The sequence below is a fragment of the Thamnophis sirtalis genome, unplaced genomic scaffold (assembly GCF_051295495.1).
Source record: "Thamnophis sirtalis isolate CommonGarterSnake01/CBP01778 unplaced genomic scaffold, rThaSir2_p1.2 scaffold_9, whole genome shotgun sequence".
In the NCBI taxonomy this organism is placed as follows: Eukaryota; Metazoa; Chordata; class Lepidosauria; order Squamata; family Natricidae; genus Thamnophis; species Thamnophis sirtalis.
Window position 1 is genome coordinate 16,855,726 of NW_028261389.1, and position 104,883 is coordinate 16,960,608.

General features: G+C 43.0%; 1 protein-coding gene and 1 non-coding gene across 3 annotated transcripts; both read left to right on the plus strand.

Moving 5' to 3' along the window:
- Positions 1-8,475: 8,475 nt before the first annotated feature.
- On the plus strand, positions 8,476-90,562 carry LOC106550469 (sodium- and chloride-dependent GABA transporter 2). 2 transcript variants are annotated; one of them, XM_087722937.1, is made up of 15 exons: positions 8,476-8,517; positions 13,574-13,850; positions 28,094-28,228; positions 31,595-31,735; positions 33,598-33,679; positions 34,850-34,982; positions 58,730-58,864; positions 66,726-66,829; positions 71,024-71,148; positions 71,667-71,779; positions 73,443-73,580; positions 85,546-85,648; positions 86,762-86,862; positions 88,229-88,399; positions 90,125-90,562. In XM_087722937.1, exons 2-15 carry the CDS (start codon positions 13,643-13,645, stop codon positions 90,221-90,223), a joined length of 1,788 nt encoding a protein of 595 aa, XP_087579063.1. In that variant the 5' UTR covers positions 8,476-8,517; positions 13,574-13,642; the 3' UTR covers positions 90,224-90,562. The 2 variants fall into 2 exon arrangements, with proteins under 2 accessions (XP_087579063.1, XP_087579064.1); XM_087722938.1 differs by lacking the exon at positions 73,443-73,580.
- Positions 84,523-84,671, plus strand: LOC148044053 (small nucleolar RNA U3). Its single transcript, XR_015697787.1, has one exon. It is a non-coding gene; the product is annotated as a small nucleolar RNA U3 (small nucleolar RNA).
- Positions 90,563-104,883: the final 14,321 nt, after the last annotated feature.

Consider the following 104,883-nt stretch of genomic DNA (forward strand, 5'->3'; position numbering starts at 1 on the left):
GCTAAGGAGGCAAATTACTTGTGCTTCTGTTTTAAAATTCAATTGAAAAATAGCTTACCTGTTCAGCAGCTCAGTGGTTACAGCTGACAGTTTGAAAAAAGAAAAGAGATTTGCAAGGTTCCTCATTCTACTGCATTAATGCTGGTAGTCTTTTTTTTTTTAATGCAAATTGAGTTTTAAGGTAACAAAACACAATGGTTTACAAGGAACAAAGAAAAAATACTAATATTCAATACCACAACAGCATTCAGAAGATTTGAGTGAAGGAGGTTGAGTATTTACTTGTTCAATCTTTGTTAACTAGTCTTCATTTGCCAATAGAAATTAAGGCGAATCAATATTTTATTATCTTTTTCTCTCACCAAAAAGCAAATACGAATATAGATTTACAATTTTCCTTTTCTTTTCAAGTCCAACTGCCTTTTGACATTGAAAATCTTTCTCAATCTGTTTCAGAGCTGGATTCTTACCATTTTTACATTGTTTGATTTATACTACCCATCCTCATCTTTGTGGTTTGTTTTTTAAAGTTTCTGTTAAAAATAGGACTCTTAACTGTATCAAACCTCCTTTCAATGACTGAGGTAGGGCAAGAAATCAGTAACTAGCACTGTTCTCCAACAATGCTTAATAATGGCCATCGGTTGGGTTTCTTATTAGCTAATTTGGTTAGCCTGGATGTATTAGCATGGCTTATTCAGGTACTAATCTTCTTTAAGTTCTCATTTGATTTGTAAAATCTAATGTATTTATGCACATAATACCTAAGAAGAGTACTGATACATCCATACCGGAAGCACCAAAGTGCTTCCATGGTGAAAGGATTTGCCATTGCCTGGTGAACACCCAGTTGGGGGCTCTTTTGTGAAGTTGCCCACCAAAGTGGTACCCATTAATCTACTGGTCATCTGCTTTTGAACTGCTAGGTCTGCAGGAGCATGTGATAGGAACTCACCTCGTCCTGCAGCAGCAACGGGTCCCGAATTCCGGCCTGCCAATTGTCAGCCGAGAGTTCCAATCTCATGAGCCACCACGCTCCTACCAAAGAAGAAGAAAAAGTGTCTTGCTGAATTTGAGTGGAGGGGTTTTCTATTCACAAGGTCCTGTGGCATGCAGTGGCCATTCGGATGCTCCAGGAAGCTCATGAGTGATGTTCCTTTTCCACTGTTGGCCCCAGCAATCATTGATGACTTTCATCCACCCAAGAAATCCTGTCTCTTAATCAGTCCTGGAGTTCCCCGCATTTAAACGAATACATACTGCTTCTACTACTGTGAGAACTGGAGAAATGTACTGTATTCACATTTTGCAGACCACTTATGGTGCCTTATGAGGCAGAAAGGTAAAAAAAACAAAAAACACTGCAAAATCCGAACACAGAATCTTAAGTTCTAGTCCATCTGCTAGTCCCTCCCCCACCCCAACTATCCTTTCTGCACCACCTGTCCCTTTTTCGAAATCAGCACAAGGGAATTGCTCTCCAGCCGTGTGATTCCCATGGTTTACCTGGCTGTGTTGCATTCGCTCCTTTCTCTATAGCAGTCTGCTATAGAATTTGTTGTAAAGCTGTACAAGAAACCCTCTGAGTGTATATCACACATCAATACTTTTAAGATTGTTGCATAATCTATACGTCCCGTTAAAATTGATTCTGGTGTGAGAGATGATAATTCTTTTCTATGGCTACATCAACAGAGTGGGAAAAATAATCATTTGGAAGGGATTCAAGAAAGCAATGAGAATAACAAATTGACTAGATAGATAGAATAGATAGAATTCTTTATTGGCCAAGTGTGATTGGACACACAAGAAATCTGTCTTTGGTGCATGTGCTCTCAGTGTACATAAAAAGACAAGATACATTTGTCAAAAATCATAAGGTACAACACTTAATGATAGTCATAGGGTACACGTGAGCAATCAGGAAACCGTGACCTGTCAAAACCGCGTTCCACAAAACCGCGGTCGACGAAATCGCGTATGTGACGTCATCACAACGCGACGAAAAAGATCGAAAAATTGAAATAAAAATTAAATTACAGCAAGCTGATTCACATAAAGGTAAGGGTTAGGTTAAGGGTTAGGGTTAGGTTAAGGGTTAGGGTTAGAGCGTTAGCGTTACGTTTAGCGTTAGGTTAAGGGTTAGGGTTAGGTTTTTCGTTACGTTTAGGGTTAGGGTTAGGTTTAGGGTTAGGTTTGGGGGGGTTAGGGTAAGGTTTTCGCTTTATTTTTACATTTTTCTATCTTTTCCGTCGCGCTCTGATGACGTCACATACGCGCTTTCGTCGACCGCAATTTTGTCGTCTGCGGTTTTGTGGTAGAACCTCAGGAAACAATATCAATATAAATTGTAAGGATACAAGCAACAAAGTTACAGTCCTGCAGTCATAAGTGGGAGAAGATGGGTGATAGGAAGGATGAGAAGATTAATAGTAATAGTAATGCAGCCTTAGTGAATGGTTTGACAGTGGTGAGTCCTCCAAAGGCGGATGTTATAAACTTGTTCTATTAGTCTTGATAAACGGATACGATATTACCACTGAACTTTATGCATTGATATGCAGGGGGGGAAAAAACCTTGTAATCTATTTGCTCTCATTCCAAAGTGTAGGACATGAAACTAAACGATAAAAAGACAGTCTCTGTTTCAGTATTGGAAAAGGCCTTCCAGCAGAATAGATCACCCATGGGGCCAGATCCTGCGGGCTCCCTTTGAGTGGATATATTTAAGAAGATGTTGCTTTTAAAAGGATTTGGAAAAGGTAATTTAGCTAAGCTAGATGGAGGCATACATTGACAGTAGCAATGGAGTTTAACTGCTGCCGCCTTGCTTTGAAACCTGGCGGTTCCTGTTTGCTGTTGAATAAAGAACACCATAAAATATGTAAGTTGTAATGACAAAAACTAGTCATTTTATATGGTAAAATGACAGATGGACCCAGGAAGGTAAAGGGGGGAGGGAGGGTGGTTAGATGATATTCTATAATGACCAAGCATACATTGATAGTCATTTCACAAAGCTTACGTTTAAAAATTGTAAATAGAATGGGATAGTTTGCATCTGACATTTTTGGTCTTAGTGCTCATGCGTGGAAGAGGAAGCAATGGTTGTGCAACTTTAAGGGGCTGGTGCAGTAAAGAAATGGCAAGTTGTGCACAACGCACCATTTACTTCCAAAGGTGTCTACAGGAGCATTATAGTGATTAAGGAATAGGTGAAAGGTGATGGGGAAGAAAGGCAAGACAGCAAATTCCAGTGCTGTTGCTTACTAGGCTTCGTGTGCCAAGAGTGTTATAATGGTCTCTAACCAGGTCAGTAGAAATGGATGTAAGAATCAGTTACTATCTTTTTCTCTCTCATTGATAAACTAATCCAGGGATCGGCAACCTTAAACACTATAAAGAGCCACAAAAGTCCTAACTCGAAGCCCACCATTCAATTCTGGAGCCAACCAGAAGTCCCATTTCCCCATCATAGAGTCTCCTCTTGGCTTGGTGTCTTTTTCCTCTACCCGTCCTAACCAAAAGCCTTATCAATTGTGGAGCTGACCGGAAAACCCACCCCTTGCCATAGAGTCTCCTCCTGACATGTCCTGCTTCCCCCCCCTCCCCAAACCGGAAGCTACTCTCAAAATTGTGGTGCTGACTGGCGACGGAGCTGCATCAGAGGAATGAAAAAGCCACATGCGGCTCCAAAGCTGCAGGTTGCTGACCCCTGGACTAACCTATGCAGCAAGGTTTCGTAACTATTTTTATATTTGATTTTTGTATTGCTAGCTATTGGAAACACTGGATGAGAAACACTGAGATAGGTAAGAATTTAAAATGCAGTTAATTTGCATATTTTGCACATCTCTTAAGTACAATAATACATCTTATTTTGTTTTTAATTTAACCAACACATAGGAAACCTCTATATCACATAAACAATACTTATTTTTCTTTTTGCATTTGTTCGGTGTTTAAAGGTATACATTTCTAGTTTATCAACAACCAAGAGATCATTCTCATTGCAGTTTTACATCCATAATTACACCTACGCACAAATAATCCTTACAATTCTTACAATAGGAAGGTAATGAATTCTCTATAGCCTTCATCAGGAAAAAAAGTTACAGAGATAGAATTTGGAAAATAGAAATTCAAATTCAAATGTTTCAGTTTCTATGTAGAGCTGAAGTCAGAAGGTGGAGATGATAGACCGGTGTATTAGCTAGTTGTGCTAGGAGGTAATTACACTCAACATGCAGGCAGAATAAACGTCCACTATAAAAGTCTGAAAAAAACAAATATTACTCCCCATCTCTTGCCTTCTTTGGGCAAAGCATGCTATGATTTTTTAAAGTTGTATAGAATCCATATTGGAAAGAAAATAATTCATGTTTTTGAAATATGAGAGATGGTTTAGAGAAATGCTTGAGGCATTGGGCTAGAAACAGGGAGACCATGAGATCTCGTAAGCACAAAACCAGCTGGGTAACCCTTGGGCCAGTCAGCTTCTCTCAGCCCTTGGAAGGAAGCAATGGCAACCACTTCTGGAAAAACTTTGCCAAGAAAACTGCAGGACTTGTTTAGGCAGACTCCCAAGAACTGAACATTGCTGAACAGAAGAGGAAAAAATTGAAATATTTAGCAGCATAGCTGATGCGCAAAATATACATTGCAACGCTTATTGCAAAGCCTCTCAGCTATCAAACGACAACCCGGCCTTCACGTGGTGCCCCCCGTTCCCACCAATCGGGCTCTGTCGACCCTTGGGACTGGCGCCCCCTTGGGTATATCCAGCCGAAACAGCTTCCATGGATCGCCGTATCCATTCCAATCAGCCCTTTTTAGGGCTAAACAATATCGGTTGCCTCAATGTGCAAACATTGCTACAAACAGGGAAGCAGGCCCTTCTCGCTAAAAGTATTTAAAATCATATAATAGCGACTGGCTGCACCACCTGACAACCCTAGCACAGGACCGAAAACAGTGGCGTCAAATTTCCATGGAAGCCGCCTATACCCACGATGGGTGAAGAGGCGTCAAGTACAAGTACATCCTTGCCTACTGAAATATAATGGGTTATTGCCAATAATTCTCTGACTCCTGTAGTTGAATTTAGGGAGTGAAATCGTAATCTTATGGTTTATGGTACACTACCTGACATCCACCCAAGTGAAACAGCATTTATTCAACATTTTATTAATTAGTTCAGAATTTGGAATCTCTGAGATGTGGAAGGTAAACTATACAGATCATAGATTAATTATTGTATTGTGCCTAACAGAGTAATTGCTTGACTGTCTTAAGCAATAGGCATAAGAAACATCTAGAAGAGCATAACAATGTAATGTAGAGTTGGTCTCTCTAGTAGGTTCCTGACATCTTTGTAACAATAATACAGCATGCAATGTTTTCATACAGCTCAGGAATTTTAGCTCTGGATCTTTTAATTCCAATGGATTAGTTGGCAATAACACTTCTTAATTTTGCAAAATTAGAAGGGCTAGTTTAATAACTTATGTTGAAACACACTAGTTTCTTGTCGAATCTCATTGATGAAATGGGCTGGATATCAGCCTGGCTGACTTCGTTTTCTTTTTAGAAAAATTGGACCAATTCATGGAGATCAAGGACGATTAGATTAGACTGGCTCTGAAGACCATGAAAATACTGGTGGGCTTCCTTGTGCAGTTAGTTAATCATTGAGAACAGACTGGTAGACAAGATTTCACCAGAGCTTCAAACTGGTGGGCACTGCTTAAATTCTTAACATACTTTAATTTCACATCTCACTTTCTGGCAGAAAGTTGCTAGCTGCAATTTTTCAACAACCCAGATCCACCTTGAACCAGAGGGCAGTGCAGATGAAATAATTTACAAAACGCTTCTAAAAATGTTTCCGCACTTTCTGAATTCCATCCAACTTTCATTGATTTCACTTAAACAACTTTAAGAATGCTTTCTTAAATTGTTAAACTGATTTTCCTCTAGTTTTTCTTGCGAAAGTCAATATTACTTCAAGAAAATGAAATAAGTTGAAAACAAAGATCAAAGTCTTCAATGTATAACACTTTCATTAAGCAAGCGTTCAGTTTCCTCCAAAATAAGACCCAACTGGAAAATAAGTCCTAGTGTGATTTTTTTCAGGATGCTTGTAATATAAGCCCTATCCCCAAAATAAGCCCTTGGTTAAGATTATCAGCCAAACAGACAAATTTAGTACTGTATTTCCCCCAAAATAAGACCTAACTGGAAAATAAATAACAATGAATATAAAACCTGGCCTTATTTTTGGGGGGAAAACAGATAGTTCCGTAACATTTGCTAAAACAGATTTTCTGAAGGTTCTGGATATCACTAAGTATTTTTTTAAGAGATGAAAATATATGCAACCAATTCTCAGCCATTTAGACTAATCAAAAAACCCCAACTAAAATATTCATTCTATAAAACATCTAGGTTTTACAGAAAATCTTCAAACACACGATCTATTTCCAGTTACATGCATCTTACATTCATTTCTCAAACAGTAGGATATTCTGGAAACTTATGGCTAAGGTGATGCCATTTTAATTTGCGATGAAGGAAGAAGATTTAACATAAAATATAATCATGAAATTCTTTTTTTTTTAATTTATAGTTTTTTATTTAACATCCATAGGTGCTTGGTGGACAAAATATAATCATGAAATTCTAAGGGCCCAACCCTTATGCCTGACAGCACTGATTGAAAATAAAACAACTATGTAAATTTTGGCAACTTTTGGTTTATTTTAAGACCACCGTCATGTGGCTCCATATTCCAAAGGATAATCATAAATACAATAAAAGGAAGATATTTAAATACAAATATTAGTCAATTTATACACCCTCTTCCCATATGTAAATACTAAAGACTGCTTAAAGATCAAGCTACAGGTAGTCCTTGATTTACAACAGTCATTTCAAAGTTGCAAGGGTACTGAAAAAAATGACTCCTGGCCATTTTTCACAATTACGACCTTTGTCAAAAGGATCAAAATTCAGGCTCTTGGCAACTGATTCATTTAATGACAGTTGCAAGGTTCCAGGGACATATGATCACCTTTTGTGACCTGACAAGCAAAGTCAATGGGCAAGCCAGATTTACTTAACAATCATGTTCGTAACTTAACAACTGCAGTGATTCGCTTAACAATTGTGGAAAGAAAGGTCATAAAATGGGGCAAAACTCACTTAAGACATGTTTCCCTTATAACAGAAATGTTGGGCTCAATTGTCATAAATTGAGGACTACCTGTACATGTCAACCTTGAGAATGAAGGCTAAAACTATTATAGAAATCCTTAAAATACCAGGAACAAATGGCTCGTCTCCTCTTGAATCTTCTTTGATTTCTCTTAGATGACCCTGAGCTTTCTACATTTGCTTTCTCAATATGATCCCCCATTAAATATTTTATAAGGTAAAAGTAAAGGTTCCCCTTACACATAGAGTATGTGCTAGTCGTTCCCAAATCTAGGGTGTGTGTGTGCTCATCTCCATTTCAAAACCCAAGAAATGTCAGTGGTCATGTGGCCGGCATGACAAACTCCAAAGGTGCAAAGAGCACTGTTACCTTCACACCAAAGGTGGTTCCTATTTTTCTACTTGCATTTTTACATGCTTTCGAACTGCTAGGTTGGCAGAAGCTAGGTCCAGAAATGGGGGCTCACTCCATTATACGGCACTAGGGATTCGAACTGCCCTTTCTGATTGACAAGCTCAGCATTTTAGCCACTGAGCCACCATGTCCCTCTAAAATATGTTATGATCGATGCTAGTCATTCCGACTCTAGGGGGCGGTGCTCATCTCTGTTTCAAAGCCAAAGAGCAAATGCTGTCCGAAGATGTCTCCATGGTCATGTGGCCGTTATGATGAAACACTAAAGACGCCCATAACGCTGTCACCTTCCCACCAAAGACGGTTCCTATTTTTCTACTTGCATTTCTACAAGCTTTCGAACTGCTAGGTTGGCAGAAACTGGGACAAGTAACGGGAGCTCATTCCTTTTCATGGCGCTCGGGATTCGAACTGCCGAACTGCTGACCTTTCTGATGGACAAGCTCAGCGTCTTAGCCACTGAGCCACCAAAATGTTTTGTCCCTCCAAAATATGTTATGATCGATGCTTAATACAGAATTGGGTGATTAGAAATCAGGGACATAAGAACGTTACTTCCAGGGCTGAAGAGCTGTAGAGAAATTAGGATGGACATTCCTGCATTCCTGCATAGGGGTTTAAAAAAAAAACACGTTGCAGCCACAAGATGGGAGCGACTTTTCTATTAAGGAGCATCCAAAGTCCTGTGTAGTTTAGTGAACAGCCCTTTTGTGGGGGGTGGGGTGGGGGTGTTTGGAGGAAGGAATGTGGGTTGGTCAGAGTCTAGAATTACACCATTGCAGAATTGATCCCCCCCCCTTCAATGCTTTAAATAGCCAGCACCTTTTTTTTTTATGATTGCTTTCACATTTCCCCAGTCAGCCAGATTCCTGAAGCTCATTTTTAAGGTAACAAAAGAATTCCATACTTTTTCCTTTTGTGGCATACATGTATGTAATCATGAAGTGACAGGTGTGTTTGTGCATGTTGCTGAACTTTGTTCACTTGGTAAAGTAAGTGTATTTCTATATGCCTCCTTCAGCTAAGCATTTCTCAACTTTTGCAGCTGTTTGAACTGTGGTATCTGTTTAAGAAGTAGGCATATTTTCTTCACAAAGAACACAAAGATTGTTGGTCTAGCAGAATAAATTAATTGAAAGGGTTTTGGTCCTGATGGAGTTTGGGGGGTGGGGGCTCAGCCAATGGCATGCTTTTTAATTTCTTTTTTAGATGGATATCTTTATTCTTAACCAGATTTCCAGAAGGGATAGATTAATGGATCTCCTTACCCACGATTTATTGCTTGGCATCTGATGAATCTGTCAAGGCATGGATGCAAACCAGACTTTGATGTACTTCTAAAGTTACCTGCCTATATAGAAAGACAGACAATCTGATGTAGGAAGATTTAAGACTTTGGGGAGAACTTAATTAACATTCTCAAAATATTTATATTTAAGCCTTGGAATATGGTTCCAAAGTAGAGGTCATCCTCTACAAATTTCTGAGGAGATTACAAGTAATGTTTAAATGATGTTCCCCTAATCTGATACTACTGCCAAGGTGTATTGGGCTAAAACAGTCCTGTTGCTGAAACACAATTTCCAATATCCCTATGGAGCCTTATAAATCAGCAGTGCCAGATGGGAAGATAGAAATTGTGGTCTACTGTAGAAAGTCAGTGGCTCAGTAGCTAACACGCTGAAGGGTGGCAGTTTGACGGTTCGAATCCTTACCGCTGTGTAACAGAGTGAGCTCCTGTTATTTGTCCCAGCTTCTGCCAACCTAGCAGTTTGAAAGCATGTAAGAATGCAAGTAGAAAAATAGGAACCATCTTTGGTGGGAAGGTAATAGTGTTCCATGTGCCTTCAGTGTTTAGTCATGCCAGCAGTTTGAAAGCATGTAAGAATGCAAGTAGAAAAATAGGAACCATCTTTGGTAGGAAGGTAATAGCGTTCCGTGTGCCTTCGGTGTTTAGTCATGCCAGCCACATGACCACAGAGATGTCTTCGGACAGCTCCGGCTCTTTGGCTTTGAAACGGAGATGAGCACCGCCCCCTAGAGTCGGGAATGACCTGCATATGTGTGTGAGGGGAACTTTTATCTTATAGAAGGTCACCAAGTTGGGGGCATTGTAGAAGAGATTCCCGCCGCTTTTACCTTCCTTTCTCTTGGTGAGTTTATAAGATGCTGCTTTTCAAAAAAGAACAATGCATCTGTCAGCCAAAACAGGTTCTGAGAACCTCAGAACTATATTTTTTTTTGGTAGATTGATGAAAAAAATTCAAAAGAGATGAAAAAAAATAAGTACATTGGTGTTACCTTACATTTCAGAAATAGCAGAATGGAAGCTTGACACCGAGGTTTCTAGTGAACTTGAGTTTCTAGGTCCATGCACCATGCTGTATCAAAATCAAGAAATCACATTGTCTTAGTAAAAAAGGCAAATCGACCATTTGTCAACTTGCTGATTTTTACTTTTACCTTCTTCCTCCAAACGGGGCACATAATCATCTTGGAAGCTTCTACTTAGCCTTAATGAACCACACAAAACCTTCTGAAACCACCACTGGAAAGGCAGCAAATAGGCATGTATATTCTGCTCAATTCTGGCATGCACGTGAAGGTTAGATATGGGAAAAGTAGGTATATGCAGCTCAATCCTGTTTGACAGTAAATAATCCAATCTTCACAGGATGCGGTAGCTCAGTGGCTAAGAAGGTGAACTTGTCGATCAGAAAGGTTGTCAGTTCGGTGGTTTGAATCCCTAGCATCGCGTAATGAAGTGAGCTCCCGTTACTTGTCCCAGCTTCTGCCAACCTAGCAGTTCAAAAAGCATGTAAAAATGCAAGTAGAAAAATAGGGACCATTTTGGTGGGAAAGTAACAGCATTCCGTGTGCCTTCGGCATTTAGTCATGCCAGCCACATGACCACGGAGACGTCTTTGTACAGCGCTGGCTCTTTGTCTGAAATGGAGATGAGCACCGCCCCCTAGAGTCAGGAACAACTAGCACATATGTGCGAGGGGAACCTTTACCTATACCTTTATCCAATCCTATCCTTTCTGGGTCTTCAGCCTTTGACAGCACAAGAATGTCATGCAAAATGAATATAATCTGTATTTGTGTACATCAGTTTGAGTAGCTGAGTAGCACCTACAATGGACTTCTGCCTGATTTGTATAGTTTATAAAACCAGGTACACAGTCCCAGTACTTTAGACTAATTTGCAGCTCCCATCACTTATTAGTTATATTGATTAAAACCAATCAGTCTGAACTCCCCCCCCCCCTCACTCAGATCTTATCAGGTACTTGGTGGTTTTCACATGGCTTCTTCAAAAATGCACAATTTCTTTCACTGTCTGCAAGAAGAGACAATATCAGTGCATCAATATATGTAAAACAAGCCTATTCGCTAGAATTTACTATATAGACGCTAACTGATCCGACATATTGAAGCAATATGATTTCAAAAACCTCCTTTGAGGGTTTTGAACAATCCCTGCTTCTTTCCTCTTTGGGCTCCAAAACAAACACAAATCCCCAACATAAATCTGTAGCAAAGATTTCTAAAAAACTAATTCTTTGGTGCCATGCAGTGGTTATCCAGAGTTTTTCAACTAACGTATGACTGCTTTTAATGTATGTGCCAGTTGAATATTCAACCAGAAATAATATTACTGTGAAATAAAAATCTTGACCATGGTTTAGGGCAATCTCAAGGCCCGGGAGCCAGATCTGGTCCACGAGCCGCCCTGGAAACAGCTAAGGACTGGCCCACAATGCCTCTGCCAGTGAAAACTGAGCTCATGGGGGCTGCGTGCGATTTGCCCAAGCTCTGCTTTCACTGGCAGAGGGTTGCAGGAGGCTGTTGCAGGAGGCTGTTGCAGCTGAAAATGGAGCTCCTGAGGGCCACAGGCTGCCCTCCCGAGCTCTGTTTTCACTGGTAGAGGGTTGCAGAACAATGTCACAGCCAAAAATGGAGCTCGCAAGGGCCGCAGGCAGCCCTCCCAAGCTCCATTTATACTGGCAGAGAGCTGCAGAAGGCTATCATAGCTAAAAATGGAGCTCAGGAGTCCATTTTCACTGGCAGAGCGCTCGGGCCACCACAGGCACCCCCAACACAAGGGATGTTAAGCTGGCCATGCCCCTGGCCACGCCCCCTTCCCCCCAAGGTCATACACAACCCTGATGACACCGGCCCTTAATGAAATCGAGTTTGACACCCCTAGTTTAGGACTATTATAAATGGCCTTTTAAAAATAAGGTGATAGTGCAAAATACTATGTAAACAATGGGATGTCCCCCAAATCTTTTTGATAAACTGATTCTAATCAAGCTGTACCTAATCTCTAAAAAATTAAAATTAACAAAATTAATTTAAAATTTTAATTTTTTTAAAAAAAATATTTAAAGTGCAATTGGAAGATACAGCATCCTGGTCATAAAATCCATTTGCTGAATGCGCATATCTGAGTCAAAGAAACTTCATGCATCTTTATTGGTCTGGGACCATAAATGAAATGAAAATGATGCACTCTTCTGTAATCAGGGATTCAGCTTTCCAGGAAAATTAGGTACATATATTCATCCTCCTTAGTTATCTATACTCAAAAGAAAGCAAACTTGGCATGTGTATCATTTTCATTGGATGGAGGATTGGGATGGCATATTGCCTATAGATGGAATCATTTTAATTTTAAAATAAAACATCTTAAACAGGGTCAAAATGGACTTTGCCTTGTAAATGAACACATAAGAACTCCTAGGTTGGAGATGGCGAACTTATGGCATGTGTGTTGCATGGAGGTGGCATGCAGAGCCCTCTCTGTGGGCACACACACGGTCGCCAGCTGCTCTTCCGAGTTGTAGGTACGCATGCGCGACAGACTAGCTGTCTGGCATGCGTAATACGTATGATGAAACCAAGAAGAGCAGCTGGCACCATGCACATATGCACTGGCCAGCTGTTCTCTTCCAGGTTCCGGCGCTCCGGTGCATGTGTGTGCACAAGTGCTCCAGTTTTGGACTCAGTGCCAAAAAGGTTAACCATCACTGTCCTAGGTAGTTCTCGTGATGGTCAGTTCCTTTCATAGGCTCATACATGTTGAAACAGCAATGTTAACTTTCATTCATGTTAAGTCTTTTCCCCAGGATACTTTCCAACATACTGAAACAAAAAATATATATACTATTGGTATACAGAAAGCAAAAAGTATCAAAAATACTATTAAAACATTATTGAAAAGCTTTTGAAAACTAAAACTGGAAGGGTTTCCACCAAGATCAGGAAATGTAGGAATTTCCTGGGGGGAAAAAACAAAAATGAGTGCACAGAAACCACTGAAGAAGGCATTTGACTCATGGCTAGGGTGCCACCACTGAAAATACCTCTCCTTATTTAACTCCTTTTAAAGCAGCTGGGCTTTAATAAAAACACAGGTGAATAAGGGTTAATCGGGTGAAAAGGTTTAACCTTGAATCATATAACAAACATTAGGGTAACGCCAATTGAGGGCATTTGAGGACGACAAAATGGATCTGAGAAAGTAAGGTTGGTCCAACACTTAATGTCACATTATGATCCAAAAATGCATTTGAACTTATCAATTTTGGGATGGCTGACCTAAAGTAAACAGTGTTTGCAGTCTTTTCACTGGATTGTTGGTTCACGTGAAATAAATTAAGAGGGTAAATAAAACACCAGTGGTGGACAAAATATCAGGACACGTCGGATGAAAAGATGCGCTGTGAGGAACCAGAACATTTTGAAAGAAGTCTCTTAAAAATGAAGCTGTCCGTGTTCTCTGAGTCCAAAGTAAACACCTCCTACCTCGGTGAAGTCTGTGGGTACATCTTGTGCACAAGGAACATCAACATTTCCAGCTGTTGTCAGCAAGTCAGCTGGGCTGTGAACTCTTGAACAAATCCCTGAGTTTGTTTCTCACTTTTTTTTTTCCAGCTTGAATTTGATTGTTGTAAGCATAAACAGTGGGAGGGCGAAAAACAGCACTGGTCTTTTGAAGGTGGAATGGATTACAGAGTCCCTGGGGCAGTGATCAATGGAGAAATACATGCACAACTCACTAAAGAAACAAAGAAAAAAGAAGCAGGGAATCAGACACTAGATCGAGACCACTGGAACAACAAACTGGAATACGTGCTGTCTGTGGCAGGAGAAATCATTGGTTTGGGGAATGTTTGGCGGTTCCCTTATCTGTGTTACAAAAATGGTGGTGGTAAGTTCAACTTTTGTTCTATTCACATTGGCGTGTGATAAATTTCTTGACTGTATGCCTCTTAGTGATTCAAACATAGAAGACGCAGTTCAGCAAAACTTTTATTAGGACCAGTTTTGGGATCCTACCAGTTTAACAACCGGTTCGGTGATTGCGCGCTTCACTGCTGGGGAGGAAAACAGCTGAGGTGCGGCAATCCCCTCTGCCGCGTGACTCAGCTGAGAAGATATAGGTAAGTAAAGGGCAGGGGGCAGGGGTGGGTTCCTGCCAGTTCTAACCTCTTCTATAGAAGAGGTTCCACAAATCTACAGTGCCGTTTAGATCCGGTTCCAGCTCCCTCCCTCCGCCCGTCTGCACATCATCAAGATGAAGAATGAGAGGAGGAATTCTGAGAGTTGAAGTCCACAAGTCTTAAAACTGTCAAGTTTGAACACCCCTGGGGTTTTTTTCTAAAGAGTTAGGGGTGCAAGGGTCTTGTAAGTTGACAGCTTTAAGACTTGCGTGCTTCAAATGCCAGAGTTTCTGAGCTAACATTTTGCTTGCTAAGCAAGAGCATTGTTAAGTGAGTTTCACCACATTTTACAAGTTGGCCATGCCCACCCAATCACATGGCTGACAAGCCACTCCCACCTGGTCACATGGCTAGCAAGCCACTCCCAGAAAGCAGGCCACACCTACAGAAGAGGTTCTAAAAAAATTTGAAACCCACCACTGGCAGGGGCAGGCCGGTGGGCCCACTTCATCATCGGAGCGAACCGGTTCACTCCCAGCTGATCGTCGGAGCTACAGGTTCACCCGAACCAGTCTGAAGTGGTAGAATCCCACCCCTGATTAGGACCAATCAGAATGATGCATAACTGTATGAAGGATTTTGAATTCTCTTGAACACTTCACTGAGCAAATACTTACAAAAAGCAAGGAAGGGGTGAGATGGAAGCAAATCCTAACATTAGGTAAGATGTTATAGCCATGATGTCTGCTTGAAACTGAAGTCGTCAGCTCTTAAATTTGGATTTATGCTCTACAGTCCCATCTAAATGCAGAGAAATGATTTAATGCTAGCAATATCAAACACACCAACAATTAATGTTAAAACCATTCCTGCTCATAAGGTACGTTGGGGTGAAAAAGAGGGACTTATATAAGCCTACTCATCGTTTCCTATCCAAATCCACTGCCCTATTTATTATTCATTTTTCTGTTGGACATAAGATTCCTTTCTTTAATTCCTGGAACAATAACTGAACTACATTCTAACTAGTCAACATTTACCCTGGGAGCATCTGTGGAGTAAAACCTGATCTCTGGTACCACTTGGTGTCTTAACCACCGCAATCTACTATTCCTTTCCAAATCTAGGGCCGCTCTATCTGTGCAGTTCTATGGCAAAGCTTGCTGAAAATTTAGGGAGTTAAAACCCACCTGTTTGAAGATATCAATGTGGGGAAAGACTCTCTGTTCCTTTAAAATTAAACCCCAAATATAATTTGCTAACGAAAAATATGACTTGATTGTACCACGTGGATTGATTGCAATTCTATTGAGAATCCCAAAACGATCGGTAGTTTATAGTAATAAAAGACATAGGAAAATATCATATTCATAGTAAGCAATACTATAAAAACAATTATATAGTCATAAAGCCATAATTGCAATCATCCCATCTAAGCATCATCCATCAGCATAAATATAACCCACCATCTTTCTTTTCAGAGTATACCTGTGGACTTCTTTCATGTATCCTCATAACATAATCTCTATAAAGTAGGTTTGATTAAGTAACAGTAACTGAGACAATGTGGACTAGTGAATTGAATCAGAATTTTCCCATTGTCAACACTTACACCACAGGGCTCTATCTAAGAATTGATGCACACAAAACTTGGGAAGTGTTCCAATTTTGTATACATAAACAAAAAACCTTAACACAACTGTCCCAAAGCAGTGGATTCAAATTTTTTTTACTACTGGTTCTGTGGGTGTTTCTTTGTGGGTGTTTATGGGCATGGCAAGGGAAGGATACTGCAAAATCCCCATTCCCTCCCCACCCCACTAATCTGCTTTCCAGCTCCGTTCTCCTGTTCAAGGCTACGAAGAAGATGAGCTGGGAGGCAGGGAGGCAGCCTGTTTGCCGGTTCTCCAAACTACTCAAAATTTCCGCTACTGGTTCTCCAGAACCTGTCAGAACTGGCTGAATCCCACCTCCGTCCCAAAGGTGCTTTTCTAAAAGGCAACTGGACTTACTTGTTTTTTTTTTCCTTTGAAAATGTTTCACTTCTCATGCAGGAAGCTTCATCAGAACTGAAGAACTAAAGGAGCTTCTTAGGTGAGAAGTGGAACATTTTGAAAGGAAAAAAAAAAGACAAGAAAATCCAATTGCCTTTTGGAAAAACCACCATTGGGATAGCCATGACCTGGATAATTGAGAACCTCCACAGACACTTAATACAACTATAAAGACCTCTGCACAGGAAGAAAACATTTTCTTTCAGATTAAGAAAATTACATTGCGGTAAAAAAATTAACTTCCTCCATGGGTACTATAACGAACTATCTTTGAGCCACTCCTGTACATTTGTTTCATTTTTATTTCTTGATTTAGTTACCACAAATTAGAGTTATATAGTTATAGAGCTCCCAACAACCCCAATGGAATAGAGATCCATCACAGAGGATGGACAGCACTCAGATACCATTCAAATTTCCCATAATGCCCACAGAGATGTTGTGTTGGGCATCTCAGGAAATCTAACAATGTAGCTTAAATGCAGATAAATGAGAATATTTGTAGCTCAGGATTGAATTGCAGGATGGGTCCTTGATGCTATCAGAGCTTGGTGGTTTTCTATTTTGTAAGGCCTTTCAGGTAAACCCCAAGGAGAAGCTCTTCAATTTAGGAAGGCATTTCTTTAGATCAGTGGTGGGTTTCCAAATTTTTTACTACTGGTTCGCTCTTGTGCTCTTGTGTGTGTGACGCTTTTGTGCATGCACAGAAGCATCCAGGAGGGTGAGCAGAGCCTCCCACTGCCCGGCTACTACGGGTTCACCTGATCCAGGCCGAACCTGGAGCAACCCATCTCTGCTTTAGATCCTGTCTTAAATTGGTCAGGTATTTGTGCACATATCTTGTTCTTGCTGTTTATATAAAGCACCACACAGCAAACAAAGAATACAGTCACCATGTGCTTTACTGCTCAACTATATAACTGAAATAGGAAATTCTCAGAACAAACAGAACCATAGATTAAAATCATAGATGCAACCTGAACACTGCCATCTACTTGCTGAATAATTCTGTAGTTACTGCAATACAAAATACATTCTAACATGTATTCCAACACTTGTTTTTCCTTCAAGTCTCCTTCTGAATACAAGCATGTTTTTACACCTATTCTAAAACTGTCTGCAGACTATTATTTCAAAAGCAGCCATTCTATCCAATCTCACATACACAACCTGAAAATGGTTCACAGGCAGCTTAATACATTTTTTTTTGTTCTGCTGGAAATTCATGCCTGCTGCTCCCCCCTCCCCACTTCTTAAGTATTAGCAGCTTTGGAGCAAAACACAGATTTGGAGGGGGTTTTCAATGAAAAACGAGTAAGATCCCCTCCCTTCCCATCATAGTTGATGCAGATTAGGCTGGCTGCCATTTTGTTTCAAAGGAATAGTTTCTTAATTAGGATCAAGGGATAGTGTTCATTTTTTAAAAAAAAGTTAATAAAGAATGCGGTGGTTCTTTTGACAGAAATGCACTCCAAATACAAAGAAACTTGCATTTGAGCTTTTAGAATTGTTAGATAATTTATCACTATCCAGCTTTACTGTTTTTTTTTCCTAATCAAGGGTATTTATTTATTTATTTATTTTAATCCGGGAAGGGGCTGCAGAGTGTGATCAAAATGGGAGCCTCAACAGTGTGATTGAAGCTTGCCACAATATACATAAAAACTAGTGGGCCTTTGATTGTTTGCTTGTGACGATCGTCTGGATGTTTCGACCACATTTATGGACATCCCTGGTTTTAATGTTGTACTTCAATATTATTATGTTATAGAATCATTCAAGTTAAGTGACTCATAAGTAGTACAATTAGAATCAGTGATGGCTAACTTAAAACCTATTAAATTTAATGACATCAATTCCAAATACTATCTGTTAATTCTAGAAATCTGATGTTAGTAAATTAGCATAGTATACTAGATTTTTTTTTTAGCAAGAGCACTTAGACTTATATACTGCTACGCAGTGCTTTACAGCAGGGGCATCAAACTCAAGGCCTGGAGCCCCAGGATACTTAGATATGGCCCGGGAGGGCACCCTGTAAACAGCAAAGAACTGGCCTGCGGTGCTGCTGCCAGCAAAAATGGGCTCCCAAGCTCTGTTTTTGGCTGCTATGGTCTCCTGCAATCCTCTGCCAATGAAAATGGAGCTCAGGAGGCCTCCAAAACTCAGGGGGGTGCAGGAGGCTGTGGCAGCTGAGAACAGATCTCAGGAGTCCGTTTTTGCTGGCAGAACACTTGGGCCACCACAGGAACCTCCAACAGGAGTGAAGTTGAACTGGCCATGGTCACTCTGACTCCTCCATCCTGCCCCCACCTCCCAGAGGTCAAACACAACCCTGATGCGGCTCTCAATGAAATCAAGTTTGACACCCCTGCTTTACAGCATTCTTTAAGCCAGTGTTTCTCAACCTTGGCAACTTGAAGATGTCTGGACTTCAACTCCCAGAATTCCCCAGCCAGCGAATGCTGGCTGGGGAATTCTGGGAGTTGAAGTCCAGACATCTTCAAGTTGCCAAGGTTGAGAAACACTGCTCTAAGCGGTTTACAGAGTCAGTCTATTGTCCCCCAACAATCTGGGTCCTCATTTTACCGATCTCAGAAGAATGGGAGGCTGAGTCAACCTTGAGCTAGTCAGGATCAAGCTCCTTGTAGCAAGCAGAGTCAGCCTTCAATACTGCATTCTAACCATTGTTCCAGCATGGCTCATTTAAAATAAAATGCTAGTATATTTCAGTAAAATATTGACACAAATAATACATTATATAACTTGCCTTGTTCCGAAGCTCCTTTGGTTGTGCAAAATTAATCCAGATCGGCCTCCCACCCCCTTAATGATGCTGTCAAAGAAAGTGTTTGCAAACATATTTTCTTACAAACGGATTTGACTGGAGTTTTCTTATCTACATTACATATAGCTTCCTTTCCTATTTCTAACCATGAACTAAACATTTTAAATATCTGATTATCTGTCTGTCCTTTAAATTCTGGACATTAAGCAGATATCTTCAATGTATGGTTATGGGGAGCTGGCATGGAAAAAATGATTGCCTATGGGAAACTTTAGCCAATGGACAACCTTAACAATCAAATCAATCAAGCCATAGAAAAATATTTCTGCCTTCTTATATAAATAACATGCTTTTATAGATCATTTATATCTAACATCCAAGTTGAAGAGGTTGTCAAAAAGGGGGTATACAATCCCTAGAGCTAGGCTTACTGTATTTATTTACAAGATCAAATAATAAGCTTAAAAATAAAGTATTTGTTATTTAATCTTAACAGCCAAGTTAAAAATTATGCAACCTTGGAAAATTCTAGAATACATAAGAACTGAGTTGAAAATTAATAAGGCCTTTACATCTGCTAGTTTAGAAAAGAAATACAAATTAATGAAAAATAAAAAACAGGCACTACAATCAATCCTTGATGAATGTTATGGTTTATATCAATATCAATAAGTTATAATAGAGCAAATTGGGTCTTGTGGTTAAGACACCAGGATAGAAACTGGGAGACTATGATTTCTAGTTGTGCCTTAGCCATGAAAGCCAGCTGGGTGACTTTGGGCCAGTGACTCTCACCCCAATCCATTTCAAAGGTCGGTTGTTGTGGGGCAAATAGGAGAAGGAAGGTGTGAATATCTGCCTTCGCTGCCTTGAATTGTTTGTAAAAAATAAGGGCAGGATACAAATAAATAAAATATAAAAAATAAATAATGGGAAGAGAAGGAAACATCTGTTGATTGGCTGCATTCACACATACTTCAGCCTACCTACTATTTGAATAAGTTTCAAGTTTCGAGTTTAATAAAATTTGCATGCTGCCCACTCCCATTGGGACTCTGGGTGGCTCACAGCAAGACAAAGAACATTTAAAATTTAAGAATAGAAAATACAATTAAAATTCCACATCATCCATACCATCTAAGCGGGGCTGGATATCAATCAACAGCCCCAGGCCTGCCGGAACAGCCAGGTCTTGACGGCTTTATGGAAGGCCGGGAGAGTGGTGAGGGTCCGGATCTCTATGGGATAAGTGGTGGGATTCAAATAATTTGTCAAATAGCATCCAATAGTAAATCAGAGTCCAAGGCAAAGTATTGCTCAAAGTTCCAATTTATTAAGAGAGCCATGTTGGCACATCTGTGAAAACCCAAATCTGAAACCTTCCTGGTTTTCCCCACCCAATTGAAAGTTCATGATCTTGCCCCCACACCCACAATTCCATCACATGGTCCAATCTTCCACTGCCATGCTGGCAGTTCCACCCATCCAGTTCCGGTCAGGTGCAGAGGTGCAGAGACAAAGGATGACCTTGGCTTTCTAGAAAGGAATTTTGTTATGGCTACAATGCATCTCACTCCTACAATCCCCCTCCCATTTTCCCACAATAGAAAATGCATAGTAGAATAATAGAAAGTGAGGCAGACCAAAGATGCAAAAGAAAAGATGGCTGCAGGCCTGACATAATTTAGCAACCAGTTCGCCCAGGGTCAGGTTGGCTGTCATGGGACGCATGGCCCATCCCCATTCTCCAGCTCCACTGCACATGCAGGATGAGCCTTCCGCGATGGCCAACTTGGGGTGAACCAGTTGTTAAATTACTTCCATCGCGCCCACAACAGCGCACTGACAAAAGCGCGCCATCAGCAAACAACGCGAAAACAATGTAATAACCTAACCCTAACCCTAACCCTAACCCTAACCCTAACCCTAACCCTAACCCTAACCCTGAATCTAACCCTAACCTTAACCCTTACCTTAACCCTAATCGCACTTTTGTCGGCGCGCTGTTGTGGGTGCGCTGTTGTGGGCGCGATTTTGATGTCGCGGTTTTCTCGCCGCGGTTTTGTTGGCACGCATTTGTCATGCGCGCATTTGTCGGGTCACGGTGCTGCGCTGCAATGAAGAAATGGGCAACAGACCAGCTGGCACAAGGGAAGTGGAAGGGAAAGTGGCCTTCTCTTTCACTCGAACTGGCCACTCCTTTGCCCATTTTTCCATTGCAGTGCAGTGCAGTGCAGTGCAGCACCCAGGATCTACTTTGATAGCGGAGGGTGGGTAATTGAACAACAGGTTCGCCTGAACTGGTGCAAACCAGCTGAATCCCACCACTGATTTGAATGGAATGAGGCCTATAACAAATTGCAATTGGCTCAATATTGTTTACCCATTCAATTGTCCTTTCTTATCTTCTGACTTCTAGATGTGTTGGGACTTCTAGATGCAGGGGTGGGTTTCAACCTGTTCGCACCGGTCCCTGCGATCCGGTTGGTCGCCGAACCCGGAAGTAAGTAACTTCCGGGAACGGCGAAGCCCGCCCCCCCCCCACGTGCCCGTGCGCGCCCGCACACCCGCGCCCGCTCCTTACCCGATTTTTACGAATTCTGCGCTTCCACACATGCGCAGAACGCATACAGCGCCTGCGCGATCCTCCAGGAGCAGCTGGAGCATCGCGCAGATGCTAGTACGCATGTGCGCCCCGCGTGCCTGCACACACGCACCGCGTGCATGCGCGAGGACGCCGCACCGCGTGCATGCGCGAGGACGCCGCACGCGTGCGCGAGGACGCCGCCGGCCTTGTTCCAACCGAACCGGTTGGAACGGGGCGAGAAACCCACCCCTGTCTAGATGTGTCAACTTTCACAGTGCATACATCTAAAAGGTACCAGATTTGGAAAGGAGAGTTCCAATGGTGTCCATTGGCACCAAAAGGACAACACCGATCCCAGCTAACCAGTGCAGATGGTAGTTCATCCACCTGTCTAGCAAAAGATGCTGGAAGAATACTATTAATTTTTGAACAACTATGTATTTTGGGAGTTTGCAACTTGGGAAACAGCATTTTCTCTCCTAATAAAGTGCTTTTTCTGGGGACATCTGACATGAGCGTGTCTTCTTTTTCCCAACACCCTGGGATCAATAATCAACACTTTTCTTTTTTAAAGAAAGGGCCTGTCTTTGGTTCTATTTGTGGCATAAAAGAATGAAGCCAAGGAAATGTTTTCAGTCCTGAAAGGTGAAATTATTTGCAGCTGAAAAGCAGAGATGTTCATCTCCACCAGTTCTGATGATGTAATTGCTGCAGCAGCTGTTTTGAGTGGGATTTTCAGTAAGAAGAATAATGAACTATTTTCTTTTCTACTGTTAAGAAATCTGTTACAGTTTTGAAACAAATGCATGTTTAAACTCCTTCTTGGATGGATGGATATGTGTGTGTGTGTGTGTGATGTGTGTGTATCAGTGGGGGATTGCAGGCAGTAAGCCCCAGTACGGGCACACTGGTGGCTGCTAGGCGCACCAGGTACTGTTCCGGTACAATTCTCCGGAGGGCCTGCCCGCCCTCCTTGTATTTATAGCAATAGCAGTAGACTTATATACCGCTTCATAGAGCTTTCAGCCCTCTCTAAGCGGTTTACAGAGAGTCAGCCTATTGCCCCCAACAATCTGGGTCCTCATTTTACCCACCTCGGAAGGATGGAAGGCTGAGTCAACCCTGAGCCGGTGAGATTTGAACCGCTGAACTGCTGATCTAGCAGTAGCCTGCAGTGCTGCATTTAACCACTGCGCCACCTTGGCTCTTGAGCTCTTCGGCGCTTCCGCACACGTGCATGGAGTGTACAGTGCCTACATGATGCTCCGCCAAGCAGCTGGAGCATCATGGAGGCATTGAGGAGTGTCGCAGGAGGTAAGGATGCATGCACGGTTGTAGGAACTGGGTATGTCTAGTTTGATGAAAAGAAGGACTAGGGGAGACAGGATAGCAGTGTTCCAATATCTCAGGGGCTGCCACAAAGAAGAGGGAGTCAAACTACTCTCCAAAGCAACTGAGGGTGGAACAAGAAGCAATGGGTGGAAACTAATGAAGGAGAGAAGCAACTTAGAACGGAGGAGAAATTTCCTGACAGTTAGAACAATTAATCAGTGGAACAACTTGCCTCCAGAAGTTGTGAAAGCCCCAAGACTGGAAGTCTTTAAGAAGAGGTTGGATAGCCATTTGTCTGAAACGGTATAGGGTTTCCTGCCTAGGCAGGGGGTTGGACTAGAAGACCTCCAAGGTCCCTTCCAACTCTGCTATTGTATTTGTATTGTATCGTATTGCGCGCACGTTCATGTGGTGGACGCCAGGCCTCGTTGCACCTACCGGTTGCACCGGGATCCGGAAGCCACCACTGGTGTGTATAGTGTTAGTAAGGGTAGCAATCTGCTGCAGTACATATCATGAGAGAGACAGAGACAGAGACAGAGAGAGAGAGACAGAGAGAGGGAAGGAGAAACAGAGAGAGCGAGAGAGAGACAGAGAGAGAGAGACAGAGACAGAGACAGAGAAAGAGAGGCAGAGACAGAGAGAGACAGAGAGATGGTGGTTTAGAATTCCGGGAATGACTAGGGAATTATTTTCCCTTTTTTTTTTTTTTACAAAACTGCCTTTAATCTGACTTTCTGGAAGCTTGGAGGGAACAAGAGGACTGTACAGATGGAGTTTTCACAGAGGAGATTTTGATCTCTGGCCCGAATTTGCTTGGATTTGCTTCACAGACCTACCTAAACCGCTTTCCCATCCTAACAGCATGAAGAGGATTAGCTAGTTTCACACGGCCCCCTGTTTTTGTTTTTTTTGTTTGCTCTTTCTCTCATGCTTTCAGGTGGAATTTAAAAAGTGGGCTCTTTTTTTAGTTTTGTTTTTATAAACTTGGAATGTTCCTAGCTTTGGGTTTGCTTTCCTCACAGCTTCCATAAATGAAGTCTCTCTCTCTCTCTCTCCCTCCCTCCCCCCCCTCTCTCTCCCTCCCTCCCTGCCCCCTCTGTCTTAGGTTAAAGTCTACTCAGGGGTGGGTATCAGGCGGTTCGCGGCGGTCCCCGCGAACCGGTTGGTCGGCGAACCCGGAAGTAAGTAACTTCCGGGAACGCCGAAGGATCCACCCGCCCGCCCACGTTTCTTACCCGGTTTTGATGAGTTCTGTGCTTCCACGCATGCGCAGAACGCATACAGCGCCTGCGCAATCCTCCAGGAGCAGCTGGAGCATCGCACAGTCGCTAGTACGCATGCGTGCACTGCGCACGTGCACGAGGACGCCGCCGGCCCCGTTCCAACCGAACCGGTTGGAACGGGGCGAGAAACCCACCCCTGAGTCTACTGAACAGTTTTTCTTACTAATAAGTGTGCACCAATCTCCTAACAATTTCTCACAGACTTCATGCCCAGATTCAGAATCAGAAAATCCAGTTGCACCATCTGCAGTGGAAGAAAGGGAGAGAAATATAGCTTTCTTTTTTTATTACAGCAGATTACTGAACGCAAAAGGGTATAAACAGAGGTGGTATTCAGCAGGTTCTAACCAGTTCTGGAAAACAGGTAGCAGAGATTTTGAGTAGTTCGGAGAACCGGTAAATACCACCTCTGACTGCCTCCATCCTCATCTATTCTCTGCCTTCCGAGTCCCAGCTCATCGGGAGGGAATGGAGATTTTGCAGTAACCTTCCCCACTCCAGTATCCTTGCCCTGCCACACCCACTAAGTCATGCTCATCAAGCCATGCCACAGCCACCTAGCCAAGCCCACAGAACCAGTAGTAAAAAAAAATTTGAATCCCACCACTGGTACACACTGTATTAGAGGTGAGTGAATCAAGTCCAATTTGAAGTTCAAATAGCATTTTGATGCAGATAAGGATGTGGGGGTAAGCCTTGAGCTTCTCAAAGAAAAGCAGGCTAAATCTTTAATAAGTAAATAAGTAAGAGCCGTGGTGGCGCAGAGGTTAGGATCCGGTACTGCAGGCTACTTCTGCTGCCTGCCAGCTGCCTGCAATTTGGCAGTTCAAATCTCACTAGGCTCAAGACTGACTCAGCCTTTCATCCTTCCGAGGTGGGTAAAATGAGAACCCAGATTGTTGGGGGCAATAGGCGGACTCTGTAAAACCGCTTGGAGAGGGCTGTAAAAGCACTGTGAAGCGGTATATGTCTAAGTTCTATTGCTATTACTAAAGGTAAAGGTTTCCCTGTCAGCCTTGTCTGACACTAGGACAAAGTGCTCATCTCAGTTTCTTGCCAAAGGGACTAGCATTGTCAGAAGACAATTTCTGCGGTCATGTGGCCAGCATGGTTATATGCCAAAAGTGCACAGAGAGCTATTAACTTCCCACCAAAGTAGTACCTATTAATCTACTTGCATTTGCATGCTTTTGAAGTGCTAGATGGGCAGGAGCTGTGGCAAGTAATAGCTCACCCAGCTATGAAGAGCTTGGGTTTCAAACCCGGGATGTCAGCTCTCCAGCTGACAAGCTCAAAGTCTTTAACCACTGAGCCATCGTGCACCAAGGCTTTAATAAGCATAAGCAAATAGCAGTAGACTTATATACCGCTTCATAGGGCTTTCAGCCCTCTCTAAGCGGTTTACAGAGAGTCAGCATATTGCCCCCAACAATCTGGGTCCTCATTTTACCCACCTTGGAAGGATGGAAGGCTGAGTCAACCCTGAGCCGGTGAGATTTGAACCGCTGAACTGCTGATTTAGCAGTAGCCTGCAGTGCTGCATTTAACCACTGCGCCACCTCGGCTCCTATAAATAAACAATATAAAACCAAATTATACCAGATTACCAAACCCAAACAATTCAGTTGGATTTGATTCATGCTCACATAATGTCTGTGTACAGAAAATATCTGCATGGGTCTGATTTGGACCAAATTCACTCGAGCACATTTGATTCAATAAGTGGGTCCCCTTTTGCTGATTAGATTTATCAAACTGAATTCATTTGAGCACATTTGATTCAATAATGGGTGCATTTTCATGATTTGATTTATCCAGTTGATCCAAGTAATCAGTGATTTGAGCTAACCAAATCTTCATTGAGTCAGATTCAAATATTTTAGTATCGGCACAAACTGAATTCATGTTAGCATAACCCAGAGGACAAACAATGCCACAACCCAATCAAATTCAGGCTTGACAACTTGCTTGAAGAAAGATATCCGATATTTGGAGACTGAGGGAGATCAGCACATATTCCCCTCCCATCCCCACCATCATTCACGCCAAGTTGTATAATACACAAAAATCTGGGGTTCTGACATGTGATGCAGAAAACCTTTCAAAGACAAATTTGAAATGTACAAGAGCTCATTAGATAAGTATAATTTTATTTTATTTTCCTATTTATTGTTTATTAATATTATACTTGTCATTGGTACATTATTAACTACTGCCACAAATCTTTATCCTGACACCTAGAAACCAAGTTTTAGGCCCTGTGAAAGGCTGACAGGGTGAGTGACAATCCAATGGCATGAAGTTCCATGATTTTATGATCATGTTATTTTTAGTTTCATTTACCGTATTTTTCGGAGTGTAAGATGCACCGAAGTATAAGACGCACCAAGATTTTGAAGAGGCAATTTTTTTTAAAAAAAGTTTTTGCACTCTGTAGACCCTGAAAAAGGCCCGTTTTTTGTGAAAACTGGCCCTTTTTTTGTTAAAAAAAAAAAAAAAAAGCATGCATAGCCTTTAGGAGGCTTGTAGAGTGCTCCTGGGGACTGGGAAGGGAAAAATGAGCCCAAAACCAGCCTGTTTTTTGCAAAAACGGCATGCATAGCCTTTAGGGGGCTTATAGAGTGCCCCTAGAGGGGCACAAATGAGTACAAAAACAGCTATGCATGGCCATTTTTGTAAAGGGGGCGGGGTTTCTGAAGGCACTCAGATTTTACCTTCTTTTTTATGGGAAAAAGGTGCGTCTTATACTCTGAAAAATACCATATTTCACTTCCAGAGTGATTTTACACAAAAGTTGTGAAGCAAGAGCAGGGCGGGGGGCACAATTGCCTAGCGGTTGATATGCTAGGCTTCTTGACTGGAAGGCTGGCTGTTTGAGACCCAAGTACTTGGGCGTGACTGGATGAGCTCCTGTTCTTGCCCCAGCTCCTGCCCACCTAGCAGTTTGAAAGCATGCAAATGCGAGTAGATAAATAGGTACCATTTCGATGGGAAGGTAACATCATTCTTTGTGCCTCAGCATATAGTCATGTCAGCTATTGAAGTATTTTCACTGGCTCTTGCCCCAGCTTTGGCCAACCTAGCAGTTTGAAAGCACGTAAAAATGCAAGTAGAAAAGATAGGAAGCACCTTTGGTGGGAAGGTAACAGCGTTCCGTGCGCCTTCGACATTTATTCATGCCAGCCACATGACCACAGAGACTTGTCTTTGGACAGCGCTGGCTCTTTGAAATGCAGATGAGCACCGCCCCCTAGCGTTGGGAATTTCTAGCACATAGGTGCTAGCCAAGATATAAAATGCTGCATTAAGCTTTCATATTGTTCGTAAAGAGGTGTTCTATTTTTGCTTATGGATTAGTCATCTTTTTGTGAAATGGAGGTATGCTGCAGTCAGTGCTTTGGAGATTGATTCACGAGAGTTTCAAATAGAGTTTCCCTTTGTAGCAGGAATAAAATAGAGTCAAATATTTCAAACTCTACCTTAGCGTTAGCCTCTGGGGGCTGCTCTAAGCATGACTATATTTGCAAACCATTTTGAACACACCAGAGGGCTCTCAAGGTGTCAGGTATTACTATTAGCAGAAGCAAGCAGTGTAATTCAGCACAATTGCTTTGTATTGCTGCACAAGTCATCATCTCTCATGAAACTTCTCCCACTATTATGTAGAACCTATTGCTATCATAACACTTCTCCTCCGCAAAGGTTACTATCCAATATTTAATTAGATGGAAGGAAGCCATACTCAGTGGGATTTCAGGAAGGCTTATTAAATTGCGGCAGCATTGCAACTTACAGAAAAGTGTGCCTCAGCCTTAGCAACTTTAAGATGTTTTAAGAAGCCATGCTGGTTGAGGAATTCTGGGAGTTGAAGTCCACACATCTTAAAGTTGTTAAAGGTTGAGAAACATTGTTGTGGAACACCTCTTTAATGTCTGGCCATGTATTTCTTTTTCTGAATCTGTAGGTGCCTTCTTCATTCCCTACCTCATCTTCCTTTTCACCTGTGGAATTCCAGTGTTTTTCCTGGAGACAGCCCTGGGACAATATACCAGTCAGGGAGGGGTCACTTCCTGGCGGAGGCTATGCCCTCTTTTTGAAGGTATGTCAAATCTTATTGTCAAGTGCCAGAAGAATCAGAAGATCCAGGAAGTTCAAAAGATCTATTGCAAGCTTAAGTTTTCTACAAGAATCTGAACTACTAATGGCCAAAGCAAATTGGCGGTAGATAACAGTCAAAGGAATTCAAGGTGGGCTGGACTACTATCTCTTGTGGGTGCAAAGGGACTCGTGCAGAGGTGGGTTGCTCCCAGATTGGCCCGGTAGTGGCGGTGGCGGTGATAGCAAGTGGGTCCGTCCACCTGCCCAGACGCTTCTGTGCATTCTTGCACGCACTAGCCAACCGGTAGTAAAAAAAAAGGGAACCCACCACTGGACTCATGACACATTTGACCCCTCCCTCAGGCTCACCCTATTAAATGCATCAGCACCTGTTACTTGGTACCTTGGCCCAAAGTGGTAAGGGGGACAAGTGATTGGCCATGTTGTAGTGTAAAATTCAACCCTTTTGTATGCCTTGGGAAAGTCTGCATTATGACACCTTCTTGTCATAATGTTGAATGTTTGTTTGTCTAAGCTGTGTTGCAAACCCATTATAGTTTATAATTCACTATATAATAGACCTGTAATTCAGGTCTATCATATAGTGTGATCTTAGATAAACTTATTTTAAGTAAATCAGGGTTAAGTACAATATGTGAACTCTGTGAGCATATTCTGAGAGGTTTCTATGTGTGTCTAATATTAGAACAGTATATTGGCTTGATTGGATAGGGGTTTGTTTTTCTATCCACTCTTCCGCAGGACATTGATAACAGGGTGTATCAGGCACAAACAACCAGACCCATATGTGTAGAGTTCAAACTAACTACTTCATTGCTTTATGACTATTTCACAGGAATCTTCCCAGACTGACTTACTTGGGAAAGACTAAATAAGGCTCAAAAACATTTTGGGATGGGAGGGGTCAGAATTTGCCCTGGTGGTTAACTAGCAAGGTCAGACTAATTCCTTGATTGAGCCCTCCTCATGAGTTAGATGGTTGCTCTCCAATAAAGTGGTATAAAGCAGTGACCCTTAATCTTTTGGGCACCAGAGACCGATTCTGTGGAGAAAAGTTTCTCCGTGGACCAGAGGGGATGTGGTTTTTCATGTTGCCTGTATACTGTGGATGGGCCCGATTACTGGCATACCACAGACTGGTGCCAGTCCACGGAGCCAGTCCACGGACTGAGGATTGGGGAACCCTCGCATAAAGCAAATTAGAACTTTTGAGAGTGTTTTAAAAATAATAATTGAGATAGACTCTGTGGGAATATCCCATATGTTCTCAGGAGAAAAATCCACCTGTGGGATAAAGTAAACAAATCAACAGGCTCTTACGAACAAATACTCTTTTTTTTTTTGTAACTTCAAAATATGTAACTTCAGTAGGGGGGGGGGGAAGGATTACTACCCTCCCCCAAATTCCAGAATGTCATTTGTATCCCAAAGGTGTAGTAGCATTGTTGCAAACTCTGCTTCTAATTGGAACGCAAAGATTACTAATTGGATGCTGTTTATTATCCCAGGAATTGCTACTCTTGCTGTTTGATTAAAATAACCCAAACGCCTTAATCTGGTGGGGAAAAAAAGCTGAATATACAGAATGGAGTGAAATCTGGTAGAGATAATTTAAAATGCTTACACGAAAAGCTCTAGCAATTTTAGTTCAAATTGCTGGGTCTTGTTTTTGTCACCTACTGCAAACAAAGAAAGGGAAATGACTGCAGTTACTTCTGAAACACGACAAGAATTGTCTGTAAAAACCAATATACAGCTAATTTTCGTTTTATGACCACAATTGAGAGCAGGATTTCTGTTACTAAATAAGGCGGTTGTTAAATGAGTCATACCCAATTTCCCCAGATTTTTTGCCACGGTTCTTAAGCGAATCACTGCAGTTGTTAAGTGAATCTTACGATTGTTAAGTGAATCAGGCTTCCCCCCATTGACTCTGCTTGTCCAAAGCCAATTGAGAAGGTCACAAATAGACATCACATGACTCCAGGATGCCACAAATGTCATGTTGGTTGCCAACTGCCTGAAATTTGATTGATTGATTGATTGAAGTTTATTTGTATGCCGCCCTTTTCCCTGGGGGGACTCAGGCCGGCTCACAACCCAAAGGGGAGGGGGGAGACAAACTTTTAACATATAAGACAATACATAATTAAAAACACAACATTCATACCATTTGGGCGGGTTACAATCTTAGCCCCAGGCCTGACGGGATAGCCAGATTCTGAAGGCTGTGCGGAAGGTCTGGAGGGTGGTGAGGGTACGAATCTCCATGGGGAGATCGTTCCATAGGGTCAGAGCTACCACCGAGAAGGCTCTCCTCTGCGTAGTTGCCAGTCGGCATTGACCGGCAGATGGAACTCGGAGGAGGCCTAATCGATGAGATCTAATAGGTCGCGTGGAGGTAATTGGCAGTAGGCCAATTGATATGTGACCATGGAGATGCTGTGATGGTCATAAGTGTGAGGACCGATAAGTTACCATATTTTTCAGAGTATAAAATGCATCTTTTTCCCTCAAAAAAAGGGGCTGAAAATCTGGGTGCGTCTTATACACCAAATACAGGATTTTTTGCCTCCCGAAACCCTGCCCTCTTCACCAAAATGGCCGTGCATTGCCTTTAGGAGACTTTCAGAGAGCTCCTGGGGGCTGGGGAGGGCAGAAATGAGCAAAAAAAGGGCTCTGCTCCCCCAGGAGCACTCTATAAGCCTCCATAAGGCTATCCATGCCCTTTTTTTTGACAAAAGTGGGTCCGTTTTTATGAAAAACAGGCCATTTGTTTGCTGATTTTTGCTCCCCCACCCCCCAGGAACACTTTACAAGCTTCCTAAAGACTATTCATACTCTTTTTAAAAAAATGGGCCTGTTTTTGTGAAAAATGGGTCCGTTTTCGTGAAAAACGGGCTGGTTTTGGGAGGTTTGCAGAGTGCAAAAACCTTTTTTTTTTTTTAAATTTGCCTCTTCAAAACCTTGGTGCTTTTTATACTCCGGAAAATAGGGTCCTTTTTTCAGTATCATTGTACCTTCGAACAGTCACTAAATAAATAAATGTTGGCCTGGTCTAGCAATACACAAGATGGAACAGCTGACCTTTCCTAAACCCATTAAATGAATATTGCCTCCAAATTTGTTCCTCTCTGAACTTTGTTTACATGTGAAAGCATCGGATAATCAAAGGTTATCTTGGTATCTTCATTTTGACCATTCTTTCCTTCCAACTGTTAAGCCCGCTGGAGGTTAGGATGGGATCTTGCTATATGCTTTGTAGATCTTCATTCAAGAAGGTCTTGTTAATTTGTTTTTAACATGTCATTTTGGTTCCTGGTTTATTTTTTCTTTCTTTCTGTAGGGATCGGGTATGCTTCTCAAGTGATTGTGGTACTCCTTAATTTCTATTATATTATTGTCCTGGCTTGGGCCTTGTTTTACCTCTTCAGTTCATTCACCATAGACCTTCCATGGGGCAGCTGTGATCATGAATGGAATACAGGTAAGGTTAATGTCAGGCATGAAATCCTCTTACCTTCGCTGCTGGTTTGGAACTGGGAGTGCGCATGCACAGAGCTTCCATGATGATGTCTGGGCGGGTGGGCGGAGCCTCCCACCGCTGCCATTACCAGTTCGCCCGAACTGGGGCAAACTGGCATAATACCACCTCTGGTTTATGTCCTTCTACAGGGCATTAGCTATTCTTTCTCTGAACAGAATATTTTTTTCTCCTTAAATTAATGGCCATTGACATTATTTCATGTTCTGTTGCATTTGCCTTTCATGCTTCCAGACTCACTCATTATTGATTTCCTTAATCTCGCACCTCACCTCTTTGTATAATCCCCGTTATAAAAAAAAAATCAATGTTTATGAGAAACGTGAAAGAAATCTGTTTATAAAATACGCCTTTGTATTGTTGCTACTCAGAAAGTTGCACAGAATAGCTATCATCTGTCCATAGAACAGAGTTTGAAGGGGCTGAAATCACATCTCCCTGTTTGCTCCATGCAAGAATCCAAATTAAAACAGTCACAGGATCGGTTTCTCTGGCAACTTTCTGTGGTAAATAAAATAAAATAAAATAAAATGCACCTCTTTCTGAAAGATGTGAAAGAAATAGGACATATGTTTCTGAAACCCAAGGACAAAAATAATCCAGGTGCTGGTTTTAAAAAGTTTTTTTTTTTTTTGTAAATGTGTTTTTATTTTTCCATTTTCATTTTCGTACAGTCACATATATACTGTGCATAACTGGGGCCATATAACATTAAACAATAAACACAGCCATTCCTCTTATCAGCAGTACCCCCCAAAATAGAAACCCAATGTACCTCTTCGACCCTCCATACACCCTTTCTTTCGCCCCCCTCCAACTTTCCATCTTCCCTCCATCATTCCCCTCTACCCTACTTCCCCTCCCCCTCTACCACTCCTCTCTCCCGATACACTCCCTACCTTCCTTCCCCCCTCCCTCCAGTCCTCTCTCCCACCCTCTCTACCCCTCTTTCTTCTATCCCTCTACTCCTCCCTTCAGTGTATTTCTACAATCTATTAATATATTCAGCTTGTCCTATTTTTACAGTGGAATTAAAGAGCAACAGTATACAAGTGCAGTCACGTTACTTTAAAATCTAACACATACTATGTATCCCCCCTCCCCCCTCCCCCCTAACACCCCACCTCCCTTCCCCCCATCCTTTCCATAGATGAAGAGAACTGTATTCTTAGATAGGAATATAGCTCTGACTGAAATTGCCATAGCCTATTGTCACCTCCATGACCTCATTTTCTGCCCATTCTGATGCCCACTGCCTGGGGGTGGAAAACGGGGAACAGAGAGTCCAAAAATGGGATGATGAGGCCAAAAATGGGGCGCGCGGAGGTGGCAATAGGCTATGGCAATCCCTGCAGCCTGAAACAGCTGATGGTCGGGAGGCCGATCCAACCAACAATCAGCTGCTTGTTCTAATCAGGCTGTGCTGAAGCTGAAACAGGCTGTTTTCTGTTTGCTGTAAGGAGGCAAATTGTTGGGAGGCAGAAGCCAAAGGGTGAGATCTGGTGTGTGGGCGGGGCTATATTTGGTGTATAAGACACACCCAAAAAGTGCATCTTATACTCTGAAAAATACGGTAACTGTTTTAAACAATGTTCTTTTCCTCACTTGGGAAAAGGAAGTGTGAGAGGAACAACTCCCCCCTTCTTTTGGTTCTGGTCCTACCTTCCATTGGCCTAAGGCCCTTCACATAAAAAGTGTTCCTACCCCAACTTAAATTCTATTGCTTCCTTTTCCTAAAGATGATGATTGTACCCCATAGCATATTTTATTGGATGCATTAAAAGTGTGTGTGGCTGACTTTACAGAGAACTGTGTGGAATTCCAGAAGAATGCTTCTCTAAATGTGACAGTGGAAAATGGCACCTCTCCTGTCATTGAATTTTGGGAGTAAGTAAAAATCTTAGCCTTCCTTACAAGGAGCGTCTCGTTCTCCAATAGTGGCCATCAGCAATTCATGTGCTTTTTCCATTGAGTGCACTAGTATTGATACGATAATCATTTATAATGTTCAACTAGCATAAATATTACCAAATGTCCCTTCACTATTTTCTTACCAAAATCAAACAAAGGTGCTTTATTGGAACATCTTCTACCAAGAACCCTATACAATAATGTAATAAAGACTATAAATCCTTCAGAACATCAACTTATTTTTAGAGGAATGAAAAGCATTTCAGGTAATAATAATTATTATTACCCTACCTTCAGATGTAGGATGTACCAGACTGTGAGCTGAAGATAAAGATAAAATGATAAGATGACTCTCTTTCACTTTAGAGAAGCTAAATATTAGGTTGGCTATCTCCGAGGATGGCACCTAACAAGACAGAGAAAGATCCTGTCCATAGTCCATTTCCCAGTCATCGGAGAGGCAGCTGCTTTTGGAGGCTGATATGAGTGAGGAGGAAGAACAGTTGGGCTTGTTCCAGATGGACGTATGTGCAGAGCAGTTAGGAGAGGTGAACAATGGAGGACAAGGAGTTGACTTAGGAAGCAAAGCACACATGGACGCTGAATGGCCCCCTCCATGGCTGGGGAATAATTAGAAGGAAAGGGGAGTGGTTGTCGTAGGAGACAACAGTTCGTATTTCTGAAGATTTTGCTCATTGTATTTCGTGCCACAGAGACTGCTTACCAGAACTTAATTTGCAGCCTTTTGGCTGGGAGCTCACTGGCCTTGCAATTATCACAAGGAACTGATAAGGTCTGTACTGCAGTTAACTCCTTGAAGAATTATTGCCTGGACTTTTCTTCGGTGGGTGAATGCAATTAATTCACAAGGGATAAATAAAGAGGGGGTTTTCATGACAAGGAGTCTGTTTCTTGCTTTGGCTAATGCTGGGTCAGAACAAATACGTATCTCAAGATGGATGCTCCCCTAATGTGATTTTCTCAAGTAGTTACCTACTAAATACATGTCTCAAATATTTGGAAAGTGCCAGACAAAAGAAAGCTGTTGCAAGGCACCATATAAAATAGATTAGGGAGAAAGCAGAAAACTGTTTTTTTTCCAAGACTACAAATGAAGCAAAACGTATTCAATATTTTCATTCACAGGCGAAGAGTGTTAAACATTTCTGATGGCATAGAACATTTGGGCACAGTGCGTTGGGAACTGTCGCTCTGCCTTCTTCTGGCCTGGATCATCTGTTATTTCTGCATTTGGAAAGGGGTTAAGTCTACAGGCAAGGTAAGCCACTTCACTTCTTTTCCAATTTCCAGATACCTTAATGTCAGGCACAGAGATTCAGGAACATCGGTTAGGTTGCAGCGTAGAATATTTAAGTCAAGATTTATTCCACATAAATCTTACATTGAATAATATAAGATCTTATTGTTTATTTACAAGAATCTGGTCAACTTGAGTTTAGCACCAAATTGGCGCTATATAAGGCTCAACGGAATTCAGGAGGGGTTGGAGAGTTTGTGGGAATGCAACTACTCTAAGCTGATGATGCATTTAACTCTGCCCCCCAACTCTGCCTTTTTTTCCTTCTACACTTGAATGACGATTCCTTAGATTAGTTCATCTTGGAGCCAAATAGAAGGGAACAACCACGACGACCGTGCTCTGAGATATAATTGTTGCAAAACCAATAGGAAAAAGTGACTCTAATGCTATTGTACTTAACATTTTATTTTTCTTTTTTTTGCAAATGGAACATCGCAGGTATGGTCCATCTCTGTCACATATGACTAAAAGGAGATTTTTTTAAAAAAAAAATGAAGGGAGGGACAGAGTGAGATGTAAATAGAAAGAAAAGTGAAGGGGGCCAAATCATAGTGCTTGGAGGTTATTTGCTTATTTGTTTGTTTATTTTATTTATTTATTTATTATTATTTATTTATTTAAGTTCATCACTCATGTACAAGATAACATGAATAAGAATAAACATGAATAAGAATACAGGAAATGGGTACAAATAAATGGGGACAGTAGGACAGGAACGTTAGGCATGCTGTTGCACTTATGCACACCCCTACTGACCTCTTAGGAATGGGGTGAGGTCAACAGTAGACAGTTTAAGGTTGAAGCTGTGATGGTTAGAAGATGTAACAACGGAGTCAGGTAGTGCATTCCAGGCATTGACCACTCTGTTGTTGAAGTTGTATTTTCTGCAATCAAGTTTGGAGCAGTTTACCTTGAGTTTGTATCTATTGTGTGCTCATGTATTGTTGCGGTTGAAGCTGAAGTAGTCATTGACAGGTAGGACGTTGTAGCAGATAATTTTGGGTACTAAACTTACGTCACACCATAGGTGGTGTAATTCCAGTTTGTCCAAGCCCAAAATTTTGAGCCTGGTGGCATAAGGGATTCTATTGTGAGCAGAGGAGTGGAGGACTCTTCTCGTTTGTGTACTCAGTGCATGTAGCTCTGCTTCATATCGAGACCGTTTTCACCTCCTCACCCCCACCCCTTACTTTGTACAAAATACTGTGGCTGTTCGGGCTTTTAAATGTATTTTTCATACATTTTCTGCGCCATTTCCAAGCAACATTCTGCTTGGAGCATCTGGGAATAGAAAGTAATTAGAAAACAGTCTTCTCCTGATAAAGTGGAAGCCAAAATGTGCTTTATTAGATCAAATGAAATAAATGCATAGGAGATGATTCAGTGGCGGGTTCCGGATCCCGTTGCAACTGATACAGTGCAACGGGGCTGGGCATCCACCACATGAATGTGTGCAGCATGTGCGCAGCGCACACTTGCATACTTACTGCCTGTGATGCTCTGTGATGCCTCCACGATGCCTCTGTGATACTCCAGCTGCTCGGCAAGGCATCGCGCAGGCGCAGTATGCTCTGTGTGCGTGCGCGGAAGCCCCGAACATCTCAAATACAGGTAAGGAGCGTGAGCGGGTGGGCCCTCTGGAGCACCGTACCTGAATGGTACCTGGTGTTCCCAACAGGCACCATTACACCCGTACCGGGGCATACCGGTCATATCCCACCACTAAGGTGATTGTATGGTTTTCCTTTACCAGAAAAGAAAAGATAGTCCAGGACAGATTTGTCCACAATGATGGAAGTTTGCTAAACAACTCAGGTGATTGGGTTTATACTAAACCCCAAAATATGTAAAAAAATATATTCTGTGGGCATTAAGATGGCCATATATAGGAGGAAGGACAGAGGTGGGTTCCTACCAGTTCGCACCTATTTGGTAGAACCGGTTCGTCAAATCTACCGAACCGGTTAGAAGAGGTTCCACCAGTGGAGCCGGAAAGCAGGCCACACCTACAGAAGAGGTTCCAAAATTTTTTGAAACCCACCACTGGTCCTTGGATATGATTATTCTACACTATCATGCTCATATTTATAAAACTCAGTGCCTCTGTGAAAGGTAAGGATGACTACTGCGTTTGTGGTGCAATCAGAACATTGCGTGTGTTGAAGTTGTTTTAACGCAACCAAAGATGCCTTTTAAAAAACAAGTTTACATCATATTCTTATGCATGCCAGTGCTGTCTGTGAGGTAATTTAAGGTGGTTCTGACAAGTGTCGTCGACATCTTCATATCCGGTCACATGGGCGACAAGCCACTCCCATCCGGTCACATGAGCGGCAAGCCACTCCCACAAAGGAGGCCACACCCACAGAGTAGGTTCAAACAATTTTTGAAACCCACCACTGAGGAAGGAGTATCAGAAATGAAGCCCCATATATATCAGACCTGGAAGCCATCTTTTATATTTGGGCTTTCAGCCCTGCCACATTTTTTATTGTGGGATCCTGACAATATACAACATATTATATAAATAATATTAAATATTTGAATTGACTGCCATTTCCTTTTAAACCCTTCCTTACTCATTGGATACATGTCCTTTGAACATTCTTAAGTAAGTACTGCAACGTTTTCTCAGTAAAAATATTGATTGATAAAACATATTGCAATTGTTCCACGAAGCTTGAATTTTGGTACCTCATGTGTATAGACACCCTGGACACACACACACACACACACACACACACACACACACACACACACACACACACAAACACACACGCAGACGACTTGATCTACCTTAAAATAGAAAAATACCAAAAGTATTTCTCAACCTAGACAACATTTAAGAAATGTGGATTATTAATTCTCAGGATTTCCCAGCCAGCATGCCATAAAGTATCTCTGTCTCAAACGCTAGATGCCTGTCAGGTCCAAGGCCAAATTGAGTCCAATCCTTTATTTGCTTACACCGAATGGATAGAATCTGGCCAAACTAAAGCCATAACCGTTAAAGTCAAACCCTGATTGATGAAGGAAGAGGGCTGCGCGAAATGTTCGTCATAGAACATTTTGACTCTTCGGAGTGTTCTGAAAGGGTTTCCAAAGTTTTCTGATCCAGGACAGTTCATCAGGGCCATTTTTGAAAAGGTTGGCAGAGCTATTTCAAGGCTGGAATATTCCATGATGGGACAGTTTGCACAACTCGCACTTGAACTCGCACTTGAACTGGTCATTTGAACGAGCCATGATTAAGAAAACAAGGTTTTTAGCATGATCTTAGAGTCCATCCAGGGAACGCATTACTCTGTCTATGTGATTCATGCAGGCAAAGCTGATGTATTTCAGCATATATTTTTCTGAGAAGATAGTAGTGTTGGAAGAAATGCCCATCTGGGTTCAGTTCCAAGTGGGGAGAAAGAACACTGGAAACATGGAGGCTGCTTGAAAAGATGGTTTAATGGTTGTGGGCAGGACCACATGGTTTGAGATCCTGGGTGGAAAAAGGCACATGAGTGAGAGATAGAGATAGATTTGTTATGAATTGGAGCTTGTATTCTGATTGGTTGTCAGACTCCCATGGGGCCATGCAGGGGAAACTCTCTAGGCGGTCCTGAGTCCCACGTTTGGTTGAGCCTTGCTGGTGATGATGTAATGAAGGGGCTTTGGCCAATTCCTATCATGGCTCTGCTTGAAGGAGGTAGAACTTTGTTATGTAGAAGAGACTGACCCAGGCCTTAATGGCCCATTGACAAAGGTTTGTGTGTGTGTGTGTGTGTGTGTGTGTGAGAGAGAGAGAGAGAGAGAGAGAGAGAGAGAGAAGAGGAGAGAAGACTGAGAGAGAGGAAGGGAGAGGGATGGAGGGATGGAGGGAGAGGGGGAGAGAGAGAGGGAGGGAGACAGAGGGGAGAGGAGAGAGAGTGGAGAGAAGAGAGAAAGAGAGAGAGAGGGAGGGAGAGGGATGGAGGGAGGGAGGGAGGGAGAGAGAGGGAGAGAGAGAGGAGAGAAGAGAGGAGAGAAGAGAGAGAGAGAAAGAGAGAGGGAGGGAGAGAGAGAGAGGGAGGGAGGGAGGGGGAGAGAGAGAGGAAGGGAGAGAGAGAGGAGAGAAGAGAGAAAGGAGAGAAGAGAGAGAGGAGAGAAGAGAGAGAGAGAGAAAGTGAGAGAGGGAGGGAGAGGGATGGATGGAAGGAGGGAGGGAGAGGGAGAGAGAGAGAGGAGAGAAGAGAGAGGAGAGAAGAGAGAGAGAGAAAGAGAGAGGGAGGGAGGGAGGGAGAGAGAGAGAGAGAGAGAGAGAGAGAGAGAGAGAGAGAGAGAGAGAGAGAGAGAGAGAAATTCTACCTCCCTTTTAGGGGAAATATTCTGCCCTTTTAATATTTCCTAAAATATCTGGTTTTCTTTGGAGAGGGGTGGATGCTAACTTCCTACAGTGACTAGTTGCCAAGATAGATTGGTGGCTAAGCTGTGTCAATGTCATCGCACTTAGAGAGGCCTGTGGGATGCGATGTGCCTTGAAACTCCCCCAGTCAGCTGGGTGGAACTTGGTGCCCTGATTCCATTAGTAAACATTCAACTCCTCTCTTGGCTTCGGTACATAGAGTGTTAACGTGTGAATATGGCAAAACTGAACAGGTTGCCCTTGCCCTTTAAAAAACAAATATGTAGAGGTTGACATTTTGACAGGTGTAGCTTGGTTGACATCTGGAAGCCAATCTGCCATCTGCCAGAGGGATAATGAAATAAAAGCTTGAAAAACAGAACCCGGTAACCCGTTTTACCATCTTTGGCTACTATTTCTTGAATAGAGTGTGAAAAGTTTCAAGGGAGGGGGACACGTTATGTTAAGAAGTGAGGGGCAGTTGGAACACAGCTGATTGGATTTTATGCAATGATTTTCAAACTTGGCAAGTTTTCAAATATGGCAACTTTTCAAACCTGACAACCTTAAGATGACTAGACTTCAACTCCCAGAATTCTCCAGCCATGTTGGCTGAGGAATTCTGGAAGTTGAAGTCCACAGTGCAGAGTAGGAAGCACTTAGTTTCTTCTCTTTCTACTTTATGTACTACTAAGCTCACTATTCCAGACACTTTTTGCAATACAACATGTGTTTTTGGTAGAGGGCTTCCTAGATGGTTCTATTTTTTTTTAACTTCCAGCAGAAACCATCAGGGGTGGGTTGCTGCCGGTTTTACTACTGGTTTGCAACCCGTGTGCAACGCATGTGTGCACGCTGTTCAATGTAAATTGAAGGTGATTAGGGGACTGGAGACTAAAACATATGAAGAACGGTTGCAGGAACTGGGTATGTCTAGTTTAATGAAAAAAAGGGCTAGGGGAGACATGATAGCAGTGTTCCAATATCTCAGGGGTTGCCATAAAGAAGAGGGAGTCAAACTATTATCCAAGGCACCTGAGGGCAGGACAAGAAGCAATGGGTGGAAACTAATCAAGAAGAGAAGCAACTTAGAACTTAGGAGAAATTTCCTGACAGTTAGAACAATTAATCAGTGGAACAACTTGCCTCCAGAAGTTGTGAATGCCCCAACACTGGAAGTCTTTAAGAAGATGTTGGATAGCCATTTGTCTGAAATGGTATAGGGTTTCCTGCCTAGGCAGGGGGTTGGACTAGAAGACCTCCAAGGTCCTTTCCAACTCTGCTATTGTATTGTATTGTATTGTATTGTATTGTATTGTATTGTATTGTATTGTATTGTATTGTATTGTATTGTATTGTATTGTATTGGATTGGATTGGATTGGATTGGATTGGATTGGATTGGATCTTCAGTTGGTCATTTCTACCCCAAACATCCCACAAGCTGAATTTTTTCCAGCTAGATGTTTGCTTAAGGAGATCTTGATTTATGGGATGTGGAGTGGACGTCACTTCTGTTAAAAGTAAATCAGATCATGGTTTATAATTATACTGAAAAACCCTGATTTATGTTAACATTACATTGTATAGCCGTGATGGCGAACCTAGGGCACGCATGTCACAGGTGGCACGCGGAGCCATTTCTTAGGTCATGCGAGGTGTTTCCCTGTCAGCTCCAGCATGCATTCACGCACTAGCCAGCTGACTTCGGCTTCATTTTTGGCCGTTTTTCAACCTCCAGAGGCTTCTGAAGCCTCCGGAGGGCAAAAAACAATGTGCAAACTGGAAGTTTGGGAATGGACTTCTGGGTTGCCCGTAGGACTGTTTTTTGCCCTCTGGAGGGCAAAAAACGGTCCTACAGGCAACCCAGAAGTTGGAAAATGGACGATTTCTGGCCTCCAGAGAACCTGCGAGGGAGGCCATTTTCACCCACCCCAGGATCTTCTGGAGCCTGAGGAGGGGAAAAAACAGGTCGACCATGCCATTGCATGCCAAAAGCAAGGGAAGGGGGGGGGTCGTGCGCACATGCCCGGGGGGAGGGCACATGCATGCATGCTCCCCCCACTTTTGGCACGTGGTGGCAAAAAGGTTAGCCATCACTGTTGTATAGGATATTTCTCTAAAGCAGGGGTGTCAAACTCAAGGTGTCACATTGTCATCACGTGATGTATCGTGACTTTCCCCCCTTCAGTAAATCAGGGGTGGGCATGGCCAGCATGTGATGCATCCGGCCCGCGGGCCGTGAGTGTGACACACCTGCCCTAAAGGGTCTGCATAAGAGGACTCTATCTTCTGCATTAAATATTAACATCTTGGAAAGCTGCCTTAGATCACTTCTGGTTATATAGCCAGAGCCTTCCTGCAGAAGTAGTCTACCATGCAGGGGCGAAATCATCTTACCTTCGCTACTGGTTTGCAAATGTGCGTGCGCACTCACACATGCCACCTCCACACATGCACAGGACCTTCCGCGCATGCGCAATGCGTCAAAAACGGACGTGATCACATGTGGGCGGGTGGGTGGAACCATCTGCTACTGCTACCAGTTCGCCCGAAATGGATAGAACCGGCGGAATTGCATCACTGCTACCATAGCTCTAGAATGGCGTATAAAAGTTCCATTTTTACACCAAATTCAAATTTGTAACCCCAGAACCATGATGAATGTTCCTCTCATTTCGTGGATCTATTTGCTATACCTCAGTGCTGGGGTGCAGTCTTCCTCTTAGATGAAGACTAATGAGTTCATGCTTTCTCCAATCCTCAGACTTTCCCCACAGCTTTGCAAATCCTTAGCTTCATTTCCTACTTTCATGAAGTTAATTTGCCATGCTGAGCAGCAATTCACCACCCTGCATTTAGACAAATTAATCTGCTACAACCTCAGTTGGGTAATGCTAAGAGACCAAAAGTCCTAATATTGTATTTTGAAAGCAGCAGCGACAACCCAGGATTTGGCAAAGACTACCCCCACTCCATTTGCTTTCTAAGAGGTTAGTAAGGGATTTGTTTGTACTCAGAGATCAGCAACTCATAGCTCAACGCTTCATGCAGCCCCTATCCTTGATTCAAAGTTTTGCTTTAAACCTCCAAACCCGGTTAGCAGAGGCGGTATTTAGCTGGTTTGGACTGGTTCAGGCGAACTGGTAGGGAGATTGCGGGTGAGGGTGGTCCCCGATGCTATGCCATTGTATTTAGCCACATTTTTGAGGCCGGGCGCAGACGCGGAAGGCACACATGTTGAGCAAAGTGCATGCATGGAAGGCTGGGAGCATGCCCGGAAGGTGAACATGATGGACAGATGGTAAAAATAAGTGAAACCCACCACTGCCAGTTACCCAACTCTGATCACGGTTTTCCTGCAGGCTGATTTTAAAGAAAAATGTGAGCTCCACATGCAAAAATTATTCAGCCTTTTTTATTGGCTGAATAAGAGCCTGAAACTAGGCTATCAGCATGCAAAGCATGTATTTCACATTTGGGAGAACCAAAGCAGCAAAGATATCCTTTAAAAGTTCCATAATTAGTCCATAGACTCCTTTTATCTGAGATTTATTTTCCCACTTTTCCTTACTTTTATTTTTCAGTTTCCCTTTAATATATGGAAGTTTGTTTCTTCCTTGTCAGATAGTATATCTTCGTGAATATCATTTTATAGCGATAAACTCTAAGGCCGTGATAGTGAACCCATGCCACATGTGCCAGAGGTGGCACGCAGAGCCCTCTCTGCTGGCACATGGGCCATCGCCCCAGGTCAGATCTCCGTGGCATTTCTTTCATGCGCTTCTGTCTCCATGCAAATGCCGAAACAGAAGCTCACAAAAGAAAAAGATCTTAAATCTTGCCATGCTGCCGTTGTTGGGATGCCCCAGCCAGCTGATCTTCGGGTCTCTATTGCGCATGCGTGCATGCCCATGCATGCATGTGCATGCCCATGCATGCATGTGCATGTCTGCATATGTGCACATTCATACATGACTGCGCATGTGTGCATTTGTGCATGTCTGTGTGTTTTCGTACGTCTGCGCATGCACACATTCATGCATGTCTGCATGTTTGTGCATATCCGTGCATGTGTGCATGTGTGCGTGTTCAAGCACCCTTCAGTTTGGGCATGCGCGAGCGCAGTTTGGGCACTCGGTGTCTAAAAGGGTCGCCATCACTGCTCTAAGGTAACCTGAATAATTTTTAAATGCCTTCTAAAATCAGATTAATTAAGAGAAAGGCTATGTCTACATTCAGCATCAGCTGACTCAAAGCAATCCTTCCTTGGATGCTTTTCCTAACACATGCTGGGATCTCGCTGTGTAAGGAAATGGCACACGATGAAAGCTTTTCTTACAGTTCTGAAGCCCCAACAGAGGAAAAAAAGGATGAAGGTAGTAGAGGGGAAAAACGCTTTTTCTAAAGTTCACAAGACTTGTTTCATCATCCTGATATCCCACGTTGGGAAGGAACATTAAGGTTAATTTTTGCTTATTTATGTAACTGGTGCTGTGTAACATCTGGCTGAGGACTTAGTTTAGGAGTTCGAAAAGGCCAGTTTTAAGTTTGTTTTCAGCAATGGATGCTCACTGCATGATTTGGGGCCAGTCACATTCTCTCAACACAAAAGTCCCTTACATCAGGAGTGAAATCCAGCAGGTTCTGAAAGGTTCTGGAGAACCGGTAGCAGAAATTTTGAGTAGTTCGGAGAACCGGCAAGTACCACCTCTGGCTGGCCCCAGAGTGGGGAGGGAATGGGGATTTTGCAGTATCCTTCCCCTGCCATGCCCACCAAGTCATTGCCCATAAAACTGCTAGTAAAAAAAATGAATTTCACCACTGCCTTACATATTTGTTGTAGGGGAAATATGGAGGAGCTTCTGGATGAAAAAGGAGAGAAGCCTGAAAAATTTAAAAAAAAAAAAAATTCTGGACGCTCCAATCTGCAATGGATGATGTAGGAGGGGAGTGATATTTCATTTAGCCCATATTTTTAGGCAAAAAAAAAATCATCTAATTGCGTTTTTCTCTGCTGGAAAAACAACATTGGAACCATCATTAAAAGGGCACAACAAAGAATGTTCTTCCTGCATCAACTCAGGAAATTCCCAGGAGCTGTTGATATAGTTTTATGGAGGAATTACTGGGTCTGTACAGAAACCAGACAGGACAGATACAGACTCCCAACAGGTAGTTAGGACTGAGGAAAGAACCATTTGCAACTAGTCTGCCTTCCATAGAAGGAGGTCTGGGAAAATATCTTACGGATCCCTCACATCCGGGATATAAAATGTTTCAACTCGGGACGCCAAAACAGGACAACTCGCCACAGGACAATTTGTTGCTGGACAATTCAACAATTCAAATTCATTATTTAAAATAATTAAAAACCATTTTAATTTTTATCATTCACATGTTATCCCTCCTTTGGCTTCCTTTCTTTAATGATTCTGTTCCTCTATTTCTTTGATATTAGTGTAACTCTTGTCTCACAGTGAGTTGTCCTGTGATGAAATGGCCATGGTGAATTTTCCTGGTGGCAAATTGGCCACAGTGAGTTGTCCATGACAAGTTGGCTGCAGCAAGTTGGGCAGGATGATTTGGCTGTGGTGAATTGTTGTAAACCCTGGGACGCTGTTTATAGGGCATTGCATGCCAAAATAACTAGACACTGACAGTTTTTCCCCAGATGCCATCGTTCTGTTGAACACCTAATTCTCGCAGTATTGCCTGATATCTATGTATATTTATCCATGTTGTAGTGTTATTATTATCCTTCTTACTATCTACTTTCTCTTCTGATTGGTATTATTATTGTTATTATTATACAATTGTATCACAGCGGCCAGTTGTTTCGCCGGATTTGGCATTGGTTACTAGTCGGGCCCCACCCAGAGGCCTAGGACGTCGTAACGTATTTTCGTAATATGCGTGCAGATCCAAGCAGTGCGGCTTTTTGCATTTGACTGATGGTGATTTTGTCAATTTTTAACTGTTTTAAATGTAATTCCAGTGCTTTTGGAATAGCACCCAGTGTGCCAATTACCACTGGAGTTACCACTGCTGGTTTGTGCCATAGTCGTTGAATTTCGATTTTTAAGTCCTGGTATTTTGCGATTTTTTCATGTTCCTTCTCGGCGACCCTGCTATCACCTGGTATTGCGATGTCTATGATTGTGACCTTATTTTTCTTAACCAGTGTGATGTCTGGTGTATTATGCGCCAGTATTTTGTCCGTTTGTATACGGAAATCCCACAAGATCTTGACCATGTTGTTGTTGTTGTTGTTGTTGTTATTATTATTATTATTGAGATTCCCAGCCTTTGGGGCTGGTTGGTAGCTCAACAGCTCAAGTCCTAACCAAGGACCTAGGAACTGTTATGGTAACATTGGAGGATATAAGCTGTTCCAAGTAGAGTGGTTTTTTGTACAGTCAGAATGTTCAAGTCCGATAAATTTAGAATTTCCAAATAGTGAGGTAGCCCTTTAGGTCTTGCTCCAAGGGCTCCAATTACAATCAGGACAACACTCAATTTCTTTTCTTATTATTATGTTGCTTTGAATGTAGACTGAGAGCTTCTGCACCAGAGACAAATTCCTTGTGTGTCTAATCACTCTTGGAGAAATAAAGTATTCTATTCTATTCTATTCTTCCCTACCCTACCCAACCCTACTCTATCCTACTCTCCCCTACTCTCCCCTACCCTACTCTAGTTACAAGCTGCAGCTCTAAGGATCAGTTATACATTTCACAATAGCAATGTTTTGTGGCATAGGCATTCCTAGATTATCTACTTTTATTTTCAGGCAGAATCTACCTTTGATGTTTATATTTGTGAGGTTGCCCATGTTTATTAGAGATGTCATATTGGCACATCTGGGGAAACCTGAATTTGAAAGCTTCCAGGTTTTCCCCACCTCAATGAAAATTCAATTCCCTGCCCAGCACCCACATGTCCATCACATTGTCCAGTTAGAGATGCTTCCCAGTCACTCCACTACAGGTGCAGGGTAACACGTCCTTGATGCTCTAAGAAAGGAATGTTTTTTTTTTACTACATCTCTCACACTCCATATAACCCCCCCTCCCAATTTCCCATGGCATTAAATGTGGCAGGCCTGAAGGCCCAATGCAAAAGATGGCTTCTAGGCCTGATAATAAGATTGGCTTTGAGTCTCACCGTAACAAACATCTGATGACATCCGTAAGCAACAAAATACTAGACTTCAAGGTGTGACCCAACAAGAGTCATACCGTTTTACTTTCTTATCTGTGATACAGTATTATGTTCTGATTATTTTAAAAGAGAAAGGATGTAAAAGTAACTATTGTGAAGGAAGGAAGTTGGCTGGTGAAGTTGGAGGAGGCTTAAAACATTTCATGGATTTTTCCATTTCAATCATCCTCCAGATCTCTCGTGAATATTAGAGATTCAAGGATATTTGATGGCACTAAACTCCCCCTCCCCACTTTCTGGGCAGTAGAAACAATTGAACTGGACCAATGAAGCGAAGGAGAAATTTAGTTCGACTCCTTTAACTGTGCAATTCCAAACTAATTGCACCCCTGCCCATCTGCTTGGAAATATTCCACTTTGCTTCTTCTCAGATGGACAATATGGGTTTTAAGGGAACGAGGGCATGATAGTGGTAAAAAAAACCCACGAAGTGTTGTCAAACATTCTCCATTCCATCACAGCAGTAGCTTCACACATCTAAGAAACTTGTCAAGGTATTTCAATATCAAAGAAGAAAACACTGGAGGGAGAATTCAAGTCCCCTTCAGATGAATGACATGGAGTAAGTCACTTGGAAAGAAACCATGTGAACTGGACTGAACAAAATTAATTTTATTATACAACACCATGAAGCAGTGAACAATATTTTGATCACAGTAGGCTTTCTAGAAGCGAAGTCCCTCCAAAACACTGTTTTAGAAACAGAGGGAATAAAAGGTCACATCTAAGCCAAACATCTGTTATTGCTTCTTTGAATCAACATGAATCAGCAGTGTTGGGTTTTTGCCAGGCATTACAACAAAGCAAATATTTTGCTGGTTTCAGGAAGCCCATTCCATGTCATTAGATTCAATGGTAGGTTCTTGAAACTCTATGGCCCAAAGCCTTAAAATGCAAAGTGTTATAACATTCAGAGATGGGACGCGGTGGCTCAGTGACTAAGACGTTGAGCTTGTCAATCAGAAAGGCCGGCACTTTGGCTGTTCGAATTCCTAGCGCCGCATAACGGGGTGAGCTCCCTGTCAGGGTTCCAAATACCATCCAAAAGTAAATCAGAGTCAACGGCAAAGTATTGCTCAAAGTTCCAATCTATTAACAGAGCCATGTGGGCACATCTGGGAAAACCCAAATCTGAAACCTTCCTGGTTTTCCCCACCCAGTTGAGAGTTCAAGATCTTGCCCTCACACCAGACGTGGGTTCCTACCAGTTTGCACCTATTCGGTAGAACCGGTTTGTCAAATCTACCGAACTGGTTAGAAGAGGTTCTACCAGTGGACCTGGAAAGTAGGGCCCACCTACAGAAGAGGTTCCAACCCCCCACTGCCCTCCCCCCACAGAGACAGTCAGACAGACTTACACAGAGAGAGAGAGAGAGAAAGAGAAAGAAAGGAATAAAGAAAGAAAGAAAGAAAGAAAGAAAGAAAAAAGAAAGAAAAAGAGTGAGAGAGAGATGAAAGAAAAAAAAGAAAAAAGGGACAGAGAGACAAAAGGAAGGAAAGAGAGAGAGGGGGGGGGAGAGAGAGAGAGAGAAAACACATGGCCGACAAGCCATTCCCACCAGGTCACATGGCTGGCAAGCCACTCCCACAAAGGAGGCCACACCCACAGAGTAGGTTCCAAATTTTTTTGAAACCCACCACTGCCTCACACCCACACGTCCATCACATGGTCCAATCTCCCACTGCCATGCTGGCAGATCCACCCATTCAATTCCGGTCAGGGGCAGAGGTGCAGAGACAAAGGATGACCTTGGCTTTCTAGAAAGAATTTGGTTGTGGCTGCATAGTATGTGACTCCTTATAATCCCCCCTCCCATTTTCCCACAATAGAAAATACATAGCAGAATAATAGAAATTGTGGCAGGGCAAAGACCCAAAAGAAAAGATGGCTGCAGCCGTGACGGGCGGCCTCTCCTCAGAAGAAAAGCTTGATACTCCCGTTACTTGTCTCAGCTTTTGCCAGCCTAGCAATTCGAAAGCACGTAAAACTGCAAGTAGAAAAAATAGGAAGCACCTTTGATGGGAAGGTAACAGTGTTCCATGTACCTTTGATGTTTAGTCATGCCGCCCACAGGCCCACAGAGACGTCTTCAGACAGCACTGGCTCTTTGGCTTTGAAACGGAGATGAGCACCGCCCCCTAGAGTCAGGAATGACTAGCACATATGCGCAGGGGAACCTTTATCTTTACCTTATAACCTTCAGAGGACGGCTCGAGTCTACTGAAGTACAGATGGGAGAACTTCAGATGCAGCTGCATAGTCTCCGCAGCTGCATAGGTAGATCACTATTGAAAGCCCCAGGTGCTGAAAGATGCATAAAGCTATGCACATCCATCAGAAGACAATATTGAAGAATCCAATCAGTTTCTTAGGAGATTTGCTGCCTTGAGCTCTGAAACCCAAGGTGGGATGTAAATCTAACAAATGAATAATAAGAAAATTGATAAGGAAGGAAACTAAACCGGAAATGGGTGGGAAGAAATGTAGGAATGTCTACATATAAATCATAGGTTACTTTTTAAATCAACTATAACTCTCTTGGCTTCCCCCTATAAAATCCAAGAAATGCTGATGCATCAAAGTTTTTGGGGCTCATTGTGCCCAAAGAATTCCCAGGGCTCCAGAAAAGAAAAGAAGTATAAGCATTATTTAAGAGCATTATGCAGATTTTGCCCTTTGTTGTAGGCATCTGGTGCGCAAGGTAAGCTGTAGCATTCCATGCAAACCATCATCTAGTGCTTTTCTGACTATGTTTCTCCTTGGTTAAGTGCCAGTCTCTCCGACAAGTGCTTTGTATTGTATTGGAAGGAAAGTGTTTCAAAGGTTTTCCACCTGAAGAATACTTGTCAATCTTCCCAAGTAGACCGACAGAAACCACGATCAGGGGAACTAATTCTGCTTTATTGTAAGGCTATGTTAACAGAATCTTGCAAGTCTAAAAGGACGGTTCTCCTACTGTGACCTATGCGACCTGGGTCTTCGACAACTCTCTGTGGCCATCTCGCCATGGTCAACTTGTCCTGTCCATCTCACCATTGTCAACCTGGCATGACTATCTAGCCATGGCCAATTCACTGCAGGGAAACTGACTACAGCCAACTTACCATAGAACAACTGGGGCAATTCACGGAAGATAACTCAATGCAGTAAATGTTATCTGCCACTGTTTCTTCTACGTTATTTCCATTTTTGTCAATAGAAATAATGTAGCAGGAACAGTGGTGGATAACATTTATTGCGTTTTCCCGTCAGGAATTGTCCCCTGGCAAGTTGTTCCACAGTGTGTTGGCCATGACTAAGTTGGCCATGGTGAGATGGCCATGCCGGGTTGGCCACTGAGAGATGGCTGCAGCGAGTTGGCCATGGTAATATGGCGACAGCAAGGTGACCAGAGGTGAAATCCAGCAGGTTCTGACAGAACCATAGCGGAAATTTTGAGTAGTTTGGAAAAATGGCAAATGCCACCATTGGCTGGCCTCAGAGAGGGGTGGGAATGGAGATTTTGCAGTATCCTTCCCCTGGAGTGGGGTGGGAATGGAGATTTTGCAGTATCCTTCCCCTGGAGTGGGGTGGGAATGGAGATTTTGCAGCATCCTTCCCCTGGAGTGGGGTGGGAATGGAGATTTTGCAGTATCCTTCCCCTGGAGTGGGGTGGGAATGGAGATTTTGCAGTATCCTTCCCCTGGAGTGGGGTGGGAATAGAGATTTTGCAGTATCCTTCCCCTGGAGTGGGGTGGGAATGGAGATTTTGCAGTATCCTTCCCCTGGAGTGGGGTGGGAATGGAGATTTTGCAGTATCCTTCCCCTGGAGTAGGGTGGGAATGGGGATTTTGCAGTATCCTTCCCCTGGAATGGGATGGGAATGGAGATTTTGCAGTATCCTTCCCCTGGAATGGGATGGGAATGGAGATTTTGCAGTATCCTTCCCTTGCCACGCCCACCAAGCCACACCCACAGAACTGGTAGTAAAAAAATTGAATTTCACCACTAAAGGTGACTGTGGCGAGTTAGCTGCAGAGAGTTGTCCCATTCCAGTACTGCAACCCAACAGCCTAGCAAGGGAGACCAGCTGAGTTTCTTGGTCCTGTGGGCTATGCTCCCTCTTATTGACTGCTCCCTAGGCAATAACTCTTTGCCCAGTCTCTCAAGGTCATTCCCACATACCATTTACACACTATGTGTAGTGTAGTTGTTCCCCTTTCTATCTTTATTTATTTCAATACATATCATATTTGCCTATCAAAACTGTGTGCACAACCCAGGTCTGTAATACTATGATTGCAGTACCTCCTTTGGTTGAACAGAGAGGCAGCTTTATCATTTCTCTTCAGCTTGCGTGGGTTTCTCCTTTGCTCCATGACAAAAATAATGAGTGAGAAAGAAGCTGAGTTCAATGTAGCGATATTTTAGACTGTGATTGTCAAAAAGTTATACCATGTATGGGCTCTGGGAAGTCGGGGGGAGGGAAGGGAGGCGGGGATCTAGGGGGAGGGGGGGAGGGGGGAAATATAATATGTGTTAAATTCTAAAGCATGATTGCACTTGTATACTGTGGTTTTTATTAATGTTAGTGTTCAGAACAAACTGAATATATCGGAAAGTAAGAGATACCGAAGGGAGGAGCTGAATGAAAGAAGAAGGAGAGCAGAGAGAGTGAGAGAGAGGAGGAGGAGAAGGAAGGGAGGGAATGGATTAAGAGAGGGAGTGATAGGGTTAGGGTTAGATAGAGGGGGAGGGGAAGTAGGTGTAGAGGGGTATGAGAGAAGGAAGAATGAAAGTTGGAGGGGGATGAAAGAGGGTGTATGGTGGGCTAAGGCGGTATATTGGGTTTGTATTGTAGGGGGCATTCTCTATAAAAGCGAGGGCTGTGTTTATTACTCAATGTTATATGTCTCGGTTGCACAGTAAACATGTGATTGTATAGAATGAAATGGAAATAAAAAAAGATTTGTACCAGGAAAAAAAAAATAATGAGTGAGAGATGGGCATGGGGCAGTGATGGGATTCAGCCAGTTTGAACCACTTCAGGAGAACCGGTTGTTAACTTTCTGAGCAGTTTGGTGAACTGGTTGTTGGAAGAAATCATTAGGGTAAAGAACCGGTTGTTAAATTATTTGAATCCCACCACTGGCATGGGATCTTGATTTAATGACAGTTTTTGAGTTTCATTATTGATCAGCGGATGGGTGTGTTGTCACTTCATAAACATAGGTGGTAGAACTTGGTAAGAACAAAAAATGTTTGGAGGGTTTGGGCAGTGAAAATACTCAGAATCATTTGTTTTTATTCCAGCGAGTGAAAAGGTTAATAAGTCCTTGGGAAGGAGATTTGGCTTAAAGGGATTTGATTTATGCTGTTTCTAGCTTACAAACTAAAAATCCAAATTTGTATAAAAGCTTGATTGTTTTGAACTTCTGTTGAAGTTCAGAAGACACTTGGTTCAACTAACATCTTATATTAACCTAGTAGCCCTACTTTTTGGAAGTTTCATTCATTTCTGGAATCAGTATCTCACCAAGCATTTGTAGAAGTGTATGGTACTTCATCTTTTAGTGGGGAATTGATTGTGGACAAGAGGTGAGAACAAAATTTCCTTTCAGTGTTTTGGTTTGGCTATATTTCAAATAATATAGTAATTTCCATACTGCGAAAAGGTTAAGTGTTGAGTCAGTGAAGTGGACATGCATGACTTACAAACTCTTTTTTCGATTTATAATTTCAATCCAAAAATAAGTGAGAGAAGACCCTCTTTGTGGATATATTCTAAGCCAAATGGATCAAGGAATTAAAAAGGTTTTTGTTTTGGAACTCCCATTAATAAGTATTTTTCCAACTGAACTATAACTTTTATTTTTGAAATGGAAAAATAGTGAATGAAGACACGTTCAGTCAGAGATTTTGAAGCTTCAATGATTCATTGTCAGTTGGAGGCTAAATGTAATGAATGGATTTCACAAATCAGAGTAATGTTTACTTTGGTTTCAGTCTGTTGAGCGAGCCTCATTCAGGCATAACACCAAAGTACAAGTCTTGGTTATAAAACACAATGGCTGGATTTACAAATTGTGCTAAATGTAAATCAAGACATTTTCTGGCTTTATGTAATGTATTAGCTCAGCCGTGACTTTCTGTTGCTTAATGATCAATAGTCATTTCCATCATCAAATCTTGTATGTAAACAGTTTTGAGTTCAATCTCCAGCAATTCTCAATGAAAAAGAATTCATGAGTTAGTTTGGGAATAATTTTTCTGCATAAGAAGGATATTCCACCGGTTAAAATAAATCAGGATTCTTAAATGTTGTTCTTCTGTCTCCTCTAACATCCTAAAACTCTGCAAATTTGTGTAATTTGCCCAGTGAATATAAGTTATCACTTTTGTTGCAGTTTGGGAAGAAATATATCATTTTTCATAATATATGTTTAATCTATGAATCAAAATGGTAACAGAAGCTTGAAACTTTATAAAATAAAATACTGACATTGGAAATAAACAAACTAAAACCATGTTTTGCAGGGTAAGCTTGCTTAGTTTTGCATTCCTTGTTAAAATTTTATTTTTCAGAGAGCCACATGTCTCACTTATTTTGGATCGATGCTTGCTGTTTGTAAAAACAGGATTGTTCTTTTCAACAGGATATAGTGGATGTAATTCCTTATCCACAATGCCACTGTATCTTCTCAGGGACAACTGCATAAAACCCCCAGGATGCAGCCGGATGGGTAGTGCTGCCACCAAAGTAGGGGTGGGTTTTGGTACCGGTTGGTACTGGTTCGCTTCGCTTGTTGCTCGCACATGCTCAGTTGACTGAAAATCAACTGCACAGAAACATGCGGCAATGGTAGAAGAGATTGGGGAACCAGTTTGGGGGCGTGGCCAGCCTAAGTCACTGCCGGTTCTGTGAACCAGGCCAAATCACCACTACTGGTTCGGCCGAACTGGGCCAAACCAGGAGCAACCCACCTCTGCACCAAAGACTTTATTTCAAGGAAGTCCTTCTTTGCCGATTTATTCAGGAGGGACCAATGACAGTTCTGCTTATTCCTTAATCACCAATCAAGCAGGAGAGTATGATCTAAAGGCTGGGAATGAACATCACGGATTGATTAAGAATTAATAGAATCATGGAATCGTAGGGCTGGAAGAGACACTGAAGTCTCCTAGTTAAGTCTTTGTTGTTCATATAAAATATAAAAATTAAAGAACTAGAAGAGAGCTAAAAGGTAACGGTAAAGATTTCCTCTTTCACTGTTCTGACCTAGGCTTCCCAAAAGCACGAAGCTGACTCCTCGTCCCGATAAAATCCCTTTTATTTAATTTAAAGTGAATTCCTCTGCAGCAAAGTCCCGGCCAACAGTCTTTCAAGAGATTTCACAACCACAGACCTTTATCAGGCTTGGAGAGCTACCAGGCCAAAATCTTTTCGGGCCTTCTGGGCCCACCAGAAGTCAGGAAACAGGCTCTTTTCAGCCTCCGGTGGGCCTCCAGGGGGGTGGGGAAGGCCATTTTCGGCCTCCCTAGGCTCTGGAGCCTGGGGAGAGCGAAAAACGGACCTTCTGGTCCGACTGGAAGTTGGCAAACAGGCCTTTTTCGTCCTCCCTAGGCTCTTAGAAAAGGTCTGTAGCCTGGGGAGGGCGGAAAATGGGTCTACCATGCCATCGTGTGCCAAAAGCAGGGGGTGGTCATGTGTGCATGCCAAAAGTGGGAGGGCGCATAGAATTATGGCTATGGGCATGTGCACGATGACCCCCATGCACCCCCTCCCCAAAAAGGTTAGCCATCACTACTAAAGCACAATCATCCACAATTTGAAAATGTATATCATAGCAGGTGGACACAACTTTAATTCAGAGGTCTCCAAAGTCTTCAGCTCATCGACCCCTTTAGGCCCCTTCAGGCCTCCAAATCTTGATTCCATGAGAATAATTGGATAAATGCTACTTGAACCAATAGTACTATGAACAATAAAAAGACCAACACTGACCCTTTGGATAGTCTCATTGACCCTTGAGCGAGCATTTCGTTGGTGACCATTTCGGGGAGTCCTGCTCTGCCCATTCTGGGAAGAGTTTTCTGAGAGATGTTTTTGCTTCTCACAGTCTCCTTTTCACATTCTTTTCTCTTTTTCTCACTCCCCCCTCCCCCTTTTACACTTTTGTTTCACATTTTTCACATTTTCTCTCAAGCAGGAGGGAAAGAACAGACGATTCCAACTGGTGTTCTGAATCGATTTTTGCAGAGACCTTGTGGAGTTAGCCAGAAATCAGAAGCTCAGGAGGAGTCTGGTAACACCTTTTTCCAGCTGACAAGTTCCAACTTATGTCTTTTAATAAAATTTGTTAGACAGAAACGGTGCTCTCAGACTCCTGAATTTTGCTTCCACAGACCAGTGTTGGAAGAAATGTCCATCTGGGTTCAGTTCCAAGTGGGGAAAAAAGACACTGGAAACATGGAAGCTGTTTGGAAAGGTGGTTTAATGGTGGACAGGATTACATGCTTTGGAGCTCCTGAGTGAAAAGGGAAGAAATGCTGAGAGTCCCTGGTTTTTATGCCCTCTCTGGGCTTTGAACTTCCTGGGGCACAGGAAGGGTATCCTGATTGGCTGCTGTCAGAGGTCAGAGCTAGCTCTGTAGGTTGTCTGTGTGCTAAGTTTGGTTGATACTTAGTGGGTGGTGCAATGAAGGGCAATGAAATGGCTCTGCCTAAAGGGGGTAGATCTTCGTTATGTAGAATAGACTGGCTCAGGCCTTGATGGGCCATTGGCAAAGGGGCAGGGTGGGCTATTAAGAGTAAGCCTGTTCCCTGCCTAAAAAAACATGTTTCTCTATTTCTCATACAGGGAATTATAATATTCTGCCTTTGTAATATTTCCTAGGATATTTCATTCTTCGGAGAGAGGGGTGGGTGCTAACTTCCTACAATAGCTTGGCTGTCTTCCTAAAAAAGGCTGCATGTGAGAATAAGATGGTGGGCAGCTAGCCCTCCACCATATCAAATCAGATCAGATCAAATCAGTCTTTAGTAAGATCATAGACCGATGATGGCGAACCTGTGGCACATGTGCTACAGGTGGCAGGCGGAACCATTTTTGCTGGCACAGCAGCCCTCAACTCCGTCATGCGCATGCTGGCCACCTAATTTTCGGCCTTCCGGAGGGCTGGGGGAGGCTGTTTTCATCCTTCTCAGGCTAGAGGAAATCTTCCGGAGCCCTGGGGAGGGCGAAAAAGTGGCCCAATGGGTCAACCGGAGGTTCGAACTTCCGGTTGACCCATTGGGGCCTGTTTTTTGCCCTCCCCAGGCTCTGGAGGCTTTCCTGAAGTCTGGGGAGGGTGAAAACTCCCCCCTCCATGGGTGGACATGGGGGTATCATGCACACATGCGCAGGAGGGTGGGCCCCCATCAGTGGTGGGTTTCAAAAATTTTTAGAACCTCTTCTGTAAGTGTGGCCTGCTTTGTGGGAATGGCTTACTGACCATGTGACCGGGTGGGAGTTTCTTGCCAGCCATGTGACTGGGTGGACATGGCCAACATGTAAAATGTGGTGAAACTCACTTAACAATGCTCTTACTTAGCAACCAAAATGTTGGCTCAGAAACTCTGGCATTTGAAGCATCTTAAAGCTATCAAGTTACAAGACCCTCGCACCCCTAACCCTTTAGGAAAAAAAAACCCAGGAGTGTTCAAACCTGACAGCTTTAAGACTTGTGGATTTCAACTCTCAGAATTCCTCCTCTTGCTCTTTATCTTGATGATGTGTGGAGGGGCGGGGGGAGGGAGATGGAACCGGTTCTAAACGGCACTGTAGATTTGTGGAACCTCTTCTATAAAAGAGGTTAGAACTGGCAGGAACCCACCCCTGGCACTCGTACACGCACAATAATACGCACACGCACAATTTTGGCACACCTTTAGAAAAAGGTTAGCCATCACTGTCATAGATCACTAGCGTCATTGCTCTGTACAAGATGTCGGTGCCCTTAACGTTGTTCCTATTTGTCCTATATGATTTGTTATTGGTGAAAATAAAATTGCTGCTTGTAATTAAGAGAACACCTACGGTGCTGGGGAGAAATGCCCAAGATCTTTTGAATGTGGCAGAGATTGACAAGAGGGGAAAAAAAAATATTTGGAACGGGGAAACTGCATGCTGCTAGTAGCTGCTCAAATATGCTGGCAGGAAAGTCTGCTAAAGATCGCATGCCAATTTTTGAGGCCGAAACTGGGCGCATGTCAGAGTGATGAGCTATTTGTCTGCAGGTATTTCCTTCAAATGGGCCCAAAGCTTTTGATTCTGTTCTTTTGGAGTTAATGGGAATGGGGAGGAGGGGGAATGCAGGTAGAATTTAAAAAGTGGTTTAGATTGAATTTCTCCCTTTATGCCCTGACTCATGATCTCTTCCTAGTGCCTGTTTAAAATTACTAGGGCCCATCTCGAGAAGAGATTTCATGTCTTCTGCTTCTCCTTTGGTTTTAAACTTTATATGGAAGGAATGGAGAGACAGAATTAAATATTAGTGAAATTAGAAATATATACAGTAGAATTCAGTATGGACATTCACTGCATTGCTTTCCATTGATTATAATCGCTGTTGCAGTCCTGCTGTGCTAGATATTGGGGTAAGGCAAAGAAGGACGCTGCAGAATGGTGACATTGTCTCCAGTTCTGACCTAGGCTTCCCCAGCAGCACGAAGCTGAGTCTTCATCCCGATAAACCCCTTTTATTTAATTTACAGTGAATTCCTCTCCAGCGAAGTCCTGGCCCACAGTCTTTCAAGATAGTTCACAATTACCGACCTTTATCAGGCTTGGAGAGTGGCCAGGCCGATATCTTTCAGACTCTGCAATACTTGGCAAGAATGCAGGAATGAACTCATTGTCTCCTGCAAACTCCCCTCCCTTTTTGCTTCTCTTTTATTCCGTGGGAGGGGGGGAGCATTCACCATCCACCTGTGGCCTCACTTCCAAGTCGACCCTTGTTCCTTAGCTGTTCCCTTCATCTGGCAACTCTGTGCACGCACACACTGGGAACAGGCTCCAGCTGTTCGTCTGCCTCACTGATGTCTGATTCCGAAGGCAGCTGATAACTGTCAGCTGGCCCTGGCCCAGGGGTGGGTTTCTCGCCCCGTTCCAACCGGTTTGGTTGGAACGAGGCCGGCGGCGTCCTCGCGCATGCGTGCCGCACATGCGTGCATGCACGCACCACGCGCATGCGTACTAGCGTCTGTGCGATGCTCCAGCTGCTCCTGGAGGATCGTGCAGGCGCTGTATGCGTCCTGCGCATGCGTGGAAGCGCAGAATTCGGCAAAACCGGGTAAGGAGCGGGCGCGCGGGCGCGGAGGGGGGGGCTTCGCCGTTCCCGGAAGTTACTTACTTCCGGGTTCGGCGACCAACCGGATCGCGGGGACCGCCGCGAACCGGTTGAAACCCACCCCTGCCCTGGCCCCATCTCTGCCTCTGATGCAGAGCCCTCGTCAGAGCCTTCCCCAGACTCCAGGACTGCCCCAAGTTCCTCCCCAACCTCCTCACTGTCCGAATCTGCTGCCAGCTGGGCTGGCTGCTAGTGGGCCACAATACTAGCCAGCTATGAAGCACAGGATATGCAAGAACATTTCAAGATGTGAGCTCTCCAGAACATACTGGAGCCTCCTATACTATCTGGTCATATTTTCAGCTGTGATTTCATTTCTAGCTACTACATAGTACCTTACACAATAAGGCATAATGATAAAGAGGTGGGATATATGCCATTCACTGTTCAGACTTAAGACCTGGATAACTGACATTCCCAATTTCAAGAATGACACGCATATCCCTAAAACAGCTCTCATCTTCTTTTCACTCTTCTGTATCCCTCAGCCAAAGTTGAAAGAGTAAGGAGGTATTGCATAGTGTTCCGCAACCTGATCCCCTCCCATTGGGAGGGGGTGACAATTCCAAGAATATCCAGCCAACATTGCTCTTAACATTTTGTACAGTGGCTGCCCCAAAACACCTGGAGTACATTGGGCTAAGGAAAGTCATCATAGACTTGCCAAAAGCACCATTGGACCGCGACAACCTGTTCTGCACAGCATTTACTTACACTGAGTGTCTTTTGGTCTTTGCCAGGTCGTGTACTTCACTGCCACCTTCCCATACCTCATGCTGATTGTTCTGCTGATCAGGGGGGTCTCCTTGCCTGGAGCATCTAAAGGGATCCTCTTCTACCTTTACCCAGACCTCACTCGACTCAGTGATCCTCAGGTAAGTTAAGAAAAAGGAGTGTCTCTTTCTGCTCTTTTGTAAAATTCTCCTTCTCTCTTTTACCCAACCCAACATAATTCAACTCAACCCAACCCATTTCAACCTAACCTAACCCAACCCAATTCAACCCAACCCAATGCAACCCAACCCAACCTAACCCAACTTAACCCATTTCATTAATTTCAAATTTCATTGCATTTATAGCCAATGGTCCTCTGAAGCAGAACAGATCTCATTCTATCTTTCCTACATCTTTCCTATACTAGATTGGATTAAGAGAATATAATTAGCCCAAAGCTATTCAGTGAGATAGAAAGATAGATAGATAGATAGATAGATAGATAGATAGATAGATAAGATAGATAGATTAGATAGATAGAATAGATAGATAGATAGATAGATAGATAGATAGATGATAGATAGATAGATAGATAGATAGATAGATAGATAGATAGATAGATAGATAGATAGATAGATAGATAGATAGATAGATCAATCTTAAGGGACTCAGGAAGGGATCCTAGAAATATGAAAACATTCTTATTTTTCATTTGAGAGATATCTCTATGACTGATTCTTACTTCCTGGTAATATCTTTCTGCTCATAATTCTAAAGTGAGAGAAAAATGCTGACTCCTGCAGCATCCGTAACCTTGCTGCAGCCTGGAACCCTGTCCTGTCAATCTCCAGTCTGTTCCCTGATTTTTCTGCCTTTAACCTTTTGCTTTGCAGTATTTTGGAATCCCAATAATTCTGCTGACTTTCCTGCTTTGCTTTCTACTTACAGTTTCTTTGCTGAGTTTATACATTATAATCCCAGAGGGATCTTTCCTCCTTTTTTTATGCCTTCGCTTTGCTATTCTGCTATCAGTGGACACCATGTTTGCCACCTCTTGCTTAGCTTCAAAATTCATTTTCCAAATAACACCTTAGGCAGTGATAGTCTAACTAAAACAAAGAGGACTCTAGAACATGTTTAATGTGACTTTCCTATGGGTCAACTACTCTCCTTCTTTGGACAGAAGGAAGCCGTTGCCTAGTCTTGCTTTGAGGATACTAACAGGAACAGACATTACTATACGCAATCTATTTATGTTTCCCAAGGAAATGGTATTTTCCCATAGGATTTTTCCCATAGGTGCTAAAATAACTTGGTCAGCTTTGGGCAGTAAGCACTTCAGTCGAGTGAGGGGACCATTTTTTTGTCCTATTTTGGGCAGAAAACATAATGGTTTCAAAAATTGTTTCAACCTACTCTGTGGGTGTGGCCTCCTTTGTGGGAGTGGTTTGCCGCCCATGTGACCGGATGGGAGTGGCTTGCCGCCCATGTAACTGGATATGAAGATGCCGATGACACTTGTCAGAACCACCTTAAATTACCTCACACACAGCACTGGGATGCATAAGAATATGATGTAAACTTGTTTTTTTAAAAGGCATCCTTGGTTTGCGTTAAAACAACTTCAACCCACGCAATGTTCTGATTGCACCACAAGCGCAGTAGTCATCCTTACCTTTCACAGAGGCACTGAGTTTTATAAATATGAGCATGATAGTGTAGAATAATCATATCCAAGGACAAATGGTGGGTTTCAAAAAATTTTGGAACCTCTTCTGTAGGTGTGGCCTGCTTTCCGGGTCCACTGGTGGAACCTCTTCTAACCGGTTCGGTAGATTTGACGAACTGGTTCTACCGAATAGGTGCGAACTGGTAGGAACCCACCTCTGCCACCCACCCAGTGGCGGATTAAGGCTCACTGGTGCCCTAAGCACTGACAAATCTTGGTGCCCCCCTCCTTTGTACAAACTGTACAAATCTTCATTGGGTTTTTTTTCTTTCTCAATTTTGTGGTGCCCCCATTGGGTCTGGTGCCCTAAGCATGTGTTCAATGGTTAATACACTGCTGCACCCACCCACCAAGTCCTAACCCCAGCCTCTCTGACCATATCTAGTCCGGAAGGGTACTACACTTCCTAGACAGAATTGAGTTCTGGAATTCCCCCCCCCCTCCCAAAGAAATATCTCAATGAGTTTTTCCCTATTCAGTGACCTCCAGAAGCGTTTCCCAGAATTCCAGCCATCACTATTAGAGAAGGCAAAATTTATCTATTATAATATGGATATACATATTTGGGGGGGGGGGGTAATTAGAACTATCCATGGCCTTTACATGCTATGTCAGTAGCCGCATTTCTCTAAGTGTTTGGAGCCAAAAGATACCCTTGCTCCAAAATACAGACTGGATTCAATTTACAGGATTCCCCCAAAATTCCTAAATGCCATGATGACAAAATGTAAGAGCATCATGAGCATTATGAAAGGGAGGAGGGGATAAAAGGGAATATTACTTAAACGAAATACAACTCAATCAGAAGTAGCATTCAGCAGGTTCTACCAGTTTCAGAGAACCAGTAGCAGAGATTTTGAGTAGTTCAGAGAACCGGTAAATACCACTTCTGACTGGCCCTGCCGCCCTCTATTCTTTGCATTCTGAGTCCCAGCCGATCGGGAGGAAATGGGGATTTTGCAGTAATGTTCTCCTGGAGTAGGGAGAGAATGGGGATTTTGCAGTATCCTTCCTCTGGAGTGCGGAGGAGATGGAGATTTTACAGTATCCTTCCCCTGGAGTAGGGAGGGAATGAGTATTTTGCAGTATTCTTCCCCTGGAGTGTGGAGTGGATGGAGATTTTGCAGTATCCTTCCCCTGGAGTAGGGAGGGAATGGGGATTTTGTAATAACCTTCCCCTGGAGTGGGGAGGGAATGGGGATTTTGCAGTAACCTTCTCCTGGAGAGGGGAGGGAATGGAGATTTTACAGAATCCTTCCCCTGGAGTGGGGAGGGAATTGAGATTTTACAGTATCCTTCCCCTGGAGTACGGAGGAAATGGGGATTTTGCAGTATCCTTCCCCAACCTGGCATGACTATCTAGCCATGGCCAATTCACTGCAGGGAAACTGACTACAGCCAACTTACCATAGAACAACTGGGGCAACTGGGACAATTCACGGAAGATAACTCAATGCAGTAAATGTTAACTGCCACTATTTCTTCTACGTTATTTCCATTTTTGTCAATAGAAATAATGTAGCAGGAACAGTGATGGATAACATTTATTGCGTTTTCCCATCAGGAATTGTCCCCTGGCGAGTTGTTCCATGGTAATATGGCGACAGCAAGGTGACCAGGGGTGAAATCCAGCAGGTTCTGACAGAACCATAGCGGAATTTTTGAGTAGTTTGGAGAACCGGTAGTGGAAATTTTGAGTAGTTTGGAAAAATGGCAAATGCCACCATTGGCTGGACCCAGAGAGGGGTGGGAATGGAGATTTTGCAGTATCCTTCCCCTGGAGTGGGGAGGGAATTGAGATTTTACAGTATCCTTCCCCTGGAGTAGGGAAGGAATGGGGATTTTGCAGTATCCTTCCCCTAGAGTAGGGAGGGAATGGGGATTTTGCAATATTCTTTCCCTGGAGTCTGGAGGGGATGAAGATTTTACAATATCCTTCCCCTGGAGTGGGGAGGGAATTGGGATTTTGCAGTATCCTTCCTCTGGAGTGGGGAGGGGATGGAGATTTTACAGTATCCTCCCCCTGCCATGCTCACCAAGCCACGTCCACCAAACAATGCCTACAGAACCAGTAGTAAAAAATTTTGAATCCCACAACTGTATTGAATTAACAATAATCCCTATTTTCGGTTTTGCCAGTTGGATCTTTTGGATTCAATCTCCATGTCAATTTGTAGAATTTAGGAGCACTGAGTTCAAAGGTTTATCCTTGTGATTTTTTCCCATCCCTGCCTCTCCTCATATGAAGAAGACATTTACATATAATGACCCAAAATACTGACGAAAAGACATTTTCACAATGCTTAGAGGCACGGAATATACCGCGAGAGGCCACCACAGACGACAAAGCGAGTGTTTCAAAGGAACAGTGATCAGCTTGTCTTCCTAGAAGTTCTTTGCCCAACTGTGTTTTTAATCTCCTCAGGACAAGTTGCTCCATGTCAAAATCCAGGTTCCTGCTGAGCTGCTGTACCAGCCTTTTGTGCTGAGACGGTGTCTCCAAAGGAGATTAAAGGGATGTGGGCCTGGGGAGAGAAAAATAGGTCAGCCAAACCCTTCATAACCTTTTCAAACTCCTCTCAAGCTAGCCTAAAATCCAGCAAGCCCTTGGCAGAACCATAGAGTTATCCCACTGTGTAGTTTTACATCCCTCTTCACCTCAAGGCCTGATGTCAGTCTAAAAAGTACATTTTAGTTTATCTCTGGACGAGCACCAGGGGTGAAATGCTACCGGTTCGGCCAGATTCACCCGAACCGGTAGTAAAAAATATTTTAAAAAGTTAAAAAAAAAGGTCTGACAACCAGCTGTGCGACAATCAGTTGTTCCAGGTTGTCTGTGAGGTTCCTGCTTGTTGCAGGGGCCATTTTGTGTGAAGTCCAGCTGCTTTTGCATTGTGTGTGAATCAGTTGTGTAGCTTTTGTGTTATTCTTTTTGTGTAAAGTGTGATAGTTGGTTTTTGAGCTTTGGGTGAGGTTCCTGCTTGTTGCAGGGGCCATTTTGTGTGAAGTCCAGCTGCTTTTGCATTGTGTGTGAGTCAGTTGTGTAGCTTTTGTGTTGTTGTTTTTTTTGTGTAAAGTGTGATAGTTGGTTTTTGAGCTCTGGGTGAGGTTCCTGCTTGTTGCAGAGGCCATTTTGTGTGAAGTCCAGCTGCTTTTGCATTGCGTGTGAGTCAGTTGTGTAGCTTTTGTGTTGTTTTTTTGTGTAAAGTGTGATAATTGGTTTTTGAGCTCTGGGTGAGGTTCCTGCTTGTTGCAGGGGCCATTTTGTGTGATGTCCAGCTGCTTTTGCATTGCGTGTGAGTCAGTTGTGTAGCTTTTGTGTTGTTGTTTTTTTGTGTAAAGTGTGATAATTGGTTTTTGAGCTCTGGGTGAGGTTCCTGCTTGTTGCAGGGGCCATTTTGTGTGAAGTCCAGCTGCTTTTGCATTGCGTGTGAGTCAGTTGTGTAGCTTTTGTGTTGTTGTTTTTTTGTGTAAAGTGTGATAATTGGTTTTTGAGCTCTGAGTGAGGTTCCTGCTTGTTGCAGGGGCCATTTTGTGTGAAGTCCAGCTGCTTTCGCATTGTGCGTGAGTCAGTTGTGCAGCCATGCCCACCCAGTCACATGACCATCAAGCCACACCCACAAAGCCACGCCCACAAAGCCACGCCCACAGAACAGGTAGGGAAAACTTTTGAATTCCACTGCTGACTAGCAGTTTAGATTTGCAAAACGAGGCTGCCATTTCTTTGCTTGCATTGATGGGAGATTCACCCCCGTGACTTTAACATTTAGGTGATTTTCTTTTCTCCTGTTAAGATTTGCCTTTCAAATGAAGAAGACAACGATTGCTGCTGCAGGGGCTCAAAGAGGGGAAGAGACAAAGGGGAGGTGAATCACACCTCATTTTTACACGCATATCGACTTTTGCAATGAAAAAATAAAACTGGCGAAGTTGCTCAATTTCTCCAATAATATTTATTACGAGGAGTATATCCTATCACTTCCCATGTTCTAAGGTGCTTTTTCAAAAGTCAAGTGGACTGTTTTTTTCCCCTTGAGGAGGAGGAAGAAGAATTCATTTCATTTTTCATCTAAGAAGCATCTTTGTATGATGTGGCCAAAGTTAGTTTCCTGTCTTTATCCCACAATTTTTCCCATTTTTCGAATTCGATATTGTACCCCAAGTTCTTTGCCCATACCACAATCGCTTCTTTAGCATGCTCTTCCTCCATTTTGTATTCTAATAAAAATGTATAGATTGCTTTGGTCATTTTCTCCACTGTCCCCGATAGAAGTTTATTTAATGGCGTTAAATTCCTATTGATGCCCCATGTTCTCATATCTTTCGTATAACATGACTGAATTTGTAAATATGACCCCCATTCTAATTCCAATCCTTGTTCTTTTGGTTGCAGTCTTGGTTTTAATCCCCTGTGATCATCTAACATGTCTTTATATGTTACAATTTCCCCCCAATTTATAAGGTTTGCCAAACCTGGTTTGGATATACCACCGCTTCTAGGATGGAGAGCCAGTTCGGTAATTCCCTATAGTTTTTTTTTGTTCCATATCTCCAATAGAACCTGTCTTATATAATGTCTTTGGAAATACTGATGCACCTTTATGCTCTCTTGTATCTTTTGAAACATCCTCTGGGCATCAAGATGCATTTATTTTCGATAGTGGTATTAGAACATCCTCCAAAACTTCTCTGGCTTCTTCTTTGCCCATTTTGATGGTCTGGATCAGAGGTCGGCAACCTTAAACACACAAGGAACCACAAAGGTCCTAACTGGAAGCCCCCACATTCAATTCTGGAGCCAACCGGAAGTCCGATTCCCCCACCGTAGAGTCTCAGTTGCAGTAGATGATGTATCTCAGTGAATCAGTGTGATTTTAGACCTAATAACCTGCTGATTACAAGGGCAATGAAATTTAGATAAAGAATTAGAGATTCTTTTTCTTGAACTTTGCTTATGATATTGGTAATCTTATGGTCTTCCTCCTTATCTCTATTTCTTAGCCATGCATACACAGGAATCTCCTCTTATTTATCTTCTGGTAGGATTGCTTTGATTACAATATAGCCTATGGTGCTGTTTTATTTAAAAATATTAAATTTAGAATTTATTGATAATTTTATCATATTAATTAACATTACTTAGAATTCTGGTTTGGAAAAGTGACATAAACTTGATATAAATAAAATCAAATTATTGGATGCATTTGGTGTGCAAATTGTTGCTGTATTGACAATATAATATATTGGAAAGGGTTTGATAATTCTGTGTTGTTGTTTTTTTAAAGAATATAATAACTATTAGACATAATCGATATCTAGCAAAGAATCTTCATTAATCTGATAGTGGATGATCTTTTCCCACTGATGATGTTACCTAGTTTGGGTAAGGAAGCATCTGCAAGAAAAGAATCAAACTCAGGGAGCACCAAGGACTCTTCATTTCAACCCTTGAGCTACAACTATTATTCCCCTTCAGTGATGATCTTTTCATCCACCCTCCTTCTTCAACGGCCTTCTCCAGATCCATACACAATTATTTCAGGAGTCTCTTCCCAAGCTCCTTGAAACAGGCAAATCTGCAGCACTGAACATGAACTAGAATCCATCTTGATCTTGATCTCCTCCTCCTCCTCCTCCTCCTCCTCCTCCTCCTCCTCCTCCTCCTCCTCCTCCTCCTCCTCCTCCTCCTCCTCCTCCTCCTCCATCCCTCTCCCTTTTTCTTCCTCTTCCTCCTCCTTTTCTCCTCCTTCTCCTTCCTCCTCCTCCCCTCCCCTTTCTTCTTCTTCTTCTTCTTCTTCTTCTTCTTCTTCTTCTTCTTCTTCTTCTTCTTCTTCATCTTCATCTTCATCTTCATCTTCATCTTCATCTCCTCCTCCTTATAGGTATGGATGGATGCAGGCACTCCTCCTCCTCCTTCTCCTCCTCTCTTATCCCTCCCCCTTTCTCCTCCTCCTCCTCTTCCCCCATCCCTCTCCTTTCTTTCTCTTCCTCCTCCTCTTCTTCTCCTTTCTTCTTCTTCTTCTCCCCCCCCCCATGAGAAAGGTTTGTTTTACCCTCTCTTCCAATCAGTGTTATCTCTCTCTCTCTCTCTCTCTCTCTCTCTCACACACACACACACACACACACACACAGAGAGAGAGAGAGAGAGAGAGAGAGAGAGAATCCTCCTTATCCAAGAGCACCCAAGACAGAATGGCAGACATCATTGAATCCCTACATACGTTATAGGGCCTTTAAAACCTGATGGAGCCTTATGGATTCTATTCTTTTGTTGTTGTTTCCCTTGCTTATAGGTATGGATGGATGCAGGCACTCAGATCTTCTTCTCATACGCCATTTGCCTGGGGTGCCTAACAGCTTTGGGCAGCTACAATAAGTATCATAACAACTGTTACAGGTAACTGAATGTGCCTCTAGCATTTATAACCCTTGTCCTCGTTGCTTGATCCTTGTTTGTTCAATTTTCTACAACTCATCTCCATTGCAGAAGCAGGTTTGAATAATTCCTACTTGCTTTCAAAATATCATGATCTGTCCAATTCCCATCTCTTCAAACTGAGTATTGTTATTTCACATTTCCCCTTGGAACCGCAAAATATACCACATGCCACAGAAAACATGGAATTGCCACAAATAAATATATCTATAACAGTGGTGGGATTCAATTATTTTTACTAACAGTTCTATGGGTGTGGCTTTGTGGGCATGGTGTGGCTTTGTGGGCGTGGCTTTGTGGATGTGGCAGGGGAAGGATACTGCAAAATCCCCATTCCCTCCCCATGAGCCGAGGTGGCGCAGTGGTTAGGGTGCAGGCCACTTCAACTGACTGTTATCTGCAGTTCAGCGGTTCTAATCTCACTGGCTCAAGGTTGACTCAGCCTTCCATCCTTCCGAGGTGGATGAAATGAGGACCCAGACTGTGGGGGTGATATGCTGACTCCGTAAACCGCTTAGAGAGGGCTTTCAGCCCTATGAAGCGGTATATAAGTCTAACTGCTATTGCTATTGCTATCCCACTAACCTGCTTTCCAGATCTGTTCTCCTGTTCAGGGTAACAAAAGAAGATCAGCTGGCCTAGGAGGCAGCACGGGCGGGGCCAGCCTATTTGCCGGTTCTCTGAACTACTCAAAATTTCTGCTACCAGTTCTCCAGAACCTGTCAGAACTGGCTGAATACCACCTCTGATCTATAACCTTTAGGATCCCTCCCAAAACATACCTCATATCCGATATTGCTCACTTGAAATGTACTTGTTTAATATGCAATCCTTATCTTAATTTATTTCATTTAATTGGTTAAGGCAGCCCCAATCCCACAAATAATTTTGCATATTTACTTTTAAGAGGATCCAGATAATGTCAACCTCAATTAAAGGATTTCTCTTTTTCAGAACTGGCTTGTCATAATAGTTAAATGTAATAAAGAATTGTATCTGGCCAATAAGAATTTTCAAAGTCCAACTGAGTTTCAACAGGCCATTTAATGCTTAGTTAAACCCACGTAAATTAGTTATATCCACCTGAACCACTAGAACAGGGAAGCAAGAAAAGTTGCAGGTCCCATCTCCTAAGGAAGCCTTCTAAGGAAGAACATCTGGCAGGACCCAGAAGAAGGACCTTCTCCATGGTGGTTCCCTCTCTTTGGAACATCACCCCTGCAGGCATTAGACTGGCCCCCACTTTGAAACTCTTTCATATGGTCCTGGAGACTTGTCCGAACGGTGCTTTTTCAAGAGGCAACTGTTGAAAAGTAAAGGGACACAGGGCAGAAAACATCCTGCACAACTCTACAACACAGTCATTTTGGCCGTTCCAAGAAGGCTCCACACCCATTTGCTCAGGTGACTTTGAGGACCAGATGTGGGTTCCTACTGGTTCGGCCTGGTTTTGGCTGAAGCGGTAGTGGTATAGCGGCATGGGTCACTGGAACCAGCAGTGACCCTTGCCTGCCACGCCCCTGAACCAGTTCTCTGGTTGGTGCTGCTGGTGCCACCATCTTTGTAAATTCTGCGTGTGCGCACAACAATTTTAATTGAACTGCACATGCACACATGCAAAGCACGTGCACAGAGAAACCTCCAAGTGGTCTCAACGACTCTCTAAAAGGAATCAAATGACCAGCTGTCTGCGATGAATATAAATCCCTTCCATTCCCCACCATCCAGTCAGAGCTGAAGAAGATTCTTGGATGAAAAGTGAAATGTCTTCAAAAGTCAAGTTGTCTCTTGAAAAAAGCACCTTTGGGACAACCATGACCTGGATGAATGAGAATCCATAGATATCCCTGAAGACTTCTGCCAAGGGGCCTGGAGAGCCCAGAATGGGATGGAGTCCATCAAGTGGCTTGTTTGATTGTGTGTTGTCACCAAGAGTTTGTGTCAGAGGTGAGTTGCTCCTAGTTTTGGGCCGGATCGGGCAAACCGGTGGCGGCAGGAGACTCCGCCCACCCGGCCAGATGCTTCTGCACATTTGCAGAAGCGGCGCACATCTGTACCCCTACCTGCCCACCCGCACAAGCAAACCAGTAGTAGTAAAAAAAAAAAGAACCCTACCAATGGTGTGTGTGTGTGTTACTATTTTTTATTCTTTTATATTTGGGTTTTTATTGTTTGTAAGCTGCCCAAAGTGACTGTGGGTGAGTGGGAGTCCATATAAATTTTCTAAATAAAATTAAATAAACATATAAATTAGTTTCTTCCTTGCAGCCGACTCTTTCCTTGTTTTCTGCGGCAACATCATTATCCATGCTTTAAGTACAAGCTGGGCGTGGAGGGATAGCAGGATTTCATTATTTTAAAATAAAACATTTATTATACAATTATACACTACCCTTTGATGATGTTTCAATAATTTGCAATCATAGGCAATCGTGGGCAATTAAAACTCTGCACCGCCCTGTGCAAATCTGAATAATTAAGATTTAAGATCTTATTCATCACTAATGCTTTAGCCACACACTAATTGAAAACAATAAAAAAAGAAGGATTAAAGGAAGATACAAATTGCCAGCAGTGTCCACAGAGGAGGCAAGTGGGGCGGGGGGCAGAGTGCAGAGAGTCATGGCATCCCCATGCAAACCTAGCCTGTTTTGTATAGGCATCATTGCACTGTGTGCTTACACGAAGGGGTGAAGGCTGCATGGTGACATTGTGATGCTGCTTTTCTTAGTTTTATGGAAGCAGCAAAATCCTGGACATACCTAAACAATTATATTTGCAAAAAGCTTTGCTGAATGACATGCGCTTCTGAGCGTTCATCATGGATTCTAATCAATAGGATAAATAATATTGTGCTGTATTAAATGTCATGTAGAATCAGTTTCCCAGTGTAAACAAGAGCTGCAATGTTTATCTTTCAGTTGATTAATAATCTTTTAATTAAGGAAATGTCCATAATCAACTCGGTAGCAGGTTTTCAAACAGGTTAATTTTTTTCAGCCATTGAATTTATGTGCAACAGGTCCTTGCTTCCTTCCTCCCTCCCTCCGTCTCAGATTAACAGAGTTGGAAGGGACCCTATAGGTCATCTATTCCAACCCCCCACACCAGCTCAAGCAGGAAACCCTATACTGTTTCTGACAAATGGCAGTCCAATCTCTTCTTGAAAGTCTCAAGTGATGAAGCTCCCACAACTTCCAAAGGCAAAAACTGTTCCATTGGTTGATTGTTCTCACTGTCAGAAAGTTCCTCCTTATTTCTAGGTTGAATCTCTCCTTGGTCAGTTTCCATCCATTATTCCTTGTCTGATCTTCAGGTGCTTTGGGAAATAACTTGACCCCCTCCTCCCTGTGGAAGCCCCTCAAATATTGGAACACTACTATCATGTCTCCCCCTGGTCCTTCTCTTCACTAGACTAGCCATGCCTAGTTGCTATAAGCATTCTTCATATGTTTTAGTTTCCCGTCCCCTAATCATTTTGGTTGCTGTCCTCTGCACTCTTTCTAGAGTCTCAACTAGAGACTCTAGTTCCTTCCATCTTCCCTCCCTCCCTTTTCCTCTTCCTTTTCCCTTCTTAGGGAAGGCTATTAAGGTGCATGGAAAATTAATCCTGTATTTTCCCCTAGGATCATTACATTTACATTCAAATTTAGAATAGAAATCAGAGTTGGAAGGGAGCTTGGAGGTCTTCTAGTCCAACCCCTTGCCTAGGCAAGAAACCCTATACCATTTCAGACAAATGGATATCCAACATCTTCTTTAAAACTTCCAGTGTTGGGGCATTCACAACTTCTGGAGGCAAGTTGTTCCACGGAATAATTGTTCTTCTCTGCACTCTTTCCAGAGTCTCAACATCTTTTTTACATCGTGGCAACCATAACTAGATGCAGTACTCCAAGTGTGGCCTTACCAAGGCATTATAAAGGGGTATCAACACTTCATGTGATCTTGATTCTATCCCTCTGTTTATGCCGCCTAGATCTGTGTTGGCTTTTTAAATTTAAAATCAGTGCAACTAGTTTTAACAACTTCAGGACACGGTGTGCACATTTTCATACAAATATATCATTCTTATCTTATATACCATGATGTTGGACGTCTTTGCAAACTATTGTTCTTTCCTCATGTCATTTCTCCCTCTTCTCCTCCTCCTAGGGATTGTATCGCTCTGTGTTTTTTGAACAGTGGCACAAGTTTTGTGGCTGGCTTTGCTATTTTTTCCATTCTGGGTTTCATGGCAGAGGAACAGGGAGTGCTTATTTCAGAGGTAGCTGAGTCAGGTGAGTAGCTCATGCATATGGGGACTTAGCTTGGACGCAATGAAAAATACAGGTAGTCCTCGACTTATGACCACAACGGAGCCCAGAATTTATGTTGCTAAGTCAGAAATTTGCTGAGTGAGCGTTGCCCCATTTTACGACTTTTCTTGCTCCATTTCTGAAGTGAATCCATGCAGTTGTGAAATTAGTAACATGGCCGTTAAGTGAATATGGCTCCCCCCATTGATGTTGCTTGTCAGAAGGTCGCAGAAGGTGATCACATGACCCCAGGATGGACATAAATATGAAACAGATGTCAAGCATCCAAATGTAAATCGCCTGTCCATGGGGATGGTTCCATGATCATAAATGTGGAAAATGGTCATAAGTCACTGTTCTCAGTGCTGTTGTAACTCCGAATGGTCACTAAACGGACTGTTGTAAGTCAAGGACTACCTGTAGTTGGTTGGAGAGCTAATGATGATGACATCTCGTGCTGGTTATATGGCTTCAACATATTAGCAATTTTCTTCCCATAGGACCTGGTCTGGCTTTCATTGCTTATCCACGAGCTGTCGTCATGCTGCCTTTCTCCCCATTATGGGCTTGTTTCTTCTTTGTTATGGTGGTTCTCCTGGGACTGGACAGTCAGGTAAAGATGCTATGAATGGGCAGGCTCAGTCTTGTACTTAATCTGTCCTTCTTGATCTGTCGCCCCCAGGGAGTTAAGTTTATCATTCCCATCATCGACCCTGAGCATGAAAGTCACACGTTGACTGGCTTGTGGATAACAGATGTTGAAGACACGTATCAGAATCAGAATAGAGCTGGAAGGGACCTTGGAGGTCTTCTAGTCCAGCCCCCTGCTCAAGAGATCCTGTACTATTTCAGCAAGGGTGGGATTCAAAAATTTTAGCAACCTGTTCTCTGCCGGGTTGCTGGGTGAGCATGGCCATATCTCTATCTCTATCTCTCTCTCTCTCTCTCTCTCTCTCTCTCTCTCTCTCTCTCTATCTCTCTCTATCTCTCTCTCTCTCTCTATCTCTATCTCTATCTCTATCTCTATCTCTATCTCTATCTCTATCTCTATCTCTATCTCTATCTCTATCTATCTATCTATCTATCTATCTATCTATCATCATTATCTATCTATCTATCTATCTATCTATCTATCTATCTATCTATCTATCTATCTATCTATCTATCTATCTATCTACCTACCTACCTACCTACCTACCTACCTACCTACCTACCTGAAATGGAGGAGGCAGGGGATAATTCAGTATGCCTTTCTTAGGTCTGATATTATTTCATTATTTTTTGGGTGATATTTTGATCGCTTGCCAGTTCAGATGGGAGTATTCAGATGGAAGTTTTGGTGCAAAGATGGACGTTCCAGGATTGTGTAAGGAGATTATGGCAAAGTTGGGTAACTCAGACCGAAAACAGAACATGTGGGATTTAGTAAAGATGTTAAAGCAAGTAAATTTCAAACTAGTTCACACAAAATCCAAAGGTTGTTTTGCTCACAAACAAAATCTACACCTAGTGGAAGATGTGCATGGTGATTGGCCATGTAAATTCCATACAATTTTCCCTACAGTAAAATTAATATTTCTTTTGCTGTTTTTAAAAAAAAGTTCTAAAGGAATGTAGACATGCTCCCGGTGACACTGAACTGATTAACTCTGAAACTGATTTGAGTTTTTTTTTTTAATAGAGATGGGTAGAATTCAGGTAATTTCTGAATTGGGATTGTTCAACAACCGTCCTCAGTGGACATTTCAGAAATAAGCAGTTGGTAGCGATTTCATTTTTTAAAAATCAAACGTGGAGCAGACTGATGTCTTTCAAACATTTTGACTCATATTGACAAAAGTGACTAAAAAGTAAAGGAGATTATTTCAATATAGAACCATGAGCTAATAATAGCACAGGCCTGGCAGTTCGTTGCATATATATTGTGCTTAATACTTTATAATTGCTGGTGATAAGACATGATTTCCAGCTTTTTTAAATGTTACAGAAGTTGGCAGAAGCTTGAATTCACCAGAGGAAAAAATGAGTTGAGAGTATATATTGTGAGCAATGATCCCATTTAAAAACTACCTTCAATTTCTCGGTGGAAAAAAAAAGAAAAGAAAAGATTATTGTTTGTCTCCAGTCAGTGTCTTTCAGGATGGTGTGTGGTAATGATGGGATTAAGATTGATATCTTGTAATCTTTCAATGAATCGAAGGATATGCAAGGATTAAAAGGTGGAAATATCTGTGGTGAAAAGAACTGAAGACCGCTTCAATTCTCTTTCCCCCTAGTTTGTCTGTGTGGAAAGCCTGGTCACCGCTATAGTTGACATGTACCCTGGAATCTTCCGGAAAAAGAACCGCAGAGAAACATTAATTCTTCTCATCTCCATCCTCTCCTACTTTGTGGGTCTGGTCATGATCACAGAGGTAAAGACAGTGGGGGAGGGGGGGAGGAATAATAAATAATCACTAATAAAATTCTATTTCCCTTCAGTTCCACTGGTTCCTTCTGATTACATGGGTTTCTCCCAGGGTGTGGGATTCAAACATTTTAGCAATCGGTTCTCTGCTCAATTGCTTGGTGGGTGTGGCCTACTCGGCCTCCTGCACCATGGTGGGGTGGGCAGAATTTTCACTCTCCTCAGGCTCTGGAGGCTTCTTTTGCGCCTCCGGGAGGGTGAAAATGGCCTCCCCTGGGCTCCAGAGACCCTATGGAGGCTGGAAACGGCCCCATTTCCAGACTTCCAGAAATTCCGGGAGTCCTGTTTTTCACCTTCCCTAGGCTCCAGAGGTTTTCTTCGAGCCTCCAGGAGGGCTAAAACGGCCTCCCACAGGCTCTGGAGGTTGGAAACGGGCAGGTTTCCGGACTTCCGGGAGCCCCATTTTTTGTCCTCCCAGAACCTCCACCCAGAGACTCCGGGGAGGGGAGGAGTGGGTGGGGACAGGCAGTCCTTGCAACTACTTGTCAGTGAACCAGATGTAAAATTAGCATCCGATTTGCCCGAACCGGTCCAAACCAGCTGAATCCCATCCCTGGTTTTCCCCATTTCAAATGTAGGAGTCAGCAGAGCGTTCTTTAATGGTGGGGTCAAAAGGAGTTTGTAGCCATTTATTAATGCTGAAAACAGTAAATCTGTGATCTGAAGGCACATTCTTGCTAAAACTAAGAAAGTCAGTAGCTGGCTAATTGTTGAACGAGAGGATATCCAGAAATCCTGTGTTCCAACTTGAAGACCATGAAAGAAAGACAGAATAGAAATAACGAAGAGGATCATCATATGTCAATTGGTGATAAAAAAAAAATGAATCAAATTTGAAGCCTGGCTGAGTTTTCACTTGTGACTAGTATTGTATAATGGTGAATGTTTGGATGCTCTAAGTAATTTGTATGTGCCAATATGGTACATAAATCTTTGACTGTGTGGGATGCAAGCAACAGGATGTCCATATGCAAGATCATCTCTTCATTAGAGATCCCAGCTTGGAAGGAATAACATAGTCATGCTTGGAGAAAACTGAGTTTCACCTGGGCTTATGCAAAATGTGCACAGTATACTAATTTTGTCTTTTATGGTGGAAAAACTCATCTAAAAACACACCAACTGGAGAAAAGCCAACAATTGTCTCCAGAAGTTGTGAATGCCCCAACACTGGAAGTCTTTAAGAAGATGTTGGATAGCCATTTGTCTGAAATGGTATAAGGTTTCCTGCCTAGGCAGGGGGTTAGACTAGAAGACCTCCAAGATCCCATCCAACTCTGCTATTGTATTTATTTGTATTTTTCTTTCGTGAGCTTCTGTTTCATCGTTTGCAGGGAAACAGAAGCTCACAAAAGAAACGCCACGGAGATCTGAAATTAGCAAGATGCAATGGTCTTTTGCTGTTAAGAATGAAAAACACCTGAGAGTGGGAAACCAGGTTCTTATGTAAAGAGACTGAAGAAGAGCACAGATTTGAATATCAACAAAGAATTATTTTAAAACTGTTAAGTAGTACAGATGGGGATACATAAGAATTTGGGTTTCCTTGGGTCATTCAAGGAACTTAATATGTGAGAAGTATGAATGGCAGATGCGGTGACTGTTATTCTAACAGTTTGGACTCTGTATCACATTTTGAATAGGGAGAGTTGTAAGCATGCCCATTATGAGTATCCTGAGAATGTTGCAATTAATGGAAATATATTATTTGTGAATCAAAGGCCTTTCATTGATGTAACAAAGGTTACAACTCTAGGAGGATATATGTCATGAGGAAGTAGTTGTGGCATGTACGCAGAGAAGGTTAGCAATTAAAGCTAATTGTGACTTGGTACTTTGACTTTTTCCATTAGAAGCTAATTTTGGCTTGATTGTTTACAGTGAAAAACTAAGAGAATGAGTGAATGAGACAAAGATGATAAAAAAAAAATACTGCACATGGGACAATCGTGATTTCATAGTATCAACAATGAACCAGGGAACCCACACTATAGCCCAAGGGGGTCAAACTCAATTTCATTGAGGGCTGCATCAGGGTTGTGTTTGACTTCGGGGGGCGAGGGTGGGCATGGCCAGCTTGATGTTACTTGTGTCGAGGGTGCCTGTGGTGGCCCAAGCACTCTACCAGCAAAAATGGAGTTCAGAAGGGCCTCCCCATGACCCCTTGAGCTACATTTTTTGCTGGCAGAGGCTCCATGGGCCGGTCCTTTGCTGTTTCCAGGGTGGGATTTGTCAGTTCGAGTCTCACCAGGCTCCAGGTTGACTCAGCCTTCCATCCTTCCAAGGTGGATAAAATGAAGACCCAGATTGTTGGGGGCAATAGGCTGACTCTGTAAACCACTTAGAGAGGGGTGTAAAGCACTGTAAAGCGGTATATAAGTCTAAGTGCTATTGCTATTCTAGTCGCTACTGAAGCTCTGGTGGAATTTCATCTCAGTCCTAGCAAGACTGAACCTTGCTTAGCTTTCTGAACAAGCCAAGATCAACCAATACATTAAATATATTAGCCCTATGTTAAGTCTAAGTGCTATTGCTATACAGTGATGTCACTGAGGGTTGTCATCTGTTGGCGTGCTTGCTTGATCTGTGGATTGAATGTGATACGGTATAAGATCTAAATTACAGTATATGGTATAGTATATGATGGAAGTTAAGCATAGATGAAAATCAATGGTGTCCTTAGTGAATGGCTCAGCTTCGAGCTGGGAGTGAGACACCCCACCCCCTCTGAGTGCTTAATGCATCTATGAATAAATGCAAAAGGGATTCTGGTGGTGACTGAAGAGGTGAAAGGATTGGAGACATGAACGTAGCTGTTCATTCATATGCAGATGATCCGCTGCTGTTAGCTGAGCACTGGAATGATTTATAGTGAATGTTAGATTGTTGATACAATGAGAAGAGTGGGTTTGAAAATTAATGTATCAAAAGTCCAAGGTCGTCATGTTTGACAGAGAAAATGGAGCGAATGGTTGCAAATTATACCTATATGGTGAAAACCCGGAAAAAGGAAAAGGGCTTGTGTTCCTTGCATGGGATGTTTACTAAGTGGATCGAAAGAAGAATGTGCAAACGTTAGTAGAAAACAAGTGGGTCAAATGCTCTGCTGTCTTGTGAGGAATGAATGTTTGTTTCACATAAAAAAACGAAAAACCGCAAAAGCAAAAATGGCTGTTTATATTTTTACCAACCATTGTGTACGCAAGCGAGAGTTGAGTTAGGTGTAAGAAAAACAAAAATACATGTGAAATGCTATGACAGTGGAATATAGTTTGTGAATTTCTGTGGAGAAACAAGATAAGATAGGGTTTTTTTTTAAAAAAAATCAATGGGTGTTGAATGGCTGTGAATTGAGTGCAAAAAGTGAGAGACCGGTGTGAAAGAAGTACGTTGAAAAGAAGAAATGCAGATCATGTCTCAGGTATTTTTTTAAAAAAAACCCCAAAGATATGAAAGAAGAATTTACAGATCAAGAGGAAGAGAAAACCAAGTCAGCTGTTGGTTGGATGCAGCTGATAAGACTGTATTTTCAAAAAGAAAGAGGTCAGACATTTAAAGAACAACAGACAGTAGAAAAGAAGGTACTGGAATGATGGGAACAAGAGTGATTTGCATGGGTAAAAAGTATGGACTGCTATGGTGAATATTGGCCAAAGCAAGATTTAACTGCATTTCCTTTCTTTTACATGCTCTGTGCCTTTAATTTGTGAGATACGATAGTATGATAGATAGATAGTGTGATAGGTAGGTAGGTAGGTATGTAGCAGTGGTGGGTTTCACATTTTTTTAGAACCTCTTCGGTAGGTGTGGCCTGCTTTGTGGGAGTGGCTTGCCAGCCATGTGACTGGGTGAGCGTGGTCAACTTGTAAAATGTAGTGAAACTCAGTTAACAACGCTCTTGCTTAGCAACCAAAATGTTGGCTCAGAAACTCTGGCATTTGAAGCATGCAAGTCTTAAAGCTGTCAAGTTACAAGACCCTTGCACCCCTAACCCTTTAGAAAAAAACCCCAGGGGTGTTCAAACTTGACAGCTTTAAGACTTGTGAACTTCAACTCCCAGAATTCCTCTCCCCGCTCTTCATCTTGATGATGTGTGGACGGGCGGGGGGAGGGAGCTGGAACCGGTTCTAAACGGCACTGTAGATTTGTGGAACCTCTTCTATAGAAGAGGCTAGAACTGGCAGGAACCAACCCCTGATAGATAGGTAGGTAAATAGATAGAGATAGAAAGATAGAGATAGATAGATAGAAAGATAGAAAGATAGAAAGAAATAGAAATAGAAATAGAAATAGAAATAGAAATAATAGAAATAGAAATAGAAATAGAAATAGAAATAGAAATAGAAATAGAAATATAGATAGATAGATAGATAGATAGATAGATAGATAGATAGATAGATAGCTTCAACTGTGTTATTTGTAAATGTCCCAGTGTTTCCTTCAGCTCTATATGAAGAATGAGTGACAAAATATGCCATTAAATGCCACTGTAGTAGCATCTGGAGCCTGGATTGGGCCAAGAGTCTCTCGGGCATTTAAACAGATGTTTAATTATGTTCTCTGTCATTTAACACTTTTCTTGTTTGCTGTAGGAAATGAAGAACAGAGAATCTGTGGCAGTTACAATGGGTGCAAAACCAGGAAAGCCACCCACCAACCATCACTAATGTATATAGCCTCCCTTGCAACTTAGGAAATATCAAGATCTGCTTATTTTTAATGCAGGAGAAAAAGCAGCAGCACTGCTGAATTTTCGTTTTTCAATCCTATGAAACTACAAAAAAAGTAACATATTTTACTAGATTAAAATTTGATGAGATTACATCTGTTGAGCAATACTGTATGCAAATTGAATGAATAAATGCACTGTTGGATAGGTAGGAAAGCAAGGCTTACTCAAATACTAAGAAACAATCAATTTAAATGCATTGACCATGGGATATACTTTGTAAAGATTAAATTTTGCAATGGGGAATGTGAAAAAAGTATTAGTATCAAGAATTAGCCAAACCAGTCTAACTTCTTATGTGGGATGTTCAATTGAATAGCCATAAAAGGCCCTGTAAGAATTTACAATGATATACTATTGCTTTAGTAACTTATATACTTTAGTTTCAGGATGCGGTGGCTCAGTGGCTAAGACGCTGAGCTTGTCAATCAGAAGGTTGGTAATTTGGCGGTTCGAATCCCTAGCGCCGCGTAATGGAGTGAGTTCCCATTGCTTGTCCCAGCTTCTGCCAACCTAGCAGTTCGAAAGCATGTAACAAATCAGTGGTGGGTTCCAGATTCCATTCCAACCGGTACAGTTGGAACGGCCCTGGCGTCACCCACATGGACGTGCACAATGCACGCATGCATCATACTTGCCTGCGACTCTTCCGCAAGCCTCCACGACACTCCAGCTGCTCGGCGGAGCGTCATGCAGGCGCCATGCGCGTGCACGGAAACGCCAAAGGCTTAAAGGATAGGTAAGGAACTCTGGCAGGTGGGTGAGCCCTCCGGAGCACCATATCAGAACGGTACCCGGTGCTCCAGGCAGGCTCCAGTACACCCGTACCGGGGTGTACCAGAGCCTGCAACCCACCACTGTAACAAATGCAAGTAGAGAAATAGGGACCACCTTTGGTGGGAAGGTAACAGCGTTCTGTGTGCCTTCGGCATTTAGTCATGCCATCCACATGACCATGGAGACGTCTTTGGACAGCGCTGGCTCTTCAGCTTTGAAACAGAGATGAGCACCGCCCCCGACTAGCACGCATGTGTGAGGGGAACCTTTATCGTTATACTTCAGTTTATATGTTTCAGGAAATCAACCAAGCTTTTCTAGGGAACAAATCTCAGCACCATGTTGGAAAATGGCACCAGTGCCATCTCACCTCTCCACCGTGAGCACCCAGAGGTAGCACAAAGAGTTGGCCCTTGATTGTCAAGTTTGGTTTATTGCGTAAGGTGCCAGGCTAGAAACAGACGACTGTGTGTTCTATACCCTCCCTAGGCATGAAAGCTGGCTGGGTGACTTTGAGCCAGTCACTAGGAGACTGTGAGTTTTAGTCCTGCCTTATGCATGAAAGCTGGTTGGGGAATTTTGGCCCAGCTGCTTTCTCTCCCAGCCCAGCCCACCCCATAGGACTGATGTGATGAGGAAAGTAAGAGAAGGAAGGAGTATTGCATGTGTTCACTGCCTCGAGTTATTGATAGAAGGGAATATTTGCAGCTCAGAGTTGAACCTTGGTGCTCTCTGAGATGGATTGTTTTCCAGCAGACGTTTCATTGTCAAATTGGTAATCAAAGATCTGCAAAAAATCCCACCAAGCTCAGAGAGCAGCTTGGACCCCATAGCCTCAGGTTATTTATAAAAACAATAAAGGCAGGATAGAAATAAATGAATCAAATAAAAATTGAGTAAAAGGGCTTTTCCTTCAGCTAGCCCAGCCTCAAGTTCAGCCAAAATTCTGTGCAGTTCCGAGAACCCGCAAATCCCATTTCTGGCTGGCCCCGCCCTCCCTGCCTCTCCCCTCCTAGGAGTCCCCACATGGCCCGTTTTGGATGCAGGTAAGTGCAGGGCACGCACGGAGGCTCAGGAAGGGCGAAAAACTGACCTACCAGGAGTTCATGAAGGCTGGAAACAGGCCCATTTCTGGCCTCCGGAGCCTGGGGAGGGTGTTTTCATCCTCCTGGAGGCTTGAGGAAAGCTTCCAGAGACCAGGGAGGGAAAAAGCCCTCCTCCCCCACCGTGGTGCAGGAGGCCAACTAGGCCATGTCCACCATGGCCACGCCCACCAAGCAACCTGGCAGAGAAACCCTTGCTAAAGTTTTTGAAGCCGACCCCTGCTCAAGTTGCTTTGTCACGATGGTAAAATAGCTGTGCCACAGCAAGGGGCAGGTTCTCTTTTGAAACCGATAGACTGACCAAGATTCAGAAGAGCCAGAAAAGTGCTGGACTCCGAAAGACATGTTTTTTTTAAATATATATATCTGCATATAAAGGTTGGGGAGAAATTTTATTTTGTACAAAAAAAAAGATATAGTATACCTGTTAAAGTGAAAAATATATGCAAGTACTTACCATTGGTCTCCATCCTATATTCTATGGCTATTATTTCAACATTACTGCGCTAATTATTATTACTATAACAATTATTGTATTCTATTATAATACAATCAATCACCATTACACTATTTCCTCTATTCTGCAGTAGAACCAGAGGTGGGTTGCTGCCAGCATTACTGCTGGTTCGTCGTGCAAATTTTTTTGCTCATGTGCACTCACTTTGCTTGTGCACACACCAAATGTGCACTCCATGTGCGTGTGCATTTACACATAAAATTTCCAGGGGAAAAAGTTGTTCTGTGCATGCACAGAGCTGAAAATCAAGATTGCGCCGCCGTAGGAGAACCGGTTTAGGGTGTGCGGCAGGCCTGGGTCACTGTGGGTTTCCAGCAACCCAGACCGCCAAGTTACTACCGATCTGAACTGGTAGGAACCCATCTTCTGAGTATAACCATTGTAGGCTTTTATTTTCTTTTTTACACTAGCTATGTTCTTCTTAGAAATCCTCTTCTGCCTTAATTCCTCTCCCTCCCTCCTGCCCCCCCCCTCTCTCTCTGATTTCTTCTGATCTTTTTTTTTTTTTGTGTGGATAAAGGAGTTGCATCTTTCCAGGTTGTGATGCTGTGCCTCCATCCTTCCTTTCCTCTAGAGCATCTGCTCCCTTTGAAGGGAAAATGCCTTCTTTTATTCAGTTTTTTTCTCTGCTGGTGCCTGCACAGCTTCCAAAATGCGTACCTCCTCCCACACCTGCTTCAAGGTTGCACCTTTTATAGTCAACTCTTTATAGACAACTCTCCTGTGCTGGGGCGAAAAAAAGACTCAAATAGAAAGGGAGGAAAACAGCACAAATACCACAATTTTTCTAAGCAGCCAGCTCTTCCACTGGTGGGCTCAGGGTTTTCATGCCTTTGGTGATTGAGAGTGTTATTTTTTTTTTCTTCTTCACACTTTTCAAGTGTGGTTAAACCTCTTCATACAACTTCCTCCCCCATCGCTTTTGTTTCTTTTTTGAACAAACAGCAGGAAATCATAGCTTTGCAACTTCATGGTTTGTTGCTGGATTGGCAGCAGGATTCCTGGAGATTTGAGGGATGTGACAAGCAATGTTAGCCTGTCTTTTTAAGGGTGAGCATTACAGGGTTTGGTCAGGGTGCTGTTGGGGCCTAGAGGAGGAGATCTCAGCTCACAATCAGGAGGCTGTGAGTTCAATCCTAGGTAGAGGCAGATATTTCTCTCTCTGGGCACGATGAGACTATATCTGCAGAAGGGGTGGGTTCTGGCAAGCACTTCTGCCGGTTCGCTTCTGGGCACGCTGGGTGCACGTGCTTGATGTGCACTAGGCGTGCATGCGCAGTGCAATAAAAATGTTCTGCGCATGCACAGAAATGAAAAACAAGATGGCGGCGCCTATGACGCCAACCAGAGAACCGGTTCGGGGGCATGGGAGGCCTGGGTCGCTGCCGGTTCCAGCAACCCTGGCCGCCAAACCACTACCGGTTTGGCTGAACCAGTCCTAACCAGTAGGAACCTACCACTGATCTGCGGTGAACTCTGCATTGGCAACAGGAAGAGCATCTGGCCAGTAAACACTTTTTTTTTGTACAGCATTGTGCTTCTTTACTGGAACAAACCATAATTAGGTTTGGGGGGGGGGGAAATAATGTGATAGCAACGTGTTCTCCCCTCCCTCCTATTCTCAAGCACCGTGCTGGAGAACCTATGGCATGCGGGACCGAAGTGGCACATGGAGCCACGTCGCCTGGTGCACACAGTGTCACCTGTTCTTTTTCTGGGTTTCTGGTGTGCATGACAATCAGCTGGCCTTCGTGTGTGCGCCAGTTCCAGAAACTGAAAATGGTGATCTGCCGGTTTCTTGCATGAGCATGCGTGCTGTCCAGCTGATCATCATGTGGACATGCATGCCGGAAACCAGAAGTTACTTTTCAGGTGCAAGCATGCATCCTGGGCAGTTTCTCTTCCAGGTTGCAGTCCAGACAAGGGTGAACATGATAACGAGTTTGCCTTTACTGCTGTAGCAGTTGCCATTCGGAAATACTTTGTCTCTGTTTCCGAAAAAAAAAAGTGTTTATGTCTCCATTGTCTAATTTCTTTTTATAGCCTTCTTTATTAGTGGTCATTGCCCCAACCTCAGATGAGATTCCACAGGTTAAGAATGCTTCAATGAAAATTGCTCTGTCCTGAACTTCACATTGTTCAACTTTATTTGATAACCTTTCAGTGCGACTTGTGTTGCAGAGGGAGGAAAAATGCCTTCCCTGTTCACTTTCTCCGTACCAAGGAAGGCTAGAGATTCTTAAATTGCCATCTGACAGTCTTATGTGCATTCATTTCCGCTCTGCTGTGAGAGACGAAGAATTTCGATGCTGAAATCTAAAACTAAAGAGGAGAAATAGTTTGAATCCCACATATCAGTTCATCGTGATTTAGCTGGAATTGGTTTTTATGTCATTCCCTATTGATGGTTGAAGTCAATTTAGTCTCCTTTGGATGAAAATGTGAGAGAGAGCACAGAACCAATTTTGCCAGTCGCATAAAGTAGCTTTATAGATGCAGTTCACAAGAATTCACTTTGTCCATCCATCCATCCATTCATCCGTCCGTCCGTCTGTCTGTCAGTCCATATCTATCTATCATCTCTCTCTCTCTCTCTCTCTCTCTCTCTCTCTCTCTCTATCTATTTATCATCTCTACCTACCTATCTGCCTGTATATCTCTGTCTGTCTGTCTATCTATTTATTATCTATCTCTCATCTATCTCTCATCTCTCATCTCTCATCTATATCATCTATCATCTATCTGTCTGTCTGTCTGTCTATCTCTATCTATCTCTATCTGCCTGCCTGCCTATCTACCTATCTATCTATCATCTATATCATCTATCATCTGTCTGTCTATCATCCACCTATCCATCCACATCCACATCCCATTTTCACTTCTTCTTATGGTAATAAGAAACTTAAAAATGCATGAAGATGTCATTCTTGTGAAAACTTGTCTTTGGAATGTACGTGGGGACAAAGTTTAAGATAAAATCTCTGACTTGTATATGTACTCTGTCTGTGTGTGTGTGTGTATGTGTGTGTGTGCGCACATGACATTTGCAGGATATGAGGTTGAAAAAAAATGATCTGCCTCAGTGTAAGCTGGTTTTCAGAAACTTTCTATCACAAAGGGGAGAAGAACACCCAGAGGTGGGGAAGACAGATGGTTCTATTGATCCCAGAAATGAATAACATGCTATCTTTAGATACGTTGATTTATCAGGCTCTCCAAATACCAGTTAAACTGAGAGGAAATATTCAGAATCCTGGCATAATATATATAAACAGAGGACTGCTCATTCACCCCCACTTGATGTTTTCTATCAGTAGCAACTAAGCAGGAACTGAAAGCTTATTGAGTCACTGCAAGTAATTCTAGTTTAAGAGAAAAAGATGTCTAGGAAAATATTGTCTAGAAAGCACCAGAACATGTATTAACAAATGAGAATTATAATTTCCTGAACAGATATTTCTGGAAATGAAATCTCAAAGTTGTCTATATACTGCTAAAGCTCTTATCCTCATAATTGTTAATTGGGACATTAACATTTGTCTGTAGAGATTCTCAGTCATCCAGGTCATGGTTATCTCAAAGGTGCTTTTTCAAAAGGCTACTGGACTATGTTGTTTTCTTTCCTTTTTCTTTGAGGAAGGGAAAAAAGCACATTTTGCTTCTAATCCAAGAAGCTTCATCAGTTCTGCCTGGATGGTGGGGAAGGAGGGCGGGGAGAGAAGGAAAGATTGGTTCCGACATGGGCAATATGGACAATAAGTATAAGACTAAACTTTCAGGGATCATTTCTATAGTATCCAACTAGAGAGATGCACTCGAAAGTGATCGTCTCTTCCCCAAACCCCCAAAACTTTAACCTTAGACTGTCTACTGTTGACCTCACCCCATTCCTAAGAGGTCTGTAAGCGGGGTGCATAAGCACACCAACATGCCTACAGCCCTTGTCCTAATGTTTATTTTTATTCGTAAGCATTTCATGTATCTAAAATCATGTTTATACATATATATGTTGTCTAATACATGCTTGACGAAATAAATAAATACAAATAAAATATGCTGCATCAGAGAGCGATGCCAAGATATCTCAAATGGGGCTAAGTTACAGATTGTGTCCAGCATCTGGGACCCATGATGCTCATGGAATTGAAATTTGGCAAATTTTATAAACTTTTCTAAATTTCATAAAACATTTTGTGACATCAAAGTTGTCACTAGTTTATGACGTATGAAATGTCAAAAAAACATTTCCTGTCCTGATGTTTGACAGTGTCAGCGTAGCCTATTTTCAAGGCAGACACATCCCTGTATCCCATTTTTTCCAGTGAAGGCTGCACATTAAAAGTTCTGTCATTGTTGAAGGCACCGAGGAATCTGGTATGGCTGTATCTTGGAAAGGATGTTCCAAGTGTTCATGTGTTGTCTAGTATTATACAGTATATTACAGAAGTGTGTACTCACTTTTGTTGCCAGCAGTTTAGACATTAATGGTTGTGCATTATGTTGAGGGGACAGCACATTTTACACTGTTATACAAGCTGTATGCTCACTACTTTACATTGTAGCCAAGAGTCATTTCTTCAGTGTTGTCACATGAAAAGATATACTTAAATATTTACAAAATGTGAGTGGGTGTTCTCACTTCTGTGATATACTGCATATAAAATTCCATTCAGTGCTGGGGGACTTAGCGGTGTAAAAATATTTTCATCTGCTCATCACAGTTTTAAACTCTCTCTCCTCCATCTCTTTCCCAATCCCCACTGTGTGGGCATCGGCCCCTCTCTAGGGTGGGATGTATGTCTTCCAGCTCTTTGACTACTACGCTGCCAGTGGGATGTGCCTGCTCTTCGTTGCTATTTTTGAGACTCTGTGCATTGGCTGGGTATATGGTAAGTACAATTGCAACAGGAAATGGATCTTATTGGTTATGGGCCATCATGCTGGGCTCAACTCTTAGCAATCACATAGATCAGTGTTTTTCAACCACTGTGCCGTGGCACACTAGTGTGCCGTGACATAGTGTAAGGTGTGCCGTGGGAAAATTACTTTACATATAGTCAATATAGGCACAGAGTTAAATTTTTTTAACATTTTCTAATGGTGGTGTGCCTCGTCATTTTTTTCATGAAAAAAGTGTGCCTTTGCACAAAAAAGGTTGAAAAACACTGACATAGATAGAGCGAGATAAAAAACATAGGTGTTAAGACTAGTCTAGAACATCTCTGGAGCTGGAACACTATCCCTGAACTTGTCCATAACAACGTGGCTCGCTACTGTGTTTCCCCAAAAATAATACAGGGTCTTATCTTCTTTTGACCCCAGAAATAAGTGCTTGGCCTTATTTTCGGGGAGGTCTTATTATTTCTGAGGTGCAGAAGGCAGTGAGCGTGGTCACCTCATGGCTGCTGCTGTGTTGCAATATTTTTGTGGAGGGCTTATTTTTGGGGGAGGGCTTATTTTAGCACATGCGCTCCAAAGCCCAATTGGGCTTATTATCTGGGGAGGTCTTATTTTTGGGGAGACAGGGTAGTCCTCCTGTTTGGATGAAATCTCCAGAGTTATCTTCATACGTGTTTCATATTTGATATCAGGAGGCAGGGGGACCCTAGATGGAATCCAATATTGGTTTCACACAGGTGCCATTGCTTTCATTAGCAGAATGATAAGGGAGCAATTCCTCCCTCATTTTTCCTCGTGCTCTTCAAGTCCTGAGGGAATTTTTGGAAACAGTTTCTGGAGCAGAAGCAAAGAGAAAAGAAAATCAAATTTACCCTTAAGTACTTTGAGCCTATCAGAAACCAATAAAAGAAAAGGAATAAACAGTTTTATATTACTAATTTAACTGACCTTGAGAACCTGTTTATCGCTGTTTTGCTTCAGTAGCTTTTCGTTGTTTAGTCTGCTCTGCTTCTTATTTTATTGATCCTGGCTCTCTTCTCTGTTCCATAGGTGTTAGAGCAGACTTCTTCTGCCTGTCTCACCATCTTTTGTCCTTTTCACAGGTGCTGATCGTTTCTACAATAACATTGAAGACATGATTGGCTACCGGCCATGGCCTGTTATTAAGTACTGTTGGTTATTCATAACACCAGCCGTCTGCCTGGTAGGTGGGACATCTCGATCTGGAGACCAATCCAGAGGGTGCCCAGGGACTCTTGAGCAAAAGAGACTTTGACCATTGCTTGCCAAGCATCAAAGAAGTGGGAGGGAGTCGTGGTGGGAATGGAAATAGAAACAATCCAAAGAGAACAGATAAAACTAAAAATTTGTATAAATCCCATCAGTGAAGGTTTTTTTTTAACTTAGTCAATTAAGTGCTTGAGTTTTTCAGCAGTAGAAGAAGCATATGTTCAAAGGGGTCTCCCAACTTTGAAAACTTATTCTGACTTCTGCCTGGATGCAGCAGATCAAGACTGATACCTGTGTATAGATGGGCGATAATGATTAGAAATAGGACATTCATTCAGAATTCACCTGTCTGAAATGGTATAGGGCAGTGATAACTAATCTTTTCTGGACCGAGTGGCCAAAGCGTGCACCTGACCCCCCCCCCCAAATGCATTGCACGCATGCCCCACGTATGCGCCCCTGCACATGTGTGTACTCCCATGTATGCACTCCCATGTATGCACCCCCATGCATGCGGCTTTTCCCCATGCATGCACATGCCCCCCCCCATTGCCCCCTGTGTCCCCCATGCCTGCTGCGCCCCCTGGCAAAAAAAGGTCACAAAATTAGTGCGACTCAATAGTAACCACCTTGCTCAGTCACAGAAAGCCTGGTCCCAGTTATTGTCGTCAGCAGAGGACTATCTGTATTCACTAGGTGGAAATCAGGGATGGCGTTATTGTGATCAGCACATAATAATCAAAGTGGTTCATTAAAGATTGGGGCATCTAATGCAGGGATGACAAATTTGCGGCCCGCAGGCTGGATGTGTCACACGCTGGCCATGCCCACCCCCGGTTTAGTGAAGGGGAAAAAAGTAACGACACATCACATGATGACAACAACATGATGCCGCGGGTTTGACACCCCTGATCCAGAGATGGTATTCAGCCGGTTCTCTCCGGTTCAGGAGAACTGGTTGTGGTGGCTGCGGAAGGCTCCGCCCACCCACCCTGACGTAGTGTAGTGTGCAGAAGGTAGCAATAGCAATAGCAGTTAGACTTATATACCACTTCATAGGGCTTTCAGCCCTCTCTAAGCAGTTTACAGAGTCAGCCTATCGCCCCCAACAACAATCTGGGTCCTCATTTTACCCACCTCGGAAGGATGGAAGGCTGAGTCAACCCTGAGCCGGTGAGATTTGAACAGCCGAATAGCAGTCAGCTGAAGTAGCCTGCAGTGCTGCATTTAACCACTGCGCCACCTCGGCTCTTGACGTATGTGAGCAAAGCGGTAGGGAAAGTAATTGAAATCTCACCGCTGCCTTATCTAATCCCGCCTTCTTCGCTCAATCTTTCCAGGCAACCTTTCTCTTTTCTTTGATTAAATACACCCCGTTGACATACAACAAGAAATACGTGTACCCGTGGTGGGGAGACACCGTCGGCTGGCTGCTTGCCCTCTCTTCAATGATCTGCATCCCCCTCTGGATCGTCTACAAACTCTCCACCATTAAAGGATCCCTGAGAGAGGTAAGACTGGCGTTTTCTCAGACGGCAACTGGGATGCAAAGCGGCTAAACCAGGCCAAGTCTGCCTTGGCCTTCAGAGGTAGCATTGCCGTATTCCAAAACAATGAATGGGACCCTTGCACTAATTTGCTAAGAATCCAGAGGTGGCATTAAGCCAATTCACTCTGGTTCGGGCGAACCAGTAGCGGCAGCTGCGAGAGACTCTGCCCACTGACCCCGACTTATTGCGGGAGCACTCTGCATGCGCAGAAGGTGGTGTGTACGCGCAGACCAGTCGCGTGTGAGCAGAAAGAACGCGAGGACGCTCACATTTGTGAACTGTTAGGAAAGGTAAGTGAATCCCACCTCTGTAAGAATCGCTCTGTTACTGGCAAGAACTAGCGACTTTATTGGATTTGAGTTGGCTTGAGGGCAGCACAATCTAAATTGCCTTTGTGGGTGTTTGTTATTAGCTGTATAATACTTCAGCAACATCACCATTGAGAACTTAGCTTCGCCGTATCCCATCATTTCTTTCTCCCTCCTATGCTTATTGACTTTCAGTCAAATATCTTATTTCCTCTGTGACATTTGCAGCTGGTTTCCTTTGATTACAAAGGAGTATCCAGTTCAGAACGACTGTAAAAGAAATATTTGCAACATGTATGCAGGAGAGGGCGTGTTTTTTTAAAAAAAATATGCTGCTTTTCAAAGAACAAGGTTCAGTGATCTTATTCAAGATTAAATTGTCCCAGAGTAGTGACCCCCAAAATGGTATAGCTCTATTTATTCTGGTTCAAAATGAACACCAAGTGATATATTGGAGTTCCACTGTTTCAGTGTAAGATTCCTTCTGGAAATAATTAACTGAAAGAGCAACTGGTGAACTCCAGTGTTTGGTTTGAATTCAACCCAGTTTAATGATCCAGGGAAGGACGCTTTTCTTATTCAAAACCCTGAGTCCTCAACTTATAACCACAATTGGGATGAGAATTTCTGCAGCTAAGCAAGGTCCAATTTGATGACCCTTTTTGGCCATCATTGTTCAGTGAATGACTGCAGTGAATCATGAGGTTGCTAAGCAAATTTAGTTTCCCCCATTGACTTGTCAGCTAGGAAGTTTGTAAATGGCAATTGAAATGACGCCAGGACACTGAATAGCACTAGCACTAAGACTTATATACAACTTCATAGTGCTTTACAGCCCTCTCTAAGCAATTTACAGGGTCAGCCTATTGCCCCCAACCATTTGGGTCCTGATTTTACCCACCTCGGAAGGATGGAAGGCTGAGTCCACCTTGAGCCCGGTGGGATTTGAACTGCAGGCAGCAGGCAACAGGAGGAGCCTGCAGTACTGCAATCTAACCACTGCACCACCGTGACTCTGAAACCGTTGTGAATGCAGGCTGCTTCTTGCCAAGTGCAAGGTGACACACAGAGCCCTCTCCGTGGGCACACATGCAGGCCACCTGGTCTTTGGGTTTCCAGTGCTCTGGTACGCTCGAAGACCAGCTGACTGGTGTGCATGCATGCACCAGAAACCAGAAGACCAGGTGGCCGATGTACACATGCACACTGGCTGGCTGGTCTTCAAGTTTCCAGGGCTCCGGCAAGCACTTGTGTTCTGGTTTAGGCACTCAGTGCCAAAAGGCTCGCCATCACTGTTATATGTTCCCACCAGAATCTCCATAGACATTTCCATCCACCCCTTCATATGGTCTCTCTCTCTCCCTCTCTCTCTTTCCAGAGGTTCCACCAGCTTGCCTGTCCAGATGAAGACTTGCCTCAGAGAATGTGTCCAGGCCATCATCTCTTCCCTATGACAGAATTAGATTCTCGCTGTTAGGAGTGGAATCCTCAATCTCTGTTGGACAATCTTGGCCTGTGACGAAGAAGAGAGGAATCAGTCACCCCGTGTTCCCCTCTCTTTGAAAGAACCCGGGAAGGCTGCTAGAGAAAGAGGGTTCTCCCCAGAAGTTGGGGTGCAATGCTGCTTCTTCTGTTTAGAAGCATATTTAGAGGAGGCAACTTAAACCACAATGTACTCCTACGGATCCGTTTAAGAGTGGAACAGAAAGGACAGAATACAGTGATGGAAACTTTTTAACAGGAGCACAGAATTCCTCTTGCATAAGGTTAAGGGAGTGTTCCAGCCCATTCATAAAATCCACATTTCTTCCAATGATTTATTGCTTATGTGTCTGTGTGTGTGTGTTTTTTTTTTAAAGGGAGCGGGTCCTTGCTTCAACTCCAGACCTAACTATTTTTCTGTTGCTTTCATTAGTTTTTGAACTTGGTATAAAGGTAAAGGTTCCCCTTCCATGTATGTGCTAGTCGTTCCCGGTTCACTGACAAAAGGGCACCTGACAAAACCGCGGCGACAAAACCACGAGTTCTAAACTGCACCGACAAATGAGCGCAGAAGCACACCGACAACAGCGCACCGACAGAACTGCGCTCTAAACCTAAACCTAACCTAAACCTAACTCTAAACCTAACCCTAACCCAGTGTTTCTCAACCTTGGCAACTTGAAGATGTCTGGACTTCAACTCCCAGAATTCCCCAGCCAGCGAATGCTGGCTGGGGAATTCTGGGAGTTGAAGTCCGGACATCTTCAAGTTGCCAAGGTTGAGAAACACTGCCGTAACCCTAACCCTAACCCTAATCCTAACCCTAACCCTGAACCTAACCCTAACCCTAACCCTAACCCTAACCCTAAACCTAAACCTAAACCTAAACCTGAACCTAACCCTTACCTTAACTTAAATCGCACTTCTGTCGGCGCGCTGTTGTGGGCGCGTTGATGACATTGCAGTTTTTGCGCCGCAGTTTTGTCAGCGCGCTTTTGTCATGCGCACATTTGTCGGGACACGGTCGTTCTCGACTCTAGGGGGCGGTGCTCATCTCTGTTTCAAAGCCGAAGAGCCAGTGCTGTCCGAAGACATCTCCATGGTCATGTGGCTGGCATGACTAAATACCGAAGGTGCACGGAACACTGTTACCTTCCCACCACAGTGGTCCCTATTTTTTCTACTTGCATTTTTACATGCTTTCGAACTGCTAGGTTGGCACAAGCTGGGACAAGTAACGGGAGCTCCCTCCGTTACGTGGCACTAGGGATTCAAACTGCTGAACTGCCAACCTTCGGATCGACAAACTCAGTGCCTTAGCCACTGAGCCACCACGCCCCTTTCAAACTTGGTACAGCATTATTTCTAATTAATACTCTTACTCTTTAAGGGCCACATGATACGTAAGGCTGATGGAACTTGCTCTTGTCACTGGCCACTTCTGATGGATTTTCACTGGCTCAATGGTGGAATAGGAGAACTTAAAAAAAAAATCTGTTCCCTTATACAGCACAGTCCTGCTTCAGTCCTACACTATTTCATTTTTTTTTAATGGGGCTAAAGCCATTGAGGAAAAGATGAGATAAATGTGAGCAAACACTCATATTTTCACAACTATAACAGAATAACAGAGTTGGAAATGACCTTTGAGGTCTTCTAGTCCAACCCCCTGCTCAGGCAGGAAACCCTATACCATTTCAGACAAATGGTTGTCCAATCTCTTCTTTAAAAAACCCCATGTTGGAACACCCACAGCGTCTGGAGGCAGGTTGTTCCACTGATTAAGTGGAGATGATTTTTCAGTTTGAGAATATTGATGCATTTTGGAAGAATACTTTAATCAGTGCAAAACTCTCATGAAATAAGCACAAAACACACATGAAATCAGTACGAAACACAGTAATGGTACTCCATCACTGGAGGTTCTTAAGAAGAGATTGGGCAGTCATTTCTCCAGAATGACATAGGTTTTTCTGCTTAAACTGGGCATTAGATTAGAAGACCTCCAAGGTCCCTTCCCAACTCTGTTATTCTGTACTCTGTAAACATGCTTCTTTTTTTAATCTATTCGGTGAGTTCATTTCACTATTAAAGTATGCCTGAGCTGCATATCTACCTAGCACAGTTCCCGAAATCCATGTTATATCTGGTGCAGCATCTCATTATCCACTAGTTGGTGTGTGGTGCTCTCTTCCATAAATCACGGTTGCTGTAGTATCATCACATATGCTGCAATATTTCATAAGCTGCAGTTACTTGCTATTCCGCAGAATGGAAGAATCCAAAGAAATCCTGCTCAGATATTCAAAGCCAACATTGGGGTTGCTGAAAAATCACCACAGTTCTTTAAAAAACCCATTTGTTGTTGTTTAAAAAAAATATATCGTTATTTTCATAGTCCTGGCATGCGTATCTTTTGTTATTCAGAACTTCATTATTCATTGACTTCATTATTTGGCCCTTATGCAGCGTGGCACGACAAAACCGCGCTCGACTAAAGCGTCACTGACGTCATCAACAGGGCGACAACAGCGAGCGCGGAGAAAGAAGGGCGCTTTAAATAGCGCTTTGAAAGCAGGCCGATTCAAGTTAAGTTAAGGGTTAGGTTTAGGGTTAGGTTTAGGGTTAGGTTTAGGGTTAGGTTAAGGTTTAGGGTTAGGTTTAGGGTTAGGTTAAGGGTTAGGGTTAGGGTTAGGGTTAGGTTAAGGGTTAGGGTTAGGTTTAGGTGTTAATTTTAGGTTTAGCGTTTACAGCATGCTTTTTTCTCCGCGCTGTTGTCGCGCTGTGATGATGTCAGCTACACGGTTTCGTCGAGCGCCCTTTAGTCAAACGCGGTTTTGTGGTGGAACCCTTATGCAGCAATCTCTTTTGAGGGTTGGCAAGATGTGAATTGATGAAACTGAGTCATATGATCAAGCAGGAGGCGTTGAGGAATTGTAGGATACAATACCTACAGCAATTGGGTAATGCTTCCATTAGGAAGGATTAGCAAGGAGGGACTTGGTGGCTCAGTGGCTAAGACGCTGAGCTTGTCAATCAGAAAGGTCGGCAGTTTGGCGTTTTGAATCCCTTGTGCCATGTAACGGAGTAAGCTCCCATTACTTGCACCAGCTTCTGCCAACCTAGCAGTTTGAAAGCATGTAAAAATGCAAGTAGAAAAATAGGAACAACCTTTGGTGGGAAGGTAACAGCATTCCGTGCGCCTTCGGCATTTAGTCATGCCGGCCACATGACCACCGAGATGTCTTTGGACAATGATGGCTTTTTGGCTTTGAAACGGAGATGAACACTGCCCCCTAGAGTCGGCAATGACTAGCACTTATGTGCGAGGGGAACTTTTACCTTCACCTTAATGCTTCCATATCAATAGAAGTTTACAAATGACCAAGTGAAACCTTCGTGTTTAGACCCATAATTATGCAGCTTTACAGACCTGATCACCTCTTTTCAACTGTAGGAAATAGGCATTTATTTTAAATCACAGCCCCATCTATTATTTAGGGTGCAACTGAAGCATGAATATTTGTTTATTTAACAAATCTTCTGGAAATCCACCACTAAGAAGTCCAGGGATGACCAGGGGAGAAATGTAATGGTGATCTCCCCAATTCCCAAACTCTCCAAATATGGGAAACTTTCCTGTGCCAATCCCAATGAATTCCTCCTATGTGATTCCTAGTTTAAAAAAATAAACAATCGCACAGCAGCATGAATTAGATTTGCTTTAATATAGGGTTAACATATTTAATGTATTGGTTGACCTTGGCTGAGGTCAGAAAGCTAAGCAAGGTTCAGTCTTATTAGGATTGAGATGAAAGTCCACCAGGAGTTACCAGAGCTGTAGCAGAGACTACAATAGCAATAGCACTTAGACTTATATACCGCTTCACAGTGCTTTACAGCCCTCTCTAAGCTAAAGTCAGCCTATTGCCCCCAACAATCTGGATCCTCATTTTACTCACATCAGAAGGATGAGAGGCTGAGTCAACCTTGAGCCTGGTGAGATTTGAACTGCCAAATTCCAGGCATCTGGCAATCAGCAGAAGTAGCCTGCAGTATTGCACTCTAACCACTGTGCCACCAGTGTCGAAACGTGAGTGCGGGAGCACCGGAAACTGGAGGAGCAGTTCCCGGGCACACTCAGCTAAGCTTCTGGTTTCCAGCATGCACATGTGTGCCGGTCTCCTGGTCCTCCGGTTTCCATGAAGACCAGCTGGCTGGCATGCATGCGCGCACCAAAAACCAGAAGCTCAGCTTCCCGATGTGTACCTGCACGCCAGGGAGTTGCTCTTCTGGTTTCTGGTGCTCCCACACAGCTGGCCAGCGTGCATGTGCGCTCCAGAACCTGGAAGAGGAATGGGTGACGGCGTGCGTGCCCAGAGAGATGCCTCTGCGTGCCAGTTCCGGCATGTATGACATGGGTTCGCCATCACAGCCTTAATGCCTTCAGTGATCTTGGACTACAATGGCCATAATCTCTTGCTGCTATTCATACTGGCTGAGGCTGATAGGAACTGAAATCCAAAACAACTGGTATGCACCAAGTTATCTATCCTAAGCTAAATATTCTATCCGACCATACTTTTCAGAGTATAAGACGCACCTTTTTCCCCTCAAAAAAGAGGCTGAAAATCTGGGTGCATTTATACACTGAATGCAGCATTTTTGGCCTCCCGAAACCCTTCCCCATTTGCAAAAATGGCCATGCATAGCCTTTAGGAGGCTTCCAGAGTGCTCCTGGGGGCTGGGGAGGGCAGAAATGAGAGAAAAATGGGCCATTTTCTGCTTGTTTTTGCCTCCTCCCCAGGAGCACTCTATAAATCTAAAGGCTATGCATGCACTTTTTAGACAAGAATGGGCCTTTTTTGCTAGTTTTAGCTCCCCTAGCCCCCAGGAGCACTCTATAAGCCTCCTAAAGGCTATGCATGCCCCCCCCCCTTTTGACAAAAACGGGCCCGTTTTCGTGAAAAACGGGCCATTTTTGGGAGGTCTGCAGAGTGCAAAAACTTTTTTAAAAAAATTTGCTTCTTCAAAATCTTGGTGCATCTTATACTCCGAAAAATATGGGATATGTTTGTGGGGTGTTTTTTTTCTCCAAAGGAAGGCATTGGGGGGGGGGGGGCTAATAATCCATTCCTATCTCTGGTTTTCTCCTAGAACCTTCATCTTCACTAAATGCAGCGGACAGTGGGATTAGCACGGGCAACTGAGCCTCGCAAATTGCCGAGCGTGCCTTGAAACAGAGTCCTTGGCCTGCTTCCCCCACCCCCACCCCCACCCCGTACAATTAACTGAATTGAAACGAAGGAATTTGCAGTCTCAGCTTACTTACTGGTGTCATCTGTTTGAATGAGCAACCTGAGACACTTTAAAGAATACCAAATTCATTAAGAACGGCTGATCCGATGCCGTTATAAGGGAGAGTGAAGCAACCCCCTAAAGTCGCAAAGGGAAGGAGGTAAGAGACAGCCACTTAGTCAGCCTGAACCATTTGGCTGTTTTCGAAGCAAGCTGTTGTCTTGGAGAACAGTCCTGTCCTCCAAAACATGTCTCCTTCATCCCAAAAGAGGAACAGGGAAGCAGATGCTTTTTTTGAGAGCACCAGGCGTTTGCAGATGATTATCAGACAGAATCAGAATGGAGCATTTGCGCTGCCAAGAGTCCATTGTGGTTGGGGGAGTATCACAAATTTGAATAAATAATAATACCAACCAAACATTAATCCAGGCTTATGAAGTGCCCACAGGAAACCCAGCATTCCTCCGGAGCCAGAAAAGAGCTTAGAAGAGAAAATATCTTAGAATGACATCAGAAAATGAATAATTGGTTTTGTAGTTGAAGAGGAATTTGGAAAGTTGATTCTCTCCACCACAAGATGTCCCTGGTACATTAGTTTCTCCTAGTGATCAATAGGCAAAAACAATTTAGATGAACTTGGAGTGGAGTCATTGTGTATGCAGAGTCTTCCATAGCAGCAGGATTTATGTCCCGGAGTCCAAAATAACCCCCGAATAGCAAACATAATTCTTATGACCCTTACCTCAAAGCATCATTTTAACATAATAAGAATTCATTTGGAGTGCTTCGTATAGAGTCAATCAACTCCACGGATGGAAGGGTGGTATGTAGAGACATGGCTTCGTGGTGACAAAAATCACGAATTCTTCTATTTTCTTGGATATATTTCACCTTGATATCAAAGAAATCATTAGAGCTGCACAAAGCAGTTGAGGGAGAGATGCTTTACAAAGCATCCTAGCACATGGAGCCCACTTTCTACAAAGTACTTATCCTGGCATTACTTGGAAAGCGTGCGTGCGTTCATATGCGTGCATCCTTCATTCCCTGCTGGGGATCCCAGTGGAGGTATCACTTTGCATACCCACAGGCAGCTATGCATCTGCTGTAATGATTTAAGGAGAAGTGCTCGGTTGCACTAACACATATTGTGAAGCACCTCTTCTAAATGCATTATACAATGCCAGTATCTATACTTGTAGAAACGGAAGCTAGCAATGAATCTTGCGGGGCAGTTCAACTCCCAACAGTGGTCTTCTCTTCAGTGTGCTGGTCAGCCTGCATGACCTCTCCAAAATCCATAGTATCTGTTGAGCTCAAGTGAATTAGCCGCCTGGAGTCCTCCGGGATTGGGCGGCCTATAAATCTAATAAATTGAATTGAATTAATTAATTCCATTGCTTAATCCTACCTCCTATTGAAGATATCCTATATCCTACAGATATAGGATTCTATAAATCCTATATCCCATTCTATATGTTCTATCAGTTTTGATCACCACATTATAAAAAAAGATGTTGAGATTCTAGAAAGAGTGCAGAGAAGAGCAACCAAGATGATTAGGGGACTGGAGGCTAAAGTATACGATGAACCGTTCCAGGAACTGGGCATGGCTAGTCTAGCGAAGAGAAGGACCAGGGGAGACATGATATCAGTGTTCCAATATTTGAGGGGCTGCCACAGAGAGGAAGGGATCAAGCTATTTTCCAAAGCACATGAAGGCCAGACTAGGAATAATGGATGGAAACTGAACAAGGAAAGATTCAACCTGGAAATAAAGAGGATTTTTTTTCCCCAAGAGTGAGAGCAATCAACCCATGGAACCCCTTGCCCTTGGAAGTTGTGGGAGCTCCATCAGTGGAAGCTTTCAAGAAGAGACTAGACTGCCATCTGTTAGAAATGGTGTGGTGTCTCCTGCAGAGGGTTGGACTAGATGACCTACAAGGTCCCTTCAAACTCTGTTAATCTGTATCTGTATCTATCTCCTTTTTCTATTTTTCCAGCTTCGATTCTGAAGACTTTTCTTACCACAGTATAGAAAATGATCAAGAATATTCTTGATCTATTCTTATCTTCTTGAAATATAGCTGCAGGGAATTAGTACTCTACCTACCATACTCAAATGGCCTTTGCAAAGAGGGAATATACTACCTGGAAGGACTATAATCTCCAAGGGATCCGTTTTACTTCATACAAAGAGTTTCTCTCAAGTAAAAACCTTCCGGAAAATTCTAGGGCTGTAGGAGGAGATCTGTGCTAGTCTATGTGGATAAAAATCAGGGGGAATCTGCTAGTATCTTTTCCACCAGCACATTTATTAAATTGCAGATGTTTTTGTGCTCCGCAACCCACTTTATTAAATGCATCAAGTAGATAAGCTGAGGTAAGCTTTAAATTGGGATGAATAGAATAGAATAACAGAGTTGGAAGGGACCTTGGAGGTCTTCTAATCCAACCCCTTGCTCAGGCAGGAAACCCTACACAGCTTCAGACAAATGGTTATCCAATATCTTCTTAAAAACATCCAGTTCTGGAGGCAAGTTGTTCCACTGATTAATTGTTCTAACTGTCAGGAAATTTTTCCTTAGTTCGAAGTTGCTTCTCTCCATAGTTTCCACCAATTGCTTCTTGTCCTACCCTCAGGTGCTTTGGAGAACAGTTTGACTTCCTCTTCTTTGTGGCAAGCCCTGAGATATTGGAAGACTGCTATCATATCTCCCCTAATCCTTCATTTCATTAAACTAGACATACCCAGTTCCTGCAACCGCTCTTCATATGTTTTAGCCTCCAGTCCCCTAATCATCTTTGTTGCTCTTCTCTGCATTCTTTCTAGAGTCTCCACATCTTTTCTACATCGTGGCGACCAAAACTGAACACAGTATTCCAAGTGTGGCCTTACCAAGGCATTATGAAGTGGTATTAACACTTCACGTGATCTTGATTCTATCCCTGTTTATGCAGCCTAGAACTGTGTTGGCTTTTTTGGCAGCTGCTGCACACTGCTGGCTCCTATTTAAATGGTTGTCCATTAGGACTCCAAGATCCCTCCACAGTTACTACTGTTGAGGAAGGTACCACCTATACTGTACCTGTGCATTTCGTTTTTCTTGCCTAAATGTAGATCCTTACTTTTTTCACCATTGAATTTCATTTTATTAGATAGCGCCCAATGAGGTGGGAGTAAAAGAGAGTGTGGATATTTGAGGGGCAGATTACAAATACCTTAACAATGAACAATGATAATGTATTTTAAAAAGCACTGCATTTGTTGAGATCTCTTGAGATAATTCAAAACCTTTTGATCTATGTCATATTTCTCTACTTTAGCAACTTGAAGGTGTGTGGACTTCAACTCCCAGAATTCCCCAGCCAGGAGTTGAAGTCCACACCCCTTCAAGCTGCTAAGGCTGAGAGACAGTGATGTGTGTGATCTCCACTGTGCTGTTAAAGTCTGTCATGGAGTGTTCAGGGGAGATTGTACTGCTCAAATGTTTTTTTGTCCTGTTGAAAGAAATGTCCTTCTGGGTTCAACTTCAAGTGGGGAAGAAGACACTGGAGACATGGAGGCTGCTTGGAAAGATGGTTTATTGTTGGACAGGGCCACATGGCTTGAGCCCTGACCAGAAAAGGTGTTCGCATGCTTCAATGTTGGTGGAGAAGAAGAGAAGGGCTGAGGAAGGGGCTTGCTAGGCTTTTTATACCCTGTTTAGTCCCACCTGTCTGTTTCCTGTTTCTGTGTAAGAAATGTATTCTGATTGGTTATCAGACTCCCATGGTGCCATGCAGGGGGTTACTCTCTAGGCTGTGATGAGTTCTCAGATGCCTTGTGGTCAGTTGAGTAATATCCCTTCCCCCTACAGCTGCAGTGAGGAGAAGTCTTTATTATGTAAAGTGGGCTAGCCTGGCCATCTTAATGGCCCATTAGCTGGGGATGGGCAGAAAGCTATAGGCAACTATTCTGTCTTTTAAAACATGTTTCTTTTCAGATCCAGAGAAATATTCTGCCTTTTCAATATTTCCTAGGATATTTCATTTTCCCACAGTCCTTTTAATAAAAAAAATATATCCTGATGTCAAACTTGCATCCATTAATTCTTTTGTGCAAAATTTGTTCCATTCATCCTATGTCAGTTTAGCCTCTGCATCTGATGAAATGAGTTGCAGCTGGCAATTTTAATAAAATGAGGTGTTTGAAAAGGTGCTACCAGATTCTCTGATTTTAGGGCTGCAGGGAAAACTGGGAAACTGAATTTTTTTTAAAAGTAAGCATTAGCCAACAACTACCAGACTGTGGCCAAGAAAATTACAAGGATGTGTTCATCAAGTCGACAGGAGTTGACCTTGATCTACCCACTTTAAAATCAATGCAGAATGCCATGAGTGAGATACAAGCTGTAATTGGGCAGCTGTGTGCTGACCCGTAAATCAAAAGATAGAAACAAATGCAGGAAGTACAGCATCTTAATTTAGTTACTTAAAAAGTGGCATTTTTTCCCTGTGTTTCTAATCTTTATAAGAAGCTACTCTACCTATGCTGTAGATAAAGTTCATCAGTATTACACACATTTTGCAAGAAATGGTGTTGTCACTTATGCCAGCCCTGCATGTTTGTTCCTAATGTAGGAAGTTAGCACCCATCCCTCTCCTAGAAAAAATGAAATATCCTGGGAAATATTGAACAGGCAGAATATTATATTTCCATGGATCAGAAATGGAGAAACATGTTTTTTTAGGCAGGAAGCAGACTCACTCTTAATAGCCCCCACCTTTGTCAATGGGTCACCCAAAAAGCCTGGGTCAGTCTATTCTACATAACAAAGGTCTCCCCCATTCAGCTCCAGGATGATGGGATTAAGGCATGATAGTATTAGCCCTTTACCCATCTCACCACAGAGCGCCTTGGAAGAAGCAATGCTCAACCAAACGTGGACTCACAGCCTACAGAGTTGCCCCTGCATGGCCCCATGGGAGTCTGACAACCAATCAGACCACAAGTTCAAGATCAAAGGCCAGAAAGGGCATAAAACCAGGAACTTTCAGCCCTTCTTTCTCTTTTCTTCTTCACCCAACATCTGGAAGCATGTGATCCCCCTTTTCTGTTCAGGAGATCAAGCCATGTGATCCTGTCCACCATTAAACCATCTCTCCAAGCAGCCTCCATGTTTCCAGCGTCTTTTTCCCCACCTGGGACTGAACCCAGAAGGACATTTCTTCCAACACTACCATTGGAATATATGATAGGGACACCCAACAATTATTTTCCATCCAATCTCCTGGTGTGTGTGTGTTTGTGTGTGTGTGTGTGTGTGTGTGTGTGTGTGTCCATAGACACATATACATGTGCATGGAATGATGTTCACTTTAGTAGCAATACAATTTATTAAGGATCAGAGTGAGTTTTAATGTATGCACGTACAGTGCTAAACAATATTCCATTGTGGGAAGTTATCATCCAGCCCTCTCCCAGAAAAATGAAATATCCTAGGAAATATTGAAAAGGCAGAATATTTCTCTGGATGTGAAAAGAAAGAAACATGTTTTAAAAGACAGAATAGTTGCCTGTAGCTTCCTGCCCATCCCCACTGTTAATGGGCCATCAAGAAGGCCAAGCTAGTCCATTTTACATAATAAAGACTTCACTGCAGCTGCAGGGGGAAGGGATTAAGGAACTTTACCCAACTGACCACATGGCATCTGAGAACCCAACCAAATCTGGATTCAAAACACAGCCTAGAGAGTAGCCCCCTGCCTGGCCCCATGGGAGTCTGACAACCAATCAGAATACATTTCCTACACAGGAACAGGAAACAGAGAGGTGGGACTAAACAGGTTATAAAAAGCCTAGCAAGCCCCTCCTTCAGCCCTTCTCTTCTTCTCCACCAACATTGAAGCATGTGATTAGCCCTGTAAAGTGAAAAAAAACCAAAAGGAGATTTCTACCAACAACCGGTTCATCCTGTGAGGAAGGCAGGAAGGAAACATTCTGGTGTTGTTTCTAGCCTAATGTTTATTGCCCTGCTTACAGAAACTGCCTCTCCGGTTAACCCTTGTTACATTGTAACAGCTAAGGCGAAGTGCCCATTGACTTGAGTGATGTTGAGTTGGCCACGCCCACCCAGTCACACGATCACTGAGCCCTGCCCACCCAGCTGGTCATTAGGGCAGAGAACCGGTTGTTAAATTATTTGAATCCCACCAGTGGCTCACGGGCAAGCATCAGGCCCATGCATTAAGACAATCCTGGCTATGGGCCAGGAGTTTCACGGCCCAGGTCTATAGTTATTGCATCTGTCTGTGCCTTTTTGGCACGACTTAGTAACTCTTCATTAGTTTGTTCCTCCTCCTTCCCCCAAACTGCTTCATTTCAAGCTGGTCATTACAAGGGCATAATATATTTCATGCGTTTCTTTGAATGTGCTTGCATTCCTATTTTTCTTTTCCTATTTCATTTTTTTTAAATATATATATATATAACCAGGAGTCTGTGGGGGCTTTTTCCTTTGTTATTGCACTTTCATCGAATCCTGGGGGTTCTTTTGTCTAAAGGGCAAGGTAAAAATATTACACAAAATAAAAATAAGGAGCCCAAGAGGCTTGGAGGCAGCTAGAATCCTTTTCTTCTCAGCCTTTCAACAACAAATCATTCAGCATACACCATTTAATTTGGGAAAGTGAATGTTTTAACAATCTCCTTTTGCACAGGCGTAGCCTTATTCTTTTTCTCCCCCCCCTCCTTTTTAGAAAGGGGTTTCTTATTGAACAAATGAAAAGCAGAGAAAATTGTGATAAGTCTATTCTAAGCCTGAGCAAATGGGTTCGTGGAGAATTGATGCTTTGATTATTGTTTGTACTTAGTAGTAAATGAAGCGGCTTCTTGAATAATGTGTCAAATTACCCTCAAGTTAAAGGGATTTCAGTTCCCTTGCAATATTTCTTCGAAATTGTTATGGAAAAAAATAGCTTGCTTGTGCTTGTCTTCACACTTGTGAAGTCATCAAATGGGAGCATCCAAGATGGAGGAGGGAGTATGTAATGGGGATGACCCCAGTGGTGAAATTCAAATTTTGTTTACTACCGGTTCTGTGGGCGTGGCTTGGTGGGCGTGGCAGGGGAAGGATACTGCAAAATCTCCATTCCCAGCCCAGCCAGAGGTGGCATTAGAGCCGAGGTGGCGCAGTGGTTAAATGCAGCACTGGCTACTTCATCTGACTGCAGTTCTGCAGTTCGGCTGTTCAAATCTCACCGGCTCAGGGTTGACTCAGCCTTCCATCCTTCCGAGGTGGGTAAAATGAGGACCCAGATTGTTATTGGGGGCAATATGCTGACTCTGTAAACCGCTTAGAGAGGGCTGAAAGCCCTATGAAGCAGTATATAAGTCTAACTGCTATTGCTATTGCTATTTACCAGTTCTCCGAACTACTCAAAATTTCCACTACTGGTTCTCCAGAACCTGCTGAATTTCACCCCTGGATGACCCCCTTTATGATAGTCAAGCCTTTCCTTTTTAAGATGCATTGCAGGGACAGGGATGTTATCGTTTGATGGTGGCCACTAGCCACCATCTTTATTTTTTGACACACACCCCCCCCCCTGTGGTCATATCTATTGAAGGAAGTTAGCACCCACCTCTCTCCTAGAGAAATGAAATATTCTGGGAAATATTAAAAAGGCAGAATATTTCCATTAAAAGAAAAGTAGAAACTCAAGAGAGGCAGAAACCCAGCCGCCCCCACCTTTGTGAATGAGCCATTAAGGCCTGAGCCAGTCTATTCAACATAACAAAGATCTACCGTATTTTTTGGAGTATAAGACACACCTTTTCCCCTCAAAAAAGAGGCTGAAAATCTGGGTGCGTCTTATACACTGAATACAGTATTATTTTTCCCTCTGAAAACCCTGCCCTCTTTGCAAAAATGGCCGTGCATAGCCTTTAGGAGGCTTCCAGAGTGCTCCTGGGGGCTGGGGAGGGCAGAAATGAGTGTAAAATGGACCGTTTTGCTCTTTTTTGCCCCCCAGCCCCCAGGGGCACTCTAACAAGTCTCCTGAAGCTCTGCATGCCCCCCCTTTTTTTTTTTGCAAAAAATGAGGCATGCAGAGGGTTTGGGAATCCTGCAGAGTGCTAAAACTTTTTTTAAAAAAAAATGACCTCTTCAAAATCATGGTGCATCTTATACTCCAGTGTGTATATCATCCGAAAAATACAGTATACTGTAAGTATCCTTCAGAATTTGCATTTTTCAAAATTTCTTGTGCAAGTAAAAACACCCCATAAACATTGAAAAAATGTACATTGTGGAAAATCATAAACAAATACATGCATGTTAATTAAACCAACATACAAGAAAATGTTATCTTAGACATGTCTTCTAAAACAGTAGGAAGAAGGCTACCAACGGTGCTTTTTCAAAAGGAAGCTGGAGTTTGTTTTTCCTTAAAGACATTTTGCTTCTCATTCAAGAAGCTTTTTAGCATCTGACCGAAGGGTGGAGAATGAAAGGATTTTAAGGAAGCGAAATATCTTCAAGTAAAAACAAAGAAACTCTAGCTCCCTTGGAAACATGATTGATTTTGGGACAACTGTGACCTGGATGACTGAGAATCTCCATAGACAAGGCTACAAAATGTGTTATTTGGAGATATATGACATTTTTTTATGACAAAAATTGCTCTGTGCATGTGCAGAAGGCAAAAACAAGATAGCAGCAAGAGAACCGGTTCGGGGGCATGGCACGCCTGGGTCTCTGCCGGTTCCAGAAACCCAGCCTGTCAAGTTGCTACCGGTTCAGCCGAACCGGTAGGAACCCACTTCTGAGCCTGCTGAATTTCACCCCTGCCCCCATGCCATCAGGATAGCCTGCTAACCCTTGTTTGAGAACATGTCCTCATAATGGATCAGTGGTGGATTCTGGATCCTGTTGCAACCAGTACACTGCAACGGGGCCCGGTGTCCAACACGTGAATGCGCGTAGCGCGCACATGCATACTTACTGCCCGCAACGCTCCAGCTGCTTGGTGGAGCGTCGCGCAGGCACCGTATGCTCTGTGCGAGAAAGCCCTGATCGGCTCAAACAGCGGTAAGGAAAGCGGGCGGGCCCTCTGGAGCACCATACCGGAACAGTATCTGGTGCTCCTAGCAAGCACTGGTACATCCGTACTGGGGTGTACCAGTCGTATCCCATCACTGCAATGGATCCTCCGTCTTGGGTGAGGTTGCCACTATGCCATGCTGAAACTGGATCAGGTTTATCTTGCAGAAGATAGTATTTTCTGTAAAATACAATACAGCCTCATAGATTAACTTTCTGTGGTCGTTTCTGCTTTGACTGTCAAAGAAAACCCAACCTCCATAGCAACTTT

Coding starts and splice junctions, on each gene's coding strand:
- LOC106550469 (XM_087722937.1), top strand. CDS start 13,643: ATGGATTACAGAGTCCCTGGGGCAGTGATCAATGGAGAAATACATGCA. Junction 28,229..31,594: donor GCTATGCCCTCTTTTTGAAG/GTATGTCAAATC, acceptor TTCTTTCTGTAG/GGATCGGGTATGCTTCTCAA. Junction 34,983..58,729: donor GGGTTAAGTCTACAGGCAAG/GTAAGCCACTTC, acceptor GGTCTTTGCCAG/GTCGTGTACTTCACTGCCAC.